This window comes from Oncorhynchus keta, chromosome 18 (genome assembly GCF_023373465.1).
Source record: "Oncorhynchus keta strain PuntledgeMale-10-30-2019 chromosome 18, Oket_V2, whole genome shotgun sequence".
Taxonomy (NCBI): Eukaryota; Metazoa; Chordata; class Actinopteri; order Salmoniformes; family Salmonidae; genus Oncorhynchus; species Oncorhynchus keta.
Window position 1 is genome coordinate 97546 of NC_068438.1, and position 144179 is coordinate 241724.

The 144179-nt window shown below is 43.2% G+C and overlaps 2 protein-coding genes across 9 annotated transcripts; both read right to left on the reverse strand.

The window, feature by feature from the left end:
• Nucleotides 1-2709: 2709 nt before the first annotated feature.
• On the reverse strand, nt 2710-19132 carry hcn3 (hyperpolarization activated cyclic nucleotide-gated potassium channel 3). 2 transcript variants are annotated; one of them, XM_035791380.2, is made up of 9 exons: nt 18854-19132; nt 18008-18566; nt 8242-8446; nt 7047-7271; nt 6416-6577; nt 5958-6176; nt 5472-5618; nt 3555-3795; nt 2710-3204 (listed from the first exon to the last, which is right to left on the reverse strand). In XM_035791380.2, the coding sequence occupies exons 2-9, from the start codon at nt 18532-18534 to the stop codon at nt 3002-3004; spliced, it is 1929 nt and encodes a 642-aa protein (XP_035647273.2). In that variant the 5' UTR covers nt 18535-18566; nt 18854-19132; the 3' UTR covers nt 2710-3001. The 2 variants fall into 2 exon arrangements, with proteins under 2 accessions (XP_035647273.2, XP_035647274.2); XM_035791381.2 differs by having other exon boundaries at nt 19012-19119.
• A 16133-nt stretch (nt 19133-35265) lies between these two features.
• Nucleotides 35266-113576, reverse strand: LOC118397007 (endothelin-converting enzyme 2). Of its 7 annotated transcripts, none has more exons than XM_052467080.1 (12): nt 113468-113576; nt 113157-113302; nt 89165-89248; nt 79742-79886; nt 79233-79448; nt 67870-67994; nt 65846-65992; nt 65448-65513; nt 64390-64578; nt 50866-51008; nt 35934-36048; nt 35278-35518 (listed from the first exon to the last, which is right to left on the reverse strand). In XM_052467080.1, the coding sequence occupies exons 2-12, from the start codon at nt 113187-113189 to the stop codon at nt 35372-35374; spliced, it is 1410 nt and encodes a 469-aa protein (XP_052323040.1). In that variant the 5' UTR covers nt 113190-113302; nt 113468-113576; the 3' UTR covers nt 35278-35371. The 7 variants fall into 7 exon arrangements, with proteins under 7 accessions (XP_052323044.1, XP_052323045.1, XP_052323041.1 ...); XM_052467079.1 differs by having other exon boundaries at nt 35279-35518; nt 113421-113570; XM_052467084.1 differs by lacking the exons at nt 113157-113302; nt 113468-113576 and adding an exon at nt 112917-112995 and having other exon boundaries at nt 35266-35518.
• Between the last annotated feature and the right edge of the window lie 30603 nt (nt 113577-144179).

Here is a 144179-nt window from a genome sequence, read left to right on the forward strand (position 1 = left end):
TGGGGGACTGGGTGTGAAGAGGGGTGTCACGGTTTTCATGTGGTGAAGGAGAGTCGGACCAAAACGCAGCGTGGTTATATTGACTCATGTTTAATAAAAACGGATAAACATGAACACTACAAAACAATAAACGTGGAAAACCAAAAACAGCCCTATCTGGTGCAAAACACAGAGACAGGAACAATCACCCACAAAACCCAACACAAAACAGGCTACCTAAATATGGTTCCCAATCAGAGACAATGACTAACACCTGCCTCTGATTGAGAACCATATCAGGCCAAACAGGTCTGGGTGGGCATCTCTCCGCGGTGGCGGCTCTGGCGCTGGACGTGGACCCCACTCCATAATTGTCTTAGTCCACCTCCTTAGTGTCCCTTGAGTGGCGACCCTCGGCGCTAACCTTGGCCTAGGAAACCTAACAATGGGCCCCACTGGACTGAGGTAGCTCAGGACTGAGGGTAAGCTCGGGACCGAGGGTAAGCTCGGGACCGAGGGTAAGCTCGGGACCGAGGGTAAGCTCGGGACCGAGGGTAAGCTCGGGACCGAGAGGAAACTCGGGACCGAGAGGAAACTCGGGACCGAGAGGAAACTCAGGACCGAGAGGAAACTCAGGACCGAGAGGAAACTCAGGACCGAGAGGAAACTCAGGAGTGAGAGGAAACTCAGGAGTGAGAGGAAACTCAGGAGTGAGAGGAAACTCAGGCAGGTTGATGGATCTACCAGATCCTGGCTGGCTGGTGGTTCCGGCAGATCCTGGCTGACTGGCAGATCCTGGCTGACTGGCGGATCCTGGCTGACTCACGGATCTGGTGGATCCTGGCTGACTGGCGGATCCTGGCAGACTGGCGGATCCTAGCTGACTGGTAGTTCTGGCAGATCCTGGCTGACTGGCGGATCCTGGCAGACTGGCGGATCCTGGCTGACTGGCGGATCCTGGCTGACTGGCGGATCCTGGCTGACTGGCAGATCCTGGCTGACTGGCAGATCCTGGCTGACTGGCGGATCCTGGCAGACTGGCGGATCTAACTGATCCTGGCTGACTGGCAGATCCTGGCCGACTGGCAGATCCTGGCCGACTGGCAGATCCTGGCCGACTGGCAGATCCTGGCCGACTGGCAGATCCTGGCCGTCTGGCAGATCCTGGCCGACTGGCAGATCCTGGCCGACTAGCAGATCTGGAAGATCCTGGCTGACTGGTGGATCCTGGCCGACTGGCAGATCCTGGCCGACTAGCAGATCTGGAAGATCCTGGCTGACTGGTGGATCCTGGCTGACTGGTGGATCTAACTGATCCTGACAGACTGGCGACGCTGGGCAGACTGGCAGCGCTGGGCAGACTGGCGGGGCTGGGCAGACTGGCGGCGCTGGGCAGACCGGCGGCGCTGGGCAGACCGGCGGCGCTGGGCAGACTGGGAGCACTGGTGGCGCTGGGCAGACTGGGGGCACTGGCGGCGCTGGGCAGACTGGCGGCACTGGCGGCGCTGGGCAGACGGGCGGCACTGGCGGCGCTGAACAGGCGGGAGACTCCGGCAGCGCAGGAGAGGAGGAAGGCTCTGGCTGCGCTGAACAGGCGGGAGGCTCCGGCAGCAGCGCCGGACAGGCGGGAGACTCCGGCAGCAGGGCCGGACTGGCGGGAGACTCCGGCAGCAGGGCCGGACTGGCGGGAGACTCCGGCAGCAGCGCCGGACAGGCGGGAGACTCCGGCAGCAGCGCCGGACAGGCGGGAGACTCCGGCAGCAGCGCTGGAGAGGCGGGACCACCTGCAGGGAGGAGACAGAGAGACAGCCTGGTGCGTGGGGCTGCCACAGGAACCACCAGGCTGGGGAGACCTTCAGGAGGCTTGGTGTTAGGAGGCACCTGAAGGACCGGGCTGTGGGGGAGCACTGGAGCTCTGGTGCGCAACCTTGGCACCACTTCCCCAGGCTGGACAACTACTCTAGCCCGGACCCCCCAGAGCGCAGGCACAGGTTGAACCGGGCTGTGGGTAAACACAGGCTCCACTCCCACATTTGCCCGGCACGAGCGGAGCGCAGGCAGAGGACGCACTGCACCCTCCCAGCGCCCCGGAGACACAGCACGCAGAGCCGGCGCAGGATAACCTGGACCAAAACTGCTTACCGGCGACCAGACCCGCTGAGCAGGCACCATACGCCCTGGCTCAATGCCCACACTCGCATGGCACTTTCGGGGGGCTGCCCTATAGCGCACCGGGCTATGGGCACGTACTGGCGACACCCCCATAACACGGTGCCTGACCAGTAATGCGCTGCTTATAATAAGCACGAGGCGTGAGCTCAGGCCTGCTACCTGACTTAGTACCACACCTGGGTGATTCTGTCATGGTTTTCTTCATCTGAAGGAGAGTCGGACCAAAACGCAGCGTGGTTATATTGACTCATGTTTAATAAAAACGGATAAACACGAACACTACAAAACAATAAACGTGGAAAACCAAAAACAGCCCTATCTGGTGCAAAACACAGAGACAGGAACAATCACCCACAAAACCCAACACAAAACAGGCTACCTAAATATGGTTCCCAATCAGAGACAATGACTAACACCTGCCTCTGATTGAGAACCATATCAGGCCAAACATAGAAATAGACAAACCAGACACACAACATAGAATGCCCACCCAGCTCACGTCCTGACCAACACTAAAACAAGGAAAACACATACGAACGATGGACAGAACGTGACAAGGGGGGTACTATTAATTTTTATTTCATATTTTGTTTTGGTGTACGTTACTGTTATTTTATCTGTTAAAAAGGGAAGCTCATTGATATATTTATACACTTGTTTCCATTGTAATATGCTTCTTAATAAACGTATTTGAAGCATAACTTTCTATAAGTAGGTTCCCAAACTAAAAACAAGAGCAACATGTCCATTGACTGTCAGATTTTTATCAGTTGAATGCCCTCCATCTTGCCACATAGGTTTCCACTGTGCTGCCTGTGTCAACTCTCCTCTATGAGCCCATAAGTGTCAGTCAGTCTGTGGAGAAGCTCATGAAGGGTTCTCGCCCCTGTACCCGGTCCAGACGGTCCACAGCCACGCTCTCAAAGGCCCTCCTCATCAGCGGGTGCTCCTCCAGGACTTCGTTGAAGCTGTCCACACTCAGGGAGTAGAGGCGGCAGTACGTATCAGCCCTCACGCTTGCCGTCCGACGTCCACGGGTCAGCAGGCAGATCTCTAAGGGAGGAGAGGAGATTTAATTCAGTTTATCCCCATGTACTCAACATGCATGTGATGTTTAAGGTAAATAATATTTCCCAATAAAGTTGTCTGTATAAAACAGTTACATTGATTGTTTCGCAGTGTTAGGATGCTAGGGTATTAAACAGAATTGAGTAAAGAGTAGGGAAGAAGAGTAGCGATATAGAGGAAGGCAAGGATAGAAGAAAGACAAGGGGAGAGTAGAAACATGACTTGAGGACAAAGGAAGAGAGTTGAGAGAAGAGTAAATCAAAGGGGTGAATGAGAAAAGAGGGTGTAACACACTGGTGGTGAGCGCTTTGAAACCAAACTCGCAAACAGCTCACCCCCAAAGTAGGCTCCATCGCTAAGCTGTATCTCTTTTTTTCCGCGGGGGAGCACGGTAACACAGCCGTGTTGGACAAAGTACATCTTCCGCCCCAGTGTTCCCTCCCGTATGATGAAGTCATTAGGCTGAAAGACCTCAAAGCGCAGCTTGGTCAAAATCACCGTTACAAAATGAGGATCTGTATTGGCAAATAGTGGCATGTTGGCTACCAACCCACGGCAGTTGAAGCTCACAATTTCCTAATGGAGAAAAGAAGAGAAGAGAGGAATCATTAAGAACAGAATGTCTGTACAGTACAAGAGTACTGTAGATAGTCTGTGACAGTGAAACAGAGATAGACCACATCTTGGGCAAATATAAATAGTTTTCTTTGTCTTTCTACACTACCGGTCAAAAGTTTTAGAACACCTACTCATTCAAGGGTTTTTCTGTATTTTTACTATTTTCTACATTGTAGAATAATAGTGAAGACATCAAACTATGAAATAACACATATGGAATAATGTAGTGTCCAAAAAAGTGTTAAACAAATCAAAATATATTTTATATTTCAAATAGCCATCCTTTGCCTTGATGACAGCTTTGCACACTCTTTGCACTCTCTCAACCACATTCATAAGGTAGTCCCTGGAATGCATTTCAATTAACAGGTAGGCCTTCTTTAAAAGTTCATTTGGAAAGAACAGCTCAAATAAGCAAAGAGAAACAACAGTCCATCATTACTTTAAGACATTAGTCATCTGTCAATACGGAAAATGTCAAGAACTTGAAAGTTTCTTCAAGTGCTGTCGCAAAAACCATCAAGCGCTATGATGAAACTTGCTCTCATGAGGACCGCTACAGGAATGGAAGACCCAGAGTTACCTTTGCTGCAGAGGCTAAGTTCATTAGAGTTATCAACATCAGGAATTGCAGCCCAAGAAACAAACGCATCTCAACATCTACTGTTCAGAGGAGACTGAGTGAATCAGGCCTTCATGGTCGAATTTTTGCAGAGAAACCACCACTAAAGGACACCAATAAGAAGAAGAGGCTTGCTTGGGCCAAGAAACACGAGCAATGGACATTAGACCGGTAGAAATCTGTCCTTTGGGCTGGAGTCCAAATTGGAGATTTTTGGTTCCAACCGCCATATCTTTAAGAGATGCGGTGTGGGTGAACGGATGATCTCGGCATGTGTAATTCCCACTGTAAAAGCACGGAGGAGGAGGTGCTACGGTGTGGGGGTGCTTTGCAGGTGACACTGTCTGTGATTTATTTGGAATTCAAGGCACACTTAACCAGCATGGCTACCACAGCATTCTGCAGCGATATGCCATCCCATCTGGTTGAGGATTAGTGGAACTATCATTTGTTATTCAACAGGACAATGACCCAACACACCTCCAGGCTGTGTAAGGGCTATTTGACCAAGAAGGAGAGTGATGGAGTGCTGCATCAGATGACCTAGCCTCCACAATCCCCCGACCTCAAACAAATTGACATGGTTTGGGATGAGTTGGACCGCAGAGTGAAGGAAAAGCAGCTAACAAGTGCTCAGCATATGTGGGAACTCCTTCAAGACTGTTGTAAAAGCATTCCAGGTGAATCTGGTTGAGAGAATGCCCAGAGTGTGCAAAGCTGTCATCAAGGCTAAAATATATTTAGATATGTTTAACACTTTTTTGGTTATTACATGATTCCATATGTGTTATTTAATAGTTTTGATGTCTGTCACTATTTTTCTACAATGTTGATAATAGTAAAAATAAAGAAAAACCCTTGAATGAGTAAGTGTTTTAAAACTTTTGTCCGTTAGTGTATGTTTGCTCCAACTGTTTTGAAAGGGGAAATGGCAAGTATGTAAGGGTATAGACAGAGAGAGAGTGAAAGAGAGAGAGAGACAGAGAAGAGATTGAGGTGTAATGGAAGAGACCTCCTTGAGCGGGTCGCTGAGTTCTCCCAGAATACTGTCTTCGTCAAACATCTTGCCCTGGAAGCGAATCTCATAGTACTCATGGATCCTCTGCCTCACGTCCGCCGGCAGCTTATGGAACGACATGTACTGCTCCACCTGCTTATACTGAAAACATGGGTTCCAGGCAGAGAACATTGTGAGTATGTGTGTTTAATTTGTTTTAACCTTATCCAGTAAGTCCTGTTGAGGTCAGAATAACTCTTTTACAAGGGAGACCTGGCTAAGAGGCCATCATTGTAAATAAGAATGTGTTCTTAACTGACTTGCCTAGTTAAATAAAGGTTAATTAAAACAATATTTTAAAAAGAGGGCAGCAAACTGTACATATTTAATGTAAAATGTAGATTTATGTGAACAACAAGAAAGAACAACAATGTACTAGAGTATATTTTTCTCATCTATTTGTAAAAGTACTCTGCTCATGTGAGTCAAAGAGCTGGGTACCTTGTCTTGATACTGTCGTCGGGAGGCGTCTATGGACTGAACCAGGTTGGCGGCATGGCCCAGAAACATGGCATAGCAGGTGGCACCCACAATCATACTCATGATAGTCAGCCATACGTCCGTCATGCCCTCGGGAGCCTGGGCACCATATCCTATACACAACATGTGACTCATTGCCATGAACAAGGCATATGAGTACTGTAAATGCCATGTGGAATTCTGTGAAAGAGAGAAACAAGGGGTGAGGAGGCAAGACTGAAGTAGCAAAGGGGTGTCATATTGAATAGGATGAATTCAATGTGCAGGATAATTTGATTGCTTTCTTACCTGGCTGATTATCTTGCTAACTATGTAAATTAACTTTGGGTGTTTTGAAAGGTGATTAAAATAAAATGTATTATGATTATTTATTGTTATAAACCACAATGGGAATTCGCCACCTTCCAGTCCTCACTCACCACCATGTTGTTCTTGGTAACCCAGCAATCTGGTGGGAAATCCTGCAACATGGGCACCATGAATTGCATGCAGCCGTCCCAATGGCACAGCAGTAGCATCATACCAATCAGGTTTACTATACGCACAACAGCACTGGCCAGGTCATAGGTCATGTGGAATATCTGAGAGGGAGAAAATTTGTTATAGTTATAGTGAGGAATGTCAACACTGGCAAGGACTTACAATGGTTGTCTCTAAAATGGCACCCTACTCCCTCATTAGTGCAATACTTTTGACCAGGTCCCATAGGGCTCTGGTCAAAAGTAGAGCATTTTAAAGGTGACAGGGTGCCATTTGGGACACAGATTAATTGGTATACACACTCACATTGTAAAATCACTCAGTCAAAGATCCACTCATACTCATACTGTCTAGAAATTGGATCCAATAGCCATACCTCTCTATTAGCATGAATACAGTGAGCGGTATGGCTATTGGATCCATTTCTAGACAGTATGAGTATGAGTGAATCTTTGACTGAGTGATTTTACAATGTGAGTGTGTAACACAGTGTTTAAGTATATAGCCTTATCCTACATGAAATATGCTCACAGTCCACAATAAAACTCTATCCTTCCCCCTCTCCCTCACCTCCTCCCACTGATGGATGTAGCGGATGAAGCGGGACAGTCTCAGGAGGCGCAGCAGGCTGAGGATCTTGGTGAAGCGGACGATACGGAGAGCACGGGCCGTGCGGTACACATCCGAAGCCTCCATCTGGGCCTCCAGGTCCACTATCAGGAAGATGTAGTCCATTGGGATGGAGGAGATGAAGTCCACCACGAACCAAGTCTTCAGGTAACGCATACGGATCACCTATGATTAAATTATTGATAGACTGATTGATTTGACCTTCATTAAATCACTGACTCAAACTGTATTTGTTAAGCACATTTCATACAATAAAATGCATTGGTGCAAAGGGTTTCACCTAGCTACAAAATGAATAATAACAAATAAAACATATATAATAATAATTTCTAGACAAGGTGTAAATAGATATTGGTAGTAAAATAACAGTGGACTTGAGAGGCTAATGCAGCAAAGCCTGTCACTAGCAATAACACTCCCGGCCAGGCACACATACTCCCCACCGGAGACTGGGGTTCAGATGCACCATTGAGAGCATCTTGACTGGCTGCATCCCCGCTTGGTATGGCATCTGCTCGGCATCTGACTGTAAGGAGCTAAAGAGGGTAGTGCATAAGGCCCAGTACATCACTGGGGCCGAACTCCTTACCATCCAGGACCTATATACCAGGCAGTGTCAGAGGAAGGCCCTAAAAATTGTCAAAGACTCCAGCCACTCAAGTCATAGACTGTTCTCTCTGCTACCGCACAGCAAGCAGTACCGGAGTGCCAAGTCTGGGACCAAAAGGCACCTGAACAGCTTCTACCCTCAAGCCTTAAGACGAATGAACAGTTAGTAACATGGCTACCTGGACAATTTACATGAAATATCCTGATTGCCTAGCCACTTTTATCCTTATGTATCCACATGTACATACTGTATTATCTCAACTACTTTTTACCCGGCACTGGTATTGTTTTAATTGTGTTACTATTTCATTTTTTGTTTAGCAATTAATTGTATTTTTTAACTCTGCATTGTTGGGAATGGGCTCATAAGTAAGCATTTCAAAGTAAAAATCTACACCTGTTGTATTCTCAACATGTGACCAATAAAATTTGATTTGAAATACCTGTGTCCACCCTTCTTACTGTTCTCCCATTTGCCAATATCCCCCTTTGTTTCCAGCTGTTTTGAAAATTAGTGAAATGTAACCTTGGGGTCCAGGATGATCTGGTCGTCTCCCTCTAGGACGCCCGTGCGGAAGTTGAGGACCAGGTCGACCAGGAAGCAGGTGTCAGAGATGACGTTGAACGAGATCCAGGGCAATGTTTTCTGGTCTTCAAAGAAGGTGATGCCCCAGGGGAGGATGACCAGGTTGCACATCATCAGGAGTAGCATCACAATGTCCCAATAGAACCTGGATAGGACGGGGGGTTGAGGTCAGGGAGTTGGGAAGAGCACAAATAGATCTGGGAACAGGCTGAGAGAGAAGTACATTGTTACATCTTGTATTTCCACATCAAATTAAAGTATTGTGTTTCCACAGTATGTAAAGTTACTGTCAAACTTCAGGATCCAGAATAGTGAAATTCACTATGGCTCTTTCTATAAACGTAGGTACCAGAGAGGCTTAACTACACCGAGCAACTTGTTATAGCTGTGTCAAAAAACATTACTGTTCTGTCAATGCATTTATAGCAATGTAAATTGTTGTTATATCATATATTAAGCATTAATCACTGAAATCACACATCTAACGTGAACCCTGTAAGAATCCTGGATATAGTTGTTGGACAGTTTTTTTGCATAGAGGTCTCAAAAATGCAGTGTAACTACATAACATTTCATAACTCTATATGTTTTTTTTATTTTTTTTATTTTTACTTAACCTTTAACCTAGGCAAGTCAGTTAGGAACAAATTCTTATTTACAATGACGGCCGGTTATGGGGTAAAATAGTTTTCATTGGCACACAACTCCCCCCAAAATCAGTTGGACAGGCATTCATTTGATTTCCATAGACGGGCCCATTTTTTCACGGGACCTCCTATGTGCGCACTTGCACGCATTTTTTAAATGGGTGTAATAGTAAAGACCATAGGCAACTCGTGAGTTTCAGGTTTGGGGAAGTTTACAATTTATCCTACCATTTCTACCGCTCTGCATGCCAGTTATGAATATTTATATATGCACATTTTCGTGGAACAGTTTTTATTTCCATAATAATCTTTTCGTTTCTCAAAATCATTGTCACGTGGTTACTCGTACAAATCTGAAGTAAAATGATAAAAATGTAAAATTCCAACTATGGCTATAGCCTAGCCTCTGCCATATGGACAAATTGATACACTGTGATCTGCTGGTCGATTACCTATCAACTAGACTCCGTAACATCATCCTTTTCAATAGAAAGTGCAAACATAACGGCATAACATTAAGTTCTTAACAGTCAAGTCATAACATTTGAAAAAAGCATGACATTTTATTTTTACTTCAGTTGTCATCTTCCTTTTTTTATACAAGCAGAGGACAAGTTAACACAGTCTCTTGCTTACAGAGTAAGCCTGTCCGGTGGCTTGCACAGCCGACCCACCCGTGAGTAACTATTGGCTCTGACAGGGGTAGGATTAGGGCCACGAGCTGGAGAGCTTGGTGGGGTAGAAGCCTCACCTTCAGTTGGCTCATGTCTCAATTCTGCACCCCTTACCCTTAGGCCTGGACTGTGATCCAGCTCATCTAGGTGAGTGTATGGCGTGTTCTGGTTTGTCTGCTGGTGGCTAAATAAATGAGAGCATATACTGTAACTCAGAGATGGAAATTATAGGCCTATACTCTATCATTCATTAAGTAAAATACATAGGACTAAAGCCGACAAAATAAAAACAGTAGAAAATATCCTGATGAAAATGTTGGTTCTTTCAATCAAATGAATCTCTTCTTCGTCTGTCTGTCCCTTTCTATCTGTCTTGACTTGCGCTATGGCTTGTGAAGTTCAACATTGTATCAAGAGCTCACGCTGTAGTTAACACCTCCTGAGTGCAGGGGGCAGTATTTAGATTTTTGGATGAAAAACATACCCAAATTAAACTGTCTATTTCTCAGAATCAGAATCTAGAAAATGCATATAATTGTCAGATTAGGATAGAAAACACTCTAAAGTTTCCAAAACTGTCAAAATATTGTCTGTGAGTCTAACACAACTGATATTGCAGGCGAAAACCTGAGGAAAATCAAACCAGGAAGTGGCCTCTATTTTGAAAGCTCCATGTTCCATTGCCTGCCTTTGCTCCATTTAAAGGGATATCAACCAGATTCCTTTTCCTATGGCTTCCCCATGGTGTGAACAGTCTTTAGACATAGTTTCAGGCTTTTATTTTTTTAAATTAGCGAGAAAGATCACATGGCTGGGTGCCAGCAGCGTTTTGTATGCGCAACAGCTTGGAGCAGCCATTTTCTCTCTCTCCTATTGAAGAAGCTACATTCCCGGTTGATATATTATCGATTATATATTGTAAAAACAACCTGAGGATTGATTATAAAAAAACGTTTGAAATGTTTCTACGAACATTACAGATACTATTTGGAATTTTCGTCTGCGATGTCGTGACCGCTCGAGCCTGTTGATTTCTGAACATAACGCGCCAACCAAATGGAGGTATTTTTGATATTTTTGAGTGCAAACATCCGAAGATCATCAAAGGTAAGCGATTTAATTTATTTATTTTCTGACTTTCGTGATCAATCTTATTGGCTGCTAGCTGTTTGTAATATTTTGCATACTGAGAGAGATGTGCTTACATAAACGCTTGGTATACTTTCGCCGAAAAGCTTTATTGAAATCTGACACGCCAGGTGGATTAACAACAAGCTAACCTGTGTTTTGCTATATTGCACTTGTGATTTCATGAAAATTAAATATTTTTAGTGATTTAATTTGAATTTGGCGCTCTGCAATTCAACGGTGGTTGACGAAAATGATCCCGCTAACGGGATGGGTGCATCAAGAAGTTTCAAGAAGTTTCAAGAAGTAAACATTGTATCAACTAGCCTATTCCGCCGTGACCTCAAACTTTCCTGCGCCGGTGAACTGGCCGGTGAACTCCGGACAGAAAGCTGTTTTTTAATGACGTTTCTACTGGATATATGGGGTCATCAGATCATGATATATTGCTCTTTCACATCGCGGCTTGGTGATTATCGAGGCAGGGAGTGATTTTTCAAATACTGAGGAACTATCATTCCCAATGGATGTTAAAAAAATCTGACTTTGTTGACTTGTTTGAGGCGAAGAAAAAATTAGTGGTGAGCTAAAACAATCAGGAATAATACATTGCCAAATGGGCACTTTCCTACATACAGTATGCATGCATTCTGGAGACACACCATCTTCGCCACAGTTCCATCCTCTTCTTGAGGCAACCTTTTTTATTATACTCAATACACATTATCTTCACACATATTTTAGACGCGTTTCACTGACAGGTGCTACTCAATCAGCTAGACCTATTGTCACGTGCACTACCCACATTTCGGGCTTCCCAAACACACTTGTGATTTGAAACAATCCACCACAAAAAAAATGTAAGAAGCGAATGATCCTCTGAGGTTAAGTCATGCTCCCTGGGGAAGTATTTTGAATGATTTTATTTAGACAGAAGTAATTGTAGAATTTTGGCGAATCATCTATTAACTTTAGGGCAATCCAGCATCCTAACATTGCACTGTGTTCCCGCCAACGTTCCTTTCCAATTCGCAAGAGGTTGAAACCAGAGATCAATATATAATGACGAGATGCTCATGTCTCCGCCCAAACAATGGAATATTTGTCCAAGCGACAAGCTTGGGTCTGCATATTATTCCCATAGAAACGCATTTGTGTTTATACTGGACAGATTTAGGCGAGAGTGAGCCCTCTCGCTTCACCTCATCTACTCTGCTAAAACTATAACACCGGAGAAAGCATCCGAGCGAGCAAAACAGCGCCCCTCTAATATGTAGCACATGTGTCTGATGCTGTCTGGACAGAAATAGTATGACATGGCATACTCTTTTGGTCCAAACAGCATCAGATACATACACATACTGATACAGAGGGGCGCTGTTTCGCTCACTCGGATGCTTTAACTGAAATTGATGCGTCTTTTTCTATTCTGTCGGCACTCGTCTCGGTCAACTAAATTACCATTATTTCAATGTTTTTGGATGGGCAAGGCAGTACGGTAGAGTGGCCAGGTCCCCTAACAGGCTAACCACACCGCTCGCGTCGCATGCACGAGCGTTGCAAAATACATGTAGAAATCTATGTTATTCAATTGTTGCACCCACACTGCTCGCGTGCGCCAATGAGTGTCTGCGTTGCCAAAGGCAAAAATAGAAATCAGTTCTATTTGTGAGCAGATCGCACTGCAAGTCCTGCCTCTCCCATCTTCTCATTGGTTTATAGAAGCAGGTACCCACGTACCATCTCCTCATTGGTTATAACCACGTGGGTGACTGAAAGATGAACGAGGTCAGTGGCGGTAATGCACCTAATTTATGAAAGTTGCCAATTGCAATATAAAGTCAAGAGAAGAAAAAGCCTGGAAGGAAGAGAGATAACTAGAAACGATTTGGTTGACAGTTTTATGCTTGGATTAATTGGTGGAGTAGAGGACCTTGTGCATTTCAGGTAAAATAACAACTTAATGTTTATATCCCAGGACAAATTAGCTAGCAACAGCAAGCTAGCTAAATAGGCTAATTAGCTAGCAAGTGCAAGCTAACTAGCTAAATTGCCATAAATGTTTAATGCTTTTCGACCTGTCCCCAAATTAATATAATTTGTTCAGAGTTTGTTTTGATATTTTAACCTGCATGTCATGATCGCGTTTGGTGTGGGGGGACAAAATAAATGTATGCACGATGACGCACGCGCGCAGCCGGTTTGGGTTCCGTGTAAGGCCCGCCCATAACGCCGGCCCTGGCTGTTGTCATAGTCATAGCGCATGCGATGCAACAAAAGTCCAAGTGCAGGAAAAAAAGGTGTTCTGGAGGAATGTCCAGAATACTTTGGTGTATTCGTTACACCGGTGAAGACAGTTGTGCCTGGATCCACGTTGGATCTAATATCCCTAGCGAATTGATGCTGATTTTCTGTTGTTTTCTGCTTGATTGACAGTATGGTCTCGTTAGATTTAACAGAAAAAGCATCAAGGTAATGTTTTTGTGCCTCGGACTGGACACCGAGTCATACTGTGCAGTGTGCGTAATTGTGTAATGCGCAAAATCCTACGGTATCCCAAATTAATTATATTTACAACAAATTACCATGCCTAGTGGGCTTCTTCAAAATATGATCGAGTAATGAAATGGTTTCACCCCAACAGAATAAGTTAACCTGCTATTTTAAACAATACAAGGGGCTTGAAGTAGTCTAACGTTACTTGAACTATATTTTTTGACCTTCAAGGCCTACCTGAAAATCATACATTTCCTCAATGTGGTATTTGAAAAGGCCTTGTAATTAGCGTAGCCAATGTATAAGTTCTCCTGGTCCCTTATACGTTTCCGTGAATCAGTTTTTGTTAGAGATGTGCCTGGCCATTTTTGTTTTTTTCCCGCCACTTCAATTGAGTGGTGTTGCGCTACTCTGTTGCCGTAAAACCATGTGCGGTTATTACGAGGACAACAACATCCAATGCTGGCTTCAAATTGGCCTTCCATAAAAATCCTTCCATTACAAAAGGAACCTGTTTTTTTGGTAGCTTGTGGTTAGAGCATTGGGCCAGTAACCGAAAGGTTGCTGAACTGAATCCCCGAGCTGACAAGATAAAAATCTGGCGTTCTGCCCGTTCCCCGGTAGACTGTCATTGTAAATAAGAATTTGTTCTTAACTGACTTGCCTAGTTAAATCAAGGTTATATATATATATATATATAAAGTGGGGCAAAAAAGTATTTAGTCAGCCACCAATTGTGAAAGTTCTCCCACTTAAAAAGATGAGAGAGGCCTGTAATTTTCATCATAGGTACCCTTCAACTATGACAGACAAAATGAGAAAGAAAATCCAGAAATCACATTGTAGGATTTTTTATTAATTTATTTGCAAATTATGGTGGAAAATAAGTATTTGGTCACCTACAAACAAGCAAGATTTCTGGCTCTCACAGACCTGTAACTTCTTATTTAAGAGGCTCCTCTGTCCTCCACTCGTATTAATGGCACCTGTTTGAACTTGTTATCAGTATAAAAGACACCTGTCCACAACCTCAAACAGTCACACTCCAAACTCCACTATGGCCAAGACCAAATAGCTGTCAAAGGACACCAGAAACAAAATTGTAGACCTGCACCAGGCTGGGGAGATTGAATCTACAATAGGTAAGCAGCTTGGTTTGAAGAAATCAACTATGGGAGCAATTATTAGGAAATGGAAGACATACAAGGCCACTGATAATCTCCCTCGATCTGGGGCTGCACGCAAGATCTCACCCCGTGGGATCAAAACGATCACAAGAACGGTGAGCAAAAATCCCAGAACCACACGGGGGGACCTAGTGAATGACCTGCAGAGAGCTGGGACCAAAGTAACAAAGCCTACCATCAGCAAGGGCATTGAAGATGAAATGTGGCTGGGTCTTTCAGCATGACAATGATCCCAAACACACCGCCCGGGCAACGAAGGAGTGGCTTCGTAAGAAGCATTTCAAGGTCCTGGAGTGGCATAGAAAATCTTTGGAGGGAGTTGAAAGTCTGTGTTGCCCAGCAACAGCCCCAAAACATCACTGCTCTAGAGGAGATATGCATGGAGGAATGGGCCAAAATACCAGCAACAGTGTGTGAAAACCTTGTGAAGACTTACAGAAAACGTTTGACCTCTGTCATTGCCAACAAAGGGTATATAACAAAGTATTGAGATAAACTTTTGTTATTGACCAAATACTTATTTTCCACCATAATTTGCAAATAAATTCATTAAAAATCCTACAATGTGATTTTCTTGATTTTTTTCTCATTTTGTCTTTCATAGTTGAAGTGTACCTATGATAAAAATTACAGGCCTCTCTCATCTTTTTAAGTGGGAGAACTTTAACAATTGGTGGCTGACTAAATACTTTTTTTGCCCCACTTTATATATATATATATATATATATATACATATATATATATATACATACACACACACACACACACACACATAGGCTACAGAAAAATGAATCCAATTTATTTAGTCAGGCAAGTCCACATTATTCTCACATCTTTTAGAATGTAATAATAATTTGAATATCAATGCAAGTAATAGTTCTTAAAGTGGCGATGGCCTACTTCTTGTACAATTTTTACAAACTTTTTGGGGGGGATGGGGGGGTTCTATATTAGGCCTTATATGTACAATTAAATAAATTATACAATTGTATAATATTGAGGTCCTTAAATTACAATTAAGTGTTTGAAAAAGTCACCGAAAGTCCTTGAATTTGACTTGCCAATGTCTGTATGAACCCTGCTTGAAGGATGTATGTTGTTGTATAGGTGGAGTTATGGGTCAATTTACATATATTCCTCGAAATACTCATGTGGAACTGCATACATGTATTTTTTTAAATTCTACCCATTTTGAAATGTTGATCCCAATGTCACACATTGGCCCCATTATTTATAGAAATACCCATATCTATTGTATGACATCAGCATTTCCCCTGTTCTAAATGCTCTCGTAACTGTCAGACACTTGTTGCCACTAAATTTAAATGTATGTCGAGTGAAATTTGAACTCAAGTGACAGGAGTACCCCTTGACATAATAGTGTCACAAAGATAAAGGCCAAGCAAGCCCATCCACTCAGAACAGTGATAGATGTCCAATGAGTTGTTTCTGAGTGCTACTGAGCCTAACACAGACACTCCCTGCTGTAAAAGGAAAGCCATTCATTAAAAATGTACATTACACCAAGTAGGCCTACAGCATCCTCAGAAAACTTGCATGAAGAAAAACAGAGGGTCGGCTACAGTACAATATAAATTGGTTTAATAATGCACTAGTTAGTACACTAAAGCTCGGAACACTCCAAGACGTCTACAGTACATACAGAGATGACTGCATGTCGTCACATAAGCTCTCATTGTCTCATGTCTAAGTTTGCAATGTGTACTTGGTTTGGGTGTAATTGCTGTCCAATGTGGTCTCAGTCACTCAGTGGATCGCTTTGAATGCCTGCGTCCAATGGCACCCTATAGTGCACTACTTCTGACAAGGGCCCTTTGAGCTACGGTCAAAAGAAGTGCACTATAAAATGTAATAGAGTGCCAGAATAGAGTGCCACTTGGGATGTAAGCAGTGGTGAAAGTAGATTTAATTTCTTCCTGGTACGGGACCTCATCTGTGTGCACACACTTGTACAAAATTTTCTATTGGCTTAAAAGCAGTGTTGGGGAAGCTGCTCTGAAAATATAGTTTACCAAGCTACCAATTACATCACACTGGAAGAAGTTGATCTACACCAAAGCTAGTAAAATATAGTTTTCTTAATTGAAGTTACTTTGGAAAAAGTTTTCATGCGGCTGACAGGCAGTAATGATAAATTATAGTGTAATAGCCTAATAGTTTTCTTGACATCTTTGTTTTAATTATTGTAATAGGCTCATGTCTTACCGGTACGTTGCCCTGTACGGACACTATTTATTTTTTTATTTCGCCGTTACTCCATACCGTACCATACCAGACCTTACCGGCTTACTTTCCCCCGGCCTCCATTCCTCTAAGTTTTTTTTACCTGCATTCAAGTAATGGCAGTTTCAAATTAGCTGTTTGTAGTTGTACTGTAAATCCACAACAAGACAGTATATTCTCACTTGCCCTTATTTGAGCACGTGTGCTCAAATACTGTTTCAGAACAGTATTTCCTTTTTAGATTGATAATATTGGTAAAGAAATCAATTGGATGTGTAGATGTATGTTTTCAAAACCCACTCCCATTAAAGTGAAGGTTGAACATAAGGTTGCAGAGGGCAGACCTACAGTAATCTTCCTCTCATCTGTCTCAGTATTTATGACATAATACAGGGCAAGATTGAAATTATGGGGTTTCTTTTTGTTGGCAATAATCCCTTAGCATGGATTTAACCTCACTGTCTGGCATTGACCTATATAGTGTTGAGTATGTGTGGAAAATGTATGATGTGTATATATAGACATTAACCCCAAAGGCACAGCCTTTGACTGGCTTTACTATATGTTCCTTGAAAAGTGTTTGGATAAAAATCTTAAAAGCTGAACCCGCTCCAATTGAAAACGAACGAAGATTCTTCAATTGATTGCAACTTTTGTGGGAGTTTGGATTAGTACATGCATGGGATTTTAACATTTCCTTTAGGGTTAGGTTTACAGACAGGGCGAGACAAAGGTATGCAGGGTTCTGCTCTAATCCAGATGATCTCATTCAATATACTGTATCACTAATCAAATCCCTTTATCTTCTTATCGACAGTGCAGGCTGACCTTGAAAAATAAATCATAGCAGATTTTTACCCTCTAACATCTGTCTACTTACTGTACACTTGGGGACAGTTTCCAGTACAGAAGTCAAGCCTACTCCTGGACTAAAAAGCTTTTTCAATGGAGATTCTCCATTGATCTTGCTTTTTCTAGACTAAAAAGCATTTTCTTGCTTTTGACTCCAGGACGAGGTGTAATCTGTGTCCAGAACACTGTCCTTGATGTAACTAGTTTGTGATAGGCCTAAATAATAAAGCATTTTTTAGTTGCTATGAAATGTTTAGAAGTTATGGACAAGAAATAGCATGTTATCATGAATGGTTCTATCTAATCTGAACCAAAATTGCATCATGGATGGTTTAATTTGAACTGGATTATTAATCTGAGTCATTGAAAAATCTGTTTGGCCTCCCCCATTGGTCTTGCCAGTCTAGGCTTCTTTTTATTTTTCCAATCCTCTGTGCTCTCTATGTAGCCCTGTTCCACTCCCACTTCTCTGAGTTACCTGAAGTCACTGTAGGGGTGGATGATCCACACTCCAAAGGATTTGACCCTGGCCTGCTCCGCTGCCACGCCCTTGTGACTACCAAACATGCGCAGGGAGAACTTGTTGACCCCTGGCTGGAGCAGCGCCCCAAACTGCCTCTGAAAGTAGGTGGACTGGTCCACATGGTCATTCTCCTCCGTCTCTGAGGCCTGAGTAGAAGTGATGACTTCTGCTCCCTTGGAGAATGTGGTAGTGGCGGTATTGGTGGTGGTTGTGTCAGGTTCTGCTGACACCCACAGTTGGCCCTTGGGATCTGCTGTGGTGCTGTGATGGTCATTGTATTGGGAGTTGACAATAGAATTAAGTCTCTTACTAACATTGCTCCCCAGATCTTCCTTTTGGGAGGACTGGGAGGATGAGCTCCATGTGGCAACTGCGTGGAAGCTGCCCCTGGTGCTGCCTCGGTGCCTGGACTCCCCATTGCGGGCAGGGCTCTCCCCCACACATGTCTGTCCATCAATACTTCTTGTAGGACTAGTATCCATCTTTACACCATGTAGGTTACCTTCATCAGCCCCTGAATGACAGAGGATTAGCACAGTTGCTTTTTCTTCCAATATAAAAAACAGAAACTAGATTTCTATATATGTTTTTCAGAACTTGCCTCAAGGAACAAGACGACAGTAAAAAGAATCGGCCTATGCCTATTTTGGTCAGGCTATTCTGCAGCCCGTCGAAACGCGCGAATGCACGTTAAAACCCAACATAAATATAGCCTGATGCGTACATTTGACATGATTACTGTTCAAAAGAAAACTTCGAATCAACAATATGCATTTGATGAAATCCTTAAAATTTGGCAACCTTTTCTTGCGCGTAGTGTCCTCCACTTGATAGCCTAAATGTCCACAGATAATTCCTCCATACATAGGTAGGCTAGCTCAAAGAAAAGTTGCAATGTTGCTCAATAAATACTTTCTCTTTAGTTCTATTACAATTAGTATAAAAATACAAATAAATACCCCTTGTTCAGTGCATGCGACGGTTCTTCTAAGTGGGTCTTGCTCCTAAGCACTGCTGGTATGCGCATAAATAGCCTGCACAGATAAGTGTCTCAATGTAATCGGATTGTTGTCATGACTGCAGAGTTCCTGTCACCTCTCTCATCCTTCTACTACGGAATGTCCCGCTCCAACCGAGACTCTCGAAGGCGCACGTGTCGGATTTGCAAAGTTTACCTGTTGCTAAAGGAGCAACAAATGACAGGGGGACAACACCAACATTGCACAAGGAGATGGAGATCTTAGAGGGGTAATCTTCCTTTAAAAAAATCAAGTACCGCCTGAAGTTACTAACAAAGAGTAAGCTAAACTAACAGTAACTGAAGATGTATTGCAACATCTTGCCCCCTATGTAATAAGTGAATTTGAATGTGAATGTAATAAGTTACATTACAAGCAAAAATATTGTAATCAGATTAGATACTTTAGAAAACGTTACATATTTCTTTAGGGGGTAGATCAGCTTTAATATTGCAGATTGTAGCTTTATTTCGAATCCCCCAGATGATTTTTGTAAATATATACAGTACCAGTCAAAAGTGACACCTACTCATACAAGGGTTTCTTTATTTTTACTATTTTGTAGAATAATGAAATCGTCAAAACTATGAAATAACACATATGGAATCATGTAGTAACCAAAAAAGGTTAAAAACATCAAAATATATTTTAGATTCTTCAAAGTAGTGATGCTTTGCCTTGATGACAGTTTTGCACACTCAACCAGCTTCATGAGGTAGTCACCTGGAATGTATTTCAATTAATAGTGCCTTTTTAAAAGTTCAATTGTGGAATTTCTTTCCTTCTTAATATGTTTGAGACAAGCAGTTGTGTTGTGACAAGGTTAGTGTGGTAGACGGATCGCCCTACTTGGTAAAATATCAAGTCCATATGTGACCAGCCACCTTGATTCGGTCTTATGTAGCAACATTGGAAATGTTTTTTTTTTAACTTTGAAAGAAAGCAGAGAAAGAGCTACAAAATGGTATATTATACACTGCATTTGAGGAACAATGGAAAAGTAATTCGGCTTTGAAAGTTGATAAACTTGTAACGTCAATTTTGAGAAAATGGCCTTTGAATGATTGGTACTACTGCTGGAGAGCTCTCCTTTGTCTACACCAATTCAGCATTGTTCACACCCTCTTAAGCCAGCCCCACCCACCTCTTACAGCTACCCCCCTACTTTTTTCAATTTCCACCTGAAGACATACCCAAATCTAACTGCTCAGGCTCAGAACCAAGGATATGCATATTCTTGATTTAATTTGAAAGAAAAGTTTGCGTAAATGTGAATTTAATGTTGGAGAATATAACACAATAGATCTGGTTTAGATAATACAATGATTTTTTAAAATTGTTGTATCATCTTTAAAATGAACAAGACAAAACAAACATTCAGATAGAGGATGGGGACAATTTCGGTGAAAAACATAAGAGGGCAACAGTACTTGTGCAAAGTTTCAGAATGATAACTTCCAAAATGCGTGTGCTACGTGACATTTTATCATGAAGTCACCCAGGTGTCCCACACAAGTAGCCCAAATGTATCCAAGTGGCCAAATTGGTGAAGTTATACATTGAATGGAATAACTATATACAAAATACCAAAATGGTATTCTAACACACCCCCCCTCCCCCAAAAATGGAGAAAAAACATTAAGAAAAAATATATACATTTACAAAATAACACTTTCAATATTTGGAAGACCCTCGGTCCTCTACACAATATTGTGCTGCTGGTGCCAGGTGCCATAGCAGTCTATTTCTGTTGTAAAGCAGAGGGTCACCGAGCATGTGGTGCAGGTGATGTGGGACTTCATTTTGCAAAGAACACGTCGACGCCTCCATGCTGTGCCCTTTTGGCCCATCCATGCCTGCAGAAATACATTTGGGCAAATGAACACCACTTGTGGCAGGAGCTGGATGAACCAGCTTCAGTGGGGGATGGACACCTTGGCACTGGGGGCTCCCATTCGGAGTCAGTGTCACTGTGAAAGAAAATGTTCAGTTAGAATAGTTTCACATATGAGCCCTGTATCAACAGGTATAATAAACATATATATAGAGTACAGGGAACATAAGGTTCAATATATTATTATAGACCTGCTCGATCTACTGTCTTTATTATATTACAACAGACCAGCTGTATCTACTGTCTCCATTTCACTTTGGCCATTGTTGTGGGCCTGCCCTCCCCTCAACAGCCTCAAATAGGCTATTTCATGTGGGGGTGGGTTGGGGTGGCAGACACACGCATCACACATTTCATTACATTACATTATATTTTTATATATTGCTACTAAAATTAAAATTAAATTAAAATCAAATAATATTTTATTAATTTCAAACAACGGCATTAGCATGAGAAGAATTTACCGGTCCAAAAACAATGTCCTCTCCGTTCCAAAACATATTCCTCCATTTGGGAATTGCTAAATGAATCATCCTCCAACAATCTGTGTATCCATCTATATATCTAGACTTAGATTTAGCTTTCCCTGACTTAGTCACCATACTGATTGATATATAAACAGCTGAAAATGCGCTTTACCAAAACAACGCTGTGCGTAACATGCGTTGCTCCTTCCAGTATGAAACTTCAATGGCGAATGACCCTCTTTACGCCGGAGTTTACTACATGGGTTGGTCTTCCAACACATAAACATTACATATTGCCGTTTACCTCAGCTCATTGGCTATCTACCCAGCTAGATTTCAAGATGATCAGTGGTCATTGTGTTAAAATACAGTCAATCAACGAAACAGCAGTCATATCATTGGTGCACAATGATGTCATTACTTGTTGTCTTCAAATCGGTTTCTTTCAGTCAATACGTCCCGCGAAATGACCCATCAAGTTTGGTTGTGTTCCAAACAAACCAGTTGATTGCAATGAAACCAAACATGACTGGAAAAGTCAAGTTTAGTGTGTGTATTTACATAGAATGTGTCATCAAAAATGGAATGAGACGGAATTCACGACAAGCGGTTCACAAAATGTTTCGTGTTAGGCTATAAAAATTGATTTTATCAAACAAAAGACCATTCATTGTGTAACAATGAGCATTGGGATTGCAAACAGAGGAAGATCGTCAAAGGTACATTTATTTTATTGCAGTTTGTGATTTTGTTACGCCTGTGCTGGTTGAAAGAGTTGTTTTTTTTATGGGGATCTATCCTCAGATAATCGCATCGTATTCTTTCGCAGTAAATCCTTTTTTAAACCTGACAACGCAGTTGGATTAGCAAAATTCTAGGATTTCGAAACATGTGAGACACTTGTATTTTCATTAATGTTTATATGACTTTATGTAGCGATCACCGTATTTTGTCGAATTTCATCCCGCTAACAGGTTTGGTGCGCAGAGAGGTTAATGCAGGGATACATGGTTAAATAAGTAGCCTCCGACTTTCCCCAATGGTGAGCCACTTCACTAATGTTATATGATTATGAAACTAACCTTCAATATATGAGACTGAAGGACTGTTATTCAGGCTAAGGAATGAAAATATAGAACCTTAGCTTACCATCAGTGTCAAACAATGGTGTTTGTGGGATTATGGACTTGAAACTTGTGATTTTAACTTCCATTAATGAAGGTTTGAAAGTTAGTACACACCGTCTTTTGAAAACAGGTGTTAGCATTCATGCTTACATGACAGCTTCCAGTTGAAAATTATATGCACTCACAACAACTCTCCCCTTCCCGTGTACAGTGATATGAGAGAACTGACTATGCTATAACTGAAGAACAATCTGCTATTGGAGAATCCCACCAAGAATACATATTGCCTCACTGACCATTTCTCAATGATTCGTACAAACAGTAATTAAAATATTTGTAGAATCACATTTTCTGCCAAAACCTCGCCTCCGATTTGGAATGGTAAAATCATTACAATGGTAATCAAGTCGATTTAAATATTTTCTATATAATAGAAAGTACTAAGCTGGATTTGTTGGATTCATTATCTCTAGATGTAATTTGATATCTAAATTATACTGAATTATAAATGAGTGTTCTGAGAGAAGTATCCTTTCGAATACACATTCTTGTAATAAAAAAACAATTAAATCTCAGTTCATAAACTTGTATATTACATCAAGGAAATAGTGCTGTGGTGACCAGTCAAATACAAGCTTGTTCCTTGATCATGTGAAACATTCCCCATGCCCAGAAAACACTAGTCACCAGTGAAAGTCTACACACCCCTTGCACAGACTTCACGTTTTGCTGCCTTAAAAATGAAATCTAAAATGTTTCAGGATCAAAAAGACATGAAAGGAGCAAAGCCCAGGTAAAAAGTTAGAGGAAAACCTAACAGTCAGAGGGACAATTTCATAAGGTTTAATGCCAATGACACACCAGAACGGTTTTCCAAAAGGTGTTGAGTGTTCCTGAGTAGTCCAGTCTCAGTCCTGATTTTAAATTAGCTTGAAAATCAGACAAAGTTTGAATATTGCTGTCCAATGATTCAAAAACAATGGATAAATGTTGCCATAAGAGTTTGGCAAGGCTGGTGGAATATTATTCAAAATGATTTACAGCTGTAATGGCTGCCAAAGGTGCTTCCATCAAGTATTAACTCTGGTGTGTGAAGACATTCTCTTAGTATATTTTTTTTCTGTCTACCTGTTTCAAAGTAGAACCTTTTCGGGAACACAATGGGGACAGCCGAATAACCCTATTGGAGCCTTTATTCTTACACAGACTCAAACCGGCTGTGAGTGTGCGCCATCGTGCATTCATTTATTTTGTCCCCACACCAAACACGATCACGACACGCAGGTTAAAATATCAAAAACTCTGAATCAATTATATTAATTTGGGGACAGGTCAAAAAGCATTAAACATTTAAGGCAATTTAGCTAGTTATCTTGCACTTCCTAGCTAATTTGTCCTATTTAGCTAGCTTGCTGTTGCTAGCTAATTTGTCATGGGATATAAACATTGAGTTATTATTTTGCCTGAAATGCACAAGGTCCTCTATTCCGCCAATTAATCCACACATAAAACAGTCAACTGAATCATTTCTAGTCATCTATTCCTTCCAGGCTTTTTCTTCTCTTCCCTTTCTGCTCTGCGATTGGCAACTTTCATAAATTAGGTGCATTTACCGCCACTGACCTCATTCGTCTTTCAGTCACCCACATGGGTATAACCAATGAGGATATGGCACGTGGGTACCTTTCTATAAACCAATGAGGAGATGGGAGAGGCAGGACTTGCAGTGCGATCTGCATCAGAAATATAACTGATTTCTATTTTAGCCCTTGGCAACACAGTTGCTCGTTGGCACGCACGAGCAGTGTGGGTGCAATAATTGAATAACAGATTTCTACATTTATTTTGCAACGCGACGCTAGCGGTGTGGTTAGCCTGTACACGATCAAAACATCTTTGCTCATTAGGAAAATGTTCTATAATTTTCTTTCACTTTAAAAATGTGGAGGAGATTGTGGAGATCTGTAGGCAGAAAAACATTCTAATTGAATCCCTTTTAAAATCTAATTTTAAAACAGGAAAATGTGAAGATTGTGCAAGGGGTGTATAGACTTTCACTATGCACTGTATGTCCTGCCATCACAAGGAAGCCATTTTTTTGTGTACATAATCATTGCAGAACATGGAATTAATTATCTGGAGAAGTACAATAGAGATAATACATCAGTTCTTGATGCTTTCATGTCAACATTTTAAGAATAATTTCTAAATTACTGTTTACCTGTGAACATTGAAAAAGAAGGTAACACTGATGGAACAGTATACCATCTGACAATCCTAGATACTGAAGGGAATTGGTGTCATCCTTAAATATTGCATAGTCTAAACTAATAAATACAGTTGTCATGACGTTGGCCCGGGGGTAGGTTTATGACAGTCATCCCCTCTTATTCCTCTCTACCCTACTGATGTTACATTTGCAAACCCCTTGGTTAACAGAGATTTTAGGAACATCAGAAGGTGGGTGGAAATTAACTATATTCTGGTAATCCGACCAATTGAACATATGTGGTGTTACTTAATGAATAATTATGTCAGTTCGGTCGTCATCTGAGACATTCTCATCAATGATAAGATGAAAAACTCTACAGTGGAAAGTCTACACAGTTATCGGATTCACATGGAATTGTTGTTCAATTTAAATGTTTGAATATGAAATTATTTGTGATGGGATGAAACGTGATTTTAGCTTCTAAAATGTGTTTGAGTATATCTTTTTTTCATGTGACAACACTGAAGAAATTACACTTTCCTACAATGTAAAATAGTGAGTGTACAGCTTGTCTAACAGTGTAAATTTGCTGTCCCCTCAAAATAACACACAGCCATTAATGTCTAAACCGCTGGCAACAAAAGTGAGTACACCCCTAGGCGAAAATGTCAAAATTGGGCCTAATCAGCCATTTTCCCTCCCCGGTGTCATGTGACTCGTTAGTGTTAAAAAGTCTCAGGTGTGAATGGGGATTGGTGTGTTAAATTTGATGTCATCGCTCTCACACTCCCTCATACTGACTGGTCACTGGAAGTTCAACATGGCACCTCATGGCAAAGAACTCTGAGGATCTGATAAAAAAATAATTGTTGCTCTGCATAAAGATGGCCTGGGCCATAAGAAGATTGCCAAGACCCTGAAACTGAGCTGCAGCACAGTGGCCGACCATACAGCGGTTTAACTGGACGGGTTCCACTCAGAACAGGCCTCGCCATGGTCGACCAAAGAGGTTGCGTGCAGGTGCTCAGATTCATATACAGACGTTGTCTTTGGGAAATAGACGTATGAGTGCTGCCAGCATTGCTGCAGAGGTTGAAGGGGTGAGGGGTCAGCCTGTCAGTGCTCAGACCATACGCCGTACACCTCTGCATGGCTGTCTTCCCAGAAGGAAGCCTCTTCTAAAGATTATGCACAAGAATGCCTGCAAACAGTTTGCTGAAGACAAGCAGACTAAGGACATGGATTACTGGAACCACGTCCTGTGGTCTGATGAGACCAAGATAAACTTATTTGATTCAGATGGTGTCAAGCGTGTGTCGCGGCAACCAGGTGAGGAGTACAAAGACAAGTGTGTCTTGCCTACAGTTAAGCATGGGGGTGGGAGTGTCATGGTCTAGGGCTGCATGAGTGCTGCCGGCACTGGGGAGCTACAGTTCATTGAGGGAACCATGAATGCCAACATGTACTGTGACATACTGAAGCAGAGCATGATCCCCCTCCCTTCAGAGACTGGGCCGCAGGGCAGTATTCCAGCATGATAACGACCCCAAACACACCCACTGCCTTGCTAAAGAAGCTGAGGGTAAAGGTGATGGACTGGCCAAGCACGTCTCCAGACCTAAACCCTATTGAGCATCTGTGGGGCATCCTCAAACGGAAGGAGTGCAATGTGTCTAACATTCACCAGCTCTGTGATGTGGTGGCCACACAAAATATTGACACTTTGGGCCCAATTTGGACATTTTCACCTAGGGGTGTACTCACTTTGTTGCCAGCTGTTTAGATATTAATGGCTGTGTATTGAGTTATTTTGAAGGGACAGCAAATTTACACTATTATACAAGCTGTACACACTACTTTACATTGTAGCAACGTTTCATTTCTTCAGTGTTGTCAAATGAAAAGATGTACTCAAATATTTACAAAAATGTGAGGGGTGTACTCACTTGTGATATACTGTATCCACATAATTTCCCTCCCTCATGATGCCATCTATATTGTGAAGGGCACCAGTCCCTCCTGCAGTAAAGCACCCCCCACAACATGCTGCCACCCCCGTGCTTAATGGTTGGGATGGTGTTCTTCAGCTTGCAAGCATCCCCCTTTTTCCTCCAAACATAAAGATGGTCATTATGACCAAACAGTTCTATTTGTTTCATCAGACCAGAGGCCATTTCTCCAAAAAGTACAATCTTTGTCCCCATGTGCAGTTGCAAACCGTAGTCTAGCTTTTTTATTGCGGTTTTGGAGCAGTGGCTTCTTCCTTGCTGAGCGGCCTTTCAGGTTGTGTCGATATAGGACTCGTTTTACTGTGGATATAGATACTTTTGTACTTGTTTCCTACAGCATCTTCAGAAGGTCGTTTGCTGTTCTGGGATTGATTTGCACTTTTCGCACCAAGGTACATTAATCTCTAGGAGACAGAACGCGTCTCCTTTCTGAGCGGTATGACGGCTGCGTAGTCCCATGGTTTTTATACTTGCGTTATACGAGATGCATGTGGGCCTCACACTTTAAATTCTGGTTAGGGCCAGTTTGCGCTGGTTAGGGCCAGTTTGCGCTGTTCTGTGAAGGGAGTTGTACAACGCTGTGTACGATATCTCCCTCTCCAGCCTTCATTTCCCATAGATTGGAAAGCTGACGCGGTCATCTCCTTCTTCAAGGGGGGAGACTCTTAGACCCACACTACTACATGCCTATATCTATTCTACCCTGCCTTTCTAAAGTCTTTGAAAGCCAAGTTAATAACTTGTTGGGGATAGGGGGCAGTATTTTCACTTTGGATGAATTGCGTGTCCATAGTGAACTGCATCCTACTCTGTCCTAGATTTCTAATATATGCATATTATTATTACTATTGGATAGAAAACACTCTGAAGTTTCTAAAACTGTTTAAATTATGTCTGTGAGTATAACAGAACTTATAGGGCAGGCAATCTTCCAAACAGGAAGTGAAATTCTGAATACATGTCTAATTTCAAGTCATCGCCTATCCACTTCCAAATAAGATATGGATCTGGTAGCACTTCCTACGCCTTCCACTAGATGTCCTCATTCAGTAGAACGTAGAATGGAGCTTCTGGTGTGAACTTTGACCGAATAGGAGGGGAAATAGTCACTGTCCCGACAGAATGCCATTTCCCTGTGGAGCATTTGTCTGTAGGTGTCACCATCGTTCCATTTGGCTGCAGAAGAAAACTTATGCTCCGGTTGGAACGTTATTGGATATATATGAAAATAACATCCTGAAGATTGATTCTCTACTTAGTTTGACCAGTTTATTCGACCTGGAATATATCTTTTTGAAGTTTTCGTCCGAGTTTTCCGGGACCAGCTTCAGCTTTTGGGCACGTGAGCTGAAAGTGCTAGCAAATGCAGCTAATTGGACACTAGTATTGGACATTATGGAACAAAACAACGATTTATTGTGGAACTCCTTGGACTCCTTGCACTGCATTCTGATGAAAGATCAAAGGTAAGGGAATATTTATGATGTAATTTCGTATTTCTGTTGACTCCAACATGGCGGAGAAATATATTTACGTCTGAGATTATTGCAAGGTAGGCTTTTTTCGTAAAGTAAAAAAAAAAAATCTGACACAGCGGTTGCATTAAGAACCAGTGGATCTTTAATTATATATAGAACATGTATCTTTAGTCAAAGTTTATCATGAGTATTTCTGTTATCTGGCGTAGCTTTCTATAATTCTTCTGGATATTTTGGATGCATTTCTGAACATGGCGTCAATGTAAACCGAGATTTGTGGATATGAATATGCATATTATCGAACCAAACAAATGTATTGTGTAACATGTAATATGAGTGTCATTTTCAAAAGGTTAGTGATTCATTTTATCTCTAATCCTGTTTTTGTGAAAAAATGGCTGTGTTTTTCTTTTGATTTGGTGGTGGTCTAACATAAATATATGTTGTGTTTTCGCTGTAAAAAAAATAAAAAATATATATTAAATTTAAAAAAAGTAAAAAATAAAATCGGACATGACGGGTAGATGAGCAAGATGTTTATCTTTCATTTGCTGTATTGGGGGTGGGGGGTCAGATTACCGACCATTTCGAATCTCACCGTATCTTCTCCGCTATGCAATCTGGTTTCAGAGCTGGTCATGGGTGCACCTAAACCGCGCTCAAGGTCCTATACAATATCCTAACCGCCATCGATAAGAGACATTACTGTGCAGCCGTATTCGTCGACCTGGCTAAGGACTCAGTCATTCAACAACATTCTTATCGGCAGACTCAACAGCCTTGGTTTCTCAAGTGATTGCCTCGCTTGGTTCACCAGCTACTTCTCCGATAGAGTTCAGTATGTCAAATCGGAGGGCCTGTTGTCCGGACCTCTGGCAGTCTATGGGGGTGCCACAGGGTTAAATTCTTGGGCCGACTCTTCTCTGTATGCATCAATAATGTCGCTCTCGCTGCTAGTGATTCTTTGATCCACCTCTAAGCAGAAGAGCCTCTGGCCTCTGGCCATTTGTTGGACACTTAACTAACCTCCAGATGAGCTTCAATGCCATTACAACTCTCCTTCCGTGGCCTCCAACTGCTCTTAAATGCAAGTAAAACTAAATGCATGCTCTTCAACCGATCGCTGCCCGCCCGTCCAGAATCACTACTCTGGATGGTTCTGACTTAATATGTGGACAACTACCTAGGTATCTGGCTAGACTGTAAACTCTCCTTCCAGACTCACATTATTAAACATCTCCAATCCAAAATTAAATAGAGTCCGTTTCTAGCTACAATGGTCATATACAACATTAACGATGTCCACACTGTATTTGATGTAATTTTAATGGACAACAAATGGCTTTTCGTTCAAAAACAAGGACATCTAAGTGACCAAACTTTTGAACGGTAGTGTAAATAGAATGCATTTTTTTCAGAACACTAACCATGTGCGTTCGTTCTCTTGTTTTGTACTATTCTGAAGTGTTGACCCAATGATTTGTCTGACAAAAACTGTGCTGCAGGCCCAGGAATGGACCAAAGGTGGCGAGACATTCAATGTAATTTTCACAGACGAATCAACGGTAGTCTTTGAGCAATTGCGACAGGGGAAAAAAAAAAAGATCAAGCAAGCCGAGTCCCAAGCATCCTGTCGAACTCCATGTGTGGAGGGCAATTCTCGCCAGGGATCAGGCCCATGTTTGATGGTAAGTTTTGCTATTTGCAAAACTAAATGTACATACAATATTGTTGCCAACACCTCACAGACTGCTATGTGTTCCACAATTCACTGTTGCCTCCTTTTTCAGCTATCATAGCACGAGATTTCATTGAGGAAGAAATCATCGAGATATGCTAGACACTATGTCAGTGTAAGGGGTGCATGTTGGTGGCAGGGAAGTCAGGCGCAGGAGAACAAAACTTGGTATAAACTGAGTTGTTTAATAAATGCTGACAAAACTCCAAAAAAACAAAATGTACAAAACAAGTGGGTACAAAACTCATTGCACACCAAAACGAAATAGTGCATCACATCCAATCAAACAGAGGGTTAAATACACATGTAATTGGAACCAGGTGTGAAGGAAGACGAAACAAAACCAATGGAACATGAGAAATGGCTCAGTGATGGCTGGAGGTTGGAGACGTCGACCGCCGAACACCGCCCGAACAAGAAAAGGGACAGACTTCGGCGGAAGTCGTGACAGTCAGAGGTGTATCTGGGAACACATTGTTTCTGTCAAGGAAGGATTATAGCAATATTTTGTTATGTTTTGGTCTATTTACATGTATATTTCTAGTATTGTACCTAATGTTGGCTGTTAGGCAAAAAAAAAAAAAAAAAATGCAGACAATTACCCAAAACACACTGCCGCCTGGGTCTGCATTGAAAATGAGGGCATAAACTGGGTCAAGACGCCATCAGGGTAAGTACACCTTTATATAGTTAAATAAATAAAAGTCCTACAACACTTTTAACAGCAGATTACACAACACTAGTGAGACTCATGTCACCTACGGTAGGCCTAGAGTATATTTTTCATTTCTACATGCAAGTCTCCTGATTTAAACCCGATCAAACTAGTTTGGCATCAACTGAAAACATTCATCCGTACCTCGACCAAGCAAAGATGAACTGGTCAAGGCCATCAAGACGTTTTGGCTTGTAGCTGGGTGTAGCTGGGTGGAAGTGCAACTAAAATGTAACTGAGATGTACAGTAGCTGAAATAAACATTGCATTTCGAAAGTCTAGTTATTTTATTAACGAAAGCATAAAGATGAACAGATACCGTATGCTTTGTCCAGCATTTTGCAGTTGCATGAGGTCGAGTTAGAAATGTCAATCTTGAGTACTTAAGCATCGAATAAATTTAAATTGGGGGGGAATTTTCTCCCCAACAGTAGCCAGGCTATTAAACTACCATTTTGTAAATAAATTATGAAGAGTCTATTGTCCTACTTATAGCCCATCATGGAAACATTGCATGATGTGCCCCACCTGCTACACTTGTCAACAACAAGTGTTTGAAAACACGTTTTAAAAATGCCTCCAGCTGTCCACTACTGTAAATAGAAACACAGCATCTAAAGTGGTACAAATATAATTTAATTTGACTCAAATATAAAAATGCACATAATGCTTGATGCATTTTTTGATAGGGCAAATGTGGTCTGTGATAGTTAGAAATGTTGTTCATTGTAACCAGAATTTCACAAATAACTGAACACACGCAACATGAGCCGATTAATTTGGCCAAAACTTTATTTATTAAAAGAATATCAGAAATAATGTTGCTTTATTTATTTTGATCCAAAGCCATTAGTGAATAATCCAATAATAATTGGTATGACACGGCTCTCGGAACTATTGGCTTCTAAATGAAAATACTTTCAGATCAATAAAATGTCCCTGTAGATGTCAGATGTGTGTATAGGTGGCAGGGAAGCCAGGCACAGGACAGTCAAACGGAGTGTAAAATGGAGTCTTTTAATAAATGTCCAAGTAACATGCTCCATTACACTAAATAGAAAAATGAAAATAAACAAATATGGGTACGAAGACCCGTCGCGCACCTATACTAAAAACACTACCCTGAAGAGAGATAGGATACGGCACGGGTCAAAATGATTGATTGATTACCATACGTCATGATGACGCGTGCACGTTTAAATATATGCCCCCGCCCCGGCCCCCCTGTTCGTGTGGTCATGTGTTAGAGGGTGTGTGTTATTTTACCCCCTACATGTACACAACGTGTTTGATGGGGTGGTCAGTACTATTTTTGTGGACATGTAGGGGGTGTCGAGGGTCTTGCCAGAGGGGAGTAGAATGGAGGGCTGCGAGGCATACAATCCTTAGTGTCGGGAGCCCAGGTCGTTTCGGAGTTCGGGTATGCGTTAGGAATATCCATGGTCAATGCGTAGGTTAAGAACTGTAGGTTTTAAGAACCAGCCTTTTATTCTTGAACCAGCCCTCTGGGTATCTGGGCGGGGTTAACAACACCGCTTACCTCGCTTTCTTTGGGGGCTGCATCTCCTCACGTTGTATCTTCTTGGGGATGCTTTGAGTCGTAATCCTCCGGATTCGTATATATTATGCACTTCTTTAGCCGAACAATGCTCTGGCGCTTTTGGCTCTGTACAAACAGAGCGTCCAACATCTCCTACATTTTCAATTCCATTAAAGGCCAGCTTTTAAAGGGGATAAGCATTCACAGAAGCGAGAAATCCCCGTCCGAACCGCCATCCCGGATGTTTTGGTTTGGAGAAAGAGGAAAAATACCATTGGAAATCAGCGGTGCTGACGTAGAACAAACCACGCAGCCGCAGGGAGTCCATCTTTTCGTTGGACTCCATCTTCCTGAGGTGTCCGGGGTACCTTCCCAACGGGTCTCGTAGCCTGTGAACAAGCTGTAACCCTTGGTGATACGGCTCAGTTCGGGACACAAAACCTGTCGCAAAAAACCGTCCATTCTTCAACCTCATAAGTCACGCCTAATTTCTGGTCGGTATATTCTTCTCCTTCGGCGAACGTATAGAGTTTCAGTGTGAACACAACAGAAAAATCCATTACTATAGCTACAGGCCAAGTAATCAAACAGATACCCCCAATGCTGTCCGTTAGACATCAACACTTCATCTTTCAGCGCATTGTTGACCGGGCGGTATCTGGGTTCTATACATGTTTAGAAACCGCTTTTTGGTGCTTCGTAGATATTGCGGCTGTATACTTTGCCCTTTTCGATGTTTCAGACGCGGTCCTGCCTCCGAGGCTACAGTCATCACAGCTTTGCCACTGATCGCAAAATCCATGTTTAAAAAATAGGGTTTACGGTTCTGGGTTCGCAAGCCTTGTTCTGGACATTTATAATGCTGAGGCCCCAAATACATAACACTGGACATTCCTGCTTCATAGATAACAACCATAAGGGCGATAAAGATGGGGGGGTGGGGTCTCAAAAGGACATGGTCCCAAAAGTTCAAACACTCAAACGCCCCCCCACACAACCAGACCCCCCTAGACATCAAACAACAGGCCTACTTCAAAGCATAACATAGAGCTATAAAATAACACACACCCTCTAACACATGACCACACGAACAGGGGGGCCGGGGCGGGGGCACATATTTAAACATGCACGCGTCATCATGACGTAGGGTGTAGTCCGGGGTATACCCCATGGAAGTGACTCTCAGAGCCATTAGATCATTTCGTCCCCAGACTTGTTCTTCCAACGCATATCCTGGCAGCCTTGAAGCACTCAGGACTCGTTCCATTTGACACAAAGCTAGCCTTATTTTAAGCCATTCTCGCATCCTTAGCGCTGGAGAAAAACTCTCGGCTTCTGCCCGATAAAAGGGTTGGGACACGCTGTCTGTGAATATCTTAACAGTAGATTCCTCCGGGTTGAATAAGATGTAGAGGGAAAATATGTCCCTCGCTTGCAATCTGAACACTGAATTATGATAAAAAATCCGTTAAAACATTCGGGAGCCTCAACCAAAATATCCTCCAGGCTTTTGGCGTTGGATTCATGACATGAGCTACAGAGCACTCCTATATTTGAGAATTCCCTTGTAGACATACGTTTTTTAGATGTTTAATATTCAGGTCTTAAAAATGGCTTCCCCCAAAAAGATTTAGATGCAAGTGGCTGTCTGGACATCTATAAAGCCTAGGCCCCAAATACATAACCCTGGACATTCCTGCTTCATAGATAACAACCATAAGGGAGATAAAACTGGGTGTACGGTCCCAAAAGTTCAAATCATTATACAGATAATTTATACAGTGCGTTCGGAAAGCATTCAGAACCCTTGACTTTCTCCACATTTTGTTACATTACAGCCTTATTCTAAAATGTTTTTTTTTTTAAACCATCCTCAATCTAAACACAATACCCTCTGATGTCAAAACAAAAACAGGTTTTTATACATTTTTGCAAATGTATTTAAAAAAAAAACGGAAAAATGAAATTTCCATAAGTGTTCCGAACCTTTACTCAGTACTTTGCTGAAGCACCTTTGGCAGCGATTACAGCCTTGAGTATGACGTTACAAGCTTGGCACACCGGTTTTTGGGAGTTTCTCCCATTCTTCTCTGTAGATCCTCTCAAGCTCTGTCAAGTTGGATGGGGAGTGTAGCTGCACTTGTCCCGAAGCAACTCCTGCATTGTCTTGGCTGTGTGCTTAGGGTCGTTGTCCTGTTGGAAGGTGAACCTTCACACCAGTCTGAGGTCCTGAGTGCTCTGGAGCAGGTTTTCAAGGATTTCTCTGTACTTTGCGCAGTTAATCTTTACCTCGATCCTGACTAGACTCCCTGTCCCTGCAACTGAAAAACATCCCCACAGCATGATGCTGCCACCACCATGCTTCACCGTAGGGATGGTGCCAGGTTTCATCCAGACGTGACGCTTGGCATTCAGGACAAAGAGTTCAATCTTGGTTTCATCAGGTCAGAGAATCTCGTTTCTCATGGTTTGAGAGTCGTTTAGGTGCCTTTTGGCAGCAAACTGTAAGCAAGCTGTCATGTGCCTTTTATTGAGGAGTGACTTGAGACTTGGTGGTTCCAAACTTCTTCAATTTAAGAATGATGGAAGCCACTGTGTTCTTGGGGACCTTCAATTGCTGCAGACATTTTTTTGGTACCCTTCCCCAGATCTGTGCCTTGACACAATCCTTTTTCGGAGCTCTACAGACAATTTCTTTGACATTCTTTTGCTCTGATATGCACTGTCAACTGTGGGACCTATGTGCCTATCCAAATCATGTCAAATAAATTGCATTTACCACAGGTGGACTTCAATCAAGTTGTATAAACATCTCAAGGATGATTAATGGAAACAGGATGCACCTGAGCTCAATTTCAAGTCTCATAGCAAAGGGTCGGGAATACTTATTTAAATAAGGTACCTGTTTTTTTTTGCAAACATTTCTAAAAACCTGTTTTCTCTTTGTAATTATGGGGTATTGTGTGTAGATTGATGAGGGATTTTTATTTATTTAATCAATTTTCAAATAAGGCTCTAATGTAACAAAATGGGGGAAAAATTCAAGGGGTTTGAATACTTCCCGAATACATTGTAGGTATTCATAAACATTTAAAATATATTTTTAACACATGGTAACCACTAGGGTAAATGCAGTTGTGCGTCAATCATACTCACAATCTCTTTGCTGTGTTTATCAAACGTTGCTTTGACAAAGAGTGCACCCAGGGCAAAGCCGAGCGTGTCATCTGTGTTCCCAATGCAGGTCTGCCATCGAGGTGTGCAGGACTGAGCGAACACACACACACAACCGAGATAAGTCTCACCAGCTGTTTATATTTTTGGTTGTGAAAAGTGTGTGTACTGTAAGTCTGCTGAGGTAGCACACATGGCTTGTCATGAGCCCTCACAGTCTCACATAAAAATCACCCGACTCAGATTAAGCCTAGTCCTGGACTAAAAAGCATGCGCAACAGAATCTCCATTGAAATATATATATTTTCTAGCCTTAATCTGTGTCTGGGAAACCAGCCCAAACAAGGTATTTCCTGAAATCCTGGCTAATGAATAACATAAGAATATGCCTTTGTCCCAAATGACACCCTATTCCCCAGTGTACTAATTTTAACCAGAGGGCCCTAGTCAAAAGTAGTGCACTACACAGGGAATAGGTTGCTGTTTAGAGCCCAGCCTAAAAACACACCTTCTTGGTTCCATACAGGCTCTCAAGCAGCTTGTCCTGGGCGTTCTCAAAGCGCTGGTCCAGACTGGACGCACCCTTCTGCACCAGGTTCCAGATCATGTAGTTGTTGAGCAGGCTGAGAGACGGCGAGAGACGGGGAGGAAGAGGAAATGAGGATGACGAGGACAAGCAAAGAAACAACAACGACAGTCAATGGGGCGGCAGCGTAGCCTAGTGGTTAGAGCGTTGGACTAGTAACCGGAAGGTTGCGAGTTCAAACCCCCAACCTGACAAGGTACAAATCTGTCGTTCTGCCCCTGAACAGGCAGTTAACCCACTGTTCCCAGGCCGTCATTGAAAATAAGAATGTGTTCTTAACTGACTTGCCTGGTTAAATAAAGGTAAAAAAATGTAAAAAAAAAATGGTTGGGGTTTCCTCATGGGCAGAACTGGATGCAGGGACGTCATTATGATGTTTTTCATGAGATTATGGTCAGGTCAGATATTGATTGTATAAGGAATTTTGGTAACATTTTATGAAGACCATATGCAAAATGCATTATACAGCAATATACAGTTGAAGTCAGAAGTTTACATACACTTAGGTTGGAGTCATTAAAACTTGTTTTTCATCCACTCCACACATTTCTTGTTAACAAACTACAGTTTTGTCAAGTTGGTTTGGACATGAATTTTTCCAACAATTGTTCACAGACAGATTATTTCACTGTATCACAATTCCAGTGGGTCAGATGTTTACATACACTAAGTTGACTGTGCCTTTAAACAGCTTGGACAATTCCAGACAATTATGTCATGGATTTAGAAGCTTCTGATAGGCTAATTGACATCGAGTCAATTGGAGGTGTACCTGTGGATGTATTTGGATGTATTGCTTGACATCATGGAAAATCAAAAGAAATCAGCCATGACCTTAGAAAAAAAATAGTAGACCTCCACAAGTCTGGTTCATCCTTGGGAGCAATTTCCAAACGCCTGGAGGTACCACGTTCATCTGTACAAACAATAGTACGCAAGTATAAACACCATGGGACCACGCAGCCATCATACCACTCAGGAAGGAGACGCATTCTGTCTCAAAGAGATGAACGTACTTTGGTGTGAAAAGTGCAAATCAATCCAAGAACAACAGGAAAGGACCTTGTGAAGTTGCTGGAGGAAACAGGTACAAAAGTATCGATATCCACAGTAAAACAAGTCCTATATCGACATAATCTGAAAGACCGTTCATCAAGGAAGCTCCAAAACCTGCTCCAAAACCACCATAAAAAAAGCCAGACTACGCATGGGGAAAAATATCATACTTTTTGGAGAAATGTCCTCTGATCTGATGAAACAAAAATATAACTGTTTGTCCATAATGCCCTTCGTTATGAGGAAAGGGGGGTAGGATTGCAAGACGAAGAACACCATCCCAACCGTGAAACATGAGGGGTGGCAGCATCATGTTGTGGGGGTGCTTTGCTGCAGGAGGGACAGGTGCACTTCACAAATTAGATGGCATCATGATGTAGGAAAATTATGTGGATATATTGAAGCAACATCTCAAGACATCAGTCAGGAAGTTAAAGCTTGGTTGCAAATGGGTCTTCCAAATGGACAATGACCCCAAGCATACTTCCAAAGTTGTGGCAAAATGGCTTAAGGACAACAAAGTCAAGGTATTGGAGTGGCAAAATGGCTTAAGGACAACAAAGTAAAGGTATTGGAGTGACAATCACAAAGCCCTGACCTCAACACTATAGAACATTTGTGGGCAGACCTGAAAAGCATGTGCGAGCAAAGAGGCCTTCCAAACCTGACTCAGTTACACCAGCTCTGTCAGGAGGAACGGTCCAAAATTCACCCAACTTATTGTGGAAACCTTGTGGAATGCTATTTATTTTATTTAACCTTTATTTAACTAGGCAAGTCAGTTAAGAACAAATTCTTATTTTCAATGACGGCCTAGGAACAGTGAGTTAACTGCCTGTTCAAGGGCAGAACGACAGATTTGTACCTTGTCAGCTCGGGGGTTTGAACTTGCAACCTTCTGGTTATTAGTCCAACACTCTAACCACTAGGCTACCCTGCTAATACCGAAAACGTTTGACCAAAGTTAAACAATTTAAAGGCAATGCTACCAAATACTAATTGAGTGAATGTAAACTTCTTACCCACTGGGAATGTGATGAAATAAATCATTCTCTACTATTCTCTACTAGTATATATCCCCCCCCCAAGCAGATACATTGATGGCCCGGAATGAACTTTACTTGACTCTATGCAAACTGGAAACCACATATCCTGAGGCTGCATTCATTGTAGCTGGGGATTTTAACAAGGCTAATCTGAAAACAAGATTCCCTAAATTGTATCAGCATATTGATTGCGCAACCAGGTCTGGTAAAACCCTAGATTCTAACTTCCGCGGCGCATATAAGGCCCTCCCCCACCTTCCTTTCGGAAAAGCTGACCATGACTCCATTTTGTTGCTCCCAGCCTACAGACAGAAAATAAAACAAGAAACTCCGGCGCTCAGGTCTGTTCAACGCTGGTCCGGCCAATCTGATTCCACGCTTCAAGACTGCTTCGATCACGTGGATTGGGATATGTTCCACATTGCGTCCAACAACAACATTGACGAATACGCTGATTCGGTGAGCGAGTTCATGAGAACGTGCATTGACGATGTTGTACCCATAGCAACAATTAAAACATTCCCAAACCAGAAACCGTGGATTGATGGCAGCATTCGCGTGAAACTGAAAGCGCAAACCACTGCTTTTAACCAGGGCAAGGTGACCGGAAACATGACCGAATACAAACAGTGTAGCTATTCCCTCCGTAAGGCAATCAAACAAGCTAATAAGCGTCAGTATAGAGACAAAGTAGAGTCGCAATTCACCGGCTCAGACACAAGAGGTATGTGGCAGGGTCTACAGTAAATCACGGATTACAAAAAGAAAACCAGCCATGTTGCGGTGCAGGATGTCTCGCTCCCAAACAGACTAAATAACTTTTGCCCGCTTTGAGGACAATACAGTGCCACTGACACGGCCCACTACCAAAACCTGCGGACTCTGCTTCACTGCAGCTGACGTGAGTAAAACATTTAAACGTGTTAACCCTCGCTAGGCTGCAGGACCAGACGGCATCCCTAACCACGTCCTCAGAGCATGCGCAGCTGGCTGGTGTGTTTACGGACATATTCAATCAATGAATCCTTATCCCAGTCTGCTGTTCCCACATGCTTCAAGAGGGCCACCATTGACCCTGTTCCCAAGAAAACTAAGGTAACGGAGCTAAACGACTACTGCCCAGTGGCATTCACTTCCGTCATCATCAAGTGCTTTGAGAGACTAGTCAAGGACCATATCACCTTCACCCAACCTGACACCCTAGACCCACTCCAATTTGCTTACCTCCCAAATAGGTCCACAGACGAAGCAATCGCAAACACACTACCCTAACCCATCTGGACAAGAGGAATACCTATGTGAGAATTCTGTTTATCGACTACAGCTCAGCATTTAACACCATAGTACCCTCCAAACTCGTCACCAAGCTCGAGACCCTGGGTCTTGACCCCGCCCTGTGCAACTTGGTACTGTACTTCCTGACGGGCTGCCCCCAGGTGGTGAGGGAAGGTAACAACATCTCCACCCTGCTGATCCTCAACACTGGGGCCCCACAAGGGTGCGTTCTGAGCCTTCTCCTGTACTCCCTGTTCACCCACGACGGTGTGGCCATGCACGCCTCCAACTCAATCATCAAGTTAGCGGACGCCACTACAGTGGTAAGCTTGATTACCAACAATGACGAGACGGCCAACAGGGAGGAGGTGAGGGCCCTCGGAGTGTGGTGTCAGGAAAATAACCTCACACTCAACGTCAACAAAACAAAGGAGTCCTGTCGTATCGTCTCTCTGTAAATATAGTCACGTTTTAGATATTTTTTTCTTCGCATAGCTTTAAAAACATTTTGCTAAACCTAAGCTTCCAAATATTCTTCTGCAACCCGCCAATGTAGCTACTTTTCCTAAAGTATTTATATTTACTTCGAAACCGGAACCCCTCAACTGAAGCTAGCCAGCTATGCTAGCGGTCTTCAGCTAACCGGTCATCAGCTAACCTTGAGCTCGGAAAGCTCTCGCCAGTTCGAACAACGCAACGCTAACCAGAGCATAACGGACCTATTTAATTTTTTACACCCGGATTCCCACCACAAACGGAACATTCTTCAGCTGGATCTTCACAACTAGCTATCGAGCTAAACAGCAACCCTGGTTGATTACTCCTGGCTAGCGTTTCCACCCACGTAGCTTGAAGCTAGCCCGGCCAGAGCTCCTAGCATACTCCTGGGCTACAATACCTGGACCTACGACCGGTCTATCGATATCACTGCATGAAGAGGAATAAACAGACTCACCCCATCGCAACGTCCTCCAAAGGCTAACTCTCTAGCCCTCGCTATCTCCTTGCTTGCTAATTCGGCATGCTAACTGCTAGCTTGTTTAGCCCAGGTCCGCTAACTACTACCTTGTTTACCCCGGCCTGCTAATCTGTTAGCTTGTTAGCACAGGCCTGCTAACCGTCTGCATCGCCGCGTCCCAAAAACGCAGTGGTCCATATGTACTTTCTATCTCTTCCCGATTAAAAAAAAATGTGTTTATACCTTCCGGAAATCTGCCTCACCCAATGTGATACGGAATCGCTATTATCTTTATTTTTAGAACACACTCAAGAACCTCCAGAAGCTAACCAGCTAACTAGCTACAAGCTACTTAGTCATTGTTATTTTTTTAACCTGGATAACACTCGCCAGTCCAGCCCCCCTGCCCCATCCACCGCTGCCCCCTGGACTCTGATCACTTGGCTACATAGCTGATGCACGCTGGACTGTCCATTATTCACGGTACTCCATTCTGCTTGTTTGTTTTATCTGTCAGCCCCGCTGTTGTTATGCTAGCTGATTAGCTGTTGTCTCACCCACTGTTTTAGCTAGCTTTCCCAATTCAAAACCTGTGATTACTGTATGCCTCGCTGTATGTCTCTCTCAAATGTCAATATGCCTTGTATACTGTTGCTCAGGTTAGTTATCATTGTTTTAGTTCACTATGGAGCCCCTAGTCCCACTCCTCATACTCCTGATACCTCCTTTGTCCCACCTCCCACATATGCGGTGACCTCACAAATTACAAACAGCATGTCCAGAGATAAAACCTCTCTCATCATCACCCAGTGCCTGGGCTTACCTCCGCCATACCCGCACCCCACCATACCCCTGTCTGCACATTATGCTCTGAATATATTCTACCATGCCCAGAAACCTGCTCCTCTTATTCTCTGTCCCCAACGCTCTAGGCGACCAGTTTTGATAGCCCTTAGCCGCACCCTCATACTACTCCTTCTCTGTTCCGCGGGTGATGTGGAGGTAAACCCAGGCCCTGCATGTCCCCAGGCACCCTCATTTGTTGACTTCTGTGATCGAAAAAGCCTTGGTTTCATGCATGTCAACATCAGAAGCCTCCTCCCTAAGTTTGTTTTACTCACTGCTTTAGCACACTCTGCTAACCCTGATGTCCTTGCCGTGTCTGAATCCTGGCTCAGGAAGGCCACCAAAAATTCAGAGATTTCCATACCCAACTATAACATTTTCCGTCAAGATAGAACTGCCAAAGGGGGAGGAGTTGCAGTCTACTGCAGAGATAGCCTGCAAAGTAATGTCATACTTTCCAGGTCCATACCCGAACAGTTCGAACTACTAATTCTGAAAATTACTCTCTCCAGAAATAAGTCTCTCACTGTTGCCGCCTGCTACCGACCCCCCTCAGCTCCCAGCTGTGCCCTGGACACCATTTGTGAATTGATTGCCCCCCCATCTAGCTTCAGAGTTTGTTCTGTTAGGTGACCTAAACTGGGATATGCTTAACACCCCGGCAGTCCTACAATCTAAGCTAGATGCCCTCAATCTCACACAAATCATCAAGGAACCCACCAGGTACAACCCTAACTCTGTAAGCAAGGGCACCCTCATAGACGTCATCCTGACCAACTGGCCCTCCAAATACACCTCCGCTGTTTTCAACCAGGATCTCAGCGACCACTGCCTCATTGCCTGTATCCGCTACGGTGCCGCAGTCAAACGACCACCCCTCATCACTGTCAAACGCTCCCTAAAACACTTCTGTGAGCAGGCCTTTCTAATCGACCTGGCCCGGTTATCCTGGAAGGACATTGACCTCATCCCGTCAGTTGAGGATGCCTGGTCATTCTTTAAGAGTAACTTCCTCACCATTTTAGATAAGCATGCTCCTTTCAAAAAATGCAGAACTAAGAACAGATACAGCCCTTGGTTCACTCCAGACCTGACTGCCCTCGACCAGCACAAAAACATCCTGTGGCGGACTGCAATAGCATCGAACAGTCCCCGCGATATGCAACTGTTCAGGGAAGTCAGGAACCAATACACACAGTCAGTCAGGAAAGCTAAGGCCAGCTTCTTCAGGCAGAAGTTTGCATCCTGTAGCTCCAACTCCAAAAAGTTCTGGGACACTGTGAAGTCCATGGAGAACAAGAGCACCTCCTCCCAGCTGCCCACTGCACTGAGGCTAGGGAACACGGTCACCACCGACAAATCCATGATTATCGAAAACTTCAACAAGCATTTCTCAACGGCTGGCCATGCCTTCCGCCTGGCTACTCCTGCCTCGGCCAACAGCTCCGGCCCCCCCCGCAGCTCCTCGACCAAGCCTCTCCAGGTTCTCCTTTACCCAAATCCAGATAGCAGATGTTCTGAAAGAGCTGCAAAACCTGGACCCGTATAAATCAGCTGGGCTTGACAATCTGGACCCTCCATTTCTGAAACTATCCGCCGCCATTGTTCCAAACCCTATTACCAGCCTGTTCAACCTCTCTTTCATATCGTCTGAGATCCCCAAGGATTGGAAAGCTGCCGCAGTCATCCCCCTCTTCAAAGGGGGAGACACCCTGGACCCAAACTGTTACAGACCTATATCCATCCTGCCCTGCCTATCTAAGGTCTTCGAAAGCCAAGTCAACAAACAGGTCACTGACCATCTCGAATCCCACCGTACCTTCTCCGCTATGCAATCTGGTTTCCGAGCCGGTCACGGGTGCACCTCAGCCACACTCAAGGTACTAAACGACATCATAACCGCCATCGATAAAAGACAGTACTGTGCAGCCGTCTTCATCGACCTTGCCAAGGCTTTCGACTCTGTCAATTACCATATTCTTATCGGCAGACTCAGTAGCCTCGGTTTTTCGGATGACTGCCTTGCCTGGTTCACCAATTACTTTGCAGACAGAGTTCAGTGTGTCAAATCGGAGGGCATGTTGTCCGGTCCTCTGGCAGTCTCTATGGGGGTGCCACAGGGTTCAATTCTCGGGCCGACTTTTTTCTCTGTATATATCAATGATGTTGCTCTTGCTGCGGGCGATTCCCTGATCCACCTCTACGCAGACGACACCATTGTATACACTTTCGGCCCGTCATTGGACACTGTGCTATCTAACCTCCAATCAAGCTTCAATGCCATACAACACTCCTTCCGTGGCCTCCAACTGCGCTTAAACGCTAGTAAAACCAAATGCATGCTTTTCAACCGATCGCTGCCTGCACCCGCATGCCCGACTAGCATCACCACACTGGATGGTTCCGACCTTGAATATGTGGACACCTATAAGTACCTAGGTGTCTGGCTAGACTGCAAACTCTCCTTCCAGACCCATATCAAACATCTCCAATCGAAAATCAAATCAAGAATCGGCTTTCTATTCCGCAACAAAGCCTCCTTCACTCACGCTGCCAAGCTTACCCTAGTAAAACTGACTATCCTACCGATCCTCGACTTTGGCGATGTCATCTACAAAATTGCTTCCAACACTCTACTCAGCAAACTGGATGCAGTTTATCACAGTGCCATCCGTTTTGTCACTAAAGCACCTTATACTACCCACCACTGCGACTTGTATGCTCTAGTCGGCTGGCCCTCGCTACATATTCGTCGCCAGACCCACTGGCTCCAGGTCATCTACAAGGCCATGCTAGGCAAAGCTCCGCCTTATCTCAGCTCACTGGTCACGATGGCAACACCCATCCGTAGCACACGCTCCAGCAGGTGTATCTCATTGATCATCCCTAAAGCCAACACCTCATTCGGCCGCCTTTCGTTCCAGTACTCTGCTGCCTGTGACTGGAACGAATTGCAAAAATCGCTGAAGTTGGAGACTTTTATCTCCCTCACCAACTTCAAACATCAGCTAGCTGAGCAGCTAACCGATCGCTGCAGCTGTACATAATCTATTGGTAAATAGCACACCCATTTTCACCTACCTCATCCCCACAGTTTTTATTTATTTACTTTTCTGCTCTTTTGCACACCAATATCTCTCTACCTGTACATGATCATCTGATCAGTTATCACTCCAGTGTTAATCTGCAATATTGTAATTATTCGCCTACCTCCTCATGCCTTTTGCACACATTGTATATAGACTCCCCTTTTTTTCTCTGTGTTATTGACTTGTTAATGGTTTACTCCATGTGTAACTCTGTGTTGTCTGTTCACACTGCTATGCTTTATCTTGGCCAGGTCGCAGTTGCAAATGAGAGCCTGTTCTCAACTAGCCTACCTGGTTAAATAAAGGTGAAATAAAATTTAAAAAATTGAGGGGCTTAACCTCATAGTCCGCCCCATCCCGCATGCGGTCGCGTTACTACAGCCTCAAGCTCATTACCATAACGCAACGTTAGCGATTTCTAAAAATCGCAAATGAAATTAAATAAATATGCCTGCTCTCAAGCTTATCCTTTTCTTAACAATCCTGTCGTCTCAGATTTTCAAAATATGCTTTAGAACCAGAGAAAATAAATAATTTGTGTAAGAGTGGTGATAGCTAGCTTAGCATTTAGCGTTAGCATTTAGCACGCAACATATTCACAAAAACCAGCAAAGGGATCAAATAAAATAATTGACCTTTGAAGAACTTCAGATGTTTCAATGAGGAGACTCTCAGTTACATAGCAGATGTCCAGTTTTTCCTGAAAGATTCTTGTGTAGGACACAACGTTCCGTTTTGTTACTATGCATTTGGCTACCGAAACTAACCGAAAATTCAGTCACCTACACGTCGAACTTTTTTCCGAATTAACTCCATAATATCGACTGAAACATGGAAAACGTTGTTTGAATCAATCCTCAAGGTGTTTTGTCATATATCTCTTCATTGAAATGCCGTCCCTGGAAGCCTACATTCTTCTCTGATTCGGATGGAAAAATACTGGTAGCTGACTTTTGCGCACCAATTTCCACGCAGACACCGTGCGGGACACTTGGCAATTGTAGTCTCTTATGGTCAATCTTCCAATGATATGCCTACAAATACGTCACAATGCTGCAGACACCTTGGGGAAACGATAGAAAGTGTCCGTTCATTCCTGTCGCATTCACAGCCATATAAGGCGATCATGGAAAACGTAGCTTCAGAAATCCTGTTCATTTCCTGGGCTCTCAAACATCTTGGTTTTGCCTGAAGCTTTTGTTCAACGGCACTCACAGTGAAAATCTTTGCAGTTCTGGAAACGTCAGAGTGTCTTCTTTCCAAAACTATCAATTCCAAGCATAGTCGAGCATCTTTTCGTGACAAAATATTGCGCTTAAAACGGGCACGTCTTTTTATCCAAAAATGAAATAATGCCCCTAGTGGACTAACAGGTTAAAGACACAGAGCCTGCAATAGTTACCTGCGTTCAAACTATCAAAGAACCTAGAGCTTAAGTCGATCGTGCATGGTGAGTTATGTGGCTCTAGACGTTCTCAGGCCTCGTACATTTGCAATTTGAATTAATTTTGACCAGCGTGAAAATGACGACATTTAGAAAAGTCTAGGTGCATTGAAACCTTATCGGCCCATAGAGACGGGCCCTAAAGTTTCTGTCCGATATCTATTTCAGGGACCCCACAGCAAATCCCGGAAAAAGTTAATTTTCAGCACTAATTAAGATCGCTGTTCGGGCTCCGAATGACCTATTGAGACAAAATTCGGGGTCGCTTCAGCTAGGCCTACACATAATGTCAGAACTGGACCCACACCTAGAACATAAGTACGTGTTTTATGTTTTTATTATGGTTTAAACAGAAGGCGCTGTGAATTTTGGGCCTGCCCTGAAATATGTGATAGTTGGCTTCTAACCGGGTTGGACAAAGTGGGTTTGGTGTCAGTTTGGTCCATTACTTTTCATTACTTTTCATTACATTTCATTATAGTACAACGGTTTGATTTGTCTAATCTTAGCAATTTCTTCTTAGCTAGCTACATAGCCGTCTTTGTATCAAAGATAATTGCGTAATTATCGTATTTCGTCGTCCTAACGTAGTCTACTGCCCAGCAGCTAGCCACATAGCTAACGTCCACCGTATAGCAGCACCGTAGAAACTATTACACTCAACTGAACGACTTGATTAGTGTAGTGTTAGCTAGCTACATAGTTGTCTTTGCTGTCTTCGTATCCAAGATTATTGTGTAGTTTAGAGTGTGTAGTCTTAGAGTGATTATCTTAATTTACTGAGGTTAGCTAGCCAGCTATTTGTCGTCCTTAACGTAGGAGACACTGCTAGCTAGCTAACAGCTAACAGCTAGCCAACGTCTACCGAATTAACTTCCCACTCAACAACCCGGTCGCATTCCGCTTCGCTCCACAGGTAGTATCACATTTTCATTTCATTACAGCACAACGGTTTGATTTGCTTGATCGTAGCTAGCTACATAGCTAGCTACATAGCCGTCCTTGTATCAAAGATAATTGTGTAGTCTAGAGCGATTTTCTAGGTTAGCTAGCCAGCTATTGTCGTTCTTTTAACGCAACGTAACGTAATCAACACTGCTAGATAGCCAGCTAGCCCCCGAATAGCTGCACTGTAGAAACTATTACACTCAATGGAACGACTTGATTAGTGTAGTGTCAACAAGGCAGCCACTGCCAGCTAGCCTACTTCAGCAGTACTGTATCATTTTAATCATTTTAGTCAATAAGATTCTTGCTACGTAAGCTTAACTTTCTGAACATTCGAGACGTGTAGTCCACTTGTCATTCCAATCTCCTTGCATTAGCGTAGCCTCTTCTGTAGCCTGTCAACTATGTGTCTGTCTATCCCTGTTCTCTCCTCTCTGCACAGACCATACAAACGCTCCACACCGCGTGGCCGCGGCCACCCTAATCTGGTGGTCCCAGCGCGCACGACCCACGTGGAGTTCCAGGTCTCCGGTAGCCTCTGGAACTGCCGATCTGCGGCCAACAAGGCAGAGTTCATCTCAGCCTATGCCTCCCTCCAGTCCCTCGACTTCTTGGCACTGACGGAAACATGGATCACCACAGATAACACTGCTACTCCTACTGCTCTCTCCTCGTCCGCCCACGTGTTCTCGCACACACCCCGAGAGCTTCTGGTCAGCGGGGTGGTGGCACCGGGATCCTCATCTCTCCCAAGTGGTCATTCTCTCTTTCTCCCTTACCCATCTGTCTATCGCCTCCTTTGAATTCCATGCTGTCACAGTTACCAGCCCTTTCAAGCTTAACATCCTTATCATTTATCGCCCTCCAGGTTCCCTCGGAGAGTTCATCAATGAGCTTGATGCCTTGATAAGCTCCTTTCCTGAGGACGGCTCACCTCTCACAGTTCTGGGCGACTTTAACCTCCCCACGTCTACCTTTGACTCATTCCTCTCTGCCTCCTTCTTTCCACTCCTCTCCTCTTTTGACCTCACCCTCTCACCTTCCCCCTACTCACAAGGCAGGCAATACGCTCGACCTCATCTTTACTAGATGCTGTTCTTCCACTAACCCCATTGCAACTCCCCTCCAAGTCTCCGACCACTACCTTGTATCCTTTTCCCTCTCGCTCTCATCCAACACTTCCCACACTGCCCCTACTCGGATGGTATCGCGCCGTCCCAACCTTCGCTCTCTCTCCCCGCTACTCTCTCCTCTTCCATCCTATCATCTCTTCCCTCTGCTCAAACCTTCTCCAACCTATCTCCTGATTCTGCCTCCTCAACCCTCCTCTCCTCCCTTTCTGCATCCTTTGACTCTCTATGTCCCCTATCCTCCAGGCCGGCTCGGTCCTCCCCTCCCGCTCCGTGGCTCGACGACTCATTGCGAGCTCACAGAACAGGGCTCCGGGCAGCCGAGCGGAAATGGAGGAAAACTCGCCTCCCTGCGGACCTGGCATCCTTTCACTCCCTCCTCTCTACATTTCCTCCTCTGTCTCTGCTGCTAAAGCCACTTTCTACCACTCTAAATTCCAAGCATCTGCCTCTAACCCTAGGAAGCTCTTTGCCACCTTCTCCTCCCTCCTGAATCCCCCCCCCCTCCTCCCTCTCTGCAGATGACTTCGTCAACCATTTTGAAAAGAAGGTCGACGACATCCGATCCTCGTTTGCTAAGTCAAACGACACCGCTGGTTCTGCTCACACTGCCTTACCCTGTGCTCTGACCTCTTTCTCCCCTCTCTCTCCAAATGAAATCTCGCGCCTTGTGACGGCCGGACGCCCAACAACCTGCCCGCTTGACCCTATCCCCTCCTCTCTTCTCCAGACCATTTCCGGAGACCTTCTCCCTTACCTCACCTCGCTCATCAACTCATCCCTGACCGCTGGCTACATCCCTTCCGTCTTCAAGAGAGCGAGAATTGCACCCCTTCTGAAAAAACCTACACTCGATCCCTCCGATGTCAACAACTACAGACCAGTATCCCTTCTTTCTTTTCTCTCCAAAACTCTTGAACGTGCCGTCCTTGGCCAGCTCTACCGCTATCTCTCTCAGAATGACCTTCTTGATCCAAATCAGTCAGGTTTCAAGACTAGTCATTCAACAGAGACTGCTCTTCTCTGTATCACGGAGGCGCTCCGCACTGCTAAAGCTAACTCTCTCTCCTCTGCTCTCATCCTTCTAGACCTATCGGCTGCCTTCGATACTGTGAACCATCAGATCCTCCTCTCCACCCTCTCCGAGTTGGGCATCTCCGGCGCGGCCCACGCTTGGATTGCGTCCTACCTGACAGGTCGCTCCTACCAGGTGGCGTGGCGAGAATCTGTCTCCTCACCACGCGCTCTCACCACTGGTGTCCCCCAGGGCTCTGTTCTAGGCCCTCTCCTATTCTCGCTATACACCAAGTCACTTGGCTCTGTCATAACCTCACATGGTCTCTCCTATCATTGCTATGCAGACGACACACAATTAATCTTCTCCTTTCCCCCTTCTGATGACCAGGTGGCGAATCGCATCTCTGCATGTCTGGCAGACATATCAGTGTGGATGACGGATCACCACCTCAAGCTGAACCTCGGCAAGACGTTCCATGATCTCGCCATCACGGTTGACAACTCCATTGTGTCCTCCTCCCAGAGCGCTAAGAACCTTGGCGTGATCCTGGACAACACCCTGTCGTTCTCAACTAACATCAAGGCGGTGGCCCGTTCCTGTAGGTTCATGCTCTACAACATCCGCAGAGTACGACCCTGCCTCACACAGGAAGCGGCGCAGGTTCTAATCCAGGCACTTGTCATCTCCCGTCTGGATTACTGCAACTCGCTGTTGGCTGGGCTCCCTGCCTGTGCCATTAAACCCCTACAACTCATCCAGAACGCCGCAGCCCGTCTGGTGTTCAACCTTCCCAAGTTCTCTCACGTCACCCCGCTCCTCCGCTCTCTCCACTGGCTTCCAGTTGAAGCTCGCATCCGCTACAAGACCATGGTGCTTGCCTACGGAGCTGTGAGGGGAACGGCACCTCAGTACCTCCAGGCTCTGATCAGGCCCTACACCCAAACAAGGGCACTGCGTTCATCCACCTCTGGCCTGCTCGCCTCCCTACCACTGAGGAAGTACAGTTCCCGCTCAGCCCAGTCAAAACTGTTCGCTGCTCTGGCTCCCCAATGGTGGAACAAACTCCCTCACGACGCCAGGACAGCGGAGTCAATCACCACCTTCCGGAGACACCTGAAACCCCACCTCTTTAAGGAATACCTAGGATAGGATAAGTAATCCTTCTTACCCCCCCCCCTAAAAGATTTAGATCCATTGTATTTAGATCCATCTATTGTAAAGTGGCTGTTCCACTGGATGTCATAAGGTGAATGCACCAATTTGTAAGTCGCTCTGGATAAGAGCGTCTGCTAAATGACTTAAATGTAATGTAAATGTAAATGTTCCCCGAGCCACTTAGTGTTCACAAAAACGTTAGAAGTGCATCACACTGATGGTCATTATAGTGCTGTATGATCCTTTAGGAAAAAGTGACCTGCAGTTATGAAGCACTGTTACATTATAAGTGTGTCTAACTCTGCTAATACTGCATTATTCTTTTATCATGGTGTATTATAATGCTGTATAATGCATTATGCATACTGGCTTCATAGAACGTGTTATCGTAACGGCAGTTAACTTTTAGCAACTGGAAAAATATGTCTTTATCTGGTTGTGATGTGATTATTTGACTAGATAGGAATATAAAATTACATTTCCCATGACGTCTTGATCTTGTCATGAAAAATAACTATTTTCCTGGTTGTTAAAGAAACAACTTAGTTGTAATCTGGTAATATGATGTCTTGTCATTCAGAAAACCAGTTGACAATCAGAAATCTTGGTCACTAAAATCAGATTTTAAACCTAACCTTGTGTAGTGGAAATCGCTCAGTTCTGCCTCCAGGACAAGACTCATGACAAAAAACTGGTAGGGCAGGAGTTTTCCCTTGTCAGATTATGCAGTCAGGAAAAACCTCTGGCCCTTAACACGGTGCATGGCAGCCCATTTAGCTATGACATAATGTATTACGGGTGGGGGCTGGAGTATTTCCTGACCATGTGACCTGATCTTTGGCTGTCGGGGAATAAGGACGATCAGGTTGAGTTCCATCTAGGTCCTCACCTGCGCTCGGTCTTGTTGATCAGGTCAGACACCTGTTGCAAGTACTCCTTGGCATATAGCACCACTGGCTCTGTATCGTTCAGGTCCAGAGGGGACAAGGCAGAGGACAGGTAGTCCAGCCAGTCCACCGCTGGAGCCAGCAGCTGAGGGCGAGAGAGGTTAGAGGTCACCCTTGTGAAAAAGACAGTTGAACACAAAAACAAAGTTTATAGACATTTTCAGAACTCAAGTTGCCTCATGTTGAAAGGAGTCCATGTCCCACATAACTTAATCTTTTCACATACAAAATTGTGTCCATCTATCCGATTCATGAGACATAATGGTGAATCCACACGACAGATCAACTTTTGTTTTTTAAGCAGTGGGAATTCCCTCCATATAGATGGTGGACTAACAACTATACCACCCACACAAGAACATTAGACTGTATTTCACGTTTGAAACAGTCTGACAAACATTTTTTTTGTGGGATTTAGGCTACATTACGATTCTATTCCCTTCTCCCGAAATTTGCACTCATACACTCTCCGTCAAAGATGTCAAAGGAATGGACTGGTGTAAGGAATATAGTGCACACTTCTGGAGAAGGGTAGAGAATCTGAACGCAACCTTTGATTTGTAAACTATCCCTTCAAACTGGACCAAATTATCCATCATACAGAGAGAGAGAGACAAAACAGTAAGAGGAGCCCTCATATATTTGCATTCCAGATCTCAGACTCTAAAGCCACCCCTATCCTGGAGGGTCTGTAGGGGTATTACAGTAAAACCATCAGTCCTCAGTCCCAGACACTCATTCCACTGCCTTAATCCAGAGTCGAGCACAGAGCAGGGAGGTAGAGAGATGATGGGATAAAAACAAATTCGGGGCTGTTTAATTGTTTGGTCTTTATTGCAAACCAAAGAGACTGCGACAGTTAGTACAGTATATACAGTAGGACTAGTTGTTTTTTTCTAACAATCCTTACGATGCATTGTAACATGTTTAAAGATTAGGGTTGTCACAATACCAGAATTTTGACTTTGAGACCAAAATATTAACGCCACACCGGCAGTCAGGAGTCATGACCGCAGTCAAATTCCACGTGACCGTAACTAAACAGCTCCAAAACTGCACTCTGATGCTGCTGATGTTCATTAGTGGCCTACCAAACTTGCTAACGGCCAGTTGCTTGTGGCCTGGTACTCAGCGCTCTATTGTCCATTTAAATCCCTATGACATCAATGTAAATGGAATCGAAAATGAAATCAAACACTTCATGAGAGCCCTGGCAGAGTTTGAGTAGAATAGGATCACCTGTTGCGCAGCGAGAGCCAGCTTCTCATAGCTGGTTGATGCATGGAATGAAATGTGTTCCTATAAACCCATGGTGACAACGTTTCTATAGGCTATGCAATTGCGTGATAAAACAGAGTTTGATGGCATTTATTAAAAAGAAGATCCCATCTATAGGCTACGCCTACTATATTTATTTCTCAACTTTCCTAATTTAAAAGCATGCCTAGCCTAAGATCACCATGTGCAATGCCAAGCGTCAGGTGGAGTGGTGTAAAGCTTGCTTGCCATTGGAATATGGAGCAATGAAAACGTGTTCTATGGAGTGATAGTTATACCATCTGGCAGTCCAACGGACTAATCTGGGTTTGGCAGATGCCAGGAGAATGCTACCTTCTCAATGCATTGTGCCAACTGTAAAGTTTGGTAGAGGAGGAATAATGGTCTGGGGCTGTTTTTCATGGTTCAAGGTGGGCCCCTAAGTTCCAGTGAAGGGAAATCTTAACGCTACAATATACAATGACTTTCTAGATGATTCTGTGCTTCCAACTTTGTGGCAACAGTTTGGGGAAGGCCCGTTCCTGTTTCAGCATGACAATGCCACCACACACAAAGAGAGGCCCATACATAAATAGTTTGTTGTGATCGGTGTGGAAGAACTTGACTGGCCTGCACAGGACACTGATCTCAACCCCATCGAACACCTTTGGGATGAATTGGAACACCGACTGCGAGCCAGGTCTAAACGCCCAACATCAGTGGCCAACTCGCTAATGCTTTTGTGGCTGACTGGAAGCAAGTCCCTGCAGCAATGTTCCAACATCTAGTTTAAAGCCTTCCCATAAGAGTGATTTTGGAATGAGATGTTTGACAAGCAGGTATCCACATACCTTTGGTCATGTAGTGTATATTAGTAGGCTCTATGTAAAGACCAGATTAAATTGAGAATAGTTAGATGGGTGAGAATGTTATCATGCGCTTGTCAAATTGTGAATGAGAGACTGTGTGCAACCTGGCAAGAAACCGAGACTTTCATGCAACTTTTTTTCGAATCATCATTAGAGTTGCATCATGCAGGCTTAGAATGTATTAGATATGAAAAAATATAGCCTACGGTTTGTATCACAACTCAAGTTGCATAAATAACTTTAAATGTACCATATAGGAGGCTCTGTTATCACTTTGTTATGCATGAATAGGAAACGTTGCGTTATGGTAATGAGCTTGAGGCTATGATTATGCTCCCGGATACGGGATTGCTCGACGCTAGAGGTTAAATAAAGGTACAATTAAAATGGTAAAAAAAGAACTTCCTGATTGTAATTTTTATCTGGGTTTTTTCTGTAACATCAGTTCTGTGGCACTAAATAATAACGAAGAGACAATTACGATTTATGCCCATCGAAATGTTTTTATAAAATTAGCGAATTTAGAGATATTGGTTGATGTTGTAAATTATAATTCAAGATTTGAACAGATGTGATAAATTAGGTTTGGTTTATCGAACCCGTACTACTGTTGCTGCAGACAACCAACAATTATTTACAATTAATTGAAAGTCGTTAAGGATTGGGTCGAGGTTGAGCGCTTGTTGATGACATCACTTGCAAGGCACTTTTGTCGCCACGGAAATTATGTTGTGACTGGGGGTAACGGAGAAAATTGTTTGTCTTTTAGAAGGAAAATGCGTGCATTATTGTTTTGAGTGACTTTTCAGAAGTTGATAAAAATGTCCAAATACATTTCTAAAAGTAGTTTGTGAGTCGTCAGTATAGTCAGGAAAGATGCTAAAAACTAGCAGCTGATTCGCTAGGTGGGCATGAGATTTGTGGCGTTTATTTGGACCGTATTAGGCTATGAGAAAGGGAGACTGGATGTCTGAATCGTTAAACATCGTGATAATGGATTCTGATGGTTGTTGATTCCAGGTTTGATTGTTTATGTAACACCAGTGAATTTGAGCACTGTTTCCATTATGTGGAACAATGTTAGGGTATTAATGTTGAAAAGCAACCTTATATCCCTGTTAGAGATCATTTCTCCTTTGTCAAGGTAACCCATCCACCTGACAGGTGTGGCATATCAAGAAGCTTGCTGCTCGGTAAAACGGTCGATAGAAAAACATAATTGCATATGTTTCGGGAAATTAGCTAGTTTGAATTTGGTTATTTGAGCTTTTCCCCTGATACGTAGATGTCTGTAACAGGGGCAAGTTGTTTTTTTCTTGAGGAACAAGCAGATGATGATTTGTTTTATTGAGATGTAAAAGTGAGTGAGTCATTTTGTCATCTGAAGCATTATAGTAGTGAGTTTTTGTATAGTTTGTTTTTTGTTGATAAAAGTTGTTTGTTTATTTGGTTACTTGTTATGGTCAATTTTAGGGTTTGATTTAACTTAGTTAAACATTGTATTCTGGTGTGTTTAAGTAGGATTCCTTATTCCGGGACGGATGGAAGTTATCTAAAATAGGTAAGTTGAAGGAGCCATGGGAGAATGCGTTTACATTTTTATTAAAATATCTGGGATTAAATTACGGATTTCATACACTGAGAAATGTACGACATTTGCGGCAGAGGGAAAAAGTAATACATTGGATAATAATGTTATCAGGTTAATTGTATCTAAGGGTAGCATGTTCATTTAAGTAAACATATACATAGACGTTGTTTAAAACGTATGATTAATGATTTGAGTCAAAGGGGAGTTATCATTAGGTTTAGTTTATAGTTCACTTTTGAGTTTCTGTGTTGTATTCTTCTTGGAAAATTGAGGTTTAGGTGTCTCACTTTTAGATGATTCCTGGGATTGATAATCTTGAGGAGAGAGGGTGAGATTGAGGGAATAAACGACCAAATTGAAAAAGACCTGGAAGTTTATTAAGTTGTTTATTCATTAAGGTTTGCAAATATATACACATAAAACATTTGTTAGGACTATTTGTATTAGTGCAAAGGTATTTAAAGAGGCACGCTCACATATGGAACTTTATGAGTTTTAATTGAAGTGAAGTGAATTTGTTTGATTTTAAGGATAAAGGGTTCTTTAATATGTCTAATGTAGTATGGAAGATGAGTATAAAAGGGTGGTATGACCTATTGACCTTGTCATGGCTATCTTTTGAGGTCTGATCAGCCTCAGGGGAGAGCCATTTGTATAATGACTTTGCGGTCAGTCGGGTTACTATTTTAAAGTAAATGAATTATAATGGAGTTTTAGTTTGGGGTTTAGAATTATTGTTTGAATCACTGAAGAGAAAGTGTTTCAGGATTCTGTTTTACAAAATTAGCTGTGAAGTTTTTGAATTGGCTATTATTGATTTGATATTACAACATAAAATAATTATATTTATCATTGAGAATACATAGGGGTGATAAATTACTATAGATAAGGTATTCCACACTATGCAACATATATTCGATTCATGTTATTGTCAGATAGAATACTGAGAATACTGAGGATCCCTGAAGGAAAGAGCTTGTAAGTGTAGGAAGGATTTTGATATGGTTAGCATTTATTTTGGTTCTGTTTGACTATTAGGAGTTCTTTAAATAGTATTAAATTTAACAGGAATATAGGATATCTGTGATGATTTAGGATTATTGTAAGGATTAAGATAGATTGATTAAGGAAATGTAAGGACTTTAGAGATTGCCACTTATAGACATGTGTTTTCTAAAATCAATGATTTTAGATAGTCAAACAGTGAGACGTTTAGTGGCATTTTGAGAGATAGGAGAGAAAGGAATTACTGTTTAAAAATCGGTAAATATATACATTTAAGAACATATATAAATAGCACAGATACTTCTTAAACTAGATAAGACACTTGACAGATAATTGATACAGGATTGAGATGAATGCATGCCCAAGGGAGAATTGGACATACGTGATAATGCCAGAAAATAAGGATAATTTACTAATCCTACCTAAGTCATTATTTAGGGTATATAAGGTTGTTACCTCGGCAGAGCCAGGTATCAAAAGGGGGGTGGGTAAGTTAGTGGCCTATTGGATAAGAAACTAAATCATTAAAATTTTAAAAAATTAGCTAACAAATAGGCATAGAAGTTAAAGATATAATCAGATAAAACACATGAGAAACTGTTTGTTAACCAAGCCTGTATGTCCAGGATTTTATGCATTACATGTGAACTACAGGTGAAGTGACTCAATCCAGTCCCCGAGGCTTGTTGGGGGGACCATATCAAGGACTCCTGGTGACAGCTAGCTGAAAGAGCTACCAGGATTCATATCACACGGCGGAAGGGTAAGACACAAAGAAACTGTCGAACAATAAACAGTGTTCGAGAGGAGAACTGGAATTAACAGAATTCCGGGGGCCATCTCTCGAATGAAGTAAATCCTTCCTGTCCTATCACCCCTGTTTTTGTTCATAGAAGTGAAGGTGTGTCTGGCTCTTGCTAGTGATGTGTTCTCGGGGAGAGGGTGGGGCTTCACATGGAAGCTGTTCGTCTGAGCTGTCTTATCGTGGGTGCCATATTCCTGATACAGCACGTCCTACTTGAGTATGTGGAGAGTGGTAATTTGACCCATTGTTTAGACGATGAGGATTTTGTTCCAAAACAAGCATAAGAGATCCCTAGATCTGGGTAGACAGGAAGTTAGAGTAGAGGTTGGGAAGGATCTCTCAATGGAGTTTTATGTAGACCAAAATGGCAGTCTAGGACTCTGAGCCATTATGGTATATATCTGTGCAGGTCCCCATATTGATCGTGGACACAGGTCATAGCTCATTTGGAGAGAGGGCTATATGAATCCACTCACCCAGTATGGAAGGAGGTGGAGTATAGTGAAGGTGAGAGTTTTTGATTGTAATCCGGAGAGAGGGATGTAATTGCATAAAGATACGCCTAACCCTTTAAACAGTAATGAAGGAGGATCTAGGGTTGTGGTACCCGGTAGAGGAGGTTAGGCCAGTATGGTAAAGCTGTTCATGAAAGCATGAATGCCAGATACTGACAGTTGCATTGACTTGCACGATTTATATCCACAGGTTCCTCCCTTTACAGTGACCGGATGAGATTATTACCGTTTGGCCCGGTACAGTACTCTTGGGAAATGTCAGGGCGAGGTTTTACCGGCAGATTGGACAGGAGTATGCTCCCTTGTACATTTGGGAATGCCTTTCACACTCATTCAACACTAAGACATGAAGTTTTAGCCAAACGGGAGAAAATAACTACTCCATCTGGGTCTTTTGATGACAAAGTATACATTGATAACAATTGGGGTTCCACGGGGGGTGCCAGATGAGTTCAAAGCAAGAGATCGGAATCCTAGCAGGATTAGAGTTAAGCATTTCCAGGTGGTCTATTCTCAATAAGAACGTGGACATGATTAATTATATTTATTATAATCAACTGCGTTTTACCAATTGTACCAGAGATGCTATTAAAGGTTTTGCAGAACAGACTGAAGCAACCAGCCTGATGGCTTGGCAGAATAGAATTGCATTAGGTATGTTATTGGCTGTAAAGGGAGAAGTATGCGTGATTATCGGGACCATGTTTGTGCTTACATCCCAAATAACACAGCTCCGGACGAATCAGTGCCCGAAGCCTCAGCTGGTTTGACCACCCTGGCTCACGGTTTGGCAGAAAACTCTGGGGTGGATACTTCTCTGACTAATTGGTTTGATAGTATGTTTGGAAAATGAAAAAATATTATGATCACTGTATTATGGGCTACATTCACCTGTGTGACTGTTTTAGTTATATGGGGCTGTTGTCTAATTCCATGTGTACGAGGCCTTATTTCCAGGACTGGAGAAATCGATGACAATAGATGGTGAGGTACCAGCGGATTCCAGGTTCTGACCCGTGGAGTGCTGAGAAATAGGCACTTCCTGTCATCAAGTACACAGCAGGAAGTTTTGAGAGAGAGAAAATGGACCATCATTTCAAAACGTGCTGCTATTGAATACAGATCGCCCCGTGATCAATTTTATTGATTATTAACGTTTACTAATACCTAAAGTTGGATTAAAAAAGTAGTTTGAAGTGTTTTGTCAAAGTTTATAGGCAACTTTTTTAATTTTAAAAAATGACGTTGCGTTTTTGAAAGCAGTTTTTTCCTGATCAGATGGGCTTCATAAATGGACATTTTGGGTATACATGGACGGATTTAATCGATAAAAAGACCCAATTGTGATGTTTATGGGACTTATAGGAGTGCCAACAAAGAAGCTCGTCAAAGGTAATGAAAGTTTTATATTTTATTTCTGCGTTTTGTGTAGCGCCGGCTACGCTAATTATTCTGTTTACGTCCCCTTTGGGTATTCCGGGGGTTGCATGCTATCAGATAATAGCTTCTCATGCTTTCGCCGAAAAGCATTTTAAAAATCTGACATGTTGGCTAGATTCACAACGAGTGTAGCTTTAATTGAGTACCCTGCATGTGTGTTTTAATGAAAGTTTGAGTTGTATCGAGTACTATTAGTTGTCACTCTGGAATTTCCGCTGATGTTGATCCCTGTACAGGGACAGCAGCCCTAAGAAGTTTAAAACATTGAGGAATTTAATTCCTGTATCAGTAAATTATTTAATTTGGTTGCTTTTCTTATTTTCGTGAAAATGTTGCCTGCTGCCAGCAGAGCTAGCATAGCATTATGCCATGATAAACTTACACAAATGCTTGTCTAGCGATGGCTGTAACGCATATTTTGAAAATCTGAGATGACAGTGTTGTTAACAAAAGGCTAAGCTTTTGTTTGAATATATTTATTTCATTTCATTTGCGATTTTCATGAATAGGAAAAGTTACGAGGGGTATTTATGTCCGCTGCGTTATGCTAATTCGTTTGAGGCTATGATTACGATCCCGGATTGCTCGTCACAAGGCACACTGAATGTGCGCACTACCTCGGAAATTGTTTTGGGAAAATATCCTTTCCATTTTATTCAGCCATGTTCAATTGTACTCTTTGTACTATAAATAAATGCCACATGAATAAGAAACTATTTTCTGCTAAATTAACTAGTGGAGCCCGCAGGCATATGACATAGCCAGATCAGTGTCACACCCCGATCTATTTCACCTGTCTTTGTGATCGTCTCCACCCTCTCCAGGTGTCACCCATCCTCCCTATTATCCCCTGTGTTTTTAATACCTGTGCTGTCCATTGCCAGTTAGTTTTGTTTTGTTTTGTCAAGCCTACCAGCATTTTTCCCTCTGTTCCTGTCTCTTGATTGTTCCTGGTTTTGACCTTTTCTGCCTGTCCTGAGCCTGCCTGCCATCCCGTACGTTTGCCCCATTACTCTGGATTATCAACCCCTGTCTGCCTTGACCTGTCATTTGCCTGCCTCTGTAATAAACATTGTTACTGCGACATAGTTTGCATTTGGGTCTTACCTGAAACATTGATAATCAGGTTCTGAACATTATGACAACTCAGAATATACTATTCTGTTCTTCTGAAATAGGCTACATTTTCTTCATATAAATCTTTAGACCTGCCTAAAATAAATCATGGATTTATTGTGATGGTGTAGGCTATATTAAAAGGGATTTATTAGACTTTTTAAAATGTAGATGTTCCAAAAGGTCTGCATCAGTGGCTTGTAGGGTACGAGTAGAAGCCCGGAGATGCTAAACGTGTTTGTTAATTATGATCAATAACCATGAGACCAGCAGTTATTTAGTTATGTCATTTACCAGCTGAAAAAATGTTCATGATCGCCACAGCCCTAATACTCGTGCCACGGCAAAAAAAAGAAAGTGGAGAGAACGACTGATCTTTTTTTTTAAATTCTGTTTTCACTCTCTTAACCTCTTGAACCTATAGGGGCGCTGTGTCATTATTGGATAAAAAGACGTGCCCGTTTTAAGCGCAATATTTTGTCACGAAAAGATGCTCGACTATGCATGGAATTGACAGCCTTGGAAAGACAACTCTGACATCTCCAAAACTGCAAAGATATTATCTGTGCGTGCCCCAGAACTAATGCAACAGGTAAAACCAAGATGATGTTTCATACAGGAAATGCCCCGGATTCTGAAGGCGCTGTGTTGCAATGTCTCCTTATATGGCTGTGAATGCGCCAGGAATGAGTCTGCGCTTTCTGTATATTCCCGAGGTGTCTGCAGCATTGTGACGTGTTTGTAGGCATATCATTGGAAGATTGACCATAAGAGACTACATTTACCTGGAGTCCCGCCCGGTGTCCTGTGTGCGTAATCAGTAAGTCCATGCACGTTCCATTTCTTCAGAATTGAAAGTAAACTGCCACGATGGATTTTATCGTCGAGAGATATGTGAAAAACACCTTGAGGATTGATTCTAAACATCGTTTGCCATGTTTCTTTCGATATTAAGGAGTTAATTTGGAAAAAAGTTTGCGTTTTAATGACTTTTTTTTCCTTACCCAACCGCGATGAACAAAACGGAGCGATTAGTCGACACAAATAATATTTTTTGTAAAAACGGAACATTTGCTATCTAACAGTCTCCTCATTGAAAACATCTGAAGTTAAATGATTTTATTTGAATGCTTATGGTTTTGGTGGAAAATGTTGCATGCTGAATGCTAATGCTAAATGGTACGTTAGCCATCAATACTGTTACACAAATGCTTGTTTTGCAATGGTTGAGAAGCATATTTTGAAAATCTGAGATGACAGTGTTGTTAACAAAAGGCTAAGCTTGAGAGCAAATGGATTAATTTCATTTAATTTGCCATTTTCATGAATAGTTAACGTTGTGTTATGCCAATGAGCTTGCTGATAGATTTACACAATCCTGGATACAGGGTTTTTTTCGTAGCTAAACGTGACACAGAAAACGGAGCGATTTGTCCTAAACAAATAATCTTTCAGGAAAAACTGAACATTTGCTATCTGAGAGTCTCCTCATTGAAAACATCTGAAGTTCTTCAAAGGTAAATGATTTTATTTGAATGCTTTTATAGTTTTTGTGGAAAATGTTGCATGCTGAATGCTAACGCTAAATGCTACACTAAATGGTACGTTAGCCATCAATACTGTTACACAAATGCTTGTTTTGCAATGGTTGAGAAGCATATTTTGAAAATCTGAGATGACAGTGTTGTTAACAAAAGGCTAAGCTTGAGAGCAAATAGATTCATTTCATTTCATTTGCGATTTTCATGAATAGTTAACGTTGCGTTATGGTAATGAGCTTGAGGCTGTAGTCACGATACCGGATCCGGGATGGCTCGACGCAAGAAGTTAAATCTCACTTTTCTTACAGGCCTATATGCAGACAAAATGTGAATTCCCTGTGTTTTATATACATTTACACACTATGAGGTTGGAATAAAATACCCTGAAAATGATGATAATGCCCTTTTAGTGTAAGAGCTGTTTGAAAATATGGAGTTGTGGGATTCCTGGTGACATAGACCAATTCTAAAGAGTTCCAAACTTCTGCCAATACCAGCTAGTTTTCAGTTTACCCTTCCCCACTCAGACCACTCTCAGACAGTCCTAGCTAAATTCTTGCTTGAAAAATTGCTCTTGCTAAGAAGTTGTGTTTCTTTTGAACATTTAATTGAAAACAATGACAGTAAGCTACTTAAAGTGGAACTGACATTGTTTTAGCAACATTTCAGCAAAATCTTATTTATATCTGTTCATATACACCCCCTGGAAGAATGACATTTTTTTGCTTTACATTTTCTGACAAGCAACCACTTAGATATGGTCATTTTAACATTTTCATAGAATGTTTGTAAGGCATTTGAAAGCAGGGCAATTGAAGTTGAATTCACCTATGTGAACTCATCAGGCTGTAATTTCATATAGTAGATGACTCATCGGTTGACTCATTTATACTCGCTTGTCTCCCCTATTCGGCCCGCGGGCCTTGTGTTTGACACATGCGCTATCCTATTAGTCACGTTATGACTGACTTGTGATCATTGCCCTTGCTAGTTTGATTGTATTGGCATCCCAGCCTTAGTCGTCCGCTTTGTTCAAAATATTGAGTCATTGAAACAGTGCATCCAGAATGGGCGGGGGCAGCAAATGATGTACCAGGCCAGCTGTGATTTACAACCTGATAGTAATATTTTTTGGACAATCAAGAAATGTATTGGTGAATTATAATAATCATGATTTGAACTGTATCCATCTATTCTGCTAACAAGGTCTTACTGTACTTCATGGAATTTTGAGTCAAGTTAAAAACTATTTTTAAAACCTCTTATAGAAGTTGGTTTATAAGCATAAACTGGGAATTTTATATTTTTGACTGTCACAGGAAGGCCATAAAGATCATCAAGGACAACAACCACCGAGCCACTGCCTGTTCACCCCGCTATCATCCAGAAGATGAGGTCAGTACAGGTGCATCAAAGCAGGGACCGAGAGACTGAAAAACAGCTTCTATCTCAAGGCCATCACTGTTAAACAGTCACCACTAAGATTGAGTGGCTGCTGCCAACATACTGACTCAACTCCAGCCACTTTAATAATGGAAAAATTGATGTACAAATGTATCACTTGCCACTTTAAACAGTGCCACTTAATATAATGTATACATACCCCAAATTACTCATCTCATATGTATACACTGTACTCTATACCTTCTACTGCATCTTGCCTATGCTGTTCTGTACCATCACACATTCATATATTTTTTATGTACATATTCTTCATCCCTTTACACTTTTGTGTATAAGGTAGTTGTGGAATTGTTAGGTTAATTGTTGATTAATACTGCATTGTCGGAACTAGAAGCACAAGCATTTCGTTACACTTGCATTAACATCTGCTAACCATGTGTATGTGACAAATAACATTTGATTTGATAAGTTCTATGCATTTAGTTGATTTTTAAAACGTAAGACACATTTGAAAACTCTATAGTACTGAACTGTTTTTCAAGTACTGACGTGTCGGTGTAACGTGCAACACTAGTAAGGATAGGATCATAGTAGTTCCCATTCCTTTATGGTATGCCTATGTATTCCAGAGATGTAGTAGAACATGTTAGGGGCCCGTCGTGTCATTAAAAGCTTTGCTCATCGATCGCTTACTCACCATTTAAGGTGTCATTGGGAGCAGGGTCATGTTCAGCACAGAAAACATTTTGCAACAGACAATGACAGCTAGTCCTTCCCTGCTTCAAACCATTTGCTTCTGTTTGGTGCCTAATGAACATGACCCTAGAGTTGTAGCGTAATAATCTAGTTTTTAGAACCACTAGAAACTGAACAAATGATCTATGGCATTACCATTAAAAGTCATGCCTCATCAACATGACTGTTTTTTGCAAGCTTAAGGTTAACAGACTGATTTTCTAGAGCAATTACATTCAGATGGTCGGTGGTATACACAATATACCCATTTCACAGATTCAACCCATCCTATAAATGCTGACATTCAATTCCTATGAAACAGAGAACCATCTCTGTTTGTTGACAAAAGGCTTCTCGATGTCCTCCAACCACTTGCATTCCCTTCACGATCTCGCTCGCGAGATCTGCTGCTACCGTGAAGATAAAAGGGCTTAGCAACAGTCACCTTGGCAACCAGGGGAACATTCGCAAACAAAAAAAAGAGGACTGCAGGAGATGCAGATTAGAATAGTCCTCTTAAGAGGGATAAAACACAGACACAGGTGTGAAGAGGCTCAGGGTTTCAAATGGTAGTGGCGAGTTGGTGTGGGAGAGGCTGTGAGAAAAAGCCATGCATGTTTTGACACTAATGGAGGCAGGAGAAAAAGTGGGAACAGACTAATTGAATAAGAATTAACTCTGAGAGGCTTTAAAGACTCACATATGTACCTCTCTTGCCCTTTCTCACTCTCATACACACTGTCACGAATCCCGCCGAAGATGGTGCCTCTTCCTGATCGGGCGGCGCTTGGCGGTCGTAGTCGCCGGCCTACTAGCTGCCATCGATTCTCTTTCCTTTTGTTTCTGTTAGTTGGGTCTAATTGGTTACACCTGTTTTGAGTTTAGTTTTGTTTGTAGGCTATTTAAGGGCACTAGGCCCGCTGGTTATTGTGGAGGCTTTATTGTGATCTCTATTTTTCCGGACAGTTTTAGTCCTGTTTATTTGGACGGGTTGTTTCATGCGCCCTTGTGTTTTGCCGCTGTCATTGGAATAAAAGATCCACGTACAGAACTACTGCTCTCTGCGCTTAACTCCTCCACCCACCATTCATAGAAGTCTTAACACATACTCACGTCCAAGCAACTGCATGCACATGGAAGCCCACTTGCTCTCTCTTTGTAACCCCCACCCGACAGACGCACACACACCTGCAGCTCGGCGATGGTGATCTTGTGGTAGATCTTCTCCTCATCTCGACGTTCGTCCTGCGGTACTGTGATGTTGGCGAGCGCTGTTTCAAAGTACAGGATCTGCTGCATCTGGTTTTGTGTGGAGTTCTTATCCCCCCCCAACAGCAGGCTCAGCTCCACCATGTAGTCCAGATACGCCTTCAACACCTGGGAATGGATACAGGATAAGCTCAGGGTCGTGTTCAGTAAGTTAACGGTCAGAAACAGAGTAAAAAGGGTAGGTACCATCATAAATGCCCTTTTTGTTTTCCATTGCAAATCCTTCACCTGGATTTTGTTATAGCCCTGCTCTAATTAGTGTTAACACACCTGATTCTATTCAGCTGCTGCCTTAGGACCTTGATTAGCTGAATCACAAGTGCTATAGTAGGTCTGGAACAAAAGACTGCACATCTAGTTGGTCTCCAAGAGGAGGGTTGGCCACCCCCGGGTAATGCTGCAGACTAGAGTAGGGCCAGGAGTTTTTCTTGACCACCTGACCTGATCAGAAAAACTATTACTACAGTGACTATAACTAGGGCCCAGAGTTTTTTCCTAGTGAAACACCATTGGTTAGTCAAAGTTGGCTCTACACTGGTGTGGTACAGTCACAAGAGAATGAGAGCTATCAAAATGAAATACCTGCTGCTGGATTTATTTCTGTGGAAGGTTTCAGTCTTTCTAGTTCATTGTAAAGTGACCTAGTATTCTCTCAGCCAGTTATGGTAAAATATACCTGGTAAGTTTCAGAGTGATTTGTGACAGGCTATGTGGAGGGGAAAGTAGAATGGAACAACAATATGCACGTCAACATTTAGATAAACAGGTAATGGATGATGCGAGCTACCCCCGCCACGGAAGCCTGTGCAGATACAGCAGGAGAGAAAGCCGTCCTCCCCTCAGAAGCCTCCTGTGACATTAATATATGTTAATTTATTACGGTACCTCATGTTGACAGCCAGAGGTAGGAAAAGACCCGCACCCAGCTGGCTGGCCCGCACCCAGCTCACCCCCTCCAGCCACCAAACTTGACTCACCTTTTCATTGGCTGTCTTGTTGAGGTAATAGTCCCGCGAGGGGAGGAACAGTCCTGATTGGTCCACCTGGCGGAAATGTATGAACAGGTGAGCAAACACACTAATCATAAGGGAGAATGAATTGCAGTGTGCAGAGTCCATTCACTATCATATTCGACAATATATTCAAAAAATATTAGATGTGCATATATGTCGCTTCTAAAACAAATGAATCTCGACAGTTTAGTTTATGACTCAGGAAAGAGCAACAGGTGAACCATACCACCTTATAAAAAATATGAAATGTGTCTGTGGGTCTGTCTGTGTCTATGCATGCCTATGTGTTTATGTGTGTGTGCTAGTGTGTGTGCTAGTACATGCATTTTCATTTCAAAAGACCCAGAGCCAGAGCAGCTGACCTGGATGACGTTACTGTTGGAGTTCTTGGGGTCCACGCTGACTCCGATGGTGAAGAAGGGCTGGGCACGGTAGGGGCCCGACACTGTCTTCAGCACCTCCATAAAGTTGTCCTTCTCCCAGGGCCCCGTTATGTTCCAGCCCCCTGTCTGCAAACACACACACACACAGATACACACACACAGACAAAACAGAGGGACGACAAGCTCAGACAGAGAAATCTATTATTATTTTTATTGGTATAAGTTTTTGGGTCAGTTTTGCATTTCCCCCACTAATGCTTAAGGTCAGGATTGGGGAAGGGAAGTTGATCCTAGATCTATACCCTGAAGCATTTTGATTTATCTCTACAGTATAGTATAGCATTTTCTTCCGATTAATGGCACCACTTTTGTCAATTTAAAGACAAAACAAAAACACACATATTAAAATCGTATAGTCAGATAAATGAGGTCTTGTCACAGAATGTGAGTAACAGGATGGGGTGTGATTTCTTTCAAGGCCCATCCTAAAAAGAGTTTGGAACAAGGACATGATGACGCAGTAGCACAAGACTGGAAAAGTGAAAAAGTCCAGCCCAGCTAATTCTTCAAATCATAACTGACAAACAGACATGGATTGATGGATGGGATGGATTGCTGCTGACAACACACACGCAGGCAAGGAGGCATGCACACACACACACACATCAATCACACACAGTCCTATTTATACAACTTGTGTTCTTCAATTTCCCTTCTACCTGGTAGAAATAAGATAGGAGACCGAAGGGCCGGTACTTCAAGCTGCTTTTCGGAAGCCAGCCAGTCCATCACTTCAGTTCTCATCAAAAGGCAGATTACAAAGGAGACAGTGAATTTATAGCTATTTCTTTCTTCATTCCTTTCTTATTTAAAAAAAAAACACTTTTTTTAATCATGATTTTTAATGACAATTCCAAAGCCAAAAATACTGAACATTCAATTGCCAAAACATGAAATATTCCATTGTCTCTGTCAGGTACCTCCACAATGGGTAGACATCAATAAAAAATAGAAACTGATTTCAGTTGTGTATATTACTTAGTTTTATTTGATGACTTTATTATTGAACTTTCCTTAAAGTCATCATCTCATCTCTGCTCAGGCAGTAGCAGCCAAACAGACAGACAATGTTATCTCTGTGCTCCCCATACTGTAATGTCTTTAGTCATCCTATTTATCTAGGCTAGTCTGTCTAAGCAAGCTGCAGAACTGTCTGACAATCATTTTACTAGTTCTTCAAAGTAGATGAGGCATAATCTATCCCTCTCTCTAATTGTTGTGTTGTGTACATTCCTCTCTCATGCGGTCTATGTGTATCTAACCTAACGTAGAATGTAGCTGGCATAAAAGTGTATTCATCTCTGAGCCTAAAAAAACTGGCTTCATAGTAGTTAATTACCACATTTATTTGCTTATTGAAAACTACAATTCCCTTCAGCCCAGCGTCTCAAATAGTTATTGACTAGATTTATCTCATGGATGACTTTAATTTCTCTCTGGAGAAATGGTGCATTGGGTTCAGAAAAAAACAGAACTAAAATGTTGGTTCATCGCTCATTACTAACCCTAACCCCCAGCCGTTCCAAGGCTACATGGAGTGCGTGGTTGGTTGTGTCCCAATAATATCTCCTTCCACCTGAAGTGTGCTCTTGTTCACTACTCCCCACAAATGTAAAAGCACTGGATTGGTGTAGGCAAGGCCTAGGTCAATCTCTAACGCATTCCTAGTCGATCACCAAACCTTTCCGTAAAAAACAAAACAATAAAGCCTCGTATTCCTGTTTTTTTTATTTGTTTTGCGCTGTTGGCGGTAGGTGAACTTGATAACAGTAGCATTAGCGCCGGGAAGGCAACGTGCTCCCATTTTGAACCATTTCATGTCTCTGAAGGTAGAACTCCGCCTAGAACTCTGCCAGGCCCAGAGAGCAAATTTGAACCATTTCATGTGTCTGAAGCGCAAACTCTGTCCACCCAGCAGGCCCCAGAGAGCAAATCAAGCTGACCTTTGCAATGAGGTCAATGAGAGGCATGGCTCCCAGCTCCTCGATGTGCTGCTCGTTGAGGCAGGACAGGTAGTAGAACTGGGTCTTCTTCTCGGCGTCGCTGCTGGAGTTGAATGTGCCATTCTCTAAAGAAGGAGGGGAAAAGAGGGGGGGTAAGAGGAAAATATGGATGAGGAGGAGGAGAACAGAGGCTAATGTGATTGTGTGAGGCAGAGACAAGACCTGTCATTTCCTTCTATTATACACTGTAAAAAAATATCTAGTTGATTCAACTAATATTTATTTAGTAACTGGTTCCACAGCCTTGTTAAGTTTATTCAACTTCAAAGTGTTAACTGAACTTAAAATGTTTAGTTGGCCCAAACTTAGCTCCAACTTGAGAAAATGTAGGTTTTGAGAAAAAATTGATAGGTACAACCACAGTGCATTTACAATACAATGTTTTCAACATGCATATTTGACACATGCTGACATTGTGCATTCTCATTTATAGAGTAATTATTATTCAACATGTCCTTATCTGGGATTTGATCTGATCTTCCTGCTATTCAACCATGTCTGTGCCAGTAACCATGTCTCTCATAATTGATTTGATTGACTTATTTTAGGGTTCTGCTTTAATGTTACTCCTTTATCACTATGATAAATAAAATTGTTTTTCTTGAGTGTACTTTTAACAGACCTGAGACTTACTTTGAAGTGCAAAGTGTAGAAATTCAGGTGAAATAAGTAATAGACACAGTAATACTGGCATAGCAAGAATATTGGAATGCTAAGTTCCAATCCCAGGTGAGGGCAGGCTGAATAATAATGACTTAATAAATGATCATGCTCAATGATCATGCTCACTATCTCAAAGTGTCAAAAACGTAAGTTCAAAACATTGTATATTAAACGCACTATTTTGCACTAAGTTTGGGCCAACAAATGACCGAAAAGTTATATCCTTCCTGTTTGGCCCTGTCCGGGGTGTCCTCGGATGGGGCCACAGTGTCTCCTGACCCCTCCTGTCTCAGCCTCCAGTATTTATGCTGCAGTAGTTTATGTGTCGGGGGGCTAGGGTCAGTTTGTTATATCTGGAGTACTTCTCCTGTCCTATTCGGTGTCCTGTGTGAATCTAAGTGTGCGTTCTCTAATTCTCTCCTTCTCTCTTTCTTTCTTCTCTCGGAGGACCTGAGCCCTAGGACCATGTCCCAGGACTACCTGACATGAGGACTCCTTGCTGTCCCCAGTCCACCTGGCCATGCTCCTGCTCCAGTTTCAACTGACCTGAGCCCTAGGACCGTGCCCCAGGACTACCTGACATGAAGGCTCCTTGCTGTCCCCAGTCCACCTGACTGTGCTGCTGCTCCAGTTTCAACTGTTCTGCCTTATTATTATTCGACCATGCTGGTCATTTATGAACATTTGAACATCTTGGTCATGTTCTGTTATAATCTCTACCCGGCACAGCCAGAAGAGGACTGGCCACCCCACATAGCCCGGTTCCTCTCTAGGTTTCTTCCTAGGTTTTGGCCTTTCTAGGGAGTTTTTCCTAGCCACCGTGCTTTTACACCTGCATTGTTTGCTGTTTGGGGTTTTAGGCTGGGTTTCTGTACAGCACTTTGAGATATCAGCTGATGTACGAAGGGCTATATAAATAAATTTGATTTGATTTGATTTGATTTAACAATGACCGAAAAGTTAAGTAAACTGAAAAAGGCTGTGGAACCAGTTACTAAATAAAAATTAATTAAACTTAACGTTTTTTTACAGTGCAAGTGATTTACTATGACAGCTGATGAGGACAGAAACAAATAACAGGATGTCATGGACAGTTAAACCGCTGTTGAACCATGGCTGACTGTTCTGACAGTTAGGGAGCTGGGGGATTGGACCATGACTGCTGTGGGCCGGTTGGGACACACACATGCACATACACACATGCATACAGTGTATGACTATGGCCCGTGATGGTGTCTTGTGAACGACTCACATATGGTCTTGTGTTAATGTCGAAAGGTTGACTAAGTCAGTAGCTCTCAATTCTCTCCACAGGGACCCCCAGTCGTTCCAGAGCCAGCACACCTGATTCAGTTGGTTAATAAACATAATGAAACCTATGGAATTGTAACAATATAATATGGCTATTAAACCATTTAGAACCTTCTGAGCATGGTTATTTAAAGGTGAAATAAAATAAATCAATACAAATATTTCAGCAGCATGTGCATAGCCATGACAGTGGTGCTTAAGAGCGAATGACGATATGCGCTATGGAGATGGAGACGAGCATGTGACTAAATAAACTATCCTACCACATCCTGTCTTCGATCTCCTCCTCTCATACTCTTAACACCTTTCCTCGTGTTTTTTACTCACTTGTTTCACATCTACATTGCCCCTGTTGGTAGCACTCTAAAGCTTTCTGCTTCAAACCCCTAACTTCCTGTGTCTCTCCCCCATCTTTCTCGTTCTCTCCCTCTGCCTCTGTCTTGTTCCCTCTCTCTGACTCTCTCCCATCTCGCTCTTTCTCTCTCTCCCTCTATGTCCGTATCTCCATTTCCTTCTCTATGGATCTTCAGTGTTTATTTTTTCCATTGATAAGGCTGCACACTAAAAACAAATGGTTCTATATAGTGACAAATAAGGGTCTTTGGCTTGTAACCATAGCAGATCCTTTTTGGTGCTATATGGAACCTTTTTTTGACGGTTCTATAAATAACCAGGTAGGCTAGTTGTGAACAAGTTCTCACTTACAACTGCGACCTGGCCAAGATAAAGAAAAGCAGTGCGACACAAACAACAACAGAGGTACACATGGAATAAACAAACATACAGTCAATAACACAATAGAGAAAAAGTCTATATACAGTGTGTGCAAATGAGGTAAGATAAGGGAGGTAGGCAATAAATAGGCCATAGTGGCAAAATAATTACAATTGAGCAATTAAACACTGGAGTGAAAGATGTGCAAAAGATGAATGTGCAACTAGAGATATTGGGGTGCAAAGGAGCAAAAAAAATTATAACAGTATGGGGATGATGTAGTTGGATAGGCTATGTACAGGTGCAGTGATCTGTGAGCTCTGTGCATCTGTACATGCTCTGACAGCTGGTGCTTAATGTTAGTGAGGGAGATATGGGTCTCCAGCTTCAATGATTTTTGCAATTCGTTCCAATTATTAGCAACAGAGAACTGGAAAGAATGGAGGAATTAGCTTTGGGGGTGACCAGTGAAATATACCTGCTGGAGCCTGTGCTACGGTTGGGTGCTGCTATGGTCACCAGTGAGCTGAGATAAGGTGGGGCTTTACCTAGCAAAGACTTATAGATGACCTGGAGCCAGTGGGTTTGGCGACGAATGTGAAGAGAGGGACAGCCAATGACAGCATACAGGTCGCAGTGGTGGGTAGTATATGGGGCTTTTTTGACAAAACGGATGGCACTGTGATAGACTGCATCCAATTTACTGAGTAGAGTGTTTGAGGCTATTTTGTAAATGACATCGCCATAGTCAAGGATCGACAGTATAGTCAGTTTTACGAGGGTAAGTTTGGCAGCATGAGTAAAGGATGCTTTGTTGCGAAATAGGAAGCCGATTCTAGATTTAATTTTGGATTGGAGATGCTTAATGTGAGTCTGGAAGGAGAGTTTACAGTCTAACCAGACACCTAGGTATTTGTAGTTGTCCACATATTCTAAGTCAGAACCGTCCAGAGTAGTGATGCTGGACGGGCGGGCAGGTGTGGGCAGCAATCGGTTGAAGAGCATGCATTTAGTTTTGCTTGCATTTAAGAGCAGTTGGAGGCCACAGAAGGAGAGTTTTATGGCATTGAAGCTTGTCTGGAGGTTAGTTAACACAGTGTCCAAAGAAGGGCCAGAGGTATACAGAATGGTGTCGTCTGCTTAGAGGTGGATCAGAGAATCACCAGCAGCAAGAGCGACATCATTGATGTATACAGAGAAAAGAGTCGGCCGGAGAATTGAACCCTGTGGCACCGCCATAGAGACTGCCAGGGGTCCGGACAACAGGCCCTCCGATTTGACACACTCTGTCTGAGAAGTAGTTGGTGAACCAGGCGAGGCAGTCATTTGAGAAACCAAGGCTGTTGAGTAATGTCATTAAGAATGTGGTGATTGACAGTGTCGAAAGCCTTGACCAGGTTGATGAATACAGCTGCACAGTATTGTCTCTTATCGATGGAGGTCATGATATCGTTTAGGACCTTGAGCGTGGCTGAGGTGCACCCATGACCAGCTCAGAAACCAGATTGCACAGCTGAGAAGGTACGGTGGGATTCGAAATGGTCGGTGATCTGTTTGTTAACTTGGCTTTCGAAGAACTTAGAAAGGCAGGGTAGGATAGATATATGTCTGTAGCAGTTTGGGTCTAGAGTGTCTCTTCAATAGGGGGATGACCGCGGCAGCTTTCCAATCTTTGGGGATCTCAGACGATACTAAGGAGAGGTTGAACAGGCCAGTAATAGGGGTTGCAATAATTGTGTCTGATAATTTTAGAAAGAGAGAATCCAGATTGTCTAGCCCTGCTGATTTGTAGGGGTCCAGATTTTTCAGCTCATTCAGAACATCAGCTGTCTGGATTTGGGTGAAGGAGAAATTGGGGAGGTTTGGGCAAGTTGCTGTGAGGGGCGCAGGGCTGTTGACCAGGGCAGGGGTGGCCAGGTGGAAAGCATGGCCATCCATAGAGAAATGCTTTTTGAAATTCTCAATTATTGTGGAATTATCTGTGGTGACCGTGTTTCCAAGCCTCCCGCAGCTGGGAGGAGGTTCTCTTATTCTCCATGGACTTTACAGTGTCCCAGAACTTTTTGGGGTTTGTAGTGCAGGATGCAAATTTCTGTTTGAAAAAGCTAGCCTTTGCTTTCCTAACTGCCTGTGTATATTGGTTCCTAACTTCCCTGAAAAGTTGCATATCGCGGGGGGCTATATGATGCTAATGCAGTACGCCACTGAAGTGAAACACTGGCTAAATCTGTTCCTGGTTCTAAATTTTTTGAATGCGGCATGCTTATTTAAGATTGTGAGAAAAGCACTTTTAAAGAATAACCAGGCATCGTCTACTGACGGAATGAGGTCAATATCCTTCCAGGATACCCGGGCCAGGTCGATTAGAAAGGCCTGCGCGCTGAAGAGTTTTAAGGAGCGTTTGCAAGTGATGAGAGGTGGTCGTTTGTCTGCAGACCCATTACGGACGCAAGCAATGAGGCAGTGATCGCTGAAATCCTGGTTGAAGACAGCAGAGGTGTATTTGGAGGGCAGGTTGGTTAGGATGATATCTATGAGGTTGCCTGTGTTTTCAGATTTGGGCTTGTACCTGGTAGGTTCATTGATAATTTGTGTGAGATTGAGGGCATCAACCTTAGATTGTAGGATGGCTGGGGTGTGAAGCATGTTTAGGTCACCTAACAGCACGAGCTCTGAAGATAGATGGGGGCAATCAATTCACATATGGTTTCCAGGGCACAGTTGGGGGCAGAAGGTGGTCTATAGCAAGTGGCAATGGTGAGAGACTTGTTTCTGGAAAGGTGGATTTTTAAAAGTAGAAGCTGAAATTGTTTTCGCACAGACCTGGATAGTAAAGAAAGAACTCTACAGGCTATCTCTGCAATAGATTGCAACTCCACCCCTTTGGCAGTTCTATCTTGTCAGAAAAGGTTATAGTTAGGGATGGACATTTCAGGGTTTTTGGTGGCCTTCCTAAGCCAGGATTCAGACACAGCTAGGTGTGCTAAAGCAGTGAATAAAACAAACTTAGGGAGGAGGCTATTAATGTTAACATGCATGAAACCAAGGCTTTTACAGTTACAGAAGTCAACAAATGAGAGCGCCTGGGGGAATGGGAGTGGAGCTAGGCACTGCAGGGCCTGGATTAACCTCTACATGACCAGAGGAGCAGAGGTGGAGTAGGATAAGGGTACGGCTAAAGGCTAAAAGAGCTGGTCGTCTAGGACGTTCGGGACAGAGAGTAAAAGGAGCAGATTTCTGGGCGCAGTATGATATATATTATATGCATAATGTACAGACAAAGGTATGGTAGGATGTGAATACAGTTGAGGTAAACCTAGGCATTGAGAGACGGTGAGAGAGGTATTGTCTCTAGAGACATCAATTAAACCAAGTGAGGTCACTGCAAGTGTGGATGGTGGGACAAGAGGGTTAGCTGAGGCATATTGAGCAGGGCTGGAGGCTCTACAGTGAAATAAGACAATAATCACTAACCGAAACAGCAATGGACAAGGGATATTGACATTAGGCATGCATACTCGAGTGATCATAGGGTCCAATGAGTAGCTGGACGGGCTGGAGACACGGCGATTCAGACAGCCAGCGTGCCGGGGCTAGCAGAAGGGCCTTAGAGGGTCTGTTGCTGTAGCCCCCTCATGCAGTTACGTCGGCAGACCAGTCGTGCTGGATCAGCAGGTGTCCGTGCAGTGAAAGGGTCCAGGCCAATTGGCAAAATAGGATTAGTAGCCCAAGAAATTGACTGATGGACCACTACAGCTAACAGTCCGGTATGCTCTAGATAGTTAGCGGTCCGCGGCTAGCAAATGGACATTCAGGGGATGTTTTAAAAAAAAACTCGGGCGGATTACGTTGGTAGTCCAGACAAGTTGGATCAGCGGGGCTCCGTAACAGCAATAAAAGGGTATACGTATTGTAGCTCAAGGAGTGGCTAATGGTCCTCTTCAGCTAGCCGGGAGATGGGCGTAGCATAGGCTAGCTCCAGGCTAATTGGTGCTCACTTCGGGAAAGGGACATTAGCAGGAGAAGCCAATTGGATAGCAGCTAGCAAGCCACGGTGATCCAGGTGAAGAGGTTCAGAGCTTACGGTGGGAATCCGGTGATATGGAGAAAAAGGAGTCCGGTAAGCTCTTGGTTTAGACTCGCTGTACAGACTGGCAGGAGTTGTCCTGGCTAGAGGTTAGCTGATGACCGCTAGCAGGGGCTAGCTTACTACTAGCTAGTACTTAGTTAGCTGGCTAGCTTCTGCTGGGGTTTCCAGTTCTGAGGTAAAGAAAATAGCAGATCCATACCACATTGGGTGAGGCGGGTTGCAGGAGAGTATGTTGAAGTTGGGGTTAAGAAAAATATGAAGAAATATATGCCAACAAACAATATATAAAATTATGTATATAAAGATATATACAAGATGAAAACAAAACACGTCTGACTGCTACGCCATCTTGGATGTTACATGACCGGCCAATGCTGCAGAACAGATCAACTAATTATCATACAGAAGCTATAACTCATGCCCTTTTGTCAACAATACAAAACCATTTTTTTAAATGGTGTGACCTCAAAGGATGCTCTGGTCCATCTCACACGGATGGTTGCAGATATAATTAAATTAAATGACTCAGAGCTGGAATATTCCGCCAGTAAATTAGCAGCAGAACATACACACACAGGTATGCAAGCATGGGCGTGCACTCACCCAATCACATACGCACGCATGCACATACGCGCAAGCACGCACACACACTTTACTGAGAGGACAACACACACTTTACTGAGAGGACATCTCAGGTTACGTCCAAATGGCACCCTATTTCAAAAGTAGTGCACTAAATAGGGAGCAATTTGGAACACGCCCTTAGACTGGCACTGCTTCCTGACTGTTGTTGAAGAGGAGTAATTCTACACCAGCGCACAGTTAATTTAGTCCTGTTAGCTTTTTCTCTGTATGGTTGAACAAAAAGACACCGTTGACAAGCTGCATCAAAACAGACTACTGGGAGAAAGCCATATCTCTCTTCTGAATTGCTAACACAATCCCATTTGGACAAGCATAATATTGTTAACTGTATGGATATACACACAAGCACAAACAAGTATACACACATGCACGTACACACAAGCATACACACACACACATACACACACACTCCCTCATTAAGCTTCAGTGGCTTTCCTGCTAGTAGGGCAGCTAAAGGGGAACAAACAGGGTCACAGTAACCTCTGGTACAAGCATACGCACATACACGCATGCACATACAAACATACACACACACTTAAACACTTGCTCTTTAAGCTTTAGTGGCTCCCCCGTCCCGTCCTCGACTTTGGTGATGTCATCTATAAAATAGCCTCCAACACTCTACTCAACAAACTGGATGCAGTCTATCACAGTGCCATCCGTTTTGTCACCAAAGCCCCATACACTACCCACCATTGCGACCTGTACGCTCTCGTTGGTTGGCCCTCGCTTCATATTAAATGTAAATACTGCTCATCGCCAAACCCACTGGCTACAGGTTATCTACAAGTCTCTGCTACGTAAAGCCCCGCCTTATCTCAGCTCACTGGTCACCATAGCAGCACCCACTCGTAGCATGCGCTCCAGCAGGTATATCTCACTGGTCACCCCCAAAGCCAATTCCTCCTTTGGTCGTCTTTCCTTCCAGTTCTCTGCTGCCCATGACTGGAACGAATTGCAAAAATCTCTGAAGCTGGAGACTCACATCTCCCTCATTAGCTTTAAGCACCAGCTGTCAGAGCAGCTTACAGATCACTGAACCTGTACATAGCCCATCTGTAAACAGCCCATCTATCTAGCTACCTCATCCCCATACTGGTATTTATTTATTTATTTTGCTCCTTTGCACTCCAGTATCTCTACCTGCACATTCATCTTCTGCCGATCTACCTTTCCAGTGTTTAATTGCTATATTAACTTACCTAATTTGCCCTCACTGTATATGGACTTTTTGTTCTCTTTTGTTCGACTGTATGTTTTGTATATTCCATGTGTAACTCTGTGCTGTTTTATGTGTCGAATTACTACGCTTTACCTTGGCCAGGTCGCAGTTACAAATGAGAACTTGTTCTCAACTAGCCTACCTGGTTAAATAAAGGTGAAATAAAATTAAAATAAAAAAGTAGGGCTGAAGGGGAACAAACAGGGTCACAGTAACCTCTGGTATATTATGGAGTGAGACTGGCATCCCAGTACTGAATAGTTTTAATTCAACATTCGATGGAGTATAAAGTTCTGCATGCACCGGAAGCAGCAAGGTATTTACCAGAACTGCACTGACCTAGGGCCCTCAGCCCCAGATGGCACTCTATTCCTTTCATTGGAACTCTATTCCCTTCATAGTGCACAAGGGCCCTGGTAAAAAGTAGTGCACTATAAAGGGAATAGGGTGCCATTTGGGACACATCCCTGGTCTGCCCACTTAGCAAGACAAGCTGATTCAGCTGGCCTCAAAAACCACACAGCACTGTAGATGCTGACTAGCCTGGTCCAAATCAATTTGATTTGATTTTTTTGTTGTAGGCAGAAATTGCTGTGTGGCTGGGCATGAGTAAAAGTGACTGGGACAACAATTTTCCAGCAAAAATACCCTGACATATTTCAGTGAAAATTTGTGCAATAACATTGCATAATTTAACACATAACACAGGATAAATGTGACCACAAAGTTCCCTTGGGAAACAAGCCTGTTATTAGGCCTATTGCCAAGTAGGCAGCGCAACTACACAAGTTATAATTACTGTCAACACCACAGAAAGAAACAGGCTGACTGTCCGAGTCTGACAGTAAACAAACATAATGAAATTGGCTACACAACGTCATAGGCGGTGCGTGAGTTCCATGTTTGGGGAAGCAGCGAGGAAAACAGAGGAGGCAAACAGTTTTAGGAGGATTCGGGAAAAAATGTGGCTTTTATAAACACATTTCGTGCAATTCTACGTCACTTTACATGTCTGGAGACACTATCAGAATCTTTAATAATAGGCATTCTACAAAAATAACAGCACGGTCATACTCTGCTGATACTGACAAACTGAGATCAATAAAAATGACCTTGTCTTGAATGAATCTAATCTAGGGCTACAAAAAAGGGAGATACATATTATACAATATGAGGAAATTATTGTTCTAAATGTTCCATTGACTGACTCATCCAATGATAAAGATGGTATGCGCACTCTGTCACACCCTGATCTGTTTCACCTGTCCTTGTGATAGTCTCCACCCCCTCCAGGTGTCACTTATTATCCCCGGTGTATATATCCCTGTGTTTCCTGTCTCTCTGTGCCAGTTTGTCTTGTTTGCCAAGTCAACCAACAGTTTTCCTTGCTCCTATTTTTCCCAGTTGGTTCTAGTCCTCCTGGTTTTGACCCTTGCCTGTCCTGACTCCGTACCCTTCTGCTTGACCACTCTGCCTGTTCTGTTTTCAAGCCTGCCTATCCCCTTCTACTGTTTGGACTCTGATCTGGTCACTGAACCCTTGCCTGGCCTGCCCTTGAGACTGCCTTTCATCTGGTACTGTTTTGGACCCGGTTTATGAACTCAACTGTCCCCTTTTGCCTACCCCTTGGATTAATAAATATTGGTGCTCAACCATCTGCTTCCTGTGTCTGCATTTGGGTATCGCCTTGTGTCCTTATACACTCACCAGGGATATGGTTGACACTCTCCACTAGTGCAAAGAGATTCGTCCTGGTGTAGCCTACTAATGGGAATAAACTACTGCCAGTATGATACTGTAAAAACAACAGGATTTCTTTAGTGTACACTATTCTTTTAAAAATAATTAGAAAGGATCATTCAGAATATATGTGACTTTTCTGTTTATGCGATTTAACTTTTAAATGTTGCCAAAGGTCTAGGGTTATTTTAGATGCTTCTCACTGACAGTCACAACTCGCTGTCAAAATTGCAGATTTCGACTGTAGGCTTCTGATTTACCATTTGATTGCGATGTAACCAATTAGATCTCAGGAACCTCCTACTGCATTTTCAACCGTTCTGATGAGTCAGGAGACAATACAACCAACAAATCAAGTTCATTTTTATTGTATTTTTTAATATATTTTAAGCCAGCTTGATTGGGTGGGCCATTATTAAATCTGGCAGGGCCTGGTCCAAGACCCGTTTGTGCTGTCTAGTGTTTGGCCATACAGCCTCAACAGATCTGGGAACAGACTCTATATGCTGACCTGAACAGACCAGCAAATAAACTAGAACCAGGCCTGTCAACACTTCCACCATACAAAACTGTCAACACTGTTAACAGATTTGGGCTCCTGAGTGGCGCAGCAGTCTAAGGCACTGCATCTCAGTGCTTGAGGTGTCACTACAGACACCCTGGTTCAATTCCAGGCTGTATCACAACCGGCTGTGATTGGGAGTCCCATAGGGTGGCGTACGATTGGACCAGCATCATCCGGGTTTGGCCGGTGTAGTCCGTCATTGTAAATAATAATTGTTTTTAACTGACTTGCCTAGTTAAATTAAAAATGTAAAAATTGACACTCCCAACACTGTCAACAAGGTCATGAAATAGTGTGGTATGTTTACAGTATGCAATGTGTGTCTGTCTGTGTATTGTGTACAAACAACTCACCCAGCAGGTGTTTGAGGAGAGCCTGGTTCTGGTCCCAGATGCTGTTGAAGGTGCTCCAGCGAGAGCGTCCATCAGGGAGGGGGTTCTTGCGTACCCAGCCCCCGCAGGCGTACTGGTAGAAGTCATGGCAGGGGTCGGCGCTGCGGTCCAGGGCCTCTACGATCTTACTGGCCACCGTAATACAGGCCTCAGTCAGACACAGGCTTCGCGCTGGGTCTGGTTTCAAGGTAGAAAAACAGAATTCTATAATGCTTTATAAAGCCTGCTGGTACAGTATAATGCTTTATGATGTGGTTATAATGCAAGTTCACAAGACTTTTGTCACAAGCATGTATGACTCCATAATGTCTGAATAATCCCTCATAATGATACTGCTAAACACCAGCCAGCTGAAATGTTGATACACAGAGAGACATAACATATTATAAGCCTTATTATAAGACATAACACTTGTGTGCTTGTGTGTGTGCTTGCGCGCCTGTGTCCGTGCGTGTAACCAAAGGCCTCGCCTGTGTTGTAGCGCATGCCCAGCGTGACAGCACATCCGAACAGGGCGAGGAGAGAGCAGAGCAGCACACCAGCCAGCACTACCTCCATTTGAGTCCTCCTGCCCATGGGGCCGAGGAGCTGGATGCCGCCCTTCCGAAAGCCAACCTGTGGAAACACATGAGCCAGAGACAGAAGAGAGGATGGGATGACATCACATGTATCACAGACATAGTCAAGAGGGCTTCCATTCTTGCAGAACTGTAGTGAAGTTCTAACACTCCCAGCACATTTCCAAATCTCCATATCGGAGACCGGGGTTCAATCCCCACAGTTTTTTACCCACCTGCCTGTATCCCCTTCTGATTTGCATACTGTCTAAATAAATATATCCAGTGCATTCGGGAAAGTATTCTGGCCCCTTGACTTCTTCCACATTTTGTTACGTTCAAGTCTTATTCTAAAATGCATAAAATTGTTTTTTTCACCCTCATCAATCCACACACAATACCCCTTAATTGGGCGGCATGTCGCCTAATGCTCAAATCCCCGAGCTGACAAGGTAAAAATCTGTTGTTCTGCCACTGGACAAGGCAGTTAACCCACTGTTCCCCGGTAGGCCGTCATTGAAAATAATAATTTGTTCTTAATAAATCCTGTTATGGATCATGCTAATTTTCGCAGCTTTTTGTTAAAAATCGCGCAACATTTCAAAGTCCTGCTACTCATGCCAGGAATATAGTATATGCAAACACACTCTGAAGTCTCTAAAACTGGTTAAATCGTGTCTGTGGCTATAACATAAAGTGTTTAGGAGTAAAAATCCCTCGAAAAACTGTTCTCCAAAAACACAAAAAATATATTAATCCGCCTGTCAATGTATTGTTTAAGGCGACTGCAAATAAATGAAGATGCCCTGTAAAACGCCGACAGCTTCCACACGATGTCGCCAGTGCTGGCATTTCCAGCCTACTTAATCCTTGGTTGTATGACGTTTTGGCCTTTCCTGTTTTAGTCTCTCCACAGGATGTTGTGAAAATGTAAAAGATGGACGCTGATTTCAAGACTAGCTGCTATCGAATACAGATCGCCCCGTGATGAATTGTATAGATTATTAACGTTTATTAATACCTAAAGTTGGTTTAGAAAAGTAGTTTGAAGTGATTTGTAAAAGTTTATAGCCAACTTTTGTAATTTTAAAAAGTGACGTTGCGTCTTGTAAAATGGAATATTCCTGGATCAGACCGGTCTAAGGAAAACGACATTTTGGCTATACAATGACGGATTTAATCGGGAAAAATACCCAATTGTGATGTTTATGGCATATATAGGAGTGCCAAGAAAGAAGCTCGTCAAAGGTAATGAATGTTTTATATTTTATTTCTGCGTTTTGGGTAGCGCCGGCTACCGCAAAATCTGTCGTTTTAGGTGACGTTCCAGTACTTTGGGGGTGCATGCTATCAGATAATAGCTTCTCATGCTTTCGCCGAAAAGCATTTTACAAATCTGACTCAGTGGCTAGATTCACAACGAGTGTAGCTTTAATTCAGTACCTTGCATGTGTGTTTTAATAAAAGTTTGAGTTTTATCAAAAACTATAGGTGGCGCTCTTATTTTCCGCTGATTTGATCCCGACAGCGGAACCAAATCCCTAACAAGTTCTGACCCGCCTAGTTAAATAAAGGTTACATTTTTATTAAAAAGAGACGACTCCGGGATGCTGGCCTTCTAGGCAGAGTTCCTCTGACCAGTGTCTGTGTTCTTTTTCCCATCTTAATCTTCTCTTCTTATTGGGCAGTCTGAGATATGGCTTTTTCTTTGCAACTCTGCCTAGAAGGCCAGCATCCCGTAGTCGCCCCTTCACTGTTGACGTTGAGACTGGTGTTTTGCGGGTACTATTTAATGAAGCTCCCAGTTGCTCAGTTGAGCACCGGGGCCTCCAACTCCTCTTTCTATTCTGGTTAGAGACAGTTTGCGCTGTTCTGTGAAGGGAGTATTACACACTACACGAGATCTTCAGTTTCTGTGCAATTTCTCACATGGAATAGCCTTAAATTCTCAGAACAAGAATAGACTGACGAGTTTCAGACGAAAGTTCTTTGTTTCTGGCCATTTTGAGCCTGTAATCAAACCCACAAATGCTGATGCTCCAGATACTCAACTCGTCTAAAGAAGGCACATTTTATTGCTTCTTTAGTCAGCACCACAGTTTTCAGATGTGCTAACATAATTGCAAAAGGGTTTTCTAATGATCAATTAGCCTTTTAAAATGATAAACTTGGATTAGCTAACACAACATTCTATTGGAACAACTGTACTAGGCGTAGTCGGAAGTTAACATACACTTGGGTTGGAGTCATTAAAACTAATTTTTCAACCACTCCACACATTTCTTGTTAACAAACTATAGTTTTGGCAAGTCGCTTAGGACATGTACTTAGTGCAATACACAAGTCATTTTTCCAACCATTGTTTACAGACCGAGTATTTCACTTATAATTCACTGTACCACAATTCCAGTGGGTCAGAAGTTTACATTCACTGAGTTGACTGTGCCTTAAACAGCTTGGAAAATTCCAGAAAATGATATCATGGCTTTAGAAGCTTCTGATAGGCTAATTGACATAATTTGAGTCAATTGGAGGTCTACCTGGGGATGTATTTCAAGGCCTACCTTCAAACTCAGTGCCTCTTTGCTTGACATCATGGGAAAATCAAAAGAAATCAGCCAAGACCTTAGAATTTTTTTTGTAGACCTCCACAAGTCTGGTTCATCCTTGGGAGCAATTTCCAAACGCCTGAATGTACCATGTTCACCTGTACAAACAATAGTACACAAGTATAAACACCATGGGACCACTTAACCATCATACCGCTCAGGAAGGAGACGTATTCTGTCTCCTAAAGATGAACATACTTTGGTGTGAAAAGTGCTAATCAATCCCAGAACAACAGCAAAGGACCTTGTGAGGAATGCTGGATGAAACAGGTACAAACGTATCTATATCCACAGTAAAACAAGTTTTATATCACGACAGAATCTGAAATGCTGCTCAGCAAGGAAGAAGCCACTGCTCCAAATCCACCATAAAAAAAGCTATACTACTGCAAATGGGGACAAAGATCGTACTTTTTGGAGAAATGTCCTCTGGTTTGATGAAACGAAATTAGAACTGTTTGGCCATAATGACCTTCGTTATGTTTGGAGGAAAAAGGGGGAGGATTGCAAGCCGAAGAACACCATCCCAACCATGAAGCATGGGGGTGGCAGCATCATGTTGTGGGGGTGCTTTGCTGCAGGAGGGACTGGTGCACTTCACAAAATAGATGGCATCATGAGGGAAGAAAATGATGTGGATATATTAAAGCAACCTCTCAAGACATCAGTCAGGAAGTTAAAGCTTGGTCGCACATGGGTCTTCCAAATGGACAATGACCTCAAGCATACTTCCAAAGGTGTGGCAAAATGGCTTAAGGACAGCAAAGTCAAGGTATTGGAGTGGCCATCACAAAGCCCTGACCTCAACCCTATAGAAATGTTGTCGGCAGACCTGAAAAACCGTTTGCGAGCAAGGAGGCCTACAAACCTGACTCAGTTACACCAGCTCTGTCAGGAGGAATGGGCCAAAATTCACCCAACTTATTGTGGGAAGCTTGTGGAAGGCTACCCGAAACGTTTGACCCAAGTTAAACAATTGAAATAAATGCTACCATATACTAATTGAGTGTATGTAAACTTCTGACCCACTGTGAATGTGATGAAAGAAATAAAAGCTGAAATAAATCATTCTCTCTACTATTATTCTGACATTTCACATTCTTAAAACAAAGTAGTGATCCTAACTGACCTAAGACAGGGAATTTGTAATTGGATTAAATGTCAGGAACTGTGAAAAACTGAGTTTAAATTTATTTGGCTAAGGTGAATGTAAACTTCTGACTTCAACTGTAGATATTCCATAACAAATCAGCTGTTTCCAGCTACAATAGTCATTTACAACATACTTTACAGCACTGCTTATATAGACAGGTGTGTGCCTTTCCAAATCATGTCCAATCAATTGAATTTACCACAGGTGGACTCCAATGAAGTTGCAAAAACATCTCAAGGATGATCAATGGAAACAGAATGCACTTAAACCTAATTTAGAGTCCCATAGAAAAGTGTCTGAATACTTAAGTAAATAATGTATTTCTGTTTTAAATTGTAATAAATTTGGAGATTATTTTTTTAATCCATTTTAATTTTAATCCATTTCAGAATATGACTAACGAAACAAAATGTGGAAAAAGTGAAGAGGTCTGAATAATTTCCAAATGTACTGTATATATATATATGTAACCCTCCGTTCCTCTTTCCGAGCGACTTTTCTAATGAATGAAATATCACTATAAAGTTAATCCCGGAACCGAGAATAAAATTTTGCAAGAGCACAGGCCAGCTCTCGATCTGGCAGTCAGTCTTTCATGAGGGACTACTATGAAGTGTAGTTTAAGAAAATGTAAAAAAAAAAAAATTTAAATAACATTGTTTTTCACTTAGGAAGGGAGGATGTGGGGATTGAACCCCGGTCTCAGGTGGGGATTAAAAAAATTAATTAAATTACTAGAACTGAATTTGCTGATAGCTTTTTTTTTAAATAATATAATTACTATGAGGGGCGGCAGCGTAGCCTAGTGGTTAGAGCGTTGGACTAGTAACCGGAAGGTTGCGAGTTCAAACCCCTGAGCTGACAAGGTACAAATCTGTCGTTCTGCCCCTGAACAGGCAGTTAACCCACTGTTCCCAGGCCGTCATTGAAAATAAGAATATGTTCTTAACTGACTTGCCTGGTTAAATAAAGGTAAAATTTAAAAAAAATAATAATAATTAGATACAGTGCCTTGCGAAAGTATTCGGCCCCCTTGAACTTTGCGACCTTTTGCCACATTTCAGGCTTCAAACATAAAGATATAAAACTGTATTTTTTGTGAAGAATCAACAACAAGTGGGACACAATCATGAAGTGGAATGACATTTATTGGATATTTCAAACTTTATCAAATCAAAAACTGAAAAATTGGGCGTGCAAAATTATTCAGCCCCTTTACTTTCAGTGCAGCAAACTCTCTCCAGAAGTTCAGTGAGGATCTCTGAATGATCCAATGTTGACCTAAATGACTAATGATGATAAATACAATCAACCTGTGTGTAATCATGTCTCCGTATAAATGCACCTGCACTGTGATAGTCTCAGAGGTCCGTTAAAAGCGCAGAGAGCATCATGAAGAACAAGGAACACACCAGGCAGGTCTGAGATACTGTTGTGAAGAAGTTTAAAGCCGGATTTGGATACAAAAAGATTTCCCAAGCTTTAAACATCCCAAGGAGCACTGTGCAAGCGATAATATTGAAATGGAAGGAGTATCAGACCACTGCAAATCTACCAAGACCTGGCCGTCCCTCTAAACTTTCAGCTCATACAAGAAGACTGATTAGAGATGCAGCCAAGAGGCCCATGATCACTCTGGATGAACTGCAGAGATTTACAGCTGAGGTGGGAGACTCTGTCCATAGGACAACAATCGTATATTGCACAAATCTGGCCTTTATGGAAGAGTGGCAAGAAGAAAGCCATTTCTTAAAGATATCCATAAAAATTGTTGTTTAAAGTTTGCCACAAGCCACCTGGGAGACACACCAAACATGTGGAAGAAGGTGCTCTGGTCAGATGAAACCAAAATTTAACTTTTTGGCAACAATGCAAAACGTTATGTTTGGCGTAAAAGCAACACAGCTCATCACCCTGAACACACCATCCCCACTGTCAAACATGCTTTTCTTCAGCAGGGACAGGGAAGATGGTTAAAATTGATGTCACCATCTCTTATGACCGAAAAGAGCTTCTGGATATCAGGATAGCGATTACTTACCTCTTACTGGTTGAAGATGTTTTCTTTAACGAGTAGGACGCAAAGGAATTATTTCAGACAACCGACAAGGCCAGAATCCCGTCATTCGCATGAGAAAGAGACAGAGATATAGGACGTAGGTCAGGGTGCCTTGTAAGGATCTGATGGCGAGTGGGTAATCTGCCTCTACCGTCAGTCCTATTAGCCAACGTACAATCATTGGATAACAAAATAAACAAGCTACGATCACGAATATCCTACCAACGGGATAATAAAAACTGTAACATATTTTATTTCATAGAGTTGTGGCTGAACAATGGCATGGATAAAATACAACTTATGGGGTTTACGCTGCATTGGCAAGATAGAACAGCTGCCTCCAGTAAGACAAGGGGTGGCGGTCTGTGTATATTTGTAAACATATTAAGGAAGTCTCGAGGTTTTGCTCGCCTGAGTTAGAGTATCTCATGATAAGCAGTAGACCACACTATTTACCAAGAGAGATTTGATCTATATTTTCTGTAGCTGTCTATTTACCACCACAAACTGATGCTGGCACTAAATCCACACTCAATGAGCTGTATAAGGCCATAAGAAAACAGGAAAATGCTCATTCAGAGGCCGGTGCTCCTAGTGGAACTTTAATGTAGGGAATCTTAAAATGGGAATCCTTTTTACCTAATTTCTACCAGAATGTTAAATGTGCAACCAGAGGGGAAAAAACTCTAGACCATCTTTACTCCACACACAGAGATGTGTACAAAGCTCTCCCTCGCCCTCCATTTGGCAAATCTGACCATGATTATATCCTCCTGATTCCTGCTTACAATCTAAAACTAAAGCAGGAAGCACCAGTGACTCGTCAATAAAGAAATGGTCAGATGACGCAAATGCTAAGCTACAAGACTGTTTTGCTAGCACAGACTGGAATATGTTCCGGGATTCTTCTGATGGCATTGAGGAGTACACCACATCAGTCACTGGCTTCATCAATAAGTGCATCGATGACGTTGTCCCCACAGTGAATGTTCGTACATACCCCAACCAGAAACCATGTATTACAGGCAACATCCGCACTGAGCTAAAGGGTAGAGCTGCCGCTTTCAAAGAGCGGGAGACTAATCCGTACACTTATAAGAAATCCCACTATGCCCTCAGATGAACCATCAAAACAAGCAAAGCGTCAAAACAGGATTAAGATTGAATCCTACTACACGGGCTCTGATGCTCGTCGGATGTGGCAGGGCTTGAAAACTATTACGGACTACAAAAGGAAACCCAGATGCGAGCTGCCAGTGACGCGTTCCTACCAGACGAGATAAATGCCTTTTATGCTCGCTTCGAGGCAAGCAACACTGAAGTATGCATGAGAGCACCAGCTGTTCTGGATGACTGTGTGATAATGCTTTCGGTAGCCGATATGAACAAAACCTTTAAACAGGTCAACATTCACAAAGCAGCTGGGCCAGATGGATTACCAGGGTGTGTACTCAAAGCATGTGAGGACCAACTGTCAAGGACTAAACACCTCCCTCTTCATCTGGATCCTGGACTTCATGACGGGCCACAACCAGGTGGTAAGAGTAGGCAACAACACGTCCGCCACACTGATCCTTAATTAACACAGGGGCCCCTCGGGAGGGTGTACTTAGTCCCCTCCTGTAATTCCCTGTTCACCCATGACTGCGTGGCCAAACACGACTCCAACACCAACATTAAGTTTGCTGACGACACAACAGTGGTAGGCCTGATCATCGACAACGATGAGACAGCCTATAGGGAGGAGGTCAGAGACCTGGCCATGTGGTGCCAGGATAACAACCTCTCCCTCAACGTGATCAAGACAAAGGAGATGATTTTGTGGACTACAGGAAAAGGAAGACTGAGCACGCCCCCATTCTCATCGACGGGGCTGTAGTGGAGCAGGTTGAGACCTTCAAGTATTTGGTGTCCACATCACCAACAAACTATCATGGTCCAAACACACCAAGACAGTCGTGAAGAGGGCACGGAAAAGCCCCCTAAGGAGACTGAAAAGATTTGGCATGGGTCCTCAGATCCTCAAAAGGTTCCACAGCTGCACCATCGAGAGCATGGTTGCATCACCACCTGGTATGGCACAACTGCTTGGCCTCTGACCGCAAGGCACTACAGAGGGTAGTGCATACCGCCCAGTATATCACTGGGGCCAAGCTTCCTGCCATCCAGGACCTCTTATACCAGGCCCTAAACATTGTCAAAGACTCCAGCCACCCTAGTCATAGACTGTTCTCTCTGCTATCGCACGGCAAGTGGTACCAGGGCGCCAAGTCTAGGTACAAAGGGCTTCTTAACAGCTTCTACCCCAAGCCATAAGACTCCTAAACAGCTAATCAAATCGCTACCCAGACTATTATTTTACGTTGATGCTACTCTCTGGTTATTATCTACGCATAGTCACTTAACTCTACCTTCATGTACATACAGTATTACCTCAATTACCTCGACTAACCTGTGCCCCCGCACATTGACTATGTACCGGTACCCCATGTATATAGCCTCGCTACAGTTATTTTACTGCTGCTCTTTAATTATTTGTTATTTTTATTTGTATGTCTTATTTATCTATTTTTTACCGAACAGTTATTTTTCTTAAAACTGCAGTGTTGGTTAATGGATTGTAAGGAAGCAGTTCACTGTAAGGTCTGTTGTATTCGGCGCATGTAACAAATAACATTTGATTTGATTCACCTTGTCAGTCTATGTCATGGAAAGAGCAGGTGTTCTGGAATTATTTGTATTTTGGTTGTTCAGTAAAACAATTCTCGGAGCAGGCTCATCTTGCCCAACTGCCATAAATTGTCTATCTCGAACAATGGGGAGGAATAGTTTTAGGCTATTGTTTGGTTTTCACTTTTTTTATTATCTGCCCAATGTGAAAACCACAGAGCAGGCTCAACTTGCGCAACTGCTCGGTTCAATTGCTCCAGACAATAGGGCAACCCTTAATGTCAATTTCTGTGAATAGCCAGGAGCGTTACCACTGTTCCACAGGCTCTGCACACATTACATGTCTAAAGGTAATGTACTACTACTGTTTATCAGCAGCGATAATCGGCTGAACTTTCTTCACATTTGTCTTCAGACATCTAGAATAAAGTTCTCTCTAAAAACAGTACTGTACGATTACATTTAGTTCAGACAGTTTATGATGACATTACAAAAGACAGCCTATCCTCAGATAAATTTGCAATGCTTCGACCAAATACAAGAGAATGCGAGAGAAAGGCATGACAAATCCATTGTCTGCCAAATAAAATAAAAATCATACTTTCTGTTTCTGATCGTTGGGCTAATCTAACAGCAGCTTAAACCCAGATTCGGTGTAATAATGCTCTGGGGTGAAGTACCCCCTAGGTACCTTAACCATTAGTGGGGAAAATGCTAAATGGACCCAGGATCCACATCTAGTTCAACTTCACTCTAATAACAGACTGACACTGTGTGGAGCCTCCTCCATTTCCATTGACCTCTGCTCCCCCTCCCCTCACATCAACCACTGAGCTCAGACTGACCTCCACACTGTCCGGAGACATGCTCCCATCAGCTGGGTTGTCTGTCGCCTCCTCCTCAAATGTTGCACGCTTGTAGCTGGACATCTGCATGGAGAAGGAAGAAAGGAGAGTTAGCACCAGTAATAGTAGGAGAAATAAAAATAATAAGTTGCGCTTTCACCAGATAGAGAGTAAGAAGTGCAGAGAAGTGACAGGACTTCAGTGACATACGTACACGTCTTAGAATGAAGGAATGTATTAGAGAAAACCAACAAGCCACCCATGAGAGCGAGGGAGAAAGGGAGGAGAAAGGAAAAGGGAGAGACACCCCCCATGCGGTTTCTCATCTCTGCCATTCCGTCACAATGCATTACCCTCTCTTCCCACACTAAGGTGTGTGTATGTTTGGTGATGGAACACAGAACACAGGCGTATGTATGAGTACGACCTGATCTTGATGTGCTTGGTGAAATGATGATAGTCATTTCTGTCCTTTGTAGTATGGTGTCACGCCCTGACCATAGAGAGCTGTTTATTCTCTGTTGGTTGGAGCATGATAGTGACTAGGGTGGGTCATCTAGGTGATTAATGGTTTATGTTGGCCTGGTATGGTTCCCAATCAGACACAGCTGTTTATCGTTGTCTCTGATTGGGGATCATATTTGGGTAGCCATTTTCCCCATTGTGATTCGTGAGATCTTGACTATGTTATGTTGCCAATAGCACTGTTAGCGTCATGGTTCGGTTGTGCTTTATTGTTTTATTTGGCGAGTTTTGATTTATTAAAATATGTGGAACACCACGCACGCTGCGCCTTGGTCCAATCATTATGACGAACGTGACATATGGTCATTTAGTGACTACCCGGTTCTTTGTAGCATGGCCATCTTATGAGTAGCCGTGAACTGAGCCAGACAACTCCCACTCAGAACAGAGCAGCAGTCTAAATACAGGAGTGCCAGGGGATAGATCCAAATCCCTGTGTTTAATTAACCTTCTCAGGTTATAACATACCACATACACAAGCACTGACAGACGCACACACTCACACACATGCAAGCACCCAGCCACCCACATAGTGTTTATTTAACAATGGATAACAATTGATTTACACAGGCAAATATAAATAACTTCCTCATTCATGGCTAGGTTGAAGATAACAAAGATTATTGGACTCTGGAGCTATCTTCTTTTGAGTGATGACTCACACTTTACCATCTGACAGTCCATCAGACGACTCTGGGTTTGGCGGATGCCAGGAGAACACTACCTGCCCGAATGCATAGTGCCAACTTTAAAGTTTAGTGTATGAGGAATACTGGTCTGGGGCTGTTTTTCATGGTTCGGGCTAAGCCCCTTAGTGAACGGAAATCTACAGCATACAATGACATTCTAGATGATTCTGTGCTTCCAACATTGTGACAGCAGTTTAGGGAAAGCCCTTTCCTGTGTCAGTATGACAATGCCCCCATGCACAAAGCGACGTCCATACAGAAATGATTTGTCGAGATCGGTGCGGAAGAACTTGACTGGCCTGCACAGAGCCCTGACCTCAACCCCAGCGAACACCTTTGGGATGAATTGGAACGCCGACTGCGAGCAAGGCCTAATCGCCCAACATCAGTGCCTGACTTCACTTATGCTCTTGTGGCTGAATAGAAGCAAGTCCCCGCAACAATGTTCCAACATCTAGTTTAAAGCCTTCCTAGAAGAGTGGAGGCTATTACCGCAGCAAAGGGGGACCAACTCCATATTAATTCTCTCTCTCTCTCTCTCTCTCTCTCTCTCTCTCTCTCTCTCTCTCTCTCTCTCTCTCGCTCTCTCTCTCTCTCTCTCTCGCTCTCTCTCTCTCTCTCTCTCTCTAGCCAGGGTTCGTGCAGATAACCAATAATTTACAACTTTCAAATGAGATTGAATTAAGATGACGATTAATATTGACTGCTATTGATGTAAAATATTACTAGGAAGATAACATCTCTATAAATATTATTTTGTGGTGCCCGACTCTCTAGTTAATTACATTTACATGATTAGCTCAATCAGGTAATATTAATGGAGAAATTATTTTATAGAATAGCATGTCATATCACTTAATCCGGGATAGCCAAAGACACGACATGTATGGAAGACGAGCTCAGGGATGACGTTCCAAACAATACATTACTCATGAACAAGGTTCAGAAAGGGCACAACTGACATAAGCACAAAGTGTCCGTTCAAAAGGCAGTTTGGAAAGTGTAAGAATCATTCCAGCTGGAAAAATTTATGACAACACTTTCTGGATGTAAACTAGTTTTCTGGTTGAAAATAAACTAAACCCCGCAAAAAAAGAAACGTCCTCTCACTGTCAACTGCATTTATTTTCAGCAAACTTTGTGTAAATATTTGCATGAACATAACCAGATTCAAAAACTGAGACATAAACTGACAGTTCAACAGACATGTGACTAACAGAAATGGAATAATGTGTCCCTGAATAAAGGGGGGGGCAAATCAAAAGCAAAAGTCAGTATCTGGTGTGGCCACAAGCTGCATTAAATACTACAGTGCAACAACTCCTCATGGACTGCACCAGATTTGCCAGTTCTTGCTGTGAGATGTTACCCTCTTCCACCAAGGCACCTGCAAGTTCCAGGACATTTCTGGGGGGAATGGCCCTAGCCCTCACCTCCCATCCAACAGGTCCCAGAAGTGCTCAATGGGATTGAGATCTGGGCTCTTCTCTGGCCACGGCAGAACACTGACATTCCTGTCTTACAGGAAATCTTGCACAGAAAGAGCAGTGTGGCTGGTGGCAATGTCATGCTGGAGGGTCATGTCAGGATGAGCCTGCAAGAAGGGTACCACATAAGGAGGAGGATGTCTTCCCTGTAACGCAAAGCGTTGAGATTGCCTGTAATGACAACAAGCCCAGTCTGATGATGCTGTGACACACCACCCCAGACCATGACGACCCTCCACCTCCAAACCGATCCCGCTCCAGACTACAGGGCTCGGTGTAATGCTCATTCCTTCGATGATAAATGCAAATCCGACCATCACCCCTGGTGAGACAAAACCGCAACTCTTCAGTGAAGAACACTTTTTGCCAGTCCTGTCTGGTCCAGTGATGGTGGGTTTGTGCCCATAGGTGACGTTGTTGCCGGTGATGTCTGGTGAGGACCTGCCTTACAACAGGACTACAAGCCCTCAGTCCAGCCTCTCTCAGCCTATTACAGACAGTCTGAGCACTGATGGAGGGATTGTGTGTTCCTGGTGTAACTCGGGCAGTTGTTGCCATCCCGCACCTGTCCCGCAGGTGTGATGTTCGGGTGTACCAATTCTGTGCAGGTGTTGTTACACGTGGTCCGCCACTGTGAGGACGATCAGCTGCCCATCCTGTCTCCCTGTAGCGCTGTCTTAGGCATCTCACAGTACGGACATTGCAATTCATTGTCCTGGCCACATCTGCAGTCCTCATGCCTCCTTGCAGCATGCCTAAGGCACGTTCACGCAGATGAGCAGGGACCCTGGGCATCTTTCTTTGGTGTTTTTCAGAGTCACTAGAAAGGCCTCTTAAGTGTCCTAAGTTTTCATAACTGTGACCTTAATTGCCTACCGCCTGTAAGCTGTTAGTGTCTTAACGACTGTTCAAGAGCTGCATGTTCATTACTTTTTTATGATTAATTGAACAAGCATGGGAAACGTGGATTTTGGATTTTTACGAATTATCTTTGAAAGACAGGGTCCTGAAAAAGGGACGTTTCTTTTTTTGCTGAGTTTATATAACAGCCAATTAGGTCTCTGCAACCAGCTTAAGACGTCTGTTTTATTTAGAGATCAAGAAGTCATGTGAAAGACATTCATATTTTGGATGTTATCAGGTCAGATAACCAGATTACAACCAGAAAAGGATGTTAACAAAACGTCCATATACAACTAGTATCCAATCCAACAGATGACATAATAAAAAATGTAATTGCAACCGATTTTGCCCGCTGGGATATTAGACTGATTCGCCTGACACATTATGTGCCATATCCCCTTTTTTCTTTATCTTTCTCTCACTTGTGTCATTTTTTTAGGAGACATTTTTCTTTTTCCGAGAAGAGCTTTTCCTGGATATTTGATCATTTATGTCTGTTAGCTTCGCACTGTAATCATATTGTACTGTCACATGTCGACCAACCAACAGGAAAACCTTCTGCTTAGTAAGTTTGTCCTTTAGACATGCTGCCCTCTCTCCCTCTCTGTATCTCTCTCTCTCTGTATCTCTCTGTCTAACACACACACACACACACAAACACACACACACACATGCAACTAGCATCTTCCTCTGCATTGTTCTGGATGTCACCAGCGAGCCCCATCACTTCTAAATAATCTCCTCTAAAAACAACACACGTAACAAAACCAACAAATCCCAAACCTGTGTATAACAAGACAAGACAAACTAAGGGGAGCACACTAGTTTTAAAGAGACATAAAACAACAGTTCCTCACCAGAAGCAGTCACACACACACTTGCTGTCTGTAGCTATTCTCACTCTGGTCCCCATCTGATGATGTTCCTCCCTGGATCCCCTTCCCACAGCCTGCCTCCCAGCAGACCCTTCTCACCAGGTTAATAATGAACGGGATAGGAAGAGAAGTTAGTCATAAAGCAGAAGGCTGTATGGGAGGGAGGAGATTCAGTGTATGATGTGTATGATGCTGGTGTTGTGGGTGGCTGGATGGAACCAATACATGACTAACAAAGGGGGAACCGCAATACAGATTGTATTAGTGGTGCGTAATTGGTGGTGCGTGCGTGCGTGCGCGCAAGTATGTGCATGTGTGTGTGTGTGACACAGAGAGAGTGTGTGTGCTCTGTCGATAAGATACAGAGACTGGGTTATAGATAAGACTGGGTTAGTGTTCTTGATGTAAACTGATGGATGAGGATAACGGCTCAGGCTACTAATGAAACCAACTAAGTTTCTATCGTGACGATGATGGCCTATTGATAATGGTGTGTATGTGTGTGCACCAAGGCAATGGCCACAATACAGAGGAAAAAACAATGGCAACCCATTAAAGCCATCTGCTATTGGCTATTGATTGACCTGATGGGATAAATGGGATGGTGTGGCACTGAGCTTTGTGGATGGCCATCTGTAAAAAAAAAAACACTACACTACAGATCTATAAGAAAAAAAGACTAGCATCCCTTTTTTCTACAGTGAATGGCCTAACACGCATGTACACACACACACACACACACCACACACACACACCACACACACACACACACACACACACACACACACACACACACACACACACACACACACACACACACACACACACACACACACACACACACACACACACACACACACACACACACACACACACACAGTAGGTGAATGATATTTGTTATGACTCTCTTTTTTTATGACAACACCCACATCCTCAAAATAGTACATCTGAATCAAGAATTGGTTCCTTATAGAGTACTTTTACGAAAATGCCCTGAGACACACGTACACACTCACACACATCTACACACACACACTTGCACGCAAAGTACTCTCTGTATGACCTTTCTAATAGGTTACAAAACCTTCCTTTCATCCACCCACATCACACCCATTGACCATGTTCCCCTCTCCTCTCCTCTCCTCTCCTCTCCTCTCCTCTCCTCTCCTCTCCTCTCCTCTCCTCTCCTCTCCTCACCACTCATCCCCTCATATCCTATCTAAAGCCATCCCCACAAAACAGAATATCGTCCTAGGCAGTGCATACATACAGAGTAGGGAATCATGTCAGCTCTATTCATAGCATTATTATAATATTTTTGTTGTTGTACTTTTACCCCTTTTTCTCCCCAATTTCGTGACATTCAATTGTATACGGACTCGGAAGAGGCGAAGGTCACGAGCCATAGATGTCCCATAATTACTATTGGGTCTTTTTTTCGATTAAATCGGTCCATATATAGCCTAGATATCAATCTATGAAGACTGTGTGATAAACGGAAAAAAATTGCGTTTCATAACGTAACGTCATTTTTTAAAATTCAAAAAGTCGACGATAAACTTTCACAAAACACTTTGAAATACTTTTGTAATGCAACTTTAGGTATTAGTACACGTTAATAAGTGATAAAATTCATCAGGAGGCTATGTAAATTCTATAGGTGTCCGTCTCGAAAAAATGTCTGGAGAGAGCTCGACCAAAACATCCGGTCGGAGACCGGAGGGAATCGGTTCCCTTGATTCGGTTTGACCAAGAATCAAAGCTGAATCAAATGACAAGACTCTAGACATCGTGTGGAAGCTGTAGGCACTGCAACCTCGGCCTCATTTAATTCGGTTCACTTTGAACAATTCCTGGAAGTAGCGCAAGGATATTTATTTCCATTTTCAGTGATCAGATTTTCCTGCACTTTTCGATGAAACGCACGTTGTTATAGTCACAGCCGTGATTTAACCAGTTTTATAAACGTCTGAGTGTTTTCTATCCACACATACTAATCATAAGCTTATAGAGGACATCCTCTAGTGTCGGCATGATGTAGTGGGATCGTTTCAGTGCTTGGTTCAGATGCTTTGAGTCGATGCAGACCCTCAGCTTCTCTGGTTTTTTCACTCTGACCATATTGCTGATCCAGTCAGTAGGTTCAGTCACAGATGTCATGTGGCCATCGGCCTCATACTTGTCCAGCTGGGCCTTCACAGCCACTTTCATTGCAATGGGCACATTGCGAGGAGCACACTGGACTGGAGTGATGCTCTCATCCACTTCAAAGTGTACCTCCCCAGGCACAGATTCAACGGGCATGTTGAATACATCGTCATATCTGCTAAGTAGTTGTTCTTTGGACAGGGGTCCATGCTGGACATGATCCACAATGTGCAGGTCATTTGGTACAGTGAACTGCATCAGTCCCAGGCGTTCGCATGTCGAGCCTGAGAGGAGAGGATGTTGACTGGTTTTACAATCTCAAACTCCAGCTTGTGTTTGCGTCCCCGAATAACACATTCGGTCTCAAAGGTGCCCATAGAGCTCATTAGCTCTCCTGAGTAGAGCTTTAGTCTAGTATCGCTGGGCAATAGATGTGTGTCAGGTGCCAGATTGATTTTGTCTTTGTAGCTCATTACGTTGCATGTAGCACCAGAATCCAGTTGACATTGTTGTTGCTTGTTGTGTAATCGTAGTGTCACAAACCATTTCTTCCCTCTTGAGTGTACAGCCCCAATGGATTCATGCATGTAAATGTCACTTTCACTTTTCAGCTCTGAACATTGAATGACATCATCAACACAGTGAATCTTGCCCTCACTCACCCTTCTTTTGCTTTTGAGACACACTTTTGCAAAATGATTATTAGTTCCACAAGCTCTGCATGGTTTTCCGTAGGCAGGGCAGTGCTCTTTGCCACGTGTGTGTGTATTCCCACAGTATTTACATGCTACGGGGCTCTCTGTGTTCACCGTTCGTGGTGAATTGCTCTGCCTCGATTGGTTTAGTCTGAATGTCTGCCTAGCAACAGCGTGAACGGTATCAACGTCGGAGCGTGGGGTTTCGATTTCCATTCTCTCATTCTCATGTCAGTGACTTCAGCAGTGCGGCACATTTCAATGGCAGTTACTAATGTTAAGCCTCTCTCTCTCAGTAGACGCCGGCGTGTATCCTCATTTGCAATTCCCAGCACTATTTTGTCACGAATCAATTCATCTTTCAATCCCCCGTATTCACAAGTGGCGGATTTCTCTCTCAAACGGGTTACACAGTTGTGTACTGACTCACCCTCTTCCTGTTTACAGCTTCCGAAAACGAACCGCTCATAAATTACGTTTCTGGCGGGTTTGAAGTAATTCTCCAATGCAGCCAATATAGCCTTTGCATCACACTGTTGACGTGCTGTGAGGGTGAGATTGTGCAGGTAGATATGCCTGCATTCGCTGCCCATTAAACTCCTCAGAGTTGCCGCTTGTACCTCGTTGGGTTTCTCATGTAGACCGGTCGCCAGCGCATAGCCCTCGAATTCATCCCTGAAGTTGTCCCAATTAGTATTCCAGTCCCCTGTGAGAACCATGGGATTTGGTGGCGGAATGTTCGCTGCCATAGCAATGGAATATGAGATTTCTTTGCCTTCAGTCATCGACGTAGGTAGTGATGCTAGCTAGGCAGCTAACAACGAGTTGATCAGTGTTGTGAGTAGGAAACGGCGTGTGTTCGCATATGGAACGTAACTGCGCCTATACTGTACTTAGCTACAAAAATAACAAACGTGTGTTTTCCGAGCCACTTCTGATACCATGTTTCAGTATGATATGTTAGATAAAGGAATAACGACAGACACCAATGTCAGGTTCAATAGCCTTGTTTGTGCATTGTACGAATGGCTACAACTGGAGTCCGGGGAACAGTCCGGCTAGTCGATTACCTATCAACTAGACTCCGTAACAACTGTCTCCCAGTCATGGCGGGCTGTAAACACAGCCTGGGATCAAACTCTGGTTAGTAGTGACGCCGCAAGCACTGTGATGCAATGCCTTACATGCTGACCAATTAAAAAAATAAAGGAGGGCCGCACACTCTAGGAGCTCAGATGCAAAAAATGTTAAGTCCAACGTTTCGACAGACAAGCTGTCTTCATCAGGGTATAATGACAAACATTGCGGGGTGACTCATTTATACAGTGTCAAAAGACACACACAGGGTTCTGTAATCACGGCCGGGTGTGGCCTGATATCATTGGATAATTCTCATATTTTAAAATAGCATTCAAAAAAACATGAATGGATAGCGCACGATCATAGATACAATTTGGCTACATAAGCCTACAAACATTTACAATAGCAAAATCATAATAATAACAAGAATGGCTTCAGATGAAAGTCTACGTAGAGACTATTGATAATGGTGTGTATGTGTGTGCACCAAGGCAATGGCCACAATACAGAGGAAAAAATCATGGCAGCCCATTAAATCCAACTGCTATGGGCTAATCATTGACCTGATGGAATAAATGGGATAGTGTGGAACAGATATTAGGAGCTTTGTGGATGGCCATCTGTAAAAAAACAACAAAAAAAACAGTGACAAGGAGACTGTAGGGCCATTCTAGTGAATGGCCCTACACGCATGCACGCAAGCACACACACACAGACACACACACATACAGAGTAGGTGAATTATATTTGTTCTGACTCTCTCTTTCTTTATGACAACACCCACATCCTCAAAATAGTACATCTGAATCAAGAAATGGTTCCTTATAGAGTACTTTTACGAAAATGCCCTGAGACACACGTACGCACTCACACACATCTACACACACACTTGCACGCAAAGTACTCTCTGTATGACCTTTCTAATAGGTTACAAAACCTTCCTTTCATCCACCCACATCACACCCATTGACCATGTTCTCCTCTCCTCTCCTCTCCTCTCCTCTCCTCACCACCCATCCCCACAAAACAGACTATCGTCCTAGGCTGTGCATACATACAGAGTAGGGAATCATGTCAGTTCTATTCATAGCATTACTATAATATTTTTGTTGTTGTACTTTTACCCCTTTTTCTCCCCAATTTCGTGACATTCAATTGGATACGGACTCGAGAGAGGCGAAGGTCCAAGAGCCATGCGTCCTCCGAAACACGACCCTGTCAAGCCACACTGCTCCTTGACACACTGCTTGCTTGACCCAGAAGCCAGCCACACCAATGTGTCGGAGGAAACACTGTCTGGCAACCAAAGTCAGCTTGCAGGAGCCCAGCACGCCACAAGAAGTCGCTGGAGCGTGACGAGACAAGGAAATCCCGGCCGGGCAACTCCTCCCCTAACCCGGACGACGCAGGGCCAATTGTGCGCTGCCTCATGCTGTTACCGTCTCCCGATCATGGCGGGCTGTGACACAGTCTGGGACCTAACCTGGGTCTGTAGTGACACCTCAAGGACTGTGATGCAGTGGTCCTTCTGTAGCTCAGTTGGTAGAGCATGGCGCTTGTAACGCCAGGGTAGTGGGTTCGATTCCCGGGACCACCCATACGTAGAATGTATGCACACATGACTGTAAGTCGCTTTGGATAAAAGCGTCTGCCAAATGGCATATATTATTATATATATTATTATTATTATATTATTATATTATTATTATTATATTATTATATATTATTATTATATTATGCAGTGCCTTACATGCTGACCAAACCAGATACACGTGTGCGTTCGTGTGCACCATGTTGAGAACATTTTTTTGTTCACCCACTCTAGAAGCGATCAGGACACACAGGTTGAAATATCAACACAAAACAAACTATATTATTTTGTGCACAGGTCAAAAAGGATTAAACATTTATGGCAATTTAGCGAGCGAGCTTGCTGTTAGCTAATTTGTCCTGGTATATCAACATTGGGTTGTTATTTTACCTGAAATGCACAAGGTCCTCAACTCCGACAATTAATCCACAGATAAAAAGGTAAACCGAATTCGTTTCTCATCATCTCTCAACCTTCCTCAAGGCTTCTTTTTCTTATTTGGACTATATATGGTGGTTGGCAACCAAATTTACAGCATTACTACAACCTACCGGAGTGCGAACCTAAGTTCATCTTTTAATCACCCACGTGGGTATATGCTCCTGAAAACCAATGAGGAGATGGGAGAGACCGGACTTGCAGCGCGTTGAGTATCACAAATAGAAACAATTTCTATTTTAGGGCCTGGCCACGCAGACGCTCGCTGACGCCCGCATGCAGTGTGGGTGCAGTGATTGAATAACACGTATGTGTAAATTTATTTTGCGTCACGAGCGGTGTGGTCAGCATGTTAGACCGCTGCGCCACTCGGGAGGCCTAATTCATGGTATGCCTGGTAAACCTTAGTCTCTTCCAAAATAAACTGCATCTTACACAGTAAGAGCCTATGAGTCATCAACAAAACCCCAAACTATAGATACTGAGCACACTTCGTAGCCTAGGTAGTGGGTATATTGTTATAAGATCTTAAACTGTAGCCTGGTATAAGACCCAATCTTTGTGCCAAATTACAACCCTATTTCCTATTTAGTGCACTACTTTAGCCCAGAGCCCTACAAAAGTAGTGCACTATGTAGGATAGAGGTTACCATTTTGAAAGCAACCACAAACAAAGCAATGCAGTAAATCTCCACAGCCATTTGTAGTGAATAGTGATCCTGTTGTTTTGTGATTATTATTACCACCATCATTTACTTTCTGGAGATGGGTCCATGACCAAGGAGGACAGGCAGTCCCTTCATGAGGCCTAAATATGAATAAATCAGTCTGTTGCTGTGAAAGACAAGCTAATGATGACAAAGGATCATCTCCTCCTTTCTGTCAAATTATGTGCCCTGTCTGTGGAACTCAAATTCAAACAACTGTGATCCCCCCGGCGCACCGTCGCCACGGAAACCACTAGAAGAGCCGATCACGTGACATCCGGCACTTGATGAAAAATTAAAGCGATGTGTTCTGGGCCATCTCCAGGGCAGTCTCATTGGCTACCGGGTGGTCCAAAACAGCTGTGGAGCGCCAATCACAAAGGCTGTTGTGGGAACAGCTGGAGTGTTCAGGTTGGGTCAGAGGAACGGGGCTGAACATGTGGGGCTGCTTTACTGGAAATGAGACCGCAATGGTGCCAGTGGGACAGCGCCTGCAAAACAATACCCCAGAACTCTGTATGAGACGTAAACAGTTTCTAAACATTTGACGAACCCTGTACGTGGAGAAACTACATAGTTGACTAGCATCCTGTCCAGGGGGATACTTGTATATGAAGCTACCTCACGCTACAGAAACAGGAGATAGGCTCCTGCCCTATTAACCGTTCCGGCCACTTACTAGTGGAATGTACAGCATGTATAGAATACATTTAAGTTGTAAAAGCCAATAATTGTTATTTTATGCCTTACGCTTATCATATTTTGTAATTCCAGTTCAATTTTGATGACAATATCCCTGAGATGAATGTTGTATATAATGCCCTAACGGGCAATTCTGGCTCAGACAAGGCTCAACTAACTTACTATTATTTCTACTCTACTGTATGAGGAGAAACCAGTACACAGACCCGAAACTCAGTGATGTGAAGTTAGACTGGGTAACAGTGGAGGCTGTTGAGGGGAAGATGGCTTATAATAATGGCTGAAACACATGTGTTTGATATAATTCCATTGACTCCTTTCCGGCCATTATTATGAGCCGTCCTCCACTCAGCAGTCTCCACTGTTACCCAGCCCAGGAGTGCAGGACTCTGGGTTGGAGTACAGTTGAAGTCGGAAGTCTTGTTAACAAACAATAGTTTTGACAAGTCGATTAGGACATCTACTTTGTGCATGACACAAGTAATTTTTCCAACAATTGTTTACAGACAGATTATTTCACTTATAATTCACTGTATCACAATTCTAGTGGGTCAGAAGTTTACATACCCTGAGTTGAATGTGCCTTGAAACAGCTTGTGAAATTTCATGGCTTTAGAAGCTTCTGATAGGCTAATTGACATAATTTGAGTCAATTGGAGGCCAACCTGGGGATGTATTTCAAGGACTACCTTCAAACGCAGTGCCTCTTTGCTTGACATCATGGGAAAATCAAAAGAAATCAGCCAAGACATCAGAAAGAAAATGGTAGACCTACACAAGCCTGGGTCGTCCTTGGGAGCAATTTCCAAATGCCTGAAGGTACCACGTTCATCTGTACAAACAATAGTACACAAGGATAAACACCATGGGACCACGCAACCGTCATACTGCTCAGAAAGGAGACGCGTTCTGTCTCAAAGAGATGAACGTACTTTGGTGTTAAAGTGCAAATCAATCCCAGAACAACAGCAAAGGACCTCATGAAGATGCTGGAGGAAGCAGGTACAAAAGTATCTATATCCACAGTAAAACAAGTCCCATATTGACATAACCTGAAAGGCCGCTCAGCAAGGAAGAAGCCACTGCTCCAAAACCACGATAATAAAGCGAGACGATGGTTTTGCAACTGCACATGTGGAAAAAGATCGTACTTTTTGGAGAAATGTCCTCTGGTCTGATGAAACAAAAATAGAACTGTTTGGCCATAATGGCCATTGTTAAGTTTGGAAGAATAAGGGGGGAGCTTGCAAGCCGAATAACAACATCCCAACTGGGAAGCATGGGGGTGGCAGCATCATGTTGTGGGGGTGCATTGCTGCAGGAGGGACTGGTGGAAGGAAAATTATGTGGATATATTGAAGCAACATCAGTCAGGAAGTTAAAGCTTGGTCGCAAATGGGTCTTCCAAATGGACAATGACCCCAAGCATACTTTCAAAGTTGTGGCAAAATTGCTTAAGGAGAACAAAGTCAAGGCATTGGAATGGCCATCGCAAAGCCCTGACCTCAATCCTACAGAAAATTTGTGGGCAGAACTTGACAGAGGAATTCTAAATTCCTTTATGCTTTAATTGCCAAAACCAATTCGCACTCATTTCTAATTCATTAATGGGTTGTAAGTTCATTAATTATGCATGAAGTAGATCGAGACCCGTCTTAAAAGCCAGGTAAAGAGCGTTTAATTCCAGAGAGTACTAACTACATACACAGATTTCCACAGGTTATAAACTCAAAGTGACATCATCAGTTTCCCACGATAGCCCCGTTGTTTTTTTGTTTAGGTCCGGAGATGCTTTCTACTCCCCTCATAAACCAGACATTACAACCTGTCTAGAAGATATACTTTTCTCTTACCAATGGAACAAAACCCAAACATTCTTATCTTGTCTGAAAAGCTTTTTCTCCCCCTTGACCTTCCCAAGAGGCACAGACAATCAAATTAGTTCTGCTTACATTTTCAGTAACAGCTTAACCAATAACTTTTACTTTTCATATCATAACATAATAGTATTAGAATAAATGGTTCTAATCAATAATGTATACATAATTAATCATCTTAACTACGATTTCCTCTAACAGAACTGAAAAAGCGAGGAGGTCTACAAACCTGACTCAGTTACACCAGCTCTGTCAGGAGGAATGGGCCAAAATTCACCCAACTTGCTGTGGAAAGCTTGTGGAAGGCTACCCGAAAGGTTTGACCCAAGTTACACAATTTAAAGGCAATGCTACCAAATACTAATTGAGTGTATGTAAACTTCTGATCCACAGGGAATGTTATGAAAGAAATAAAAGCTGAAATAAATCATTCTCTCTACTATTATTCTGACATGTCACATTCTTAAAATGAAGTGACCTAAGTCAGTGAATTTTTACTAGGACTAAATGTCAGGAATTGTGAAAAACTGAGTTTAAATGTATTTGGCTAAGGTGAATGTAAACTTCTGACTGTATTTGCAACAACTTGCATATACAGACACACACACACACACAATGTTCAGACACACGCACACACACACAAGTAAGCCTACTCCTTGGGGCTAAATTCACAGGGTGTTCTTCCACCTACAGTGCATTCGGAAAGTATTCAGACCCGTTTACTTTTCCCACATCTTCTTATGTTACAGCCTTATTCTAAAATGGAATTTTAAAAAAGTGTCTTATCAATCTACACACAATACCCCATAATGACCAAGCGAAAACAGGTTTATTGACAAAAAAAATAATTTTTAAATACTTTATTTACATAAGTATACACACCCTTTGCTATGAGACTAGATATTGAGCCCAGGTGCATCCTGTTTCCATTGATCATCCTTGAGGTGTTTATACAACTTGATTGGAGTCCACCTGTGGTAAATTCTACCACAGTTGACAGTGCATGTCAGATCAAAAACCAAGCCATGAGGTCGAAGGAATTGTCCGTACAGCTTCGAGACAGGAATGTCTCACGGCACAGATCTGGGGAAGGGTACCAAAAATGTCTGCAGCATTGAAGGTCCCCAAGAACACAGTGGCCTCCATCATTCTTAAATGGAAGAAGTTTGGAACCACCAAGAGTCTTCCTAGAGCTGGTTGCCCGGCCAAACTGAGCGATTAGGGGAGAAGGACCTTGGTCAAGGAGGTGACCAAGAACCCGATGGTCACTCTGACAGAGTTCCTCTGTTGAGATGGGAGAACCTTCCCGAAGGACAACCATCTCAGGACCTCAAACTGGGGTGAAGGTTTACCTTCCAATAGGACAATGACCCGAAGCACATAGCCAAGACAATGCAGGAGTGGCTTCGGGACAAGTCTAGCATCTCTGGAGAGACATGAAAATAGCTGTACAGCGACACTCCCCATCCAACCTGACAGAGCTTGAGAGGATCTGCAGAGAATAATGGGAGAAACCCCCCAAATACAGGTGTGCCAAGCTTTTAGTGTCATACCAAAAAAGACTTGAGTCTGTAATCGCTGCCAAAAGAGCTTCAACAAAGTAAAGGGTCTGAATACTAATGTAAACGTGATATTTCCGGGATTTTTTCTTATACATTTGCAACAACAAAAAAAAATGAAATGAGGCTGTAACATAACAAAATGTGGAAAAGGTTAAGGGGTCCGAATACATTCCGAATGCACTGTATCCCTAAATGGGATTCAGAGAGTATACGTGTGCGTATTTGTGTGTATGGCTACATGTGAGTGAGTGAGTGAGTGAGTGAGTGAGTGAGTGAGTGAGTGAGTGAGTGAGTGAGTGAGTGAGTGAGTGAGTGAGTGAGTGAGTGAGTGAGAGTAAACATGCTGAGGGAGGCGAAGGGAAGGGAGAGGTTTTCCCGAGCTGCAGGAGTGGTGTGTAACTTTCACTGTGCGGAATGTGATTGTTTGAAGTGGTTTCCTGTGGAGTATTTTTGAAGGAAAGCGGCGTTGGTGGAGTTCAGCCTGGCACAGCCCAGCCTTCTGCCCCAAGAGCTGGAAATACGGTCACCCTTCACCCCCCACCTCACCTCAGCACCGTATTGCCACAGAGGTCACCACAATCCCCCACACGCATATGCAGGCACGCATGCATGCACGCAGGCACATACATACGGTTGTCATGTTAAACACTTACTTTCACGCACATGCACACATATTGTAAACATACAGACATGTTTTTACAAACTCGTGTTTTGACACACAGGCAAAGAGAGCGAAGGAAACAAAACCTGCTGTGACTGGGTGAGATAAGGAGGACTTGCTGACTAGAATACTGAGCAAGAGAAAATTAGTGAGGGACTGAGTGAGAGAGACAGAGAGAGGAGAGAGGGAAGGAGGGTGACATATAAAGAGAGAAGTATAGAAAGGGAGAGGGACAGACAGAAAGAGAGAAAGAGGGGGGACAGAGAGAGAAGGAGAGCGATAAGGGAGAGAAGCAGAGAAAGAAAAAAGGGAGAGGAACAGACAGAAAGGGTGGAAAGAGAGGGACCGATAGAGCGAAGGGGAGGAAGGGGGCAGTTTACTCCAGGACCCTGATCTTCCCTGAGTGAAGGTGCTCAGACACACAGACGTCATGAGACATGGGCGAGGTCCTCACTAAACACAAATAATCACCATAATCACTCTCAAGCACATACACAGTAAAGACACACACACACACACACACACACACACACAAACACACACACACACACAAACCAGACCTGGGTTCAAACGCTAGTTTTTTCAAATACTAAAGCTGTGACTTGTCAAGTTGCCTGGGAAAATGGAACCATAAAAATTGTCACAAGTCTTAAATGTAACTAAATGTAATGGAAAATGAGGGCCAAAAACAGTATAGTAATGCTGCATACTCCAAGAAAAGGTTCAAATCTCACCTTTCTGGTAAAAATAGTGATAAATTGTGTAGTCACTTTTGAGGACACAAGCTCAAGTACACAGTACAAATATGATAAAAATATAAAAGTATGTAATATTTTAAAAATGTATGAATAAGGCTCCAAATTACTTTGATTTTTTCAAACGACTAACAATAAGATTTGACCTTCCTAATAACTATAAAAAAAACATATTTGTATATTTAGTGTTAGAAAGGTCTCGATCAAAACGTCTGCCCCATCGCTGTGAACATCTCACAGAGATCTAACTAGTTCCTGAACTCGTTAAGAACTCCCCTTTCGAATCATATTAATCTTGTCTGTCTATGACAAATAGAAAATATTTTTTGTTTAAAATCGATGAATTATTTTATATTATGGGCTATAAATCGAACTCTGACAGTGCTACACCACTGAAACCACTCTCTCCTGCTGCGTTACGATGTTAGGATTCCAGGCATATGTGTTGTTAGTGGCTGTGACATAAGAATCAGCCAGGAGTTGATGGACAGTCAGAAGAGTGAATGAAATGGTAGGAGGGACAACCCAGCTTCAAGTGGTGTCAGATTTCACATTCTGCTTCGCACAGGCAAAAGAGACATATTCTGAGCGTGAGAATCAGGACTATTGCTCAATACAAGCCGTTTCGATCTAGCCAGCTGTGGGCCGATGTTGTCCTTAGAAGCAGTAAGTAAATAACGGCCCTCTCTTTGCTTACATCTCAGAGCTAACACACTCCCTGTCCCTCTCTCACCACTTCAGTGTTTGACCTTCACAGACACTCACACTGGACCCTCAAATGGTAGTGTGCGTCTCTGTGTGTGTGCATGAGGATCCATGTCCTTTACCATTTCAAACCCCTCTATCAGCCCACTGCATCCTGGACTTGAGGGCAGAGTCCTGCTCACACACACGCACACATCAAATGCTGCTCACTAGCGACACAGAAACGTAAGTCAGGGTTCAGCAATCTCCCTTTCCTCTTTTCTTCAATTCGTGACCTTTCTCTCTTCTCTCTGAAAATGAGCCCAAGCCAGAGTCACAACAACTCCCTCCCACACACAGAGACACCGGCACATTCACACACATACTTTTTTATTGCCCTTAGCAACAGCCTGACACACACCCCCGGCACAGCGCAGCTGTCAAAAGGTGGTTTATGGGCAATAAGCTTATTCTCTCAGGTTAGAACAATCATAGGTGAGAAGTAGGGAGACGGAAGGAGAGAGAGAGAGAGAGAGAGAGAGAGAGAGAGAGAGAGAGAGAGGGGAGAGAGATGGAGGGATAAATGAGAACATTTCCGCTTTACTTACCTTTAATAAAGTATTCAAGAGTTTGTCCTTAGACTTATTCTCTCTGTCTCCCTCCCTCCCTCCCTCCCTCCCTCTTTCTTTCTTTCTTTTTTTCTTTCTTTTTTTCTTTCTTCTTTGTCTCTCACTCTCTCCCTCTATGCAGAGTTAGTGAAGGACTATAAACACTGAGCACAAAGCAATTGAAGAGCGAGGGAGGGTGAAAGGAAGGCAGTGGGAGTGAAAGAGGGCGAGTTACAGAGTAAGAGAAAGCAGACAAACAGCATGAGCTGGGGGTTGAGAAGAAAAGAGAGAGAGAGAGAGAGAGAGAGAGAGAGGGGGGGGACAGACAGACAGACAGACAGACAGACAGACAGACAGACAGACAGACAGACAGACAGACAGACAGACAGACAGAGGGAGAGAGGGAGAGAGGGAGAGAGGGAGAGAGGGAGAGAGGGTGAAGGAAGAGAGGACATAGAAAGTTAGAAATATAGAAAGATAGATAGAAAGAAGGGATAGGGAGTGAAACAGTGTGAGATTAGTAAAACTGATTTTGATATACTTCTTAGAAAAGGAGCAGAGAAAAATGGATGGGTAATTTTACCCCATAGAGGGGAAAGGAGGGGGTCCATTTTCTTTGGCAAGCTTGCTTCTGTGTGCATTATTATAAAAAAAGGACAGACAATTCCAAGAGAACGAAAGCCACATTCCTCAAAGTGAGAAAGACTGACAGGTAGAGAGAGAGAGAGAGGGGGGGGGGGGGGAGGGAGAGAGAGAGAGAGGGAGAGAGAGAGAGGAAGAGAGAGAGAGCTTTCCTGTTCTTGCAATCATTTTACAACTTGTGGCAGGTATTAAACCTAGATTTGGTATCTGTACTGACAATAACAACATGCCCATTCATGCATGGAGCTCTACACTCTTTAAAAAAAAGGTGCTAGCTAGAACCTAAAAGGGTTCTTCGGCTGTCCCCATAGGATAACTATTTGAATAACCCTTTTCGGTTCCATGTAGAGACCTTTTCTTAATGTTCCACATGAAACCAAAAAGGGTTATACATGGAACCAAAAAGGGTTCTCCTATGTGGACAGTCGAAGAACCATTTTGGAATCCTTTTTTTCTAAGTGTACCAAACCATTCATCTGTTCAGTGACCACTGTCATTATGCACTTCCATACCTCTACCCCTAAGAGGGCGTCCTCCTTTCCCTGGTTACAGTCAGCCACCACAGAGAGGTTCCAAATGGAAAGCTATTCCCTATATAGGGCACTACTTTTAGCCAGAGCCTGCATGACTGTTGTTGTTGCTCGCGCACAGAAAGGACATTCTCTTCTCTGCCGACAACAAAATGCTGCCCTAATGAAGTTAGCCACTTGAGCGCACATCACAAGAGCACACTGCGAGCGCTGTAAATGAACAAGCACAACAAACAAAACCGGGGAGGCTGCCGCTACTCTGTTATGTAAATCTTACATAAGCAACATTAGTCCAGTGTTGTTGAAACACTAAGCTTACCTTGCTTTAATTGATGTGCATCTGTAAAGGGCTGATGAATTGGGTACATATACACACACACGTATGCACACACGCACATAGAGACACGCTCAAACAAACAAACCAAAAAATCTCTTCCCTTTGCTTTCTCTGTCTCAGTCCAACAAACACACATTACAGATGTCATTCCTCTGTTTATTAGTGTGTGTACACTGAAAAAATGACATGTTCTCTCTCTTAATCTCTCTCTCTCTCTCTCCTGTTTCTCTCCTCCCCTGACCCCTACTCGTCCCCTTCAGTGCGTCATCTATTAAAGAGAACAGCAGATTGAGAGAGTAAAAGAGAGGGAGGGGCAGACAGGGAGAAGGAGTGAGACAGTAGAGTCCTCCCCAGGGAGAGAGAATGACGTCACTGATCTAGGCATCAAGGCTACCCCTCCCTCGTCTCTCTCTATCTCTACCGAAAGGAAGGAGGGAAGACGACAGGGAGGAAGGAGAGAAGACTGGAGGAAAGAGAGAAAGAAAGACAGAGGGGGACAAAAGAAGAATATTCCGGATAAGAAAAAGGACAATGTCCGTCTCTTCAGAAAATAACAGAGGCTTCGAGGATATACCCGCTTTGTGGCTACTTTAATAGGACATGTGTTACTTAAGTAGTTTTGGGGGGTATCTGCATTTTACTTTACTGTTTATATATATATTTTAATTTACTCCATTAAATTCCGAAAGAAAATATAGACTTATTACCCCCATAGACTTTCCCTGACATCCAAAAGTACTCGTTACATTTCGAATGCCCGGGCACCACAGAATTATGGTCCAATAATATGAATCTATCAATTTAACGTGTTGTAATCCCTATTGCCTCTGACCTGCACAGCGTCCTCACGACGGGTGGGTGGGTGGGTGGGTGGGTGGGTGGGTGGGTGGGTGGGTGGGGGTGGGTGGGTGGGTGGGTGGGTGGGTGGGGGTGGGTGGGTGGGTGGAACAGATGGAGAGAGAGAGGGAGAAACATTGTCAAGCAACCAAGGAGTTAGAGAGAAAGATTTACCAGGAGAGATGTTATGGAGGAATAGAGGGAAGTAGAAGGAAGAGGAGGGAGGACTTAAAATATGTCAGAGAGCATTTAAATAGAAAGCAGTAGACGAAGGAAAAGAAATACAGACCGCATCCCATGTATTTAGGATACACAGGCTAAAATGGATGACAGTTAGTGACAAATGACAGTGGTGAGGGTTTTACATGATCTTAATAAATCAGCTTATTGTCTCAAGTCTTGATGATGAGCCTGCATAGATAGGGTTATTCATAAATGAGTCAAATCTCAAATTATAGCACACTTTTCTCTAGATACAGTATTGCACTGTTTGGACAGCCCTTTGTAGGAAATAGGGTGCTATTTAGGACATAACCGTTGACCTCTCCAGCCCTGCCAATAGAGCCAGGACAGATGGAGAGTCTTGCTTCAGACAGGAAGGGGCTCACCCCACCGCCCTAAGGCAGGACACACACGCACACACAGGATACCCAGCCCTGATAAACCCCGGGTTTAGGTCACTCAAGGGCCTCCTTCTCCAGCCGTCACTCAGGCTTGGCCTTTCCCATCACTCCCTCAACTGGTCACAGCAAAGCAACTGCTAACACTTTACTTGAGACTGAGGCCACCCAGAGACGTATGGCAATGTATAAAAATGCATATGCATTTTGCTTAAAAAACATGGTTACAAAAATACAAAAATATAATGCTGATCTCATGACATGGATGGTCAGTCCTTGCATCTATATATCTGTCTATGAATTTCAGAGTGGTTACATTTCTCCAGCCCCCTCAGCTGTTTAACAAAACAAGTGGCGAAGTGAAGGCTTTGTTGCTTTTCGAAATCTGGATTGTCACTTTAATGCTTTTTGATGCATTTCCTACACATTGTAAGTGTGTATAGCATGTATAGTATAGAATCATCTCATAATGATCCTGATTTAAGACATATTATTATCATCATATGCCTTATAATAAGTTATATATATGCTCATACATGCTTATAACAAGTGATAACGCATTATTCCTGTTCGCTTCAAGTAAAGTGTTACCGTTACCGAGCAACCACCTCAGGGCGGCATGTCTGTGCGTCATTGCTGCTTCCTTGAAATAATCCTGTTTGGCTCAATTGGTAGAGCGTGGTGCTTGCAATGCCAGACTTGCGGGTGTGATTCCCCCTGGGATCACTAATATGAAATTGTATGTCTGCACTGTAAATCACTTTGGGTATTTGTATTTATTATGGATCCCCATTAGCTGCTGCTTCCTGGGGTCCAGCGAAATTAAGGCAGTTAATCAAAAGAGAAGTTGACTAAATATGGAAATGGATCTCTGTATATAAAAGTATTGTAATGAAACAGGCAGGGAGCAGGTCTCGAACCCTCGACCTTCGAGCCCGAGGTCCGGCGCGCTATCGACTGTGCTGCAGAAGCAAGCTTGTGTGGCAGGGTCGATTTCCACGCTTATAAACCCAGGGTCGTTACACTACTCCCTCCTTTCAAAGAGCACGTCCTTGCGCTAGCTTGCGGCTCTACGTCTTACAGGAACGCGCTCACCGGCCAAGCACACGCACTGTCGTGGATGCAAGGTCCGATCACTTCTGACACCAATGTAATAAAACAGCAGGGAGCAGGTCTCGAACCCTCGACCTTCGAGCCCGAGGTCCGGCGCGCTATCAAAAAAGCATGCTCGTGCGGCAGAGTCGATTTCTGCGCTTATAAACCCAGGGTCGTTACACTATGTTACTCACGCCTGTGCGAGTAAGTGTTTCATGACATACACACATGTGCATGTCTCTGCATGCTACTATCCGGAACAGACCTGAGGTGCTTTGATGTCCTACATGCTAAAGTGTGATGAGATCAGCCCTTTGAGGCAGTGTAAATACCATTGGTCTTCTTAACACAGGTACTGGGAACAGTAGAGGCCTTGTAACGGTTTGTTGAGTTAGTGCACAGTGTGTCTAGCGTGCGACAGTCTGCTTGACTGTGGCCCAGTGCACAGATTGCGTTATTAATGATGTTCATTAGAGAGATAATGAAGATATTCAGAAATGCCCCTGGGGACTACAGGCTACTAATTGATTCACGGCATATTGGGCAGTGGTTGGGGACTGCTCTTCCAGCTCCGTAGGCCTACATTACAGACAGGTCTATACAGAGCCATAAGCCTGAAGCAGAGCCCATGCAGTAGGCCTACTTCACCTGCTCTCAGTTTGATGGTTGACAGACAAACACACATGAATAAACACACACAGAAATAAACACACACATACACAAGACCTATCCAGCCCAAATTGTAACCAGATAGACTTATCTGTTGGATCACAACAGACATTTCACATCTCACTCTGGTATCATAATACTGTTCCAATAACGAACAGATGGTCATTGTTGTGCATTTTTACATCCCATAATATTTAGGTGACAACGACACAATGCAACAGAACCATAGCAACAACAGGTACAGCCTGTCGGACTGGAATCTCAACATAACAAAACAAAAATGCCTGTCCCGTGTGACCAGTCAATAGCTGTGTGTTGGTTATCATAGTATATATAATACATGGCTTTACTTCAGTTCCATATCATGTCCTTATGCCATCTTCAGCCAACATAGGCAACAGTGTGTGGGCAAGGCACACCGAGTCAACAAAATACAAGACCTGAAGGAAGCCTTTTAGTGAGATTAAAGGGCTATCTATATATTATATTCAAAACCGAGGACAAATGAAAAAGCAAAATGGAGAAGTTCAAAATAAACAAGTTAGGCCTAAATTTGATATGTGCTAGTGTAACCGACTAGCGTTCAAACTGAGTGTCTCCTAAGCTCCACAGATGTGTGAGCCAAAACTAAAGCCCAATGCACACGAGTGAGATCGAGAGAGCACAGGAGTGAGATAGAGAGAACACAGTACAACTCAACCATAGGCTGTGTGGCCCTTAAAGAGATGACAATGAATAAAACCTCAGCCTCTCTATGAATATTTACTGGGGCTAAGCAACTTCTCTCTAACAACTTCAAATAAATACAATCAAATTATTACATGTAATAATAGCATGTAGGCCTATGCTGGAAAAACGTGTTTCTGGATTTATGCATGAGTGTCTGAAGCTGCACTTTCTCTTATGAAAGTATTTTGCTAAATTATGAAAAGATACCGACGTTTGTATGGAGAGAGCAAGTGCACCATTTTCATCACGGCAGTGAGCGCCGAACACAGTATTTTAAGGATGTATATGAGGAGGACCAAAGCTTACCCGGGAATCTGCTCGAGCATTATTGTCCGCATAGCCTACAACATGTGCAGAATATAAACAAGTAGTATTCGAATCATGACTGCGAAATGATTTAGCAGTAAGAAACACAACAAAATAAATATGGTGATTGATTGCGATGGGGTTCGATCACATACGAGTGCACGGAGCTCTGTCTCCTGATAAATTATGAGAAGAGTAGCATCACGTTTGAGAATATGATCAAATCATTACAAGACTTACGTTGTTCCGCAAATCTTGCAGAGCTACACTCATCGTGCAACAGACAGCAAAATCGACCGTTGGGCGAGTGCAAGAGACACTCTACCTCTGCTGCTGACGATTCCAGTTGCTGGATCGCGAAGCCATCTCTCTCGCTCTAACAAATTCTGTGGAACAACAAACAACAAAATGATATGTACTAAACCCACACATGTCAATCTATCCGTATTGATCTAGGACCGCAATTGACCGCAATGGACTGTGCGCGCCAGAGCATAACATTACCTAATCCCAAAACGAGTGTCTCTCGAATGCAAGCAGAATAGACCTACAGCAGAATGTTTCCATGTTGGGAAAAAAGTCTTTTCACGCGTGTAGTCGGCCAACCCTGGGATGAACAAGAAGGAAGATTGCAAGTACACTGCTGACTACACCCCGCCCCTCTCTCTCTCTCTCTCTCTCTCTCTCTCTCTCTCCCTGTCTCTCTCTCTCTCACTCACTCAATTCAATGTTAAATTCAATTGACTTTATTGACATGGCGAGTTCATTATTACTTACATTGTCAAAGTATACATATCGAAAAATACAAATATATATTCATATATAAAATATATATGTATATGTATATAAATAGTGGGACCAACAGCAATAATAATAGTATTAATGGACATGGTATTACCATTAACAACAACTACAACAACAATATTAATGAGAACAACAATACATTAAAGCCAGTGTCAACATGACTGAGAAGACACATGACGTCGTATGAAAGACAAAACAAAATGGGAAATATTATCGACATTACTTTGCACTTTTCACTGGCTGTCCCTTAGGTTGTGGCAGAAGGACACATATTTGGCTGCCAAAACTGCACATTTTGGCTTTTCACCAAATAAATATTAGATTTTTTCTTCATCTTTTATAGTTTCAAATTCTTTGTATTGAATTATAATTTTGGTAAAGAAATATTCTCTTAAGTCTGAGTATTTGTCACAGTGTAATAGGAAATGCAGCGCTGTCTCTACCTCTCCCCTGGAGCAGAGTGAGTTGGGATGGTGTTTTTCTGCTTCTCCTTTTTTCCTCCAAACATAACGATGGTCATTATGGCCAAACAGTTCTATTTTTGTTTCATCAGACCAGAGGACATTTCTCCAAAAAGTACGATCTTTGTCCACATGTGCAGTTGCAAACCGTAGTCTGGCTTTATTATCGCGGTTTTGGAGCAGTGGCTTGCTGAGCGGCCTTTAAGGTGATGTCGATATAGGACTTGTTTTACTGTGGATATAGATACTTTTGTACCCGTGTCCTCCAGCATCTTCACAAGGTCCTTTGCTGTTGTTCTGGGATTGATTTGCACTTTTCGCACCAAAGTACGTTCATTTCTAGGAGACAGAACGCACCCCCTTCCTGAGCGGTATGATGGCTGCATGGTCCCATGGTGTTTATACTTGTACTTATATTTGCTTACTATTGTTTGTACAGATGAACGTGGTACCTTCAGACGCTCCCAAGGATGAACCAGACTTGTGGAGGTCTATAATATTTTTTCTGAGGTCTTGGCTGATTTCTTTTGATTTTCCCATAATGTCAAGCAAAGACGCACTGAGTTTGAAGGTAGGCCTTGAAATACATCCACAGGTACACCTCCAATTGACTCAAATTATTACATTTTACATTTACATTTAAGTCATTTAGCAGACGCTCTTATCCAGAGCGACTTACAAATTGGTGCATTCACCTTATGACATCCAGTGGAACAGCCACTTTACAATAGTGCATCTAAATCTTTTAAGGGGGGGGGTGAGAAGGATTACTTTATCCTATCCTAGGTATTCCTTAAAGAGGTGGGGTTTCAGGTGTCTCCGGAAGGTGGTGATTGACTCCGCTGTCCTGGCGTCGTGGGGGAGTTTGTTCCACCATTGGGGGGCCAGAGCAGCGAACAGTTTTGACTGGGCTGAGCGGGAACTGTACTTCCTCAGTGGTAGGGAGGCGAGCAGGCCAGAGGTGGATGAACGCAGTGCCCTTGTTTGGGTGTAGGGCCTGATCAGAGCCTGGAGGTACTGAGGTGCCGTTCCCCTCACAGCTCCGTAGGCAAGCACCATGGTCTTGTAGCGGATGCGAGCTTCAACTGGAAGCCAGTGGAGAGAGCGGAGGAGCGGGGTGACGTGAGAGAACTTGGGAAGGTTGAACACCAGACGGGCTGCGGCGTTCTGGATGAGTTGTAGGGGTTTAATGGCACAGGCAGGGAGCCCAGCCAACAGCGAGTTGCAGTAATCCAGACGGGAGATGACAAGTGCCTGGATTAGGACCTGCGCCGCTTCCTGTGTGAGGCAGGGTCGTACTCTGCGGATGTTGTAGAGCATGAACCTACAGGAACGGGCCACCGCCTTGATGTTAGTTGAGAACGACAGGGTGTTGTCCAGGATCACGCCAAGGTTCTTAGCGCTCTGGTAGGAGGACACAATGGAGTTGTCATCCGTGATGGCGAGATCATGGAACGGGCAGTCCTTCCCCGGGAGGAAGAGCAGCTCCGTCTTGCCGAGGTTCAGCTTGAGGTGGTGATCCGTCATCCACACTGATATGTCTGCCAGACATGCAGAGATGCGATTCGCCACCTGGTCATCAGAAGGGGGAAAGAAAAATTATGTCAATTAGCCTATCAGAAACTTCTAAAGCCATGACATAATTTTCTGGAATTGTCCAAGCTGTTTAAAGGCACAGTCAACTTAGTGTATGTGAACTTCTGAACCACTGGTATGGTGATACAGTGAATTATAAGTGAAATAATCTCTCTGTAAACAATTGTTGGAAAAAATACTTGTGTCATGCACAAAGTAGATGTCCTAACCGACTTGCCAAAACTATAGTTTGTTAACAAGAAATGTGTGGAGTGGTTGAAAAACTAGTTTTAATGACTCCAACCTGTAAACTTCCAACTTCAACTATACATTGCATCAATCAAATATTGTAAGTGGCTGGCCAGTAATTGAATAATGCTGCAATGGCTACAAACCAAAATTAAAATGTGTTGACTGGCTTCAGACCAGCACACTTGTGCAGTGATTTGAAGAACCTCTGAAATTGCAGCAGTTCTTTAGTCCAGAAATAATGCATTGGGTGACAAGTCACAGATGACCAACATTTGGAGGTCATTAGATAGATATACGGATGTACCGCATTAATAAATAACAACTGCATCCCAAATGGCTCCTTTAACCACTACAGTTTACTACTTTTGACCAGGGCCCATAGGCCACACAGACACAAACACAAAGGAATGAATGATTTGTGAGCTTCTGGTATTGTGTTAATCTAAGCATGTATTACTTTTTTTTCAGGTACTTGTTATGAAATTCAATTCCCAGTGTGTCTCCAAGCACCTTAATTTGAGAGCCATTCAGTGATCAATACACCAAGGCTGTACTGTCAGCTCTGAGGTTGTTTTTAACATTCTAAAAGGAAAACAATGTCACTGGATAGTGGAAAGACACGGTTATTGATAGTTCCGTCTTTTAAAATCAGCATCTCTCAGGCCTAACTGTACCACTACAATAACTGAGATTCACTCTATGGGTGAACACACGCACAAACACATACAGTGGCTTGCGAAAGTATTCACCCCCCTTGGAATTCACCCCCCCACCCCCCTACCACTTTGAAGTTGCAAAATATTTTTTATTGTGAAACAAACAAGACATAAGACAAAAACTGAAAACTTGAGGGTGCATAACTCTTCACTCTCCCAAAGCCAATATTTTGTAGAGCCACCTTTTGCAGCAATTCGAGCTGCAAGTCTCTTGCAGTCTATAAGCTTGGCACATCGAGCCACTGCGATTTTTTCCCATTCTTCAAGGCAAAACTGCTCCAGCTCCTTCAAGCTGGATGGGTTCCGCTGGTGTACAGCAATCTTTAATCCACACCACAGATTCTCAATTGGATTGAAGTCTGGGCTTTGACTAGGCCATTCCAAGACATTTAAATGTTTCCCCTTAAACCACTCGAATGTTGCTTTAGCAGTATGCTTAGGGTCATTGTCCTACTGGAAGGTGAACCTCTGTCCCAGTCTCAAATCTATGGAAAACTGAAAAAGGTTTCCCAGTCCCTGCCAATGAAAAACATCCCCACAGCATGATGCTGCTTCACTGTGGGGATGGTATTTTCGGGGGGTGATGAGAGGTGTTGGGTTTGCGCCAGACATATCATTTTCCTTGATGCCCAAAAAGCTACATTTTAGTCTCATCTGACCAGAGTACCTTCTTCCATATATTTGGGGAGTCTCCCACATGCCATTTGGCTAACACCAAACGTGTTTGCTTATTTTTTTCTCTTTGGAGCTCTGTGTGTATGGCTTGAAGTGGTCATATGGACAGATACTCTAATCTCCGCTGTGGAGCTTTGCAGCTTCTTCAGGGTCTTCACGGTGCCGCTTGCTTGGTGGTACCCCTTGCTTTGTGGGGGTGCAGACTCTGGGGCCTTTCAGAAGAGGTGTATATATAATGAGATCATGTGACAGATCATGTGACACTTAGATTTCACACAAATGGACTTTATTTAACTAATTATGTGACTTCTGAAGGTAATTGGATATACAGTACCAGATCTTATTTAGGGGCTTCATAGCAAAGGGGTTGAATACAATTTGCAGGCTTGTTTTCGAGTTGCTGTGCATTTTGTTGCCAACCTATTTTGCTACCTGACAACTTTACGGTTTTCACTTTTTAATTACCGTTCATATATTTATTTATTTTTTCCTCCACTTTTTCACTCCGGACGCTTTATCTGGACACGATTCGTCAGGACCTCCAACAGCCGAAGCTAAGTAGTAACATTAACATGATGCCTTCTAGTTGCAGTCGCTGTACTCGCCTTACGGCGAGGATAGCTGTGCTACAAGCCCAGCTTCAGACGCAATCGTTAGGCAAGGGTAATTTCAGTGTAGGAAAGGATGAAACAGCGTCTGTGCCACCAGTAAGTACAGATAGTAGTATAAATCCCCTGGCACAGTCCCCGCAGCCGGACAACTTTCTCACGGTTTCTGGAAGGAAATGCTGTAGGAACGCTCAACCGGTGTCGCTCATTCAGCCGACAGAAACTTTCAACCGGTTTTCCCCATTAGCAGCGGGTCAGAGGCTGAGTCTTCTCTGGTCTCTACTCCTCCCGTTACGGGGTCTGAGACGCCGAAGCTTCCCACCATTAGCTCTGACAAATTGAAAACTCTAGTCATTGGCAACTCCATTACCCGCAGTATTAGACTTAAAACGAATCATCCAGCGATCATACACTGTTTACCAGGGGGCAGGGCTACCGACGTTAAGGCTAATCTGAAGATGGTGCTGGCTAAAGCCAAAACTGGCGAGTGTAGAGAGTATAGAGATATTGTTATCCACGTCGGCACCAACGATGTTAGGATGAAACAGTCAGAGATCATCATAGCTTCTGCGTGCATATCAGCTAGAAAGATGTGTCGGCATCGAGTAATTGTCTCTGGCCCCCTCCCAGTTAGGGGGAGTGATGAGCTCTACAGCAGAGTCTGACAACTCAATCGCTGGTTGAAAACTGTTTTCTGCCCCTCCCAAAAGATAGAATTTGTAGATAATTGGCCCTCTTTCTGGGACTCACCCACAAACAGGACCAAGCCTGACCTGCTGAGGAGTGACGGACTCCATCCGAGCTGGAGGGGTGCTCTCATCTTATCTACCAACATAGACAGGGCTCTAACTCCTCTAGCTCCACAATGAAATAGGGTGCAGGCCAGGCAGCAGGCTGTTAGCCAGCCTGCCAGCATAGTGGAGTCTGCCACTAGCACAGTCAGTGTAGTCAGCTCAGCTATCACCATTGAGACCGTGTCTGTGCCTCGACCTAGGTTGGGCAAAACTAAACATGGCGGTGTTCGCCTTAGCAATCTCACTAGGATAAAGACCACCTCCATTCCTGTCATTACTGAAAGAGATCATGATACCTCACATCTCAAAATATGGTTACTTAATGTTAGATCCCTTACTTCAAAGGCAATTATAGTCAATGAGCTAATCACTGATCATAATCTTGATGTGATTGGCCTGACTGAAACATGGCTTAAGCCTGATGAATTTACTGTTTTAAATGAGGCCTCACCTCCTGGCTACACTAGTGACCATATCCCCCGTGCATCCCGCAAAGGCGGAGGTGTTGCTAACATTTACGATAGCAAATGTCAATTTACAAAAAAAAAATGACGTTTTCGTCTTTTGAGCTTCTAGTCATGAAATCTATGCAGCCTACTCAATCACTTTTTATAGCTACTGTTTACAGGCCTCCTGTGCCATATACAGCGTTTCTCACTGAGTTCCCTGAATTCCTATCGGACCTTGTAGTCATAGCAGATAATATTCTAATCTTTGGTGACTTTAATATTCACGTGGAAAAGTCCACAGACGCACTCCAAAAGGCTTTCGGAGCCATCATCGACTCAGTGGGTTTTGTCCAACATGTCTCTGGACCCACTCACTGTCACAGTCATACGCTGGATCTAGTTTTGTCCCATGGAATAAATGTTGTGGATATTAATGTTTTTCCTCATAATCCTGGACTATCGGACCACAGTTTTATTACGTTTGCAATTGCAACAAATAATCTGCTCAGACCCCAACCAAGGAGCATCAAAAGTCGTGCTATAAATTCACAGAAAACACAAAGATTCCTTGATACCCTTCCAGACTCCCTCTGCCTACCCAAGGACGCCAGAGGACAAAAATCAGTTAACCACCTAACTGAGGATCTCAATTTAACCTTGCGCAATACCCTAGATGCAGTTGCACCCCTAAAAACTAAAAACATTTCTCATAAGAAACTAGCTCCCTGGTACACAGAAAATACCTGAGCTCTGAAGCAAGCTTCCAGAAAATTGGAACGGAAATGGCGCCACACCAAACTGGAAGTCTTCCGACTAGCTTGGAAAGACGGTACCGTGCAGTACCGAAGAGCCCTTACTGCTGCTCGATCATCCTATTTTTCTAACTTAATTGAGGAAAATAAGAACAATCCGAAATTCCTTTTTGATACTGTCGCAAAGCTAAATAAAAATCAGCATTCCCCAAGAGAGGATGACTTTCACTTTAGCAGTGATAAATTCATGAACTTCTTTGAGGAAAAGATTATGATTATTAGAAAGAAAATTACGGACTCCTCTTTAAACCTGCGTATTCCTCCAAACCTCAGTTGTCCTGAGTCTGCACAACTCTGCCAGGACCTAGGATCAAGAGAGACGCTCAAGGGTTTTAGTACTATATCTCTTGACACAATGATGAAAATAATCATGGCCTCTAAACCTTCAAGCTGCATACTGGACCCTATTCCAACTAAACTACTGAAAGAGCTGCTTCCTGTGCTTGGCCCTCCTATGTTGAACATAACAAACGGCTCTCTATCCACTGGATGTGTACCAAACTCACTAAAAGTGGCAGTAATAAAGCCTCTCTTGAAAAAGCCAAACCTTGACCCAGAAAATATAAAAAACTATCGGCCTATATCGAATCTTCAATTCCTCTCAAAAATTTTAGAGAAGGCTGTTGCGCAGCAACTCACTGCCTTCCTGAAGAGAAACAATGTATACGAAATGCTTCAGTCTGGTTTTAGACCCCATCATAGCACTGAGACGGCACTTGTGAAGGTGGTAAATGACATTTTAATGGCATCGGACCGAGGCTCTGCATCTGTCCTCATGCTCCTAGACCTTAGTGCTGCTTTTGATACCATCGATTACCACATTCTTTTGGAGAGATTGGAAACCCAAATTGGTCTACACGGACATGTTCTGGCCTGGTTTAGATCTTATCTGTCGGAAAGATATCAGTTTGTCTCTGTGAATGGTTTGTCCTCTGACAAATCAACTGTAAATTTCAGTGTTCCTCAAGGTTCCGTTTTAGGACCACTATTGTTTTCACTATATATTTTACCTCTTGGGGATGTTATTCGAAAACATAATGTTAACTTTCACTGCTATGCGGATGACACACAGCTGTACATTTCAATGAAACATGGTGAAGCCCCAAAATTGCCCTCGCTAGAAGCATGTGTTTCAGACATAAGGAAGTGGATGGCTGCAAACTTTCTACTATTAAACTCGGACAAAACAGAGATGCTTGTTCTAGGTCCCAAGAAACAAAGAGATCTTCTGTTGAATCTGACAATTAATCTTAATGGTTGTACAGTCGTCTCAAATAAAACTGTGAAGGACCTCGCCGTTACTCTGGACCCTGATCTCTCTTTTGAAGAACATATCAAGACCATTTCGAGGACAGCTTTTTTCCATCTACGTAATATTGCAAAAATCAGAAACTTTCTGTCCAAAAATGATGCAGAAAAATTAATCCATGCTTTTGTCACTTCTAGGTTAGACTACTGCAATGCTCTACTTTCCGGCTACCCGGATAAAGCACTAAATATACTTCAGTTAGTGCTAAATACGGCTGCTAGAATCCTGTCTAGAACCAAAAAATTGTATCATATTACTCCAGTGCTAGCCTCTCTACACTGGCTTCCTGTCAAAGCAAGGGCTGATTTCAAGGTTTTTACTGCTAACCTACAAAGCATTACATGGGCTTGCTCCTACCTATCTCTCTGATTTGGTCCTGCCGTACATACCTACATGTACGCTACGGTCACAAGACGCAGGCCTCCTAATTGTCCCTAGAATTTCTAAGCAAACAGCTGGAGGCAGGGCTTTCTCCTATAGAGCTCCATTTTTATGGAACGGTCTGCCTACCCATGTCAGAGACGCAAACTCGGTCTCAACCTTTAAGTCTTTACTGAAGACTGATCTCTTCAGTGGGTCATATGATTGAGTGTAGTCTGGCCCAGGAGTGGGAAGGTAAACGGAAAGGCTCTGGAGCAATGAACCGCCCTTGCTGTCTCTGCCTGGCCAGTTCCCCTCTTTCCACTGGGATTCTCTGCCTCTAACCCTATCACAGGGGCTGAGTCACTGGCTTACTGGGGCTCTCTCATGCCGTCCCTGGAGGGGGTGCGTCACCTGAGTGTGTTGATTCACTGTTGTGGTCACCCTGTCTGGGTTGGCGCCCCCCCTCTTGGGTTGTGCCGTGGCGGAGATCTTTGTGGGCTATACTCAGCCTTGTCTCAGGATGGTAGGTTGGTGGTTGTAGATATCCCTCTAGTGGTGTGGGGGCTGTGCTTTGGCAAAGTGGGTGGGGTTATATCCTTCCTGTTTGGTCCTGTCCGGGGGTGTCCTCGGATGGGGCCACAGTATCTCCTGACCCCTCCTGTCTCAGCCTCCAGTATTTATGCTGCAGTAGTTTGTGTCGGGGGGCTAGGGTCAGTTTGTTATATCTGGAGTACTTCTCCTGTCCTATTCGGTGTCCTGTGTGAATCTAAGTGTGCGTTCTCTAATTCTCTCCTTCTTTCTTTCTCTCTCTCAGAGGACCTGAGCCCTAGGACCATGCCCCAGGACTACCTGACATGATGACTCCTTGCTGTCCCCAGTCCACCTGGCCATGCTGCTGCTCCAGTTTCAACTGACCTGAGCCCTAGGACCATGCCCCAGGACTACCTGACATGATGACTCCTTGCTGTCCCCAGTCCACCTGGCCATGCTGCTGCTCCAGTTTCAACTGACCTGAGCCCTAGGACCATGCCCCAGGACTACCTGACATGATGACTCCTTGCTGTCCCCAGTCCACCTGGCCATGCTGCTGCTCCAGTTTCAACTGTTCTGCCTTACTATTATTCGACCATGCTGGTCATTTATGAACATTTGAACATCTTGGCCATGTTCTGTTATAATCTCCACCCGGCACAGCCAGAAGAGGACTGGCCCCCCACATATGCTCTCTCTAATTCTCTCTTTCTTTCTTTCTCTCTCTCGGAGGACCTGAGCCCTAGGACCGTACCCCAGGACTACCTGACATGATGACTCCTTGCTGTCCCCAGTCCACCTGACTGTGCTGCTGCTCCAGTTTGAACTGTTCTGCCTTATTATTATTCGACCAAGCTGGTCATTTATTAACATTTGAACATCTTGGCCATGTTCTGTTATAATCTCCACCCGGCACAGCCAGAAGAGAACTTCCTCTCTAGGTTTCTTCCTAGGTTTTGGCCTTTCTAGGGAGTTTTTCCTAGCCACCGTGCTTCTACACCTGCATTGCTTGCTGTTTGGGGTTTTAGGCTGGGTTTCTGTACAGCACTTTGAGATATCAGCTGATGTACGAATGGCTATATAAATACATTTGATTTGATTTGATTTAACCAAAACAGTAATGGACAAGGCATATTGACATTAGGGAGAGGCATGCGTGGCTGAGTGATCATAGGTATCCAGTGAGTAGCTCGGCGGCTGGAGACACGGTGATTCAGACAGCTAGCGGGCCGGGGCTAGCAAGCTAGCAGAAGGGCCTTAGAGGGACATCTGTTGTAGCCCCCTCGTGTTGTTACATCAGCAGACCAGTCGTGATGGATCAGCAGGGCTCCATGTGGTAAAAGGGTTCAGGCCAATTGGCAAAATAGGTATAGTGGCCAAAGAATTTGTCCGATGGGCCTCTTCAGCTCACAGTCCAATATGCTCTAGATAGCTAGCGGGCCGTAGATAGCAGGCTAGCAGATGGGCATTCAGGGGACGTCGTGACGGAGAAGCCAGTTGAAAAACACCCACGGGCAGATTACGTCGGTAGATCCATACCACATTGGGTGAGGCGGATTGCAGGAAAGTATGTTGAAGTTGAGGTTAAGAAAAATATTTCAAAAACATATGCAAAGAAAAAATATATAAAAAGATATACACGACAAGATAAAGAAAAAGACGTCTGACTGCTACGCCATCTTGGAAAATAAATCCCCGTCCTCTCCAAAGTAACTATGGTTAGATAATACAATCACAATTGATTACGATGCACAACGATGATGTCATTTGAAACACTTGTCTTCCTCTATCTTTTTTTACTACAAAACATAGAAACACACCGTTTTCACATATGTTAATGTTGGGGTGTGTCACGCCCTGGTCGAAGTAATGTATGTTTTTCTTCATTTATTTGGTCAGGCCAGGGTGTGACATGGGTTATTGTGGTGCGTTTTTGTCATGGGGTTTTTGTGGGGTGTCTAGCATAGTCTATGGCTGCCTGAGGCGGTTCTCAATCAGTCAGGTGATTATCGTTGTCTCTGATTGGGAACCATATTTAGGCAGCCATATTTTTTGAGTATGTCGTGGGTGATTGTTCCTGTCTCTGTGTTAGTGTTCACCAGATAGGCTGTATAGGTTTTCACGTTCCGTTTGTTGTTTTTGTTTGTTCGTGTTTTCATTATTAAAGATGTATCGAACTAACCACGCTGCATTTTGGTCCGACTCTCCTTCAACGGAAGAAAGCCGTTACAGAATCACCCACCACAACAGGACCAAGTGGCGTGGTAACAGGCAACAGCAGCAGCAGGAGCAGCGCGACAAGAATTTCTGGACTTGGGAGGAAATCCTCGACGGGAGAGGACCCTGGGCTAAACCAGGGGAGTGTAGCCGCACCAAGGTGCAGCGAGAGAAGGACTGGACATGGGAGGACGAACTGGACGGTGAAGGACCCTGGGCTCAGCCTGGAGAATATCGCTGCCCCAAGGAAGAACTGGAGGAGGAGAAAGCGGAGAGGCGCTGGTATGAGGAGGCAGCACGGCGACGCAGATGGAAGCCTGAGAGTCAGCCCCAAAAATGTCTTGAGCGGGGGCTCACAGGGAGTATGGCTATGCCAGGTAGGAGACCTGCGCAAACTCTCTGTGCTTACTGGGGGGCTAGAGAGACCGGGCAGGCACCGTGTTATGCTCTGGAGCGCATGGTGTCTCCAGTGCGGGTGCATAGCCCGGTGCGGTACATACCAGCTCTTCGTATTGGCCGGGCTAGAGTGGGCATCGAGCCAGGTAAGGTTGGGCAGGCTCGGTGCTCAAGAGCTCCAGTGCTGCCAGTCTGCATGGAGCAGCCAGAGCTGTCAGTCTGCATGGAGCAGCCAGAGCTGCCAGACTGCATGGAGCTGCCAGTCTGCATGGAGCAGCCAGAGCAGCTCGATCTGCCAGTCAGCCAGGATCCGCCAGTCAGCCATGATCTTCCAGATCTGCCAGTCAGCCATGATCTTCCAGATCTGCCAGTCAGCCAGACTCTTCCAGATCTGCCAGTCAGCCAGACTCTTCCAGATCTGCCAGTCAGCCAGACTCTTCCAGATCTGCCAGACTCTTCCAGATCTGCCAGTCAACCAGACTCTTCCAGATCTGCCAGTCAACCAGACTCTTCCAGATCTGCCAGTCAACCAGACTCTTCCAGATCTGCCAGTCAACCAGACCCTTCCAGATCTGCCAGTCAACCAGACTCTTCCAGATCTGCCAGTCAACCAGACTCTTCCAGATCTGCCAGTCAACCAGACTCTTCCAGATCCGCCAGTCAACCAGACTCTTCCAGATCCGCCAGTCAACCAGACTCTTCCAGATCCGCCAGCTAGCCAGGATCTGCCGGAGCCAACTACCTGCCTGAGCTTCCTCTCAGTGCTGAGCTTCCTCTCAGTGCTGAGCTTCCTCTCAGTGCTGAGCTTCCCCTCAGTCCCGAGCTTCCCCTCAGTACCCAGCTTCCCCTCAGTACCCAGCTACCCCTCAGTACCCAGCTACCCCTCAGTCCCGAGCTGCCCCTCAGTCCCGAGCTGCCCCTCAGTCCCGAGCTGCCCCTCAGTCCAGTGGGGTTCTGGGTGAGGACTACTAGGCCATGGTCGGCGGCGAGGGTGGACTATCCTAGGACGCGAGGGGGCGAACTAAGACATTGATGGAGTGGGGTCCACGTCCCGAGCCGGAGCCGCCACCATGGACAGACGCCCACCCAGACCCTCCCCATTGTTTTGATGTGCGTCCGGGTGTCCGCACCTTAGGGGGGGGATTCTGTCACGCCCTGGTCGAAGTAATGTATGTTTTTCTTTATTTATTTGGTCAGACCAGGGTGTGACATGGGTTATTGTGGTGCGTTTTTGACATGGGGTTTTTGTGGGGTGTCTAGCATAGTCTATGGCTGCCTGAGGCGGTTCTCAATCAGAGTCAGGTGATTATCATTGTCTCTGATTGGGAACCATATTTAGGGAACAATATTTAGGCAGCCATATTCTTTGAGTATGTCGTGGGTGATTGTTCCTGTCTCTGTGTTAGTGTTCACCAGATAGGCTGTATAGGTTTTCACGTTCCGTTTGTTGTTTTTGTTTGTTCGTGTTTTCATTATTAAAGATGTATCGAACTAACCACGTTGCATTTTGGTCCGACTCTCCTCCAACGGAAGAAAGCCGTTACAGGGTGGTGCTGGAGATGATGAATATGAAGTTGAAAAAGTGTGAAGTTTCCCTTTAATATCATACAGTGGAAGCCTAGTCCTATGCAAGCAAATCCCTGATGCATTTTTCCCTAAATGTTTTTAGGAATATTGGTAGCAACAACAGAATAAACACATTTTGAATTACACACCTACAGTAGAAAAGAGGTGAATATCTTCTTTCTAATGATGTCAACTTTATTTATCAAATTATACTCATTGCAGCCAATTACGCTCACTGGAGTATCTGACATAGGCTTTGAAACAAAAGAGGACCATAGTGAACGTATCAAATGCTATAGTAATATTTAGAATCATATCAATATGTGTGTCTGGATGGAAGTGTAGCTCCATCCACCATTGGCCCCATCCTATTGAGTGAAGTAGGCCTAATTATCATACCAATAACAGCAATATGCATAATCAAAACAAATCTGAGCGGTGCTTTCCAAGCTGCTATTCACTGCGGCAGACGGGCCCACAATTTGCAGTCTGTGAACCATATGCATCGGTGTATGTCTTAAAACTAGATAAAAGCACTTCTAAATCAGACCTATACCAGATGCAGAGCACACAATGCTTAGCCTTGAGCTGCAGTGGTCATCATAGCATCACCATAGAGACCAGTTAAGGCGTTGTCATAGTATTGCCATAGCAACTGTCTCCAGCCATTTAGGGCGTTTCCCATGCCGTGCTGCCGTCTGTAATGTTTGTTCAACTGACCTACGCATAACACAAATCAGAAGGAATCATGGTCCAAAATAATTCTAGACTAGAATTAGACTGTATGGTACTTGGACCTACATGGAGGTCCACTCTACCACACTGAAAATCATTAACAGAGCTATAGATGTAAGGACCAATATTCCTAGAGATCAATGGGATAGTTTTAAACATGTTTTGAAGCTATTCGTGATTTGTTTACAAAGACTCAAATGACTACAAACCAAACAAATAGAGTAAATGGCGCACAACTTTTGGTATATCATACTGACAGGGTAACAATTTACTTGACACCCAGCATCATAACATGTTATGACACAGTCATAATATGATCATAACACTGTCATGACACATATTTAGACCTGTTCTGACATATTGCGTCATTTTATGGCTGGCTATGACACCTACATAAGAGTGTGAAAACCCAAAAACAGCAGATTTCACCTTTTTGGGAGAACTCTAATCCTCCATCTTTATGTGTAGCAAACGGGGTCGCTTTCTCTGACACATCTCATGTCATTCATCTTATTGTCGTCGCTGCTCTTGTGTCCTCTTGTCAAACATTCCAGCAATTACAATGAGGCCGTCCTCCTATAGTTCTTGCCACTAGCCCACTCTGGTTCAAATTGATAATAAGTTGTCATGCTGCAAGCCCTGAGTTGGTGAATATTGCTGGCCTCTTTGGTCTATTGTATAGAATGGAACCACTCTCAGCCCAAGCCTGTGTACATTCCCTGAGGCATCCTGCTGGGTGGACCTGACAGGAAATCCTTTACTTGATGATTCCTGAGATGGCTCTGTGGAAAGATTAGGTCTCGGAGGGATGCATCTTATCATTTTTTATCTAGGGCAAGGCCTAAGCTTCTCTTCCTTTATATATATATATATATATACAGTACCAGCCCAAAATGTGGACACATCTACTCAATCAAGGATTTTTCTTTATTTTTACTATTTTCTCCATTGTAGAATAATAGTGAAGACATCATAAATGAGAAAAAACACATGGAATATTGTAGTAATTAAAAAAGTGTTAAACAAATCAAAATATATTTAATATTTTAGGTTTTTCATAGTAGCCACCCTTTGCCTTGATGACAGCTTTTCACTCTCTCGGCATTCTCTGATTGAAGGCGTTCCCACATATGCTGAGCACTTGTTGGCTGCATTTCCTTCACTCTGTGGTTCAACTCATCCCAAACCATCTCACTTGGTTTGAGGTAGGGTGATTGTGGAGGCCAGGTCATTTGATGTAGCACTCCATCACTCTCCTTGGTAAAATAGTGCTTACATAGCCTGGAGGTATGTTTTCAGTCATTGTCCTGAAGAGAAAAATAATTGATAGTCCCACTAAGTGCAAACCAGACGGGATGGCGTATCGCTGCAGAATGCTGTGGTAGCCATGCAGGTTAAGTGTGCCTTGAATTCTAAATAAATCACAGACAGTATCACCAGCAAAGCACCACCACACCATCACAGCTCCTCCTCCATGCTATACGGCGTGAAATTGGGCTGTAATTTCTGAGGCTGGTAACTCTAATGAACTTATCCTCTGTAGTAGAGGTAACCCTGGGTCTTCCTTTCCTGTGGCGGTCCTCATGAGAGCCAGTTTCACCATAGCTCTTGATGATTTTTGCAACTGCACTTGAAGAAACTTTCAAAGTTCTCGAAATGTTCCGGATTGACTGACTTTCGTGTCTTAAAGTAATGATGGACTGTCGTTTCTCTTTGCTTATTTAGGCTGTTCTTGCCATAATATGGACTTTTACTAAATAGGGCTATCTTCTGTATACCACCCCTGCCAAACACAACTGATTGGCTCAAATGTATTAAGAAGGAAATAAATTCCACAAATTAACTTTTAATAACAAGGCACACTTGTTAATTTAAATGCATTCCATGTGACTACCTCATGAAGCTGGTTGAGAGAATGCCAAGAGTGTCCAAAACTGTCATCAAGGCAAAGGGTGGCTACTTTGAAGAATCTCAAATATAAAATATAGTTTGATTTATTTAACACTTTTTTGGTTACTACAGGATTCCATGTCTGTTATTTCATCATTTTGATGTCTTCACTATAATTCTACAATGTAGAAAAACCCTGGAATGAGTACGTGTAGTCCAAACTTTTGACTGTTACTGTATATGTTTTTTTAAACTATCAAAAGTATTCAAACCATACTATTCTTGATGAAGTTTTGAAACTATAAAAAGTATTTAAAAACTTTACTTTCACGGAAGACATTTTGTTTTGTTTTTGTTTTTACAATTAGTATTATTATGCATAGTGGCTAAAGCAAAACACCATCAGTTATTGTACCCAGGATAGTGAATATGACCTCTATTTTATGTCTATTTTGGGTCAAGAGTTTGAGTCTGTTATTTCTTGAATAGAGGCTGACTTGGAAAAGTGGTATGATTGTTTCCTTAAAAACCTCAAACATGAAAGCACAAGTGTAAAATTGATATTTATGATATCTTAAAAATAAATGTTACTTAATAAGATGCTACAGTTGATGCTGCTTTTGAATTCTCATGTGTGTCTGTGAACACCTTCCCAGGGGTCAGGAGTGCAGGTATGTGTTCGATTACATCTGCCTGTATGTTCTGTGAACCGTCTTTCCTCTCTGCTTACTTATCAGAGTGCATCGTCTGCCCAGAACGAGCTCTGAGATTAGCAATATGTTGATATTCTCATATCATTATAGTATAGCAGACTTTGAGTGAAGGAACAAATCCAAATGTCAGTTTGTGCCATTTGCATTTTAAGTGTGTCTTTCAGCTCACTGACACAGCTTTAGATGTTTTTTTAGTAGGCCTATAAGAATATAAGTGTATCACTGGAAACCAATTATTTATATATACACTAGAGGACTGACAGGGAGTGCTGTTTTGAAGCCATCACAATTATTTTGCTCAGAAAAACTTGCCTTCAGAAAGTATTCAAACCCTTCTACTTTTTCCACATTCTGTTGTGTTACAGCATGCATTTAAAATGGATTAAATGTAAATGTTTTGTCACTGGCCTACACACAATACCCTATAATGTCAAAGCGGAATTGTGTTCTTGATTTTTTTTATTTTTACAAATTAATAAAAACATTAAAAGCTGAAAAAAATGTCATGTGCAATGTGCAACCATAGTGGTCATCCTCTGTTGCTCCTGGGGAACCACATTTTAGTAATTTAGCAGATACCTTTATCCACAGCAACTTACAGTAGTGAGTGCATACAACTCTGTACTGGTCCGCTGTGGGAATCAAACCCACATGCCTAGCGTTGCAAGTGCTATGCTCTACCAACTGAGACATACGGGACCAGTCTGTGTCCTCCGCCGCGTCACCGTTGCTACTGTAGAACACCCTGGAAATGCTTTGCTGCTTTGGTATGTCTCCCACTGATGTGGCTTCCTCGCTGCCAGATATTACATCTTGGTCCGCAACTCTGCAATGCTCTCACACAATGACTTGAACATCTCTTTTGGAACTCTGACATTGTCTCCAACTGGAGGCAGAGTAACCTTGCTTGTCCCACACACGTTCAGTTTGTATTGAGCAGTGTCTTTGCTTTCCAGCAAGTCTAGCTGCCTTATCTGATCAAGCGCTTGAAGCAATGCTGATTGCCTCTTCCAATGTATTTTGGTACTGCCATCCGCAGTGTGCTCGTGCTATAATCTGGATAAGACATTGAAGCTATCCTGCTTAAATCATGCACAAAGCCATAAATGCACTCACTCACTTTACGTATTTTGTCCTGAAAAAAAGCACAATCCCAGTCAGCATGTTTCGGTGGTTCAAAATGCCTCTGCTGTTGCAATCGTTCTTGGTATCCTGAGGTAAAATACTACAAAATCTCTGCACATTTCCCCTCAGCAACAGCATGAGAAAGTTCAAACAATCTGCCATGCACCATCCATTCACTTGCGCTGCTAATCAAATCAAATTGCATTTGTCACATACACATGGTTAGCAGATGTTAGTGCGAGTGTAGCGAAATGCTTGTGCTTCTAGTTCCGACAATGCCGTAATAACCAACAAGTAATCTAGCTAACAATTCCAAAACTACTACCTTATAGACACAAGTGTAAGGGGATAAAGAATATGTACATAAAGATATATGAATGAGTGATGGTACAGAGCAGCATAGGCAAGATACAGGAGATGGTATTGAGTGCAGTATATACATATGAGATGAGTATGTAAACAAGCGGCATAGTTAAAGTGGCTAGTGATACATGTATTACATAAGGATGCAGTAGATGATATAGAGTACAGTATATACATATACATATGAGATGAATAATGTAGGGAACATTATATTAGGTAGCATTGTTTAAAGTGGCTAGTGATATATTTTACATAATTTCCCATCAATTCCCATTATTAAAGTGGCTGGAGTGGAGTCAGTGTGTTGGCAGCAGCCACTCAATGTTAGTGGTGGCTGTTTAACAGTCTGATGGCCTTGAGATAGAAGCTGTTTTTCAGTCTCTCGGTCCCAGCTTAGATGCACCTGTACTGACCTCGCCTTCTGGATGATAGCGGGGTGAACAGGCAGTGGCTCGGGTGGTTGTTGTCCGTGATGATCTTTATGGCCTTCCTGTAACATCGGGTGGTGTAGGTGTCCTGGAGGGCAGGTAGTTTGCCCCCGGTGATGCGTTGTGCAGACCTCACTACCCTCTGGAGAGCCTTACGGTTGTGGGCGGAGCAGTTGCCTTACCAGGCGGTGATACAGCCCGCCAGGATGCTCTCGATTGTGCATCTGTAGAAGTTTGTGAGTGCTTTTGGTGACAAGCCAAATTTCTTCAGCCTCCTGAGGTTGAAGAGGCGCTGCTGCGCCTTCTTCACGATGCTGTCTGTGTGAGTGGACCAATTCAGTTTGTCTGTGATGTGTATGCCGAGGAACTTAAAACTTACTACCCTCTCCACTACTGTTCCATTGATGTGGATAGGGGGGTGTAGCTTTCTTGGGAACAAGAACAATGGTGGCCCTCTTGAAGCATGTGGGAACAACAGACTGGGATAGGGATTGATTGAATATGTCCGTCAACACACCAGCCAGCTGGTCTGCGCATGCTCTGAGGGCGCGGCTGGGGATGCCATCTGGGCCTGCAGCCCTGCGAGGGTTGACACGTTTAAATGTTTTCCTCACGTCGCCTGCAGTGAAGGAGAGTCCGCATGTTTTAGTTGCGGGCAGTGTCAGTGGCACTGTATTGTCCTCAAAGCGGGCAAAAAAGTTAATTAGTCTGCCTGGGAGCAAGACATCCTGGTCCGTGACGGTGCTGGTTCTCTTTTTGTAATCCATGATTGACTGTAGACCCTGCCACATACCTCTTGTGTCTGAGCCGTTGAATTGAGATTCTACTTTGTCTCTATACTGACGCTAAGCTTGTTTGATTGCCTTGCGGAGGGAATAGTTACACTGTTTGTATTCGGTCATGTTTCCAGTCACCTTGCCCTGATTAAAAGCAGTGGTTCGCTTTTTCAGTTTCACGCGAATGCTGCCATCAATCCACGGTTTCTGGTTTGGGAATGTTTTAATCGTTGCTATGGGAACGACATCTTCAACACACGTTCTAAAGAACTCGCACACCGAATCAGCGTATTCGTCAATGTTGTCATCTGACGCAATACGGAACATATCCCAGTCCACGTGATGGAAGCAGTCTTGGAGTGTGGAATTAGATTGGTCGGACCGGCGTTGAACAGACCTCAGCGTGGGAGCTTCTTGTTTTAGTTTCTGTCTGTAGGCAGGGATCAACAAAATGGAGTCGTGGTCAGCTTTTCTGAAATGAGGGCGGGGCAGGGACTTATATGCGTCACGGAAGTTGGAATAGCAATGATCCAAGGTTTTTCCCGCCCTGGTTGCGCAATCGATATGCTGATGAAATTTAGGAAGTCTTGTTTTCAGATTAGCCTTGTTAAAATCCCCAGCTGCAATGAATGCAGCCTCCGGATATATGGATTCCAGTTTGCAAAGAGTCAAATAAAGTTAGTTCAGAGCCATCGATGTGTCTGCTTGGGGGGGAATATATACGGCTGTGATTATAATAGAAGAGAATTCCCTTGGTAGATAATGCGGTCTACATTTGATTGTGAGGAATTCTAAATCAGGTGAACAGAAGGACTTGAGTTCCTGTATGTTGTTTTGGCCACACCACATCACGTTAACCATAAAGCATACGCCCCCGCCCCTCTTCTTACCAGAAAGATGTTTGTTTCTGTCGGCGCGATGCGTGGAGAAACCAGCTAGCTGAACCGTCTCCGATAGCGTCTCTCCAGTGAGCCATGTTTCCGTGAAGCAAAGAAAGTTACAGTCTCTGATGTCCCTCTGGAATGCTACCCTTGCTCGGATTTCATCAACCTTGTTGTCAAGAGACTGGACATTGGCGAGGAGAATGCTAGGGAGTGGTGCACGATGTACCCGTCTCCGGAGTCTGACCAGAAGACCGCTTCGTTTTCCCCTTTTTCGAAGTCGGTTTTTGGGGTCGCCGGCTGGGATCCATTCCGTTGTCCTGGGTGAAAGGCAGAACACAGGGTCCGCTTCGCAAAAGTCATATTCTTGGTCATACTGATGGTGAGTTGACGCTGCTCTTATGTTCAGTAGTTCTTCTCAACTGTATGTAATGAAACCTAAGATGACCTGGGGTACCAATGTAAAAAACTGCATAGTTTCCTAGGAACGCGAAGCGAGGCGGCCATCCATCTCTGTCGGCGCCGGAAGTCATGAGGATTGCTAGCGGATTGCTAGCGGCCCATTCAACTTTTTTTCCCCTCTAAAGATTCTGGCAGTAATATCGGCCAGTCAATCCGCCTGTCCATGGCACCCGGCTGATCCACCACCGGCTGTCTGTTTGATTGCTGTTCCCGGATTGTTCGACTTCTCCCTCAATTTTCCCATGCAACTAACCATCTAAAATTAGCGAATCTTGCAAGTTGCTGCTAGAACTAGTTAAGGTGCTGATCCCACTGCTGTCCCCAATTTATAACGATTTTGTGTGACTCAAAACTCTAACCGCTGGACTACCTGCCACCCTGTACTGTTGTCAGTAACTCAAATGGTCTCTGATCTGCCTAATACCATCAGTATTTGAATACAAACATTTCCCTTTCCTGGGGTTCAGGGTTTGATGTGAGGGTCTTCCTTTCCATTTGTCATTCATTTAGGGGTGTTGAGTACCTTGATTTGACTGAGGTCCTGTCCTGTTACTTAAAGGAGCCTCTTAACCCATAGAAGCCAGGACCCAGTTTTCCTTGCATGTAAACTGAGGCCAGGCCGAAATTATATTCTTGCATCTACCTATCAATTTTGAGATTTGTTGGTATTTTGGTCCATTTAATAGTTGTATTTTCAAAAAGTAAACATAAAAATGTCAAACCGTTTTAAAATGGACATACATCGGTCACGTTCGTTAGAATGAATGTCGGACCAAGGCGCAGCGTGCTCTGAGTTCCACATCTTTATTTTGGTGAAACTTAACAAAACAATAAACAATAGACTAACAAACTGTGACTACAGCAGTGCAATGTGCACTAACCTAACTCAAAACAAGATCCCACAAAAAACAGTGGGGAAATGGCTGCCTAAATCTGATCCCCAATCAGAGACAACGATAAACAACTGCCTCTGATTGGGAACCATACCAGGCCAACATAGACATACAATAACCTAGATAACCCACCAACCCACCTTGTGACAACAATAATTTCAAAGCTCAATACATTAAATTACACATTCTTTAAAAGTGTATTTCATAGAGGGTGCTACAAACATAACTATATTTTGTAACTTACTTTGAAGAGATGGAGATCTGGTCTAAATAGGCGTTTAGAAGTCTAAATTCAGTGTACTTTAATTTCGCTAAAGTCTGAGCTTCAGAAGCAACTGCATTGACCAAATGTTGTGTGTTTATCCATAGATATATTCCCCAGACTTGCCCGGAGGGGATTGTTGATATGTGGTCCATTTTTTAAAATTCCAGATAAGAGTTTTTGGGGAAAAATACATTTTATGTACACGTCTTCAGTATTTTACAGATATGTATTTTTTAAGTATTTATTTAGAATCATACTACCGTATACCCATAGACTTCAAGTCATTGCACTAATGCTAGTTAGCATTGGCTCACTAAACTACCTATAACGTCCCTTATACTGGACACAGAGACATAAAAATTGTATCAATGAGTTAATTTGACTCTGGGGATTTAGATAAAGGGCCATTGCCAAAATCCCAAAGTATCCCTTTAAGCAGTGATTTGGACTGCCCAAGGAGACCCAAATAACATATTCCTGTGGGGGAAAAAAACTAGCTATGCAATGTTGCATCGGACAGAAGGGGGTGCAAAACACACAATTTTAACTATGTATTTCTGCATTGTGAAAGGCTTGCACTAAACGTAAACCCAATTTATAAAAGCAGCATCCTACTGTATATACAGTAACAGTCAAAAGTTCGGACACACCTACTCATTCAAGGGTTTTTCTGAATTGTTTACTATTTTCTACGTTCTAAAATAATAGTGGAGACATCAAAACTATGAAATAACACATATGGAATCATGTAGTAACCAAAAAAGTGTTAAACAAATCCAAACTGCAGGAATGTTCACCAGAGCTATTGCCAGAGAATTTAATGTTAATTTCTCTACCATAAGCCACCTCCAACGTTGTTTTAGAGAATTTGTCAGTACGTCCAACTGGCCTCACAACCGCAGACCATGTGTAACCACGTAGCCCAGGACCTCCACATCCAGCTTCTTCACCTGCGCGATTGTCTGAGACCAGCCACCCAGACAGCTGATGAAACTGTGGTTTTGCAGAACCAAATAATTTTTGCACAAACTGTCAGAAACTCATCTGCGTGCTCGTTGTCCTCACCATGGTCTTGACCTGACTGCAGTTCGGAGTCGCAACCAACTTCAGTAGGCAAATGCTCACCTTCGATGGCCACTGGTACACTGGAGAAGTGTGCTCTTCACAGATTAATCCCGGTTTCAACTGTGCCATACAGATGGCAGACAGCGTGTATGGCGTTGTGTGGGCACATGGTTTGCTGATATCAATGTTGTGAACGGAATGCCCCATGGTGGCGTTGGGGTCATGGTATGGGCAGGCATAAGCTACGGACAACCAAGACAATTGCATTTTATCGATAGGCAATTTGAATGCACAGTGATTCCTTGACGAGATCCTGAGGCCCATTGTTGTGCCATACATAGGCCGCCATCACCTCATGTTTCAGCACGATCCCCTGACTTTTTTCTGATCCACGCCCCTACCTGTTTTTTTTTTAAGGTATCTGTGACCAAGAGTCATGTGAAATCTATAAATTTGGGCCCAATTAATTTATTTCAATTGAGAGATGTCCTTATATAAACTGTAACTCAGTAAACTCTTTGAAATTGTTGAATGTTGCATTTCTATTTTTGTTATATATATATATATATATATATAATAATATATAATAATATATAATATAATAATATATATAATAATATATTGTTCAGTGTACACTGTATGTTTAATAAAGAGATCCAGACTCCGTAAGTTTTCATTATTTTACGTGATATATAAACATTCTCATTGTATATAAAGCATCATAAAATGTGTGGTTTACCTCACTTAACACCCAAAGTTAAATACTTGCAACCTGAATTTACTTGCAACCATTTATTCAGGCATCTCTGGACATCTAATGAGCATTTTCCATGCATTGAATTTCAGAAATGCACCTTTTTTAAACGTACGAGACTTGTTTGGAGTGGCAAATCTTCTGTGGAAATAAGCTGCTTCGGCGTGCCATTTAGTAACTATTTCTGGTTTGGTAATTACCAAGACCAGCCACAAGATGGCGTCAAAAGTGTCAAAAGTGTTTTTTAGGATCTCATCTCGAATATTTTACTTTTTTAAATTTAACCTTTATTTTACTAGGCAAGTCAGTAAAGAACAAATTCTTATTTACAATGACTGATTTCCTTTATATGAACTGTAAAATCCTTGACATTTTTTCCCTGTTGTCTTTATATTTTTGTTCAATATAGTTACAGTATTGAATTCACAACTAAATGTTTGCCAGCTAGATATCTTAACTTCCTCTAAAATGTAAAGTCACCCATATTTGTCGACCCTATTAGATATTTTTATCTGCTGCAAAAGCAGGGTGTCTGCGGAAAGCTGAGAATCTTGGCTATTGATTTGTGCCTTCAACTTACCACCAAATATGGGCATAGGAATGTATAAGGGCAGGCCGAGCCAATTAACTAATTTTAAGATGGCTGCTACCTACTTTCTGGTTATCGTTGTGAAGCATAAACAAAATAAACATGGAATACGTTGATACACACCGAAAGCCGGGACTCCACAGATCATGAGGATATCTTATTTGTCTGCCTGTGACATACCTTTATTGATCACAAGCCCAGAGAGTCAAAATGTTTATTTTACACAACGTTTTCACCAAACATCTTACAAGGTAAGCTTCACTTTGGTATGTGTTGGAGCAATAGCTACATGGGGGGTATCAAATGAATCCTTAGGTTGGTAGGAACAAATCCAGCCTATTGTTATCTGATGATGTATGACTTAAGGCCAATCAAAAATATAAAGTTGCCTGCTTTACGCACTTCAGGCATCCATTACACAGGGGATTGGCTACCTTGACAGTCTTGTTGGCAATGAGAAACTTTCCAGGGATATGCAATTGACCTGGGTGGGACAAAGCAAGGCCTATAACCTTTTATGCATAATGCAAACTATTGCTAACTGGTTTAGAGATTGGAAACGTCCCGTCACCACACCTAACACCACTTATTAAAACAAGTTTTTAGGTCAGGTTTTTGCTTGTCAGAATGATAGAGGAATTCTAAATCCCTTTATGTTTTATTGCCGAAATCAATTCAATTCGCACTCATTTCTATTTCATGATAAGTTGTAAGTTTATCATTTGCATGAATTAGCAAGAGACCAGTCTTAAAAACAAGTTCAGCATTTATTCTTGATGAGTACTGACCCAAAATACAAAGAACATTACATTTTAAATCTAAAGAAGACATAAAATGACATCATCAGTTACACCCCCTCTCCCAGCCTTACAATGGCGTAGTATTCGGTCCTGGAGATAGTTTCACTCCCCTCATAAACTACATTCCAACCTGCCTAAAGGATATACTTCTCTCTACTAATGGAATCCAACCAAAACATTCTTATCTGTTTGAAAAACTATCTTATCCCTCCTTAAAACTTTCCCAGGAGACACAGACACAATTCATTTCTGCTTACATTTTCAGTAACAGTACAATTAAGAACCCATACTTTTCAAATCATAACATAATAGTATTAGCATGAATGGTTCTAATCATTAATGTATACATAATTGATCATCTAAACTATATTTTCCTCAATCACAGAATCATGTAATTACACATTAATAGCTGTTACTTTTGGGTATATCTATTTAGGCAGAAAACTTAACCTCTTAAATGTAATGGGAAAATCGAGTTAACGGTCTAAAATGCACTAAATGCCCTGCAGTTGTTCATTTGGTTTGTTAACTTTGTAGCTACTAAATCAAATATATTTTTATTGGTCGCGTACACACAGTATTTTGCAGATGTTATAGCAGGTTCCTAGCTCCAAAAGTGGAGTTTGTACCACAATCTGAACGTATCTGCTTTGCTAAGCCTCTGATTGAGAATAATCTTCTCAGGGCGTTTATGAAACAGGAAGCACTTAGTGATTCAATTACTTCAATGTGTACAGCTCTTGTGCACATGCACATCACCGCCCACCTTATGCTAATGACGTGTCTTCCTCTGTTGCGGGTGAGACCACCTCCCATGGGCCGAAAAAAACATCCACGCCTACGTGAAAGGTGTTGCAACCTGTAGCCGCTCAGCTGGCAGTTCTGCCATATGCTGGTGTTCTGTCTTCCCATGGACCTTCTTGCACGTGACACACTTGAAGAGATAGATCTCTTAGCTCCACCCAACCAGAGTCCATCTGCTCGGATGGCACCCTCTGTGCAATATTTTCCTTGATGCTTCACGGCCTCATGGTGGTGACGCACAAGCAAGGTTGCCATGTGGTGACGACCTGCAATGATTGGGTTGCAATCATTTGTCCCTAATTTAGATTGTCCGATTAGGCCTCCAACTATGAGCAGTCCGTCACTGTCACAGATAGACTGCAGACTTCGTAGACTGCTGTCGGTAGGAAAACTGGTTTCTTCTGCATGCTCTCTTGTGCAGGCTGAGAGAAGGTCAGAGCTATGTGGATTAAGCGTGCCCTTATGAGACTGTTCTTGGAGAAACGCTTAAAGCGTTTGGAGCTTAACAGATTCTTGGAGACTTGAGTGACATGAGTAGAGTAGTGGAAATGTCCTGTATTTACCAAATCATGAGAGCAAACCACACACAAGTCAGAGTTATCATAAAGTCCATCTTTAATTATATGAGCTCCATCACAACCCTGTGACTCTCAGATCAATTCAGTGTTCAGTTCTCTGAGAGTCCTTACAAAACAGTTCTTAGTATCATTTATAGCCAAGACACACCCATCTCAACTCACATGACGAATAACAGATCTTAGGGAACATTACAAAGGAAGCCTTTACTTGAGAGAGGAGTAATCCCATAGCCAGACAGCATTAGCTATAAATTATCGTTCAGCTTTGTCTCCTAAACTATGTTCTTATCTCGCTCTTGGTACCACTCAGGACCATAAAACAAAACCTCGCCAACAGGCATATATCAAATACACCCCTCCTGGGCAAGATCACAGAGACAAAGTGACTGGCACACAGACATTGTGAAGCCAAGAGATAATTGGTTCCCCCTCAATCATCCCTTAACGTGGTTTAAAAGATACAGTGCCTTGCGAAAGTATTCGGCCCCCTTGAACTTTGCGACCTTATGCCACATTTCAGGCTTCAAACATAAAGATATAAAACTGTATTTTTTTGTGAAGAATCAACAACAAATGGGACACAATCATGAAGTGGAACGACATTTATTGGATATTTCAAACTTTTTTAACAAATCAAAAACTGAAAGATTGGCACCCCCTAGCCTAGAGAGGCTAGACTACGCTGTAGGGGGAGATCATCAGTGAAGAGGTTTAGAGCCTTCATTTCCTTGGCCCGGTCGTCAGGGGAAACGCAACCATCACCATAGGACTGTTGGAGGCAATTTTGTGTAGTTTGAGGTTGGATAGCGCAATCATTTCTTGTACTCGACTGAGGACACTGATGGCCTCTGTTTCGATAGTGAATGACTCCAGTGCGTCATCGACATAGAACTCATGTTGAACTAACCTTCTCACATCATGGCCAAAGTCATCATTTTCTTCCTTGGCAGCCCTCCTTAGGCTGTTTATGGTGAAGGCAGGTGATGGGCTATTGCCGAAGACGTGGACATGCGTTCTGTAGTCCACAATGTCACTGCTGGGGTCATTGTTGCGATACCACAGGAGGCGGAGAAAGTCTCTGTGATCCTCTCTTGCCAGGAAGCAGTGGAAGGTTCTTTCCTGAACCTCATGAGTACCCCCAGCAGGCTGTTGTTGAGATCAGGGCCTGTGAGGAGTACATCATTGAGGGAGATTCCTTCAAATGGTGCACTTGAGTCAAACACCACACAGATTTGGTCTGGCTTTTTAGGGTGATAGACTCCAAACGAAGGGAGGTACCAGCATTCTTGACCTTCCTGAAGTCATGGTGCTACCTCTGCATGGTCATTGATTAGTATTTTCTGCATGAACTCTAGGAAGTGCTCCTTCATCTGAGGCCACTTTGCTAGAGTACGACGGAGTGAGGTGAGACGACTGTAAGCGTCCCCATTGTCAGGCATTTCGTCTGGGAGTCTGGAAGGGCAAGGGTGCGACCCAGCTGTTTAGAGCTGTCTTGGCAGACCTTGTTGTCCATGATCTGAAGGAATATCGTGTCGTCGATCAAAGGTGCAAGTTTGTGATCGCTAGTGTCACACACCGGCTCAAAGTTCGTTTTGTGGTGGATAATTACGCACTGTAACCCGCTGGCAAGGAAATAAACCACCCAGCACACTGGCAGATTCCCCCAAGCCATGGATGTGCCCCTGAGACAACTGCTCAATCCACAGACACCACACAAAAATAACAAACAAAATAACCATGCCCAATGTATTCCAAAATGAAACAAACACGCTAAGCCTAACAGGGGGAAAAGGCTATAGCTCTGGGTAGCAAGTTTTACTACCCTATCCAAATCTCCCACTGAGGTACACAGCCAATTGTAATCACCTCCTCAGACCGATGTCCCAACAGCGAGTTGAGCAAGAGTGTCCAGGCTGGGCAGGGGCCTGGAAATAATAATAATATAATATATATGCCATTTAGCAGACGCTTTTATCCAAAGCGACTTACAGTCATGTGTGCATACATTCTACGTATGGGTGGTCCCGGGAATCGAACCCACTACCCTGGCGTTACAAGCGCCATGCTCTACCAACTGAGCTACAGAAGCCACATTGGAAACTAACCAATGTACTCTCTCCAACGCAGCACACAACTATCCACCGCAGTGGCAAGTTTACCAAACAAAGGCAACCAATACTGGGCCTACCAAACTCAAAAACTGTAAAAAAAGCTGCAAACAAAGCACCTACAGAATTTAACATTAACTCCAAGTTTTCTCCCAAACACAACACACATACTCCCAAATGACACTAGTATTAGTCCTTCATAATGCAACAAAGCGCTACACGCCAAAATGTCTAGGAACCAACCTTATTATCCCAGACGAGCCCCTACTTGTCACGAACCGGCTCAAAGTTCGTAACAAAAGGGAGACAACGTGGAGACAAGAAATAAATAAATATATTTATTAAATAAAGTAAACTAAATACAATTAACAATGGTGTGTGTAATCAGTAGTGTAAGTGAGTGTTTGCATGCATAAATGTGCCCAAGCAAACAAAATACCACAAAAATCTATAAAGGTGTCTGCATGGACAGTGTCTCCTCCATGAATGGGGAAATGGTGTATTTATCCTGGGACACACCCGGACCCTCCCGGCTCCGCCCACTAATAAGGAAAACAAGAGCAAAGAGAAAGAATACGGCAGACAGAGTGGGAGGGTTGTCACATTAGTGGTGCGACAGACAATTGACTGACCCAGGTTCTGTCCGGTAAATTGTCAGTGAGTTGTCTTGCAGGTTTGGCTCGTTGAGGATCTGCTGCTGTGCTCCGTAACTGAGCTTCTCTTTCACCCTAACCTGACTATTGCATGTGCTGAGGGAGGTTGGACGACCATTTTCCAAGATGTCTTGAACCAGCTCACCTGAGATGGTTTGGGGCACCTCTGAGACACACGTCCCCAACGACAACTCAACCTAGGTCTATCTTCTGGGCGAATGGAGCATCGTCTGGACCGTTTATTTGGTTCCTGACTTTATGTACTCTCAAGACGTCTCTGCCTAAGAGGAGAGGTATGCCTGGTTCAGGATCCAGAGGTGGGATCTCGATTACGATGAGTCTTAGGTGACTGTGGTGGTGAGCTGCATTTGGAGTGGGAATTTCTGAGCAGTTGTTAGGGACTTGGTTACATTCGATGAGTGTGGAAAGGCAGAGACTCATTTTTTCATCGACTGACTCCACAACGTAACCACGGGCCATCCTACCGGCTGTCTCTGAGTCCCGCACATGTCTTGAGTGTGTATGGTGATGAATTACCTTTGACCTTGAAGATGTCGAAGAACTCTGATCTTGCTAGAGACCGATTGCTTTGTTCATCCAGTATAGCGCACATCCTTTTGGATTCGTCACGTCGTCCATCGAGGGAACACAAAACAAGGCATATCTTGGAGCATGCTCTCGCGCTCATTCCTTCTCCACATACCTCGGTGCACTTAGAAATTATCTCCTGATTAGCTGGTCCTTCTTCCTCCCCACCATGCTCTGAAGAGGAAGGGGATGAGCTTAACTTCCATGGAGCTGGGCCGGGATGGAGTGCCAGCTGCTTTCGCATCCGTTGCATTTCATCGTTACCTTACAGTTCTTGGAAAGATGGTTTGTGGAATAGCAGCACTAAAAACACAGTTCTCTTTTGAGGAACTGTTTGTGGTCTTCCAGGGACTTCTCTCTGAAACCTCGACACTTCTTTAATGGATGAGGCTTGTTGTAGATGGGGCAGTGCTTATTCAAATCCACTGATTTCTTCTGATCCCTGTGTTCTCAGTTGAAGACACTTGTGTTTTGTGGACAGATAGTCTTCCCATGTCTGTCTTGCTTGTCTCTTCTGATGGGTGCCACCTGAGAGGAGAAGTTGAAGCTGGGGCCTGTCCTGACTTTGGCTTCTCTACGGATGAAGTTGGCAAACACCCAGAATGGAGGGAAGGTGAAGTTGTTTTCTTAGCTTGAATTTTGACCTGTATGATGTCCACTTTTCTAGCAGGCCATATGGGAGCTTCTCTACGCTGGGCTCACCCCTCTGGATTTGTCCAGGTATGATAGGCCAGGTAGGTAGCCATCTTGCTTTGCAGCTTCGAACCACAATAGTAGATATCCAAGGTCACGGAGTCACTGGGGTTCTTTATTTGTCACCTTGGGGAAGTTCTCCAACTTGGAAAAGAGAGCCCTTTCAATGGCTTCGGGTGAGCTGTAGCTTTCCTCAAGTCTCTCCCAGAGCATCATCTGCGCAGCAGGCGGATGTCTGACGTGGACTGCCTGTATCCTGCGTGCCTGCTCGGAAGACTCTACGTTAAGCCATTTGATGAGCAGGTCAAGCTCTTCTCCTAGCTCTGATGTGGTATTACGGAAGGAGGCTTTCCAAGCCCAATAGTTCTCAGGTTTAACCCTCTAGTGACCAACTGGCTGCGGGCAAGGTTCCTGGGTAGGTGGTGGGGGTTACGCCATGGTCACCTTGAGTAGAGGCTCTGCAGGGGTTCCCATGGGAACAAGTAGGAAACTGCTGGTGACTTTCTTCTTTTATCCCGCCATTCCTCTGGTTGTTGGTCTTACTCGGGCTGGCGAGGGTCGTATGGCCTGGT

Bases quoted from the DNA above. Each gene is read 5' to 3' on its own strand.
- hcn3 (XM_035791380.2), bottom strand. From the start codon at position 18,534: ATGGATACTAGTCCTACAAGAAGTATTGATGGACAGACATGTGTGGGG. The intron at 3,796-5,471 runs GTCTCTTCCATT...TTTCTCCATTAG, and splicing joins TCAGCGACCCGCTCAAGGAG to GAAATTGTGAGCTTCAACTG. The intron at 3,205-3,554 runs GTGAGCTGTTTG...CTCCTCCCTTAG, and splicing joins CGATGGAGCCTACTTTGGGG to AGATCTGCCTGCTGACCCGT.
- LOC118397007 (XM_052467080.1), bottom strand. From the start codon at position 113,189: ATGAGTGTAGCTCTGCAAGATTTGCGGAACAAC. The intron at 79,449-79,741 runs GCGAGGCCTTTG...CCTTGAAACCAG, and splicing joins GGGCATGCGCTACAACACAG to ACCCAGCGCGAAGCCTGTGT. The intron at 67,995-79,232 runs GTGAGTTGTTTG...CTCCTTCTTTAG, and splicing joins TCTCCTCAAACACCTGCTGG to AGAATGGCACATTCAACTCC.